Below are 144,179 nucleotides of genomic sequence, written 5' to 3' on the forward strand. Positions count from 1 at the left end.
GTCTAGGAGGTTCTTAAAGTCTTCATAGACTTTATACCATTACGTGTTCCTGTAAATATATTTTACTCTGAGGTTGAACAGAGAGGTAGTGGCCGTGCATTTTAACAGGGAATTTTGGTGGAAAGCAAGCTAGTATCTGACTGAGATACTAGAATGGATTATTTGCAAAGGTGTCATGGTCCAGCAGTCAGTTAGGCAACTTGCTTAAAAGAAAGTGATTCCAGCGGTGCTAAGAAACGCTGGTTAGTACTTACTGGGAAACAAAGGAGTGCCATTTTCAACACTTTTGGTTAGCTGCCCCAGGCTCGGGTCTGTTTCTGTTGTAACGTCTGGTGAGATCATCGCTCTTGAGCACACAGTCCCCAGTTACTGTGTAAATAAATTTTCTCCATCAAGATGGAATTTTCTCCATCTTTTTATTAATGTTTTTAATTTCACTTGAACGTAATACCCTCTTTTATCTAATTCTTCATTTATTCAGAAAAAGATTGTTATCTCAAACTTATGTACTGGATTTTCTGACTCCTTGGTTGTCAGTGAGTAGTGTTCCTAATTTAGTCTAGGGTCCAGTTCAGCTAAAAGCACCGGAGCGAAATCTTTCAGTCTGAAAATTTAAGAGCCTAAGGGGTATGTGGAGTCCTCATTCACTCAGTAAATCTATTCCTACCGAAACCACAAAGCTTACACAATTACCAAATGCGCAGGCATGTCTAATGATAGAAGCATGTCTCTTAAACTTCGAGACAAATAATCACATCATAGTTAATGCTTTAAATGCTATTTAGATAGGAAAGAGAAGCTAAATACCCACAAAGAATTTTCATTTTCTAACTGCTTCTCGCAGTTAATGCAGTCATATAAACATAAAGCAGCCTTTACACACTGAGCACAACTTTCTTTAACGTGTCTTTTGGGTTCTCAGCTCATCAGGCTGAAGTTCAAACAGAAGGTCAGAACAATTCAGAAAGTGTAGAAAATGTATAATCGCAGAATCTTTTTCTGTGGCCATAACTCCAAGCAGCGGTAATGCACTGCCTCATGCTATATGGGGATATAAGTCATATATGTAAATACATCTTTTGGAGAGATGTGAACATGCCATGTGCAGAATAGGGTTAAGAAAAGGTCATTTATCGGACTGTATTTATACTGAGGGGCAAATCCACAAGGAAAGAGCATACAATCCACCTCACTAAAAATATGCTTCCTTCGCCCTGGCTAGGAGAGGATACGACAAGTCCCCACGATGCTGGTACACAAAACTGCGTTGTGTGGAAGGGCTTTCCGCAGAGCTGCAGCGATGCTAAGAAGCGGCGGGCAGATTTGTCATTCTGAGCACTCAGGAGCTGTGTCAGCTCCACATGAACGCAAGCGCAGCACAAAGCCCACGGGATCCCGTGTTGAAGTCAGTGGAGTTATACAAATATATAATTTATTAAAATCCTTAGCTAGACACGTGGTTTCTGTTGTAGCGAGGATGCAAGAAGCGTTGTTGCCCTCTCCACTTCACTCTCTGACGAAGTAAAAGGACTGATCAAATATATCACATGCTATACGGCATGGTTATTGAAGAAAGACAAAAAAACATTCACAAGAAGATAACGTTGTTGGAGAGTTTGCTCTTCCTCTGTCGACAGAAAATTATTCCTCATCAATGCTAAAATAATTACGCTGATATTTAATATTAGAGCTGTATTTTGTATGTGTGTACAACAACCTTTTATCACAATTTGAATCAATAGCAGTAAATATTAATGCTAATATTTTTCACTGTAAATGAAACAGAGAAAACTTTGTACAAGAAAAAATAGTGGAAGAAACTGTGAACGTCAAGATGAATTAAGTGAATAAATCTTTCTTTCCTATTTGCTGTTTTGGTTGGGAACAGGGAAGACTGAGGAAGGTGTCTATGAAACCCAAACTCCAGACTGCAATTTAAAATCCACAGACTTTTCATTTCATCTACTGAAACTTTACTGAAAGAAAGAAAGAAAGCTGGTGATAGGACAGCCTTTCAAAAGCACCAATATTTGCAAAGAATTGGAAAAGTGAGCGGTTACTAAGGCTCTTGTAAATTATAGTTTTCTGAGTGAACTAGAATTTCATACAATGGGAAAAAAAAATAACAAAATATTTATAGTGTAGCCAAAAAATGATAATTGACTTAAGGCTAAATATTTTGGCAAAGACTTCATTCTATATAAAAGCATGGCAAAATTTTAATAATACAGTGTACCTCAGTATCTACGGTGCAGTTGTTAAGGAAAATATCCAATTTGCCAAGCATCTTTTACTGATCATGGGATCCTTCAGCTTGACTGTAACTTGATAAAACCCTCTGAGTTATCCTACAGAGTGCTTAATATTTCTCCAGTGGATTCCCGAGGTCTTCTCAAATGTAAAATATTTCATGAAAGGCCAGGCTTTTCTAATCAGGCTGCTTCTGCTTTCCAGTTTCTCTAAAAGACACATTATTGAAAACCTTTTCCTTTCACAGGAATTTTGTCTATTGTTTATATAGGTATCAGAGAGAGATATGTTTGATACAAATTGTTTCAGTTGGAAAGAGCTCTGCCAAAGAAAACAGACAGGCAGCTGTTTGCATTGCATATAAAAATTTTGTTAAATATGGCTGCACCTGTGTAAACACAAATTTATTTCCAAGAAGTACCCCTGCAGCTGCAAAAGCTTTCAGACATTGCCAGACAAGTTATTTTTATTAAAGCATGTAACATACTAAATAGCTCTTTCGATGGTTATCATGCCTTAAGAACATGTAACATAAAAATTCTTGTCCAGTTTTGGGGAAGATATTTTTTATTTTTATTTTTCAAAAGCTAACAGAGCAATGGGCCCACTTTATAATCTAGCATTATGCAGAAAGTTTAAAGCCATGCATAAATGTATATTCTGTATGAACACTACAAGTGTGTGTGCACAAATATCTAGAGTTTTAGATCTTGTTAATGTCTCAATAGCTGCCTGATCCAGGTGATAGAGAGATTTTTACTGCCTGCAGCAGACTGAATCAGAGAGCTTGAAATGCCTGGATCTGGCGTGGTATTGTATTTTCTGTGCTTCACCTCCAGAAAACATAAACAAACAAGACTATTTAAAGACTGGGAGATGCTGGGAAAAATCCGGGGCAGTGCACTGCTTCTTCACAAAGTCGGAGCTCTTTGTTTGCTCCCACTGCGGAGCTGCGGGGCCCACGTGGACACAGAGCAGGGGCTGCCCAGCCACCGCCGTCCTCTTCCCAGGGCGAGCAGAGGTGGAACCTGGGGATGGCGTGGGGTCCCTCCTTCCCGGCAACCACTGACACGCTCATGCTCATGCTTCAGGGAGAAGGGAGCAGAGGGGTAAAAAGTCTTCTGGGTGCACTGGAAACTCGCTCAGATCATTAGGAATCTGTAACCAAATTAAGTGGCCAAAGAAAGCAGTACGTCTGTGCATTTGACAAGCAGGATGGACCCTAGTCGGTGCTTTCTGGCTGTAAGGCAGAGTTTCTTCCCCCACTCTGGTCACCCTTGAAGACACAAAAACACTTTGCCAAGGCGGGTGCAAACAGGTCTCCATGGACTGACTGTGTGGCCAGGGGACACAGTCCACATTTACGAGTGTGCATTCTCCAACCTTTAGGAGCCTATGGGGTAGGATTAATCGACATGGTGTGCCTGGGCTCCGGGTTTCCCTACGCAGATGAACATTATGTAATTTGTCCGGTGTATTTGCACTCATTCTGAGGTCCATTCTGCTGCTGTGCCAGACTTGGACTGAAAATACATGTATCATGATTTAAATCTATATGCATACACATTCAGTCTATGTGCAACACATCAAGAGGTCTACCTCTTCTTAATAAGTCCACAGATCTCCCACTGACATTTATTTTAGTTATTTATATTAAATCATTTTCAAGGAGAATAGAAGCTCTTTTATACACTGTAGGCCGTATGAATGGTGTCTCCAGAAAGCTGAAATCAATAGTGCTTAGTGATTCAATCACTGTTAGGTGCTGGACTGATTCAAGGGTTAGGGAGCCTCGTTGGATGGGGTAATACGGTGCCAGTGAACCTATGTAAGCCTAGCTCTCCTTCCCGTCTCTCCATGAGGACGCAGAGGGCAGAGTGCTAGGGGCATTGCTTGAATGACAAGTACAAGCTGAAGTGATAGCCTGTGTTTTAATTTAGAAAGAGATCTAGCCCTACATAATTCCTTTTTTTAAGGCATATTTCTTGGTGGTTAATGTGTAAATGCACACACAGAGAGACACACATATATAAATATACTTTTTAAAGACATTTCTCAACCATGTCTCTGTGCTCCCAATTCAAGCACAAGGGAATGGATCTTCAGTAAATGCCACAGTACCTTTTCTCAGCAGCCTCAACCTCATTTCCCTGTGAAGGTCTCAAAGGCAAAACTAATTGGTAGGCAGGATATCATGGAGCTGCCACAGCGGCATTCAGGAAGAAATGTAAGCATCAGAGCAGGTTCCTACTCACTCTAACAAGAATGCAACCTGAATCAGCAGCACTATTCTTCATCTTTGCAGGAAGAACAAGCCTGAAATACTGAGAGAAGTGGTCTAGCTATAGCTGGCATGTACCTGCTTGACATAGAGCAGCCAGATTTCACATGCTGCTCCAGTTCTGACCCGCAACTCTGAAATTGTGGGGGTGATAGTGAGCCCAGCTAGGAAAATGGAAAAAATGAAGCCTACAGATGTAGGAAAGAAAAAAAGGAAAGCAAGTATGATAAAAAGTCATCACCAATGTTTGCTTGAATTCCAAGGGAATGCTGTTTCTGTTCTTCACAAGCAAGTTGCCTTTGGCTCCGCAAACCTTTGGAGAATTATTTCTTTGAACATGTCTGCAGTGACAAGCATTTGGATCTGCCATGCTAGATCAGACAACTGCTGGAGTGTGGCTAGCACCAGATAGATGAGAAAAATGTATATGGACCCTACAGGAGGCAAAGATAGAAATAGTTTGATATTCAGAAGATCTCAGACAAAAAGCAGGGATTCCAGTAAATTTTGTAGACTGAACTTTCAAGTGCCTGCAAGAATGAAGCATTGAAGTACTGTGATTCTGGAGAATCTTGCTATTAAATTGAGTTGCACATATGCATAAGAACTGGTGAAATTTATTGTTCACTACTGAGGAATTGTTTAATACTATTTCATAATTTCAACAGTAGGTCAAGGAGAATCATAGAATCATAGAATTGTTTTGGTTGGAGAAGACCTTTAAGATCATCAAGTCCAACCATTAACCTAGCACTGCCAAGCCCACCACTAAACCATGTCCCTAAGCACCACATCTACATGGCTTTTTTATTTAAATACCTCCAGGGATGGTGACTCCACTACTTCCCTGGGCCGCCTGTTGCAGTGATTGACAACCCTTTTGGTGAAGAAATTTTTCCTAATATCTAGCTAAACCTCCCCTGACAAAAGTTAAGACCATTTCCTCTTGTCCTATCACTTGTTACTTGGGAGAAGAGACTGGCAGCCACCTCACTACAACCTGCTCTCAGGTAGTTGTAGAGAGCCATAAGGTCTCCCCTCAGCCCCCTTTTCTCCAGAAGAAACTGTATGAAACAAGTAATAAGAACAATTTTTAAACAAATCAATGTTGAAATATGTTTATGAATTCAGCCACAATTGAGAAGTGAATATATAAAAGTGGTGAATCACTCACACACACAAAATAAATCAAAACACAAAAACAGTAGGGGAGCAGGGAAAGGAGAAAAAAAGCCCTTCTCCAAAGAAACACCCTCTTCACATTTCTGCTGGTGGGGGAAGAATATGAACCTCAGATCATATGTGCAGCTCTCCTACCTTGTAACAGATGAGTTCATGTAGTAAGTGTCCATCCCAGAATCAGACTGTAAATACAGAAGCACAAGACTGGACTATATTGTGTCCAGATCCTGTGACCACCGTGAGTGAAGAGTAAGTGCTTTCTCTGCCATTTGTGTATGAATGAAACTTTGACCCATGGTCTGGAAGTGGGTTACTCTATACCAATGCTGATGGCTATAATTTGTGATGTGTGAACTTGGCTTTTGTGAACAGTATATTCTTTATTAGTTTGTATGAGAACTGGCTAGTTGGAAAAAACCAACCAAACAACAGCAAAATAAAAAGACGAGGTCAGTCTTCTCCAGTGTTCTTGGTAAGACTTTCATATTCTCAAGGAGGGAGGCTTGTCTCCACTCAATGGCAAAACATTCTCCTTTGGCAATAAGGATGCAGTCCTATGTCAGGAGGCAGCAGTAGGGTACAATGCGGGACGTACAGATTCCACAGTGGGAGGCATGCTGGCATCTGCGATGGAAAAAACATGGCCATCAGTCTTCCTGCTGAATGAGTAAGGAAACTGATGACAGCGATCAATTCATGTTTTTTCCATCCAGACAAGAAAGACCATTTTCCTAACTGTCTGCTGTCTCCAGGATGTACAAGAGTCATTTTGGGTTCCTTATTCCTGGGAGAAAGCGCAGCGTGACTGCACAGCTAACCCTGTGCAGAGCTATCATGAAATGCATTGTCCATGTGGTAATTCATGTTTTATTGAAGAAAACCCTAAAATATAAAGTGTTGGCTGATTATGGGTAACCAAATCATGTTAGATGTCCATAAGCAATTATAATAAAATATTAAAAGAGTTTTATAGTCTAGCAAAAAAAGATAAAAATATAGAGCCACATACTTTTGATTTAGTTGCTTCAATTTCCCTTTTTGTACATTAAAAATGTATATAAGAGCTGCCATCTCAGTTGCATAGGAAATCAAGCCACTTTATTTTTTGAAAAACACCAGCCTAAGTACAGTTGATTTGCCAAGTCACAAAGATTCACCCCAACTAAGCTACACGTAACTGAGTCACGCTCATGATCCCTCCTTAAATAATAAATTTAGAATCCTTATTAGAAAAAGTGATGCTGTCTAGCACTTGGAGATAAACTATGTTATAGAAGTCTCTCGAAAAAGATAGAAATAAGTCGCTTAATAAAGTCTAAATCATTCCTTAGGTTAGCTAATAGAAGCACCCGTGGTTATAAAATTAATCAGTCTCTGCTATTACAGCAAATTGGTGAAGATTGTATTGACACATCTTCATCTGCATGTCTCATCAGAGGTGTCCGTGCCATTTAGCTACAAAACCCTGGAGGCTTTACTCTGCACAGAATCTTATAATACTTCAATTAAGGGACACCAAGCTGCCAGCCAGACAGCAGAGCATTTATTTCTTGATGACTCCTTAAGTTGTGCCACAGGCCTATCATTAAGAGAATATTTTTCACAGCATGTTGCAAAGATCCTCATGCCATTAAAAGGAATTGAAAAAGCATCAATTTGTTGTTTCCACCTAACACAGATATTTTTCATTGCTGGAACAGCCATTAAAAACAATCTGTTTTATTGCGTTCTGAAAAGATCACAGGAAGTACACATTGTGATTTATTTTAAGTATGACATTAGTATTAAAAGCATAGTGAATCTGAAGTATTTGAAATAAATACTTAAGAAAACAAAGTATTAAATATGCTTTCTTAAAAATTTTGCTGAAAAATTCTTTGCCACATTTTGATATGAGACCTTCAAACAGAGATTCTTACATGCCCTTGAGGGGATATTTGCTTTTTAAGAGAGAATAAGGCCTTTTTTGGCCATGTGATATTCAGAACTGATGAACGAACCCATATAATGGATACAAAACTGAAAAGTGAACTTTTGTCCTCATATTCCTCCTATGGCTGTGATCTTTCCTCAAGGTGGGGTAATATAACTTATAGGCCAGGGCATAGGAAGCTCTACATGGGATCTAACATATATATTGAATAAATGATGCTTTCTCTAACAATTTAGGACTAACCTGCAAAGGGACACAGGCATTGCTCAGCCACTTGAAGTACTTAACTTCAATAGTAGGAAAACCTGAGGTCCTCAAAAGCAACTGAATCCTTAGGTGCCTACATTTCCTTAGACACCAAGGAATTGCCAATACACTTGCCAGTGTGACAGTCCAAGCTAACCTTACTGACCTGTTGTGTCTAACCCAGGGGTAATCTGGAGATCAGCAAGCCCACGCTGATCACTCCTGCAAACCCTCATCTAGGGCTCATTCCCAGACCTGCCTCCTCACTGGACATGACTCAAGATGTGAGGGTCTACCTGAGTGATATGCTCAGTTTTACTGAATTGGTAGGTGAATGGGCCTCTCCTCTTTTTTCTCATCATCACTCTGCCTGCTTTAGAGCAAGAACATAAGCCCTGGTCTCATATGTCTGCAAGAGAGTCCCCCATCTGCCAGGGTGTGCTCTCCTCTGGGGTACGACACCTCTAGTGTCTTCTGTGGGAAGTCTTTTGCTTTGCATTGCACTGTAAAGGCAAATAAGAAAAGCAAGAGGTTTGCTCCCTCAGCCAGTGTGCAGGGACCTCCTATGAGAGTCACAAAAATGGAGGTCAATGCTCCGAATCAGGCACTATGGGGATCTGAAGGGAGGCTTCTTGCATCCCCAGTTACTCCTTTAGCTGTTGTGCTGTCAACAACCATGCTGCATCTCTTTTTTGATTTTACCAGGCAGTCTCAAATTCTTTTTTAACACTGACTGTCCCACATACAGAGAGTAAATAATAGCCTCTCAAGAGCCCACACAACCCTTACATTGTCATTTTCTCCTGAACGCCACCACTCCTACCTCTGTGGGCTAGGATATCTTCCAAGGTACTTAACTCTGTTCCTGCCTGAAGGAAAACCAACTTGAGTTGTTACTGAATGTTAAGCCTTTCCAACACTCAGGTCCCTGGTGACCTCAGACCTTACACACTAATGCTGTAGTTTCATGGGCAATTTTGAAGGAAGTGGTTCCACCATTTTACGGTTTAAGAGGAACATAGGAACATAGTATCACACAATCACAGAATGGTTTGGGTTGGAAGGGACCTCAAAGATCATCTAGTTCCAGCCCCCCTGCTGCAGGCAGGGACACCCTCCACTAGACCACGTTGCCCAAAGCCCCATCCAACCCCGCCTTGAACACTTCCAGGGAGGGGGCATCCACAACCTCTCTGGGCAACCTGTTCCAGAGCCTCACCACCCTCACAGTGAAGAATTTCTTCCTAACATCTAATCTAAATCTCCCCTCCTTCAGCTTAAAGCCATTCCCCCTTGTCCTATCACTCCATGCCCTTGTAAACAGTCCCTCTCCAGCTTTCCTGTAGGCCCCTTCAGGTACTGGAAGGCTGCTGTAAGGTGTCCCCGGAGCCTTCTCTTCTCCAGGCTGAACAACCCCAACTCTCTCAGCCTGTCCTCATAGAAGAGGTGCTCCAGCCCTCTCCCTGGTGCTGGCACAGCTCTTTGTACAGTCATGGACTTCAGCTGGGCCAATAGTATGGGTTAAAGCCAAACTGGTCAAATAATAGTTGGTTAGTTTTCAGACAGATCAGTCCTTGACCTGATCAATGTATGGCTCCACAAGTGCTTGGGTGGACATAGGCCAGGGTAGACTGAGAAGGCAGGAACAAGCAACGTGGAGCGGAGCAGAGCAAGAATTCTTTTACAGCGAATAGTGCCAAATTAAATTATTCTCTCATGGAATTTTACTGCTGGTACATTGCTGAGTTAGAGCTGGTAAAGTAAAAAATAACATATCCTGAATTTTGCAAAAAGTTAGCTTCCTGAGCATCTCTAACATACAGAAATGAAAAGTAGCACTGAAAACCAAGTATTTGTCACCCAAATCTGATTCCTCAAGTGGCTGTTTCAGTGTAAAATGTTTATTTAATAGAGACCAAAAAACAATCAATTATATTAGCCACTGGTTTATCTGGCCTTAATCTTGATCTTGGAATCATAACTCATGTGAGTAATCCCACTGAATGAAATAAGATTTTTAACATGATTAAAACCTGCTTCCTTAAGTAAAAATTTCTAGGGTTAAGCCCCTTATTTGTAGTAAGTTGTTTTGGGATGAGCCATTAACAAGAGACATCTTCATTTTAAATCAGCACAAAACTATCATGTTAATATACTCTTGAGAGAGAGAGAGATTAAATTATTTGGCCTCCTACCCTTATTCATAAATGTGAATTTCTGAAAATATATTGAAAGGAGCAGCATTTGCAATTTCATCTCCTCTCCAATTAATTTATTTAAAACTAACATGTATGGCGAGTGTCAATTTTGTGGAGAAAAAATACATTATAGAACGAGGGCCAGACTCTATAGCTCTAATTCATGTGAATAGTCTTGCTTGTGTGAATAGTCCCATCGGTTTCAATGGACTATTCACATCAGTTCAATGGGATTATTCACATACATAATACCCTATGGTATTTGGGATGAAAGGCGCTATATAAATGTAAACTATTATAAAAAAATTAATAATATGCATTTTTAGTTACAGCAAAATATGCGTTTATCCTGGTAGTCATTATAGCCGATAAGGTAAATCAGGCCTGAGCTCAGAAACTCCTACTAAATATCCAAAACACTTATTTAACTGTGCTACTAATAAGTAGGTTTTTTTGTAAAAATACAAAAACACATTTACATGAATGGAAATACGACATGTATTTATGAAAAAGCTTTTGAGAGCTTTCAGGTAAATACTATGTATGTTTTCTTATTCCATAAAGGCAATTTATTTTCTCTTTTCTTTTTTAGAATAAACAAAATACAAAGGTCCAAATTCATCTCTGCAGTATTTCTATTGACTTCAGTCGGGTTTTACCAAAACCAGGAAGGCAATTTCACACAAAGGGTATCACAAAAAACTCTACTGCCAACCATTCAAAGGGCCAATTTGCAACGTGTTGTGTGCAAGCAGTCCCTGCAAACCAGCATGGAACCCTTCAGCAGCTTCAGAGGGGCTGAACTGCACATTAGGCAATATTCATGTTTCTAATGCCAACACCTAGAAATCCATAGTTATCATAGATCCACAGAAATTCATAGATATCATTCATAGATTGCAGTAATAATAATAATTAGAGAAAAATTGACAGACAAGTTACATCTGAGGAACCTTTCCCCAGCAAAATAGTGTATTAAAAAACCTCTGTGGGGGCACATCCACAGCCACTGTGACTCTGCAGTCTTCAATTCAAAGTCAGCCAACTCCTAAAGAATAAAAAAAGGGAGAGAAAGCGTACCGTGAATTAACATCACATAGTCTAGGAAATCAGTCACTGTCAGGGAAACAGTCTGCTAATTTATTACTTTGTTATTACTCTATTTTCTTATTTATTTATTTCTTACCAATTCTTCAGGATGCCCAGTAATGCAGTGAGTATAATGCAAATCCCAGCGGTGTCCCTTTGGGTTGAGAGGCAGGTCTTTTTAGGTAACCAGCATGACAACCCAGCGTAATGGAAGTTTGTGCTACATGGGGCAGCTCCACAGCCCTTCCACCCCCTCTTCCCACTTCTCGTTCACTGCATGGGAGAGAAAATTGGTCAGACATGATGGTGGTGGTGGCTGGATCTTCAAATCTGTCCTGCAGGCAGAGAGCTGTGCGCTGTTACTTCCATCGGTGACCGCTTGGTCTCAGCACTTCTACCAGTGTATTTCATTGATGTTTTTTTTTCTGTTTCTCTATGTTGTGTTTTGACTGATGTGGATTTACAAAGACAAGAAAGGAGGGGACATTAAGGGTAGGTCTACATTACCAACTGGTTTGACACAGGGAAGGACAGGGGGTTGATTTGTTAGGACCTTGCATCCATCCAGTACTGTAAGTCCACTGTATGACTTCAATGGCAAGGAGGTTTGGATGAAGTACCAGTCCCAGGCACACACCATCTGCACACAGAGGACAAACTGGTGGAGGATCCTGCAGCCACATTGTAGGTGGGCCACGCAGATGGGGCCTTAGTGTGTGCCTTCAGCTTTGTTTCCAGTAAGAGGAAGACTTCTTCAAGTGTAATGGTGTGTCTGAATGTATGTTGCATTACTCCATGTATAGCCATAAGGCAAATTTGGACCCCAAAAAAGCCCTCCTATTTACTAAATTGACAAATTCAATGGAGACTTTAACCTTCTCCCTTTTCTCCTCTCCACTCCCAGTGCTATGGTGATGACACCTGATGATCTTCACTTGTTGTGCTGCTCTACTTCTTTCCAAATCCTCCACCCCATGTGTCAGACTTGAGAAGACAGAGAGAAGGCACAAGGGTGAGAAGAGAGAAACAGAAGCTTCTCCCTGACAGAAACCCTGCCGTGTAGCCCAGTCCTTGTCACATACCTCTCCACATTTTTCTGTCATTAGTTTTACAAACTCATCCAAACTATGCTGGGCTTCCCAAACTGAATTAGAAATTGATGTTGACCTGAATCAGAACTACACTGGCATTACTTCAATCACAGCTGAAGCTGAACAAGAAACATGCTGATTCACATCCCTTGATTTGTCTCCTTTTCTTGGCTTGCCTTTGCTTTCTTCTTCCTCAGATGAAGTTCTTCACCTGATCTCTGCACACTTTCTTTCACTTTCCATCCCATCTCTTCATCTCAGAAAAAACAAACAAACACACAAACAAAGTGCATTATTCTAGCAAGTATTCCACAGCAAAATTTAGTGGTCCTTGTGACTCTTCTTTCTTCCCCTTCCCTATTTTGCAGTGTGGCTAGACAATTGATAAACTGAGAAGAACAAAGTTAACATGAGAACCAAAAATGAATGGAGATGACAACCAAGAGCTGCCCAGACTGGGGAAGAAAAAGCAGATCTAATGTAGTGGTCTGGACCTCGCACAGTTTCACCCCTGGTCTTAGTAACTGGGGAAAGACAGCTGGATCCCTGAGCCCCATCAGGCCATGGGAAGATGTGAGATGTTAAAAAGGAACTGTGCTTTGTACCCAAAGTCCAGGCAGGCTTCAGTCTCTCAGAAAGATCAGGCAGACCCATTCCAGTGGTTGCAAAAGGGTCCATGAAGTCTGATATTTTCATCAGCATCACACAAAGACTGGTATGTTCATCATCTTTAATGACTCTTTTTGTTCAGGACTCAGTGCCTTATATCTGAAAGCAAAGTAATAAGCAGGTGGTAAGGAAGAGAAAATAAAGCCCACCACTGTTTAGTGACTTCTTAAGCTGAAGGTTCCTTTGGTTCAGTCATGTTTAATAGGTACTAACGAACCTATCTTACATAAAAGTCTAATCTCTTTAAAACAAAACCCCAAACCCCCCACTTTTTATCTCCACGGTATCTTGTAGCAATGAGTTCCACAATTTAATGTATTTTGGTTTAAGTCTGCTGCCTGATCTCCCCTGACCCCCCTCAAGACAGTGACTTGAGAGACACTCTCTTGCTCCCTGCTTTTGTTTAATCTCATCTTGCTCCTTCCTCTCACTACAAAAATAATTATTTTCCCATCTTAAAAAGGCTGCCCTTCAACTGCCACCCTATTTCTTTTTTTATCTCTTCCGTTTTGAAAATCTAGAGCTTTTTTCTGTTCAAAAATGATTCTGAATCCTCTTCAACCTGACTTCCACACCACTAAGGCTGGCAAATTGCACTTGAGTCTCCCACGAGGCTATTCTGACCACTGAGGCACTGTATAAAACAGAAGCAGTGGCAGTAATTCCTCTTCCAGATGTGCTTTCTCTGGAAACAGCAAATTTTCACAAAGCTGCACCTTATTATTCTCTGCACAGCCAGCCTAGAATTCTCCTTTTCTGTGAAACCTACAGCGAACAATGCTGAGACTGCTGCTTGTTTTAATGTTCCCTTTAACTTCCTTACACCCATCTGCCGTATCTTCTTTTATCCTCTGAAACTTACTGAAACATGTCTTTTTGTCCTGTGCTTGTGCCTCTCCTCGTGCACGGAACTCTGCTGTGCAGCTGAGATGCCCAGATGCTCCCAAGCTGCAGGCAGTACTAATGACTCCACATCCTGCACCCATTTTTTTCAAGGTGGAACATGTACAAATTTCCTCTTCATATGCAACGTGAACAAAACTTTGTCACAGGTAGAATGACACACTTCAAAAAAACCCCAGGTACCTATTGGCAGGATGCCAGGTATAAATGTCAGCATTTTATCTCATTCAATCACTCGTTTTTACAATGTTTTAGCACTCTGTTCATGAAAGGGATGAAGCCGAGATTTTTTTTTCCCCCTCTAATAATAGTTTTGGTGAGACCTAAACCCATTTTTCATTCTCGCTACAAGTTAAGGGCATGGTCATTGTGACTGCTTGGCTGGCGTTACCAGCAGAGACTGAACTGGTGCACGTTGAGACGCTCACCATTCAGCTACTTGTTACCCCTCCATCACAAACCTGCTGTCCCTTACCATGTGCCGTTCCTACTCCAGTGTGACTGAAGAAAAATAAGGGTGCTTAAGCCAACACTCTGTCTCCAGTCCTTCAGCAACTCTTTTGCACTGTTCTGTGGGCAAGTATCTTATTTTCTAGAATGTCTCCATTTCATTTTGTCTGATGCTTAGTTTTGAGACAAAGGGATATCTGCCTATCTAACCATGTCAGTTGTGATTGTGACAGGCCTTTCTACTTGTAATGCCTTTTTTCATTTTCTATGAATTTGAGAAAGACCCAAACACAACAGCAATGATCAGCCTTGCCCCCAAACATAGAAATAAATTTTATAAACTATTAAGTATTAGAACCACATTATTCACACACACAAAATGAAATACATATATTAATCTCTGAAGCTGCAATTATACCTAAGCACAGAATGAGAGTAATAAAATTATGCAATGAATAAATTGGGGAAAAGGTAGATGTAAAGGTGAGTATGTGGGAAATTTTGACACCAAATGGACAAAAAAACTACAAAGACTGATCCTGATCCTACAGACATTGGTTTGAGTAACTTAGGTCCTCTGTACAGAGATTTGTTTCAGCATCTGAGGTTCTGAAACCAGAAATGTGTGAATTTTCAGCTGATTCTTTCCCTTTAAGAAGCCACCATAATTGAGTCATGAAAAGTTTTTAATCTCTGCAAAAATGTTCTTGTAAGTAGAGTAATACCATAAACGTAGATGAATGCTCATTCAAGCTGGACCTTTAGTAATAGACTTGCAAGTCACTGTCAGATGATTTGTTTCCATAAGATGCCTCATTTTTCTTACATAATTTAGGCAGCTCAAAGCATGAGCACTATCTTGACCTAAAAGAAAAAAAAAAACATCTCGATATAGAGAGTTTTGTCTTATTCTGGCAAAACTCCCCCATGAAAGAACTGATGTGCTTCAAACACCCCACTAATGGTACAGTAAATTACATTTTCTCATTTGGAACATTGTAATAGATTTCTCTACAGAGTGATTTATCATGCAACAATTAGGAACCCTAGGGAATTAGATGACCATTTTAAATTTTATCAGCTTGTTTCAATAAACTGTTAATGTGACCCTAATGTTTGGGAAGCACTTTAATATAATCAGATTTCAGTTGTTCAATCTAGTGACATTAATGGCTACCTCATTAATCATAGGATTCTCACTGAGACCTCAGAGGCTGTGCTAAGTTCAGTGGACCAGTTCTTACAATAATAAAAACAACAGGCAATTTTCAACAGGGAAAAATTCTCACTTTAACTGCAAAACATTGGGTTTTGTTATCCTCCAGGAGTTGACAAGGTCGTTTAATAATCTCCAAAAGCCTGGAAAAACAACATTTTTGTGTAGTTCAGCTTTATTCATAAATTGGTCAATTAAAAATGATACAGACAGAAGAACTGCAATCTTTTGCTATAAACAAGCAGCGGCAGCCTAAGATGTAAAATATGAGAGGAAGACTGTGTAATAGCCTATGTATGACTGGGTGTTATGGTTCAGAATATCTACCCCATGTACCCAGGGACAGTGATGTTTCCTCCCTGAAAGCACTTGTATTCCATGGTGATGGCTCTTGCCTTGCTGAATAATTGCAAGAATACTGCAGTGGCTTCCCTGCCATCACCAAAAATGTTGTTCTATTCTTTCAAAATATCTTGTTTTCCTGAGTAGTTTAATAGAAGACAATATGAAAAATACCAAAGGCTTTGTCATCTTATCCTTTGATAAATCAGTGGCAATTCTGACATCACATGCTCTTTTAGAGAGTGAAGAGAGAAGGTGTTAGAATTTGTCTCTCAAGGTCTAGGGAAATTTTTATGACCATCCTTATAAAGGCCTTGACCTTAGGTGTCAATATGTTACAGTATGTTAGGAAACACATGGTCATATTTCAGTGCAAACCCTGAAGAGTTCTAGGGGTAGTTTGAAGGAAAGGTGAGTCCTTTGCATGGGCAGATAAACAACCAACCACTTGAATATTTCCTTTCTTTCATTCAGAAAGTTAGTAAGAAGAAAGGAGTGGGCACAGGATGTGAGGAGATATTAAAACGATTTCTGAAAAATTAAAACAGCAGCAAAAATTAGCAGTATCATAAAAAACTGTAAACAGAAATCAGTGGAAGAAAGAGCTTTTCCCTTCTAGTTGCACAAGTTGGTTCAGCAGCTGAAGACTGGCTTGTCAGCCTTTGATGGACAGCAAAATGGTGGAAACTTCCATTGCCTCCAAAAGAAAGCACTTTTTCTAATAAACTATCTTCTGGAAATGAAGAAGCCAATAATTGCTCATAGCTCTAACACACAGTCTGAGATCGAGAAACAGCAGTAAGCATTGAAACAGTTAATTTTAAAAGTTGATTTTAATAGGTCTTGGTTTCTTTATTGATAATGCAATCTAACTTAGGTAATATATAATTGATAAGTTATTCACCTGACAGTCAATACAGTTAATGTGTACTTAGTTTATTTGCTGAGTTAATCTGTCCAAAACAGGAAAATGGTAGGAAGCCAAAGAGGATATGTATGGTATTGACATATTTATCCAATAGGCTGTTGGGGCTTCAATAAAATTAGGTTTACCAAGTTAGAGAGTCAGTTCTTTAAGACATTAGCAAGGATCATGCATTTTGATTTCTACTTTGCTTAGTAATGAAGATAGCAAAGACCACTAAATTAAGTCTGTTTTTCTAAAACATTTAAAATACAAAAAGATTACTTTGATCTTATCAGATATATGTGTTCAGAGGAGGAAATGTTAGCAGCGTTTTGGATAGACTGGAAGGCAGCCATGTAAAGTCACGCAGCAGAGGTGATTATTTATACAGCACCAGAGAAAGGGATACAGCATTCCCAGATATGTTTTCAAGGTCAGTGAAAAAAAGCAATGAACACTAAAGACGCCTGGATCACTCAGTCTACATCCTGACTACTGCGAGTGCCACACCGGGCACTCTCCTTAATGTCTGTCTTAAAAAACGTTGGGTGTCTTGCCACAAATACTTCTACTGGAAGTTACTCCAGTCTTTCTGCTCTCAAAAGGTTAGAAATTTTCTTAATAATCAAACAAAAATAATCCATGGTAAGTTTTGTCATTGTATTACTCTTTTATAAAAGTATTACCATATTCCTTTTGATATTTGACTAGCACTATCATCAAGCTTAAATATTTTCCTACTAGGCATTCCCATTCTCTTGGCATACATCTCACCAAACTCCAAGTCTTCTAATTCACTGCCATGTAAAATATTTCTTATTTACCTGAGCATCCAAAGCTTTTCATTGTCTGTTCCAGATTCATCTAAGTCTTCTGGAATACGGCTGATAAGTCTTGCAGAATTGGTCTCATCAGAAGAGAACCTAATATTGGGGTGCAGAGAGCTATGACAAACACATAATGGAGTGCTGGAGTTATAATTAGTATAGAAAAGAGGATTTTGATATTAAAAGACTGAGAGCTGCTGTTCGGAACGAGCCAGGTGCACATTTGTGTGGCTATAGCAGAAATTGTACGAGGATGGCAATTAGAGAAAGTAAACTTACAAGGTAAGCTATTGTATGACAAGTTCTCGAAAGCTTATCTTCCAGTTCTGTATAGATTTTTTACTTATCAGAAAAAATCCTATTAACCCCCCCCCCGATATAATTTAAAAGGGCCAATTTGAGGGAGTCAGGATTAGCAAAAGGGCAGAAGTACTGCAGTGACAGCTATCATTAGAAGCTAACTGAAAAGCTTGAAAGGTTCTGTAATACAGGATGTCTCTATAATATGCAAGTGCAGGAACAAAAGGGCTTCATGGAGGTGACTGAGGTGGGAAAAAAACTAGCAGAGAACATAGTACAACTGGAGGCACACGAGATCAGAATGAAGATACTGGAAAATGAACGGCACTACAAGATTTGGAGAGACTGAGTCGTTTTAATTTTGACTAAAATCCTTAAAAGAAATTTCAAGCCATAATCTGTTAGTGATTATATATGTGGCCTTGGCTGACAGTTCAGTGCAGGAGTTACCTGATGTATGGCTCTAGTGTGAAATGTGACATTTTTAGTACGTGTTATCGGCAGCAATCCATCACAGCGTAATATGTAAGATTACCCACTGGAACCCAGTCTTTTTGCTTCAGGTGATTTTATTTATAGTTTGTGCAGGTACGGATGAGGCAGTGAATCTAAGCTAGCATACGAAGTCGGACAAATGAAGCACCTTTCTTCTGGACCATGCTTTGAGACAGAGGGGGAATTGTCAGTCGAGCATCTCATGTTAAAAAACAATCACAGGCTTTAAAGGGACACTTAACTCCAGGACACATGGCCGGCTGTTTGCTCCGGGGTTTGACAGGGAGGGAGAATAGTAAGGGCTGGTGTTTCAAGGGAGGATGGTGTTGTTTGGATTTCATTTATTTTGCTCTTTCTGCTTGCTGTTTGGGAAGGAATGGCTTTGAACTCTTAATTGTATATTTTGTTTTTATCAGAGCACAGACCCGTCCTGTCCTTTCTCACTCCCCCTCCTCTTCCCCTGCAGTCCTCACTTTACTGCTTTCTTCCTTCTCTCTTTCCTTTCATCTTCCACCCTGACAATAAACAGTCTGGAGCTGAATCCAGAGAGCAGAAACGGCTCTGATTCCCTCCCCACCCAGTAAGGATCCCAATAAAACATTAAAATGGCATCCAGATCTTAGCCGTGTGGTATAGGGTCTCTCTCTCGTGAAGAAGAAAGCAACACACCGCGATCAGTCAGGGAAGAAGATTTTCCTCGAGCAATCTTCCACAGTAAAGAAGGTGCTCCCACGTTGGCAGGAATCTTTCTGTATGAGGAAATGAGCACTAGGAATGGAAGAAGCAGCAGCTTGGGAAGAGGCGGAGCCTGTGCAGAAAGGATGATGAAGATGCTAAGGATTAAGAGCCTGGTTGCCTCTTGATGCACCAGGTATTTATGTCAGTAATTCTCATTAGGTTTAATGTGAATAACAGTCACAAATCCCCTGGGGACTGAGAGAAGAAGAGATTCCTTAATGTTTCCATGAGGAATACTTTGAAACCTTCATAAAACATTCATATTTGATGGAAAGGAAAGCCTACTTTAATAAAACATGTTTACCACTATTATACAATCAGCAGCTGGTATTTTATCTACTTGAGTATCATGTATAACATACTTGCATTACCAGTATATATTATAAGGCTAAGATCACTTTACTTCATATTATTGGTTTGTTTATCTAACACTAACAGTTTGTTTTACTGTAACCTCAGAATGGAGTATTTTAACTAAGTAATCCAGAATGAACTCAAATTTACAGAACAGTTTCATTTTTTCTTTCTCTAAGACCCTGTTTCTGAATGTGGCTTCAAAGGCAGACATCTGTACCACAGAACTGCTGAGTCTGAAGCGATTGTTATTTAAGGTTTATTTTACTGCCTTGAAGAAGGTCACAGTTAGGTCGGGGTCCCGTGTGCTGGGCACTGAATAAATGCATCAGAGTTTCAGAGGGGTAGTTTGTTGACTAAAAAGGGGTGTCACCAGACACCCGACGTGCCCGAAGGTATTTCACCTGGCTGCTTCAGAAGGCGAAAATGTCCTGCAGGCTCTGTGCCTCACGTGGCAAGTCCTATGTGGCGGCCCTTAATACACCACGGCACGCAAAATGGCATTAGATACCGATGTTCAGGCAACTTAATCCCGTCTTTAAAATGCCTGCTGCTTCCAGAATACAACCAGGGACGTTTTGCTCGTGACTACACAACGGCACAGGACATTCATAAAACAAGGCACACAGCTACCGAAAATACTCAGGGCTGCATATACGCTGGTACTGAAATAGATACAAAACAATTCAGAGGAGAGCAAGAAAAGCAAGCTCTGCTCCATAAAAGCCTTTCTCTGCCCTGGTATAATTGTCTTCATATAAGAAGACTATTCCAAATCAAACTGATGAGTATCTATTGTTGAGGAAATTTTACTTCTCGTAGGTTGTTTTTAATTCATGTGTGTACATTTTAGAAATCAAGGATAAAATCTGCCCAAGTTCCAGTGCAGCTGGGTGAGTACAGGTGCGTGATCTCCAGTGTTTTATATTACCTTTTAATGGTTGCTGGCATTTCAACGATTGTGAAACTAAGAGTAGTACACACTTAAAGCTCACATATCATGAGTAAAATCTGCCACACTTCTTGAGGAAATGTTAAAATGTTCAACATCCGTGTTCTCAACAAGTAAATAACACATTATAGGGCTACATTATGACCAGATTATATCTATTAGTTACTGCTGTGCACCATGTAAATCTCCAGATTCCCCTGGGAAATGAGAAAATCATTTCAGACTTCAATAACTAACAATCAGTTATTGCTCTGGGCAATAATAAAGCTGAATGCAATTACCTAAAGTGAAGTTAGCAGTGTAACAAATGAAATACAGATTTCTTTCTCTCCTAAAATAAATGTAGCATCTCCTCATCACACACTACTGCATGGTATAATAGGGTCTTCTAAACAGTGTATTGTCTGAACAGCCTGTTTGAGATTTGAAATATATGTGATTAAAACTTATAAAAGTTACTTTTTATGACATCACTTGCATGATTAGTGCTGGAAAAAGACTAACGGCTATGAAACTGCAAAAGTAAAGCACTCATTCTAGGAAAACAGATTTCAAAACAAGATCCTCTGCTCCCAGTAGTACTCCTCTTCGCACAATAAAGACAATTTACCCCAAAAGGGAAATAGAAAATTTCTGTTCATAAAATGTCTTTGATCAGATTTTTTTCAAAACACGATAGAGTTGTAAATGCAGCATTTCAGACTTCATACTCATCCTACCTCCTGTCACATTAATTTATTATTTATTCTGCTGAGATGAAAATGTACAGTCTATTAAGGAGGAAAAAATATTTTTAATATAAGCTGATTTTTAAATGAAGTGTTTGAGAATGGAAGTCCCTAGAAGCTAGAACTTTTCTTAACTTAGCACTGCATTGGATAATATAAAGCTTAGATATAAATGTTTGCAGAATGATGATTTTTGCATATACCTCTGGAACGAGCAATATTTTCAGTGAGAATGAAGAGATTAGATACTGGATGAAAGAAAAAATATGTACAAAAATATTCATAACTAAGAATAGTACTACTTTTCAGCTATGCTACCTTTTGCCGCCTTATGTAGGGTAATTCTCCATGCTGAATTATTGCTAATTAATTATTTGCATGTACTTCCTCTTTGTCACTATAGAATTCAATTATCCTGGAACAGATTTGCCAGTAGAAAGTTAATCCTAATTCCTGATCTTTTGAGAAACCAGCTTTTTATTTATAAATGCAGGTTGGGCTTGAACCAAGAATGTTCCAGTTATTTCTAGCTACTCAAGTCTTGTTTCACGCATGACGTTGAAGAAATAGCTCATTATGTCACTGAGTATTTTTTTATACCTTATCCTAAACTGATGTTGGCATTTTTTAACAGCTCCTTGGAAGCTAATGATCCCCCCTTTTAAAACTGTGCCCGCTATTTTGTTGTTGCAGGGTAGCTCATTAGTGTTACACAAAGTTCATTTTCAGAAAATTTCAGGCAAATAATATCTTTTTGTGGTATATTTATATGGTACATAGCTCAGCATATGATTAGTATTACCAGAATTAGTAATAATATATTTACAAAATGTGTTGAAGCAATTCGAGTCAGGTCTGGCTGCCCTTCCTTTGGGTAAAGCTTTTATTGGAATAAAGATACTGAGTCAGTGGATGCTCTAAGCAGATGAAAATTAAAAAATGGCTCACTTTGGCTGTACTAACCCTGAAAATATCCTTTTTAGGTAATTTTAGCTTATATTTGGATCATTCTGATATAAATCTTGTTTGGGTTTTTTTTTAAAAAGTAGAATCCACAGAGCCATTAAAGCAGGGCAGCATCGAGAAGAGCTACGAAATGCAGCAGCTCGGATAAGACATTACAGCGCGAAGCTGCATCATTTTGGTTCAGCATTTTCTCAGTTAAGTGGAGCAGTGCCCAGCAATTATTTGTAAGGTTTGAGGAGTTCCAGCTTGTTACTGCTCTACTCCTATTCCACCCCTGCAAAACAAGGAGGAGAATGGGGATGCTGTCCATGCATGCCGTCCACCATTATGAGCTTAAGATTAAGCCTCCAAACTCTGGGTCTGATAACATTTAAATAGAGCTTTCACCAGGGAGAATGAAACTCACAAAGCCGTATTGCAGTCAAGGGGAATTAAGGAACTAATTACCTTACGTCTTTGGACTCGTGGCCAGCCAGGAAATACAGGTTATGTCTCTACTTACTTAAGTGGTTTGAAGTGCTGACAGAGAAAGCATCCACATTATCCTTGAATTCAGGCTGTGTAAAAATCCCATCTGCTTTTCCTAGCAGGTGATGCCAGGATCTTTCTAGCAAGGATCCTTCTGCCTTGTGTCAATCATTACCAAAGGGAAAAGGTGTTTGGGGGGGGGCAGCCCCTCCAGGCACAGCATGCCAGCCGCACCGCGAGGGAGCCGCCGCCGTCTTCCCACCCGGCAGCAAAAAAGGACCGGGACCAACGTGGTCCGGAGGACAGCCCTGAGGTTGCTCCCGCACTTCAGTGGCCTGTAGGCACAGCGCATCCCGTCAATTAGGCAAAGGCTGTCAAAGTAAAAGACCTGCTTTCTAATCGTGAATTTGTTATTAAGCTAATTAGGAAATTTTGGCAGTCCACTTGTGTTTGTGGGAAGAAATGGTAAAGCGTGACTTTCCTAATAACAAAACAATAGAGCATGCATTACAAATATTAAGAAAGAGATGGTGAACCAAAAAAAAAAGTCGCTATTATTGAAGATACGCTTCTACTGAGGTTTTGCAGGGAATGACAGCAGACCACACACGTGTTAAGATTTTTAGCCAAAGCTCCAGCTAGAAATATAAATTCATTTTGATAAAACATGAGAACAAAAAGGCTGGCAGGTAGTAAATAACATTGAAGATGGAATTAATATAGAGTGGTAAGCAACTGTTGCTAATCTGAAACCATTAAAACATTTTTTAATGAACCTGAACAAAGAATTACAAGTGATACCTACAAAGGTGGGAGGCTTTATCCTGAAAAACAATGATTTGAAACTGTTATGGTCACTGATTTCAAATGATTCAATGCAGTTTGCCAAAACAAAGCTTTGACAAAGCACATACTCAGTTGTTAGATATAAAATCATGCTATAAAGTAATGGTCAGGGTTAATGACATGCTTTAATTCTGAATTTGCCACTGATCATTTTTGGACTAATTCATGTACTTCTATCATCTGTATTTCTAAAAGCATTTTGAAAAATTAGATAGACTGCAGCAGACAGCTGTAGAAATTATGTGAGAGCTGAAGGAAATTCCTAACAGTAAGAAATCTCAATAAAACTTCCCAAATCTCAGTAAGTGGAGTTTATTAAATGGAGGGTTAGACTGTGGTCTGATTACAGTATAAGCACCTTCACAGTGAAAAGATACTGAAGACTTCTCTCATAGATAAAGACAGAACAAGAGCCAACGGCTGAAAGAGGGAATCAAACAGATTCAAATGAGAAATTAGGAACAACTTTCTTTGGCTGCCATTTATTGGTTTTTCATCTTAACTATGAAGGTGATTAATTGTGGGAACAAACCGCAGCAGAAGAACGACTGATTTTCCATACCTCCTTTGCGGAGTATACAAAGCTTTTGGTTCAGGCTCATGTCCCTGCGCTCAGCAAACCTCAGCTCAACAGAAAGTGGGCAAGTTTCAATAGCACAGGATATACAGACCGTGAGATCAGATGATCCAACCTTCTCTTCTGACTGTAAACTACGAACCTGGGGAACATAGGCACTGTTGTACAGGTGTCCATGATGAACTATACTTTCTCTGAAATACATGTAACCTGTCATGATGAGTGAGACAAAATTCTGCAGGAGCCAAACATTCGGTCTGAATCTTGTACTCATTTAATTGAATACTCTTGTTACCCATCCATAAAATATATGAAATATATAGAAGTCTAACACTGCCAACATAAAACAAACATCAACTGAGAAGAAATATTTCTAAGTAGCCTTAACCACTAACTATAATATAAATGCTACTCTGATGGCACTAACCTTAAAATAACACAAAATCTTTTTTTTAAAAAAGGAATGAACGTCATGTTTATCCACTTGAGATACAAACCTATACATATAGAGTTTTACCATACTGTAAGGTATGGAATTTCTGGCTAAATTACAAATTTACTGTCAGGAAGGAGCAAAAGTAGGGCTTCTCCACAAGGCAGGGTGGGCAGGAGCTGCCGGTGGCGGCAGGGCAGGCATTGCCCTCACCAGCAGGACCCAAACCCGCAGCACCTGGATGTGACGGACAGAGCTGGGGAGATAACAGGGCCCACTGACCATCCCAGATAAGATAAAGCAAGGAAGCAGGTCCACAGTCCAGCAAGGACCTCTGTTTTAAACCTGCTGCCTGATTTTTTCATTCGGTGGCCTCTTTTATTTTTGGGAAGCAGCAAATAATTGCTCCTTATTTACACTCTCTGCAAGCAATGACTTTGTGTCCCTTTCCTCATGTTATCCTTTTTCCAGGATGAAGAGCTTTAATCAATTTAATCTTTTCTTGTACAGTAGCCAAATCTGATCAGCCTTGTTACCCACCTCTGTAATGTTTTCTGGTTTTATGTGTATTTCCTGACGCAGGGTGACAAGAGACAGTATTGAAGATGCAAACACATTGTTGCATACTGTGGTATAACGAGGACTTCTGTTTTGTTCTCTGTTCCTTTCTAAGCAGCTCTGATTATTCTATTTTGATGTTTTGACCTGTGCTAAGCACTGAGCTGAGACTTTCAGAAAGCTGTCTACAGTGACGCTAGGATTTCTTTCTTGAACAGTAATAGCTCACTAAGATCTGTGTCTACGGCAGACCCTGATCCCGGGTCGACTGCATTTGATCACCTATGCTACTAAATAGCTCCAACAGTCTCCAACACAATACTGGCCTATGCCAGCTAGCTCTCTCCCAAACTATTTCCAAGCATGGTTCAAGCTTCCTGAAGCACAAGTCATCATCCACCAGGAATGGTTACTAAAAGGTAGCCTGCTTGTAGCCACAGTGGTCTAGAAGGTTAGAGAGAATATAATACAATATTATGGGCACATGGCACGACTTCAGTGTCAAGGAACAGTCCTGGGTAAACCTAACATACAAGTATGTTTAGGTGACAAAAGGAAGACTAGGGAAAATGTGAGCCCGTTGCTCAAGGAGATGGGGGCCCTGGTTAGACAGGACATGGAAAAGGCCGAGGTACTGAAGGCCGGCTTTGCCTCAGTCTTTACTAGCAAGATGGACCTTCAGGAATCTCAGGTCCCAGAGACCAGGGGGAAAGGCTGGAGCAAGGAAGATGTACCCCTGGTGGAAGACGATCAGGTCAGGGAATACTTAAGCAAACTGGACATACATACATCCATGGGTCCTGCTGGTATCCATCCATGAGTGCTGAGGGAGATGTCATTGCGAGGCCACTTTTGCTAATCTTTGATCAATCATGGTGACTAGGAGAAGTGCCTGAAGACTGGAGGAAAGCAAATGTCACTCCTATCTTCAAGATGGGCAAGAAAGACACAGAGAACTACAGACCAGTCAGCTTCACCTTGATCCCTGGGAAAGAAATCCATTTCCAGGAACATTGACAACTGAAAAATCATCAGAAGTAGTCAGCATGGCTTTACCAAGGGGAAATTCACTTGATAAACTGCCATGATGAAATGACCGGCCTAGTAGACAATGGGAGAGCAGTGGATATTGTCTACCTGGACTTCAGCAGGGCCTTTGACGCTGTTTCCCATAAGCTCCTCATAGACAAGTGGTTGATGTGCAGGCTGGATGAGCAGCGAGGTGGGTTAAAAACTAAATGGAGAGAGTCCAGTGGAGGGCTACAAAGATGATTAGGGGACTGGAGCATCTCTCGTACGGGGAAAGGCTGAGAGACCTGGGGCTGTTTAGTCTGGAAAAGAGAAGACTGAGAGGGGATCTCTTCAACGCTTACAAATATCTAAAGGGTGGATGTCTAGAGGATGGGGCAGACTCTTTCCAGTGGTGCCCAGTGACAGGACAAGGGGCAACACGCACAAACTGGAACACAGGAAGTTCCACCTCAATATGAGGAAAAACTTCTTTACTCTGAGGGTGACAGAGTACTGGAACAGGCTGCCCAGAGAGATTGTGGAGTTTCCTTCTCTGGAGATATTCAAAACCCACCTGGACGCGATCCTGTGCAACCTGCTCTAGGTGCTTTAGCAGGTTTGGACTAGATGTTTTCCAGAGGTCCCTTCCAACCTCTACCGTTCTGTGAGTCTGTGATTCTGTGATATTGCTGGGCCCAGAGGGTGGCGATCAGCAGCACAAAGTCCAGCTGGAGGCCAGTAACCACTGTTGTACCCCAGGGGTCAATACTGTGTCCAGTCCTGCATCTTCAGTGATGATCTGGATGATGCGGCACAGTGTAGCATCAGCCAGTTTGCAGATGACAGTGGTTTTGTCCATCATTTGTACGGATAGTTGGGAGTTGGGATTGTTCAGCCTGGAGAAAAGAAGGCTCCAGGGGGGATCTAATTGCGGCTTACCAGTACCTGAAGGGGCCTACAGGAAAGATGGGGAGGGACTGTTTATCAGGGAGTGTAGTGACAGGACAAGGGGTAATGGGTTTAAGCTGAAGGACGGTAGATTTAGATTAGATGTTAGGAAGACATTCTTTACTGTGAGGGTGGTGAGGCACTGGAACAGGTTGCCCAGAGAGGTTGTGGATGCCCCCCTCCCTGGAAGTGTTCAAGGCCAGGTTGCATGGGGCTTTGGGCAATGTGATCTAGTGGAGGGTGTCCCTGCCCGTGGCAAGGGGGTTGGAACTAGATGATCTTTGAGGTCCCTTCCAACCCAAACCATTCTATGATTCTATGATTCTATGATAGTTATTTTTCCCATGGTGTATGTGTTCTTATTGTTGGATTTGATCAGGCATTTTAAAATGCAATCCCTAAATATCATGGGATGTTTCTGTTAATCTTTGAATTTTTACTTTTGATTGCTTTTAATAATTTTGTATAATCAGAAAAGTTTATTGCTTTACTATTGAGTCATTTAGGACTTTATTGACCAGCACCGATCCCAGAGAGATCATTGCAAATATGCCACTATCCTATTGGGACAGTCAGTCAACCTAGTAATTTGGGGGACTATGCTGCAACATGGAGAACCTGGCTCCCTAAATGTATTACAAATAATTCATAAAATTGCAAATAGGTTTTTGTTTCCCAGATGACCACACTAATATTTGGAGGCAGAGCATTTATTTGATTAATTTTGGCATGGCAAAACCCACATTCATTCTTGGAGGTTGAACTTTTTCTTTGAATTGTAATAGATTTTGATACTTAACAGGTTAGATTTTTTTTAAAAAATTAACCAAACTATCATCTCAGTAATTTTCAAAATATGTGATTTTTTTGCAATATGAAATGCATCATTGTAATTATCTAATTAAATCAGTAAATATGAAAATCCTCTCCTACAACACGGCGTGGTCGTTCAGGTGTAAGAACTGTACGTATTACAACAAACCACATTTCCAAGGACTGTATTAGAAAAAACATCATATATTATAAAGTTATTAAACTTCAGTTGGAATCGGGATATGCACATATATATATAAAAATTGTTATTGAGGCGTGGGAGAGTGTTAGAAGGTCCAAACTCAGTTGATAAGAACAGACAATCTCTACCATATAGAAAATCTGTTAATACTGTAAAATACAAAAAAAAAAAAAAAGACTTTATTTTCATTGTGCAAGGTCCCCAAACAAATCACAGCTTACCTCTGTCTTGTAATAAGGCCTGTTCCAAAGACCTTTGAAGTTTTCAACTGACTCAACAGGCTTTGGATCTGGCCCTAAAGTAGTAAAACCTTTGTTGAATGTTTATAGATAACCACTTAGTCAGTGCTGGCTTAAGAAAAGAAAAAGGAAATAAATTAAATGCATCTTCCAGTGACATAAGCCTCATGAAGAATTAACTAGGATAAGCACTTACTCTAGTTGGTGCACTGTCGATCTGAACAATGCAGACAAAAATAATAATTAAAACATAGCTTCATGCTGAGATGAAACTTTCAAGAGTCTCTACTGTGTTAAGCTTATGATTTTTCTGGTTTTGTATTTGCAAGCATAATTATGTCCCAGAGGCAACGGGAGCTAGTGCTTGTCAGTCCCCATTTCCCCCTCCGATAGGAGATTAATTTCTTTACACAGAAATCCAAAAGTTGATGCCAGAGCAATAATAATAATGTAAACAAGTCTTTTATTCTTTTAATCTGAAATGCATAATTTAATGGCATAGTTGTATAAATAATGAAAATACCACATCTACTTTAGACAATTAAGGGTAAACTGAAGGTAACATTTAATGTAGTATTGATTGACTGTATCAACAAAATGACGGCAGACATCTGTATGGATGATAGCAGTTAGGAAAATGCTACCAGGTCTATCAATACAGATTAAGCAGGGTGGGATGGAGCAGACTTGATGGCTCAGAGTACTCGTAATGGAATATGGAGCCTTTCACCTCCAGCACGCTGACTCGAGCCAGCCTGGGTCAGTCCGTGACTGAAAGTCATTACCATCAGATGGCTCTTCAGTGAAATGAGTTTGTCCTAATGGCAGGCTGTCTGTGTCACAAAATGCACCATCTATCATGACTGACACCGCGTTGAGATATTCAGCTGGAAGGATGGAAGGAGAGAGGGTAGGCTCTGCATCCCTTCTACCCCCACAGGGAGCAGGGGTACAGACAGTTGTCCGGGGTTGCTCTGCTACAGGTCATGCTGCAGAGGTTTTAGGAAGGTATGATTTTAGGGACCATGGTGCTAAATACCAAATGAGCAAAGAGAAAAAGGAAGGTACGTGTGCTGAAGAGATTGCAATTGAAATGTAAGACATGACATGAACTAATGGACAGAAATGGTATACACAAGAGAAGCATGGCTGGAGTAGGCTCAGCACACCAGTGGCCTCCAGTTACAGTACATATTCTGCTATGCTTGTGGATTTGGATGGATTTGAGAGTAACATTGTTACATGGGGGGAAGCACAAGAGGTTTTTTATAAAAAAAAGAGAAAAAAAAGGAAAAAAAGAATAAAAGTGCAGTGGAAGCCAGTATCCTAGGTTAGTCAGAGGCGAGAAGCAACACATTAAAACCAAGTGAAAAAAGACAGGACAGGAATAAAGGATTTCCAAATGAAGGCAAAGTGCATACAGAGCCGACGTAGAGACGGGAGACACTGGAGAGATGCAAAGTGGGGAGTGACACGGGCAAAGGGATGAGCTAAGGGGATTATTTCTTTCAGCAGCAGATATGAGCAGAGCAAGACTGTATCTGTCACCAGAAATGACATTGTTAGGAAGTGACAGGAGCATAAAGAGAGCTTTAGCTTTGTGGTCACATGGGGAATACTGTACCTTTTAGAAGTTCTGGGGAAAGGTATTACCTGAAAGATTTAATGATAGCCTGAATATTAGCACCAATTAACTAGCTGTTTTATTGGCAACATCCAGGCCTGTCGAGAGATGGGGCAAGACTTTTACTCATAGTGATGGCAAAATGAATGGAACAAAAATCATTAAGGACATTCTTTCACATCTTTGAGCTTAACCTATTGGTTAGACATACATTAGGAGACATCAGGTTAAGCAGTAGACAAGTTGCTGCGTTTTGGGGAGTTTCTGTCCATTAATTTAATCTGTGTTGTTAACTTGGAATAAAGATGTTGAGCATCTTTTATCTACTGAACTCTAAAAGCTCAGGGACAGCTTCTAGGAGCTCTACAAAAGATAAATCAGAAAAGCAAGTCTATTTTCAGTAGGCCTAACTTAACTTCTATCCAAATTTTTTTTCACAGATCAGAAAGCTGAAAACCACTGCACAGAATGAGAACAAAAAGGGACAGATTCTTGTCAAATGGTCAGAGTAAGCTGAAGACCTTGTGAAGAAACAAAAAGTAGGAAGAAAACCAGGGAAAGACAGTCATTGAAAACAACGACCGATACATTTTCTTCAAAATTTTGCGTGATAAACTAAAACCATGTAAGTTTAAAAAACATTTTTGGATTTTTAAGTTCATCTGTTCAGGGGGTATGGTACCAAATTGATGGGTGTGGCAAGATCAAGAAAAGGTACTAGTTATTCCTCTCTGATTGATACACATTTCAGCTATAGTTAAGTAGTTAGTACTTGTATCTCTCATGTATTTATACCTGTGAGATACAGGTTATAAATATTCTAGGACACCTGTACTCCACCCAGGCTGCTTCTTACCCTACAAAATACACCAAGCCTGTCAGTAGTACCTTCTGTCATCTGAATGGCAAACATCCTCCTGACCAGTAAACCAATATGCGCACTTTCTCTGCAGAAGACACAAACATTTTCCCCGTAAAGTGAGGATTAAACATAAAGAAATTGAAGACGGTGAAACTGAAAATGGTGGCAATTTCTCAGTGATTGTAGAGCCCCTTTTCATGAAGTTGTAATTACTTACAACTTCTTCTTTACAGAGTCTGTATCGAGGCTGCTGGGCATACACAGGTTTATTACTTAGAAGAATAACTTGGTGGTGAAATGAATATCATTATTAGGTCAACTTAGTTAAAACTGAACTAAGTGTATTTTACTACAAGGACTCACAAGGGCAAACTCTGCAGCAGTGGTTCAGATAACACAAAATCATGTAACAGGATACACTGATTCTGATATTCCTTCATGTTTATTTATTTTGGTTGTGACTACCCAGTCAAAAATCACATGTAACATCTATTTGAATGAGATATTGCTGTTTTGCACATAATACTATATTCAAATATCCATGAGCTCAATCATGAATTGGGTTTAACTGAATCATATTAAAACAATCAAGGAATCAAAATAAAGTATTAAAATATTTTACATGTCTATGGTTCCTGGCTTACCATTAAGAGAATGAATGAAATAAAATATTGTTGAAAATTCTGAACACACAGAAGTTAGAAAAATCAGAGGTGGTGCCCACAGAGGGTGTAGGAGGACAAGATCCCCTGTCCCACAGGGGACAAGATACCCTAGGAAGAAAACATAAGCTCGTGTCCAGTGACCTGCCATGTCCAGAGCAGCTAAATACCCTTAGTATGAGATTTCTTGGCAGAAAATGTACAAAACCCCCTTTGTCTCATCACTCGAAATCAGGACAGGCTGTATTTCTAAGAAAGCTGTTTCATTTCAGCCATCCATTAAGCTTGCTACAGAAATGACTGGAGAAAACTCTGCGGTTTGGTACGCATGCCAGACAGAAACTCTTGATTAATCAATTTTTCTGTAGGCTCATTCTCCACTCTGTATGCGTGTCATCTAGAAAGATGGGAAAGTTCAGCTGGGTACGGCTTTCACTTCCTAAGCTGCAGAGGTAAACAAATGCAAATATTTCTTTTTTGTGTATCTTTCCTTACAGGGGAGTGTTACACTTGATTATCAACTGCCACTTTGCAGGAAGCAAAGCGTGCACTTGCAATACTAATCAGTAAGCTGTTCCAAGAGTCAGTGGCTTCCTTCTTGCACCGAAGTGAATGAATTATCTGTTGCAAAGGACCTAGCATCATCTCAAGGTGGTGAAAAATTACCTGACAAGGTTAATAACTTCCCATGTGTTTTTAGGACCATAAAAGTAAGTTCCCACTGAAGAGGGCTTGTGATGATGATGATGTGAAGGTGGCTAATTGCTTTTCACTCTACATGTCTGGAGCAACACTTCTGATACAGGTAGGCAGAAGAGTGGTACAAACCGAGCAGAGGGTGTGAAGGGGGGATGCCGAAATACTCCATGACTGAACTTTCAGCCTCCCCCAAAGCATCTCCCCCGGTAAACCCAGCGAGACACCCGAGAGGGGCAGGCAGCCGGGGGCAAGGCCTCCCGGCGACCGGCCAGCGATGCAGAGCCGAGGCAGGAGGCGAGGGCCCAGCAGCCGGGGCGGGTGGGGGGGGACGACCTTCCTCGACGCACCTGCGGGCGCAGCTGCTGGGCGCAGCGGGAGGCCGGGCAGCGCTCCCACCGCCGCAGGTGCCGCGGGGCTGAGGCACTCCCCACCGCAGCAGGCTCCGCGCCCCGTCCCGGCGCAGGCCGCTGCCCGGCGGGGCGGGAGGGAGCGGGAGGCGGGGCGGCGGGGGCGCTCGGGCAGGAGGCGGTGGCAGCAGCCCCGCCAGCACAGGAAGTCGCCCCACCGAGAGAGGAGGGAGGAGGCGGAGCTCTGCCGCTCGGCCCGAGGTACCGCGCCGCTTCCCGGGGTGGGCGAGGGGCCGCGGGCACCAGGGCCGGCCGGCACCGCGGGCCTGCGGTTGTCACGGCAACCACCCCCCTCGGCGCGGCGGGGGCGCGCTGCCCCGCTGCTCCTGCGACGCCGCCATTGGCCTGCGGGCAGGGAGCGTCCGCACTGGCGGCGCGCTCGGCCGGCCCGCTGTCCGCCGCGGGTCTCCGCTGCCATTGGCCGGGAGGAAGCGCTCGCCTCCGCGATTGGCCGGAGCGCGCTGCCAATCGGGGCGGCGCCGCGGGCGCCCGGGTGCCGCCCTCGGAACGTGGACTGAGAGGCCGGGAGGGGTCAACGGCCGCGGCCGCCGCGGCCATTTTGGGTGTGGGCGGGAAAAGTCGCCTCCCCTTCCCTTCCCTTCCCTTCCCTTCGGCGGCGTGCGCTGTGCTCGGCAGGCGGGAGTGGACGGCTCCCCTCAGGGCCGCGGCTGGCGGTGCCACCTCACGCCGCATCGAGTTCCTCCGCTGCCTAGCCTGTTTCCCCCGTGCCCGCAGGTGGTGCCAGTCTGGGTCCCTCACTGGGCTGCGACTGGCCGATTTTTGGGGAAATAAACCCCTTACCAGGGAGGCTCCTCGGCCAGGTGTGTGCTCGAGGCCTGGTCCGGGGGCTGTCAGCCTGGCTGAGCTGACAGGAGCCTGCGACGCCTCTGTGTGAGGACGCCCCGTGACTTTCCCTCGTGAGCTCAACTCCTCACGTGCTGCCCGCCGGCTTGGTGTGGATGGGTTTGTGTGAGTGAAACCCCATCTGTGTGGGGGTTCTGGGGGGCTGGGAGCTGGACAAGCAGCTGCTCTGTGTATGTGCACGTAGGCTGGCCCCCCACGCACACTGAGACCGGGACGTGTTGAAGCTGCTGCAGATGCGGTGTGTAACAGGGCTGTATGTGGCCGGCGGGCTGTGCGTACGCAGTAAATCTGATACAACCCGGGCTTGTTGAGCTGGCTGTGTTTACCTTGCAGGCGTGATGTGTTCCGGGTACATTGGACTCCTTTGTGTTTTCTGCAAAGTGCGCTGGTCACGTTTACGCTCAGAAAATCCTGGACAGAAATATGGGAGCTGCAACATTTATAAATGTGAAGTGTTGGCAGGGGTTTCTGCCAGTGTATTCGTGTGGCTCTCAAACTGCTCTGCCTTACGTCAGCCTACATAGCTATGAGGACAGACTGTAGCACCAGAAAGCCCCTTTTTAAAAGAGCTTATAGTATAACTGGGCTGTATGTACAGCACATACATTCACACACAGTAATTCAATTACATGTCATACAGGGCTCAAGTTCCTTGCTGTTGGGGACCAGGCTCATTCCTGAAGAGCTAATCGGAGTGGAAGGGTACCTGTTGCTAAAGACATGTTGACTTTCTTCCAGCCTTTGCTACTGATGTGTGACCTCCATAGTAGAAAACTCTAGAAAGTGATGTTTAAGGGATACAGGAAAATCTACAAGTATGGGGAAAATCGAACCATTTCTTAAGTAGTGCCATTTGGCATGTCTTCCTTGGCTGAATCGCTTCACCTCTTGGTACAATACGGGCTAGGTACAAACTTTGTTGTTCAGCAGATAGCTTGTCTGCTTACTAAGGAAAAAATTGGCAGATGCTTTTGTTGGCATGATTATCTTTGATCATGAATTAGTACAATTTACCCCCCTAGGACTTGTTCTCTGTCTTCATGGAAGCCATGAAGATGTAAACCTACTTCAGGTCAGTATTATAAGCGTGAGCATAGAGAAAACAAAGTAAGTGTTGACTTTGAAATGAATTAATCACACCAATACAAACAGTTGACACTTTTTGGTTTTTTTAGGAAAGGGCAATTGCTCACTTTTTTCTGTTATTCTTGCTTCAGTATGTAAATCCTTTTTGTAATTTATTTTGTAATTTATAATTTTGTAATTTATGTATAGTCTTCTAGCTGAACCTGTTTGAGCAGAGGTAGATGAGCCCAAGTAAATGACCTCAAGAGTTCCCTTCCATCATCAACAATCCTGTAATTCTGTGAATTTGATTTATTAATTTAACCAATTAGAGATTACAGTATTCTACAATTGACTTCTTTGTCTAAAATAGTATTTTGTATCTACAAAAGCAACATAGAAAATACTGAGTTGTTTCAGTAGATGTGAGAGCTCTTCAAATATCTGGGTTTTGAAAGATTACTTCAAATCAAATGACTAAAACAGAGATTCCTGTTAGCTTTGGTAAAACTCCTCTTATAATTAACTTTAAATCTTATATTGATGTACATATGAACACATATCTGTGTTTCTATTAAGTTCCATAAAAACAGGACTATTCCTTCCATTTGAGATGCAAGCAGCTGAGTTCCTGAATTCAAATACTACATCACATAGAATGAACAGGATTTTTGCATACATCTTTCCTTAAAAATGGAGTTTAACAAAAGGTAATGTGCAGCAATATACATACTTTTCTTCGTAAAGTGAAGAATAAAGGCAGTGCTTTTATTACTGTTTTTTTAATTATTTATTTTCATAAACTTGAACTATACAGAATAAGTTTATAGGCATTGGAAGATTCCACATGTATTTCTGCCAGTTCCCTAACTTCATAGCTCTTGCTGTTACACTCTGCAGTCCCTTCAGAAAAAGAAGCCAATCTGTGTGCCAGTTTTAGAGCAGGTACGGGAAAATCCTCTAACTCACTATTGGTCACAAATACAGAACGAAGACTAGTCACGTAAGTTAATATAGTAACCTCTGATACTGCCCAGTGATATCTAGGATTTACTTCATTTAAATAATTCAGCCAAATCTTGCAGCCCAGTCTTAAAGGATGTCTTAAGCTCAGTGCGCTTTATGGCAGTAGCTCAAGGAAGCATCCAGTTTTAGTAGACTCTAAATAGAAAACAAGATGAGGGGGTTTTTTTGCACTGCAACGAAGACATTTTCCTTGGGTTTTTCTGTGAAAATTTGTTTCTTGATGTCATGAATTAGTTTGTGTTTCTTAGATGGTTTCAAAAGAAACCAAATTCCTTCAAGATTAGTTATAGTTAGCTGCAGTTGGAATTTTAGAGTTTCTGTGAGATTTTTCTCATAACTAAGAAGTTCTCGGTTTTGTTTTCCTTTGAGGTATTTCCATATTGATCTAAATTTTTCATTAGGCAAGTAAGCTGTGAGTTATAGCTGAAGATAGGATACTTTGGAAAGTCTTTATATGTTGCTAAAGCAGGCTAATGTTCCAAAACAGGGTTACATGTTAAAAAAACCTAACCCAGTTTAATACTGTCTTGGAGAGTTGAGTCACTCTAGTAAGTACTTACTCTTCATAAGGAAATTGTTATGTTTACGTGTTATGAGATACGAAACATAGATGATTGTAGAGTGTAGACAAAGAAGCTAATGATTTTCATTTACAGTAGAAGTCTCCCTCAATTCTCTGACCCTCTTGTGATGCTACTGTTGTGATACAGTTACTCCTGGGGAAACAGGACTGTGAAAGTATATGTTTTCTGACACAAATTCTGCTTTAAATTTTTCCGCTCTTGTAGATTTTTTCATTTGCTTGCAGCTTTACTTTTTATTGAGGAAAAATGTGAAGAGATTTACAGAATACATACACACTGATCATTTTTTAAAATAAAAAATGAAGTGCTTTTCAATGAATGGCTATCCTCATTTCAAATGAAGTCTGCAATGATTAAATATTAAAATGATCGATGGTTTAAATTAATATAAAAACTTTTCAGGAGATTATTACAAAGATTAACATTTTTAATGTTTTAATACTTCCATAGTTTATCAATCACAAGCACAGTGAAACTGTTTTTAGTTACCAAGCTGATGATCTCATATATCACTGCAGTATTATGCACAACATAAACATCATGGTGTCGTCAGTAGAGGAGATGAAGAAACACAATTTATGTTACAGCTCTTTATTAATCAGTTTTAGTCTTGAAGTATTTTTTGACACACAGAAGAAGCAGATTAGACTTCCCCCCCTTACCCCCCCTGCCTCTGGAAAGAAGATGGAAAGATAGTTCCAGAAAACCTTTTTCTTTTTTTTTTTTTTCTTCCATTTAAACATGTAATGACAAACATAGATGGTCACTGGTACTGCTACAGGAGAAGAAAAAGCACTTGCATGTGTTTTTCAAAGTAGGGCTTGCATTAATACAGCTTTAATATCCCCAAATTATCTGCAACATCCTATGATTCCTGATACATTTTTATTCTTTAGAATGATGGTTGAAGGTCATGGGAAAATGTCAAGGCACCCCAGGTGCTTTTGTATCACTAGCTGCACATAGATACCCCTGTAATTCAGTGGGTTGAGTAAACACTTACTCCAGGCATTCTGGACATGGACAGTGCTAATCCCTTTGTTTCCCATTTCTTCTGCATTTTCTTAGAAGCAAGGCTAAAATATGGCATTAGGGATTTTTAAGTTTCATTTTGCTTCTCTAACCACATACTGCAATGATACAATGGAGGTTTATACAATACAGTTTATTGTGTCCCAGGACTTTTTGCAATGTTAAATATGATAATTCATACATCAACAAAATATTCTGTATTCATGTGTTGTGATTGTTCTTGGCATCATCCTTCATCCAGTATGTTTTACTATCAAAACCAAGGCAGATTTGGAAAGACACGGCGTAATGAATTAGCCAACGTAAACCCAATAGGATGGCAGGATGCAGCAAAGAAGGATGGGAGATAGCCAGGAGAGGAAGGGTGAAATATAAATCCAGGAATAGCTGTTGAGCTGGTGAAGTGAATAAATGGGGAAAGACTCTTCTGACAGCAGAAACTTACAGTGGAGAAGTCATTTATACCAGAAAGGGCAAGTATGAGAGAAGGAAAGAGCAAAGGTTAGTGGTAGGTTAATGTTGAGAATGGTATTGGGAAGTTAAAATCCAGAGGGCAAACTGAAGCATGCTGTTTTGTACACAAGTTTTTTTGTTAGCTAGCAATGCTGTTACTTCTACTCGTAAGACAACAAAATAAAAGATGGGGTTACATTGCCTGTAGTTGGTTGCCTCTAGCCAGAAAGCCAAATTTATCCTCATGTATTTCCATTGAAATAAAATAAATAATGGAACAAAATAACCTTTTATGTTATGAACTGTTTTTTTTTATAGTGGGGAAACAGATTGGCTTGGAAATACAGTAGATTTCAAAGTTTCAATTGTTTTCTCTCTGGCTGTGCTGTGTGGTGTAAATGAAGAAAAGGTTAAGTTTACCCATGATAATTCCCTCTCACATTTACATTGTCAATCAGCCTTTGTAGCTTTTTGTGCTTTTATTGTATTTTCATTGTAATCTTTACATATGAAGTTCTCAATTCTACGAACTCTTATGCTCAAATTTAATCACGAATGGCTCTGACAGATGTGCTCTGGAAGCCTTAGATGCTGTGGTTTAAGATGCTGCCAGCTGGTCGCCTTCTCCGCACCCCTCAGATAGAAGTCTGTACGGAAGAGCCAGCAATACTTGCACGTCAGTTTGCTTCCCTCACCTTATCTCACATTTTTTTTGGGTGGCTCGTGCTGATGCATAGGCTGGGAATGGGGTCCTGGGGGCAGAATGTGCCCCCTCTTGTTGCCCCTTCTTACACTTGGCAGAAAGGTGTCACCCAGGGTCAGCAACATCTTAAAGCCCCTCGGATACCCGAAGCTTGTTTATGAGACTCCCCTATAGTTTCAAGTTGAACATATTTTAAACTTTCTGTTTTAAATTACCTACATTTTCAACTTGTTACTGTACTGACTAAGTGTGGAGGACATTTTAGTAGTTGGCTTTACCATATCACCATCTCTACATAAACTCTCACCTCATGGCTTTGTCTAGTCTTAAGAGTGATCATGCCTAAAAGCTCCTATTAAAAACCCATAGGTCTTTCTTTTATGTAGTATGTATGCCATAGAAATTGTCCAGTAGGTGGTTTTAGTTTGGACTCATTGTGTGTGGAGCTCATTATGCTGCCTCCAATTAAGATTACATCACTTCACTGCTAGACCAGTTTTGTATTACTTGTGTTCTTGCCAAAAGGAAACAGTTAACCTGAAGCAGTGTATTACTTGTTTTGGTTTTGTGTCTTGGCTGTCAAACTGAAAGTACACTATTTGTATAGCTAACATTTAAATTTGATTAGGTCCTTGATTTACTGTTACTTAACTAAAATTAATTTAAAAATTAGGACTGCACAGTAACAATAAAATGGATAAAGAGCTGGTGAGCTGCCAGCACTCAGAAGTAATGGCTGGAGGCCACTGTCAACAGATGAGAGCTTGGGGGCACTTTCCCCAGCGTTTGTGTCGGCTGTGATGCTTTTCGCTGTTTTAGTGAATTCTCTGTGTGTAAACATAAAAGCAATAGTGACAAACAATGGATGGTTCAGTGATTGTTGGATTGATGAGGAGGGGATGAAGTTTAAAGCATGGCTGAGGTCATGGTAACATGAGCCTGTTAAAATGCAGTTTGTCTGCAAATGTGTTGACGAAGAAGGAATGCTGGATGTATGTGCGGAATGGAAGATTTTATCTTGTAAAGCTGCGATTTGGGTTGTGAGGAAGCACCAGTAGCCAAAGGGGATTCAAGTGCAGGGCAATGGCAAGAAGGGCTGGTGCTGCCTAGTAGAGATGGGGGGAGAGGTAGGAGGGCTGTTTAAATCCCTTTAATAAGACCAGTGTTGGAATGTTGCATCTAATTCCCATTTCTATGAAAAATATGTTCTGAAAAATTTCAAAGCATGATGAAAGTCCTGGAAGATGAAGACATACTTCTGTTAAGGAAGTACCTATTACCTTAGGTGGGTGGGCTTGAGAATAGGTTCAAGCTTGCCGTGATGTTTCTGGCCACATGTCTCCTTACCTCACTTGTGCTGGACCTCAGCAAGTTCTGTTAGCTAGCTATCCCACCTGGCTGCCGCAGAGCCTCCTACACACATGGTGTTGAGTGTCCTGGGCAAAGCTATGCTGCCTCTCTCTGAATTTGTCGTTTCTTCCCAGTACAGAGGGTGTGGAAAGCATTGTTTCTTTTTTGTTGTATATATGCATCATGGAAAGCTTTCTATAATGCATTTTTTCAACTTTAGACTTTGGCGTGATTAAACAAGTATCATTTTAATGGAACCACAAAGAATTGCAGCAGCTAATGATTTGGGGTTGGTTGGTTTTTTTGGTTTTTTTTTTTTTTTATTCTGCAATCATAAAATGGTCAGAGCAAGGATGGATGTTGCTTTCTTTGGATTTTTTGACATATACTATTTAATTTATGAATTATTAATTTATGAATATTTCTGTAATTTGGAGTGAAAAGGTTAACAAAGCATTCTGAAATTGCTGTTTACCTTTTTATTCTGAAAGATAGGATAATTTGAAAGCCTGGGTGTACAAAGCAGCATATCAACAGGCTAAATGGGAAGAGGGTATTCTGGAAAAAATGATTATTATAGAGACAAAACCTATTTTAAAAAGCTTCGAACTATTTTCAGTTTAAGTACACCAGTGGGGTTAAATAATATAAGTAACTTCTGTTAAAGTAACAGATCATAATAATTTAAAACAAAAGGTCCCAGTGCACTTGCTAATATTCTTTATGGCTTCAGTAAAATACATCTGAAATGATTTACAAAGCAAAGCTTCTGGATGAATTCTTCCAGTTCTACATGGGAAGAGAGCCTGTTTATCTTCATGCATGTTTATATAGACCCATGGAAATTATGATCTAAATGTGGGTACCGTACTAAAACATAGCCATATATGCAGAGTAAAGAATTCAAAGCACTTGCATTCTGTCATTTATTGCACACAAGTAATGTATATTGTATAGGCTCGGTTCAATTCTGTATCCTGACCATAGAAGGACTCTATAGAATATGTACTGTACCTTGAGGAGACCTTCAAGAGAAGGGGAAAAAAGGAAAAAGCTCAGGGCAATGGCTCTCTGACCAAACTTGTCTCCTGTTTCTGAGCCTTCAGACTTAAGCACCTTCAGTGCTGGAAATAGTGGAGAGCTGGAAAGATGTTTCCCCTGTACTATATTGGTATAGATTTTCATTAACTCACCTCATTAAAAAAAAAAAAAAAGAATCAGTATGGAAACAGCTGGGACGAATGTGGAGCTGAGTGCACGGGTAGAGTATTTTGCAAATTAAAAGCAGAAGCAATTTATCTAAAGTCCTTTTCAGAGTTGACCCAGCTCTCCTTAAACTTCTGAAGCTTGGTTATAGGGTTGTACAGCTTTTGGTACAGCAGTGGCCAGACTGAGGAATTGTAGCAGAGACAGAACAGACCTGCGGTTTCTTGTGGTGTTGAATCTGTTCTTATGAAAGCCGGTCTGAACTCATATTACTGTACGCTCTGGCAGTTGTTTTTTTTTGTTGTATGCAGTCTACAAGGCTAGATTTCAGGCAGTATATCCCCCTCCTCCTAGTAAAACTTTATGGCAGTGCTGAAGCATACGTTCTGCTTTGACTAGCCAAGGGCATGTGCAAACCCCCAGTACTCAGAGAGATGCACTCAGGAAATTAGAGCGAATGGAGTGGATTGTCATCTGCCATTTTGTCTCAGGCTAGGGTTTCCGAAGAGATGCTTGCAAGCCAAGAGCTACTCATTAAATGATCTTTTCTTTAGGAGTCTCATAACTATTCCATTCTTAACTGATGTTTGCACAAATGGTCATGTCCGGGACCTTCAGACGTTCACATGATTTTCTGCTATTTCAACTGATATTTTTCTGCTAGTTTCTGCACTCCGCATTTGTCTCCTCTGCCTTAAAATGAGGCAAGTAAACAGTTTACCACATTTTCTGATGACTATCAGAGCTTATTTTTTTCATTTGGCACATGTAAAGGTTTTAGCCTGATTTTGATCCATTCCTTTAATTCAATTTTCGTTCAAGATTCAGATTTTTGATAGATATCAATGATCTTATATTCCCTTTTTGCCCAAGTAGAACATAAAGCTCCTCAAGAGATGGTATCATATACACTATTTATTCTTTATTTTAAAACTCATTGCCTTTAATGGGATCTCTAGGTAGGTTTCAGGAGAGCCAGATCTTGAGCAATTTAGATATAATCTGCAGAGAGCGTGCTTGGCCTATTGTTTTGAACTACTTTGGAAACTACTGAGCCGATGTTACTTAAGCCATATTAAACTCTTCACTCAATTATGGCCTAATCCTTCAAAACCAATAGAATAGGACTTGGTTTTGAAAATGCTGCTGCTAACATCTATGGGTCTGTTCACTAAGGCTGACTATTAGCTCATTATTAAGTGCTGTAGGGCTGAACTCTGCATTTGACATGTAAACACTAAGTTATCTACTGGTTTATCTACTGGTTTTCACCTTGGACAATTTTAAAGAAAAAATGCAAAAAGTGATGTATTGCTTTAAAGCTGAGGAAATACATGTCAGCTTTATCTTCTGATCTTTATGGGGAAGATTTAACAGGTTATTCTGTCTTTAATCAGTTATTGAAAACTAGAAGAGAATACAGATGTCAAAATGATGAAATTAAAACTCTTTATACTTAATATTTCTTTTGCCTGGTGACTAGAATAGTTTTTTGGTTTTTTTTTTTAAGCTGAGTTGCTTTCCTGAATGCTTAATACAGCATGTGAGACAAGAAAAGTGGCATAAAACTATTTTTGTTCATTCATAGATCAGTCTGTTTAATTCTGAGCTGGAGTAGTTTCAGAGAAAGGAAAAAAACCCGACATTCATTCTGAACGCTGGATGGAAAGATTACCTTTTAAGTCCTTTTGAACACCAGGTTTAGTAATGGAACTAATAATTCAGTTTTGCTGAAGTGTTACGATTAGGTCTACGTGTACTGAAGTGTTATTTGCTGCTGTCATTTGTAGCCTGTTTTTAACTTCAGCATGCTTGCTCAAGGTAAGATGTGGTGCAGTCATTAGGCTATAAATGTAGTGACCAGTTTTAGCAGTTACTGTTACTTGAAGCCCCCTATGATGAGACATTGTGTTAAACTACAGTGAAATACATAACAGAAGGGCACATTTGTCTGCTTCCCGGCTTTGTGCCTGTGTGGCTTATTTCTGGCTGTTTTCGCTGCTTCTGATTTTCAGTTCTGAGGTTGATTGTCAAACAGGAATGGACTATTTGCTGAGAGCTGATTTTCTTCTCAAATGATAGACAAAAATTTGATGAAAATGGAGTCAGAATAGATGGGATATCAATAATAGAATTAATGGGGAAAAAATTAAGCTGAAACTTAGCTTAACATACTTTAAAAAGCATTTTTTTAAAAAAACAGGGTGAGAGGAAAGGAAAAATTACAGCAGTTTCAAATTGTTTTGATATATTTCTTCAAAGAAACTATTTCAATTTTTAAATAATTCACTCAGGAATTTTGTATTTTTAATAGTCCAAGATAATGCAAGCAAAAAAAAAGGCCCAGTAGGAAAAAAAAATCAATATGGAATTATTTATTGTTCAAAATTTTTTTGAGTGTGTGAATAACTTCAAAATTTGTAAGATTTATTCTCACTGAAGGTCATTATCCCATTTCACAATACTGAAAATGTGAAACTGACTTTCTGTCCTCTGGATGGTTGTGAACTGTAGTTTAAGATGACTATGCTAAAGGCAAGTATAATTACTCCATAAATATTTCTTCTCACTTAAGGAAGAAATAAGAATTTAATTTCCTTCAAAAATGAGCCTAAGCTTAAAATCTACAAATGAGGAATGAACAAGTGTATATAATTAAAGCACCCAGGCTTACAGCAAGCTATGACTTGTGGCAGTCCCAGGAAAGGAGTAGCATCTGGAAAAAAAGGAATTTTTTGTTACTTCCCAAAACTAAAGGCAAGGGAGAGTGGAGGCGTTATTTTCTGATTTGCAGAAGGAAAAGAAGTTGCTTTTCCCCTGCTGTAACACCTAGCAGGGCAAAATGAAGTTTCTGAGGTTTTGGAATAAGACCTCAATGAAACCACATGGTACTCTATTAAATGCAAGAATTGTAACTTCAGAACATATTAGAAGTGAAGTGCTTAAGCAGACTTAGCTGATTTTGAAATTTAAGGTCTATGACCTATAGCTTTATACCTGTTATTTAAATTATTCGCTACTTCATCAAAGGAAATGAGTGCTGAAGGGGTGCATGGTGAGGATCAAAGAGGGACTAAAACTGCCTGGATTTAACTGAACCGCAAAATGTTTGCTGCTGCCACTTCAATTACTGAGACAGAGCAAATAATTGTTTCTCGTCATTGGTCTTGACTCAATGAACTTTTAACTCACAGGGCAGAGAGTGCGTGCTTCATTTCTGTCTTGTGCAGTGGTGGTGGTGGTGTCCTTCGTACTTACCCTCAGACCACAGAGGTGGCTGTGCAGCATCTGTGGTTGCTCCCATGGAGGCTGTGCCCATGCTTGGTGGATGTGCCTCTGGGCACCAGGGTGGTCTGGATGCCTGTTCTCTTCCCACCTTTTTTACCTCTAATTTCTACCATAGTACCCCCCGCCCCCCATGAAAAAAACCAAAACAGATTCTGTTATTTTGAAGAATGTTACTCTGAAATACTGCATATCATAAAATGGTTTGGGTTGAAGAGACCTTAAAGATCATCTGGTTCCAAGCCCCCTGCCACAGGCAGGGACACCCTCCACTAGATCAGGTTGCCCAAAGCCCCATCCAACCTGGCCTTGAACACTTCCAGGGAGGGGGCATCCACAACCTCTCTGGGCAATCTGTTCCAGTGCCTCACCACCCTCACAGTAAAGAATTTCTTTCTAACATCTACTCTAAATCAACCCTCCTTCAGCTTGAACCCATTACCCCTTGTCCTGTCACTACACTCCCTGATAAACAGTCCCTCACCAGCTTTCCTGTAGGCCCCTTCAGGTACTGGAAGGCCACAATTAGATCCCCCCTGGAGCCTTCTTTTCTCCAGGCTGAACAATCCCAACTCTCTCAGCCTGTCCTCATAGCAGAGGTGCTCCAGCCCTCTGATCAGCTTCGTGGCCCTCCTCTGGAACTACTCCAGTAGCTCCATGTTGGGGCCCCCAGAGCTGGATGCAGTACTCCAGGTGGGGCCTCACAAGAGCGGAGTGGAGGGGCAGAATCATCTCCCTTGACCTGCTGGTGACGCTTCTTTTGATGCAGCCCGGGACACGGTTGGCTTTCTGGGCTGCAAGTGCACACTGCCGGCTCATGTTGAGCTTCTCATCCACCAACACCCCCGACTCCTTCTCCTCAGGGCTGCTCTCAATCCATTCTCTGCCCAGTATTTGTGCTTGGGATTGCCCTGACCTGCGTGCAGGACCTTGCACTATGGTGTCATGTATCATGTAATTTTCCCTTTAGCAGAGATTACATTTTGAACTGTCTGGCAAGGCAGAATCAAACCCACAAGTATGCTTTTTTCCTTCATGAACTTCTTTAAGGATGTTTTCTTGACACCAATGCCATCATATATTCCTAAAAATGAAAAAAAGTTCATCTTTGAACGTTTGGAATTTTAAATTTGTTCAGATGAAGATCTGTCTTCATATTAAAATGAATATATGTTTCACAGATGGTATAGCTCTACTCGGCTCTGAAGTGAGTAGGGAATTTGGTTCTGAAGTCAAATAACAAATCCTAATAATGAAAAGTAAACGTAAGGTGTATGGAATCGCTACAAATAGGAGTATTCTTTTGCAAAATGTCATATTCTTTTTATAACAAGTGTAACACCAATTGCTAAACAGATATCTTCTCTGTAAGTAATGTTTTTGTAAGTGAGTTTTGGCCTAGCACATTTTGATTCTTTTTCCCATCGAAGCTGTGACAAACTGGGAATGGAAGTAACCTTTGGCATTTTTAATAGACTCTTTTTGCTCGAAAAAACCCCAAATTTACATAAGTATGTAGTCTTTTAAAAAAATGTTAGTCAGGTTTTGCAATCCTTGAAATTTTCACTTTTTTCCTGGCTCTCATGAATACATTTAATGATAATCTTTTCGACTTTTCAGATATTTAAAAACATTTTACATCTAGCAAAAGTAAGTAGACTTTTTGCTAGGGGAGCAAATGCAAATATTTAGTCCTTAATAATCCCACCAAATTTTAGGTACTTAGTGGAGGTTTAGGAGCATAGCAAGATTGCCGGGGGTGATTTGGATTCCTTACCATTGCATCTCTTTCTTTGTTCACTGTAAAGGGAGTGGAGGTGGCCTCCTGTATAACTTGGGTGTCTCACTTACCTTCCTGAAATCAGGTGGAACTAATCTGGATTGTTGATGAAATTTATTTTTCGTAATATGTCGCCTCAGGAGTTTAAAACATCCAGGAGAATATGCTGAGTATTCATACGGACTATTACCTGTGTACTACTTTTGTTAAATAAATTTAGAGCTAATTTCGTGGGGTTTGTAGGCACTGTATAAGTAACAAATAACAGAGCAGCTCCTTTCCCTGGAGTGCAAAGGGCACTTACTGGAAGTAACAATGTGCGTTTTGTTTCTAGTGCTTATATGAAGCTATGAAACAGCCCGATATATGTCAAAATAAAAGTTGTAAATCCTAGATGTTTTTAATCTTGGGATATGGTACAGTGAGTGTTTTTTGTCCTTGTGTGGAATGCCCAGATTATTTGAGCAATATTTGTTTCGACTGGAGTTATGGATCCCATTTTTTGATTCATTTTCCCAAATTTAACTGAATTTAAATCATGTCTGCTGCTTTCAAGGTTAAATTAAGTAAAGAGAGGTTAAATTCCTTGTATTAAAAGAAAATTAAATAAGTCCCCAAAGAAAGCAGGGCTAGATTCTGCAAGAAGCACCATGGGCAGGTACTCTTTCTTTTGAAATAATAGTCTCATCCTTTGAGAGAGACTTTCCAGAGGAATGGTGAAGACCACTGTAAGACTTATCAGTAGAACATGAATGTGATTTTCTTTCAATTTTTTGTTTGTTTGTATGTTCTTTATAATTAGTACTAATAAAGTTTTTTGAATTCTTTCTCTTGGCTAAAGTATGGTTAAATGCATAAATGCTAAAGTATGGTTAAATGCATACTTGGCTAAAGTATGGTTAAAAGATTCAGCTGCATTATTCTTGCGATTTTAGCTGCAGGTTACTTCCCCTGCATTTCTTCCACTGCTGTACAGACAGACCTTAGTTACTTCAGCTGTACACCAAAAAAACCCAATTAAAATAACCAACAGCAACGATTTGCAAAATACCTACATGCAGACAGCTTCCCACTTTAAATGCAGTGCTACCAGTTCTTTGGAATAACTTGATGTTTGCAGAGGATCTGATGTGCTCCTTGGATTTTACCCGAAGAGGATAAAAATCTATTTTTGCTCTCTTGTAACTTGTAAGGATTTTAATATCCATTATTTATTAAACTGTGAGCTATGGAATTGACTGATAAAAGACCAATTCTTTCACTGACATCAGTAAGCTTCGAATCTTATTAAAAAATTATTTGGGTTATGAGTTCAAATTATCAACCTGCATTGCATCCAACAATAAAAACCAACCAACCAACCAAAAAACGGAGGGAATTTTAGGTTAGATGTCCATTTGCAATTATGGGTAAGGTACTTCTGCATATATGCAGATAGCCACTGTGCATTCACCTGCATTTTCAATTACAGCTGAAGACTTGGCCCAGTACTTTTTCATTCTGTATTGGTTCTTTTCTGCTGTAAAGTTTTCCTTGCTTTTCTCACAACCAACTAGACATATTTCAGCTACAAAACCAGTCATTGCATTGATTATTTCTTTAAAGTGCCATCTATTAGTATTTAGGCAGCTTATTGTTGAAGGATACAGAGGTAGTATCAGATACTCCACTAGGAAAGTTTGTACACACGCACGTGTGTAGATCTTTGTGTGTTCTCTGGTTTGCACTTTAAGCCTTATCACTGTTACTAACCATTTGCATTGCACCATAAATGCACAAAGTGCAATCTTTGTGCTATATCATCCCTGTACTTACTAGTATTTCTAAAGTCATTCAAGGTATGTTTCTATGGCATTAAAGTAATTGGTTTAATATTTTTTTTTGGTTGATACAAGCAATGCATGCATCAAGAATAGTGAGTTGGGATTTAAACACTCCTGCGGTCAGACCTTGAATGGACATTCAGAACTGGTTTTTTATCTCACAAAATGCTGTTGACAGTTGGAGGTGATAATACGCAATTTATTGTGTGTATTAATTATTATCAGTCACTGCTTATGAATAACAGAGGAGGAAAAGAAAAACCATGTATTCTTTTGAGGGTGTAAGCCTTCACAGGTGAATTACTAGAGGGGAGGAGAAAGAGGGTGAAACAACAGTGAAGGGAACCACAAAACCAAAAACACCTTTTGACCCTGTAGTATGTCTGAGATAGCAATAAACAAAAAAATCATTCCAGTAGGCTTCACTTTATTTTCTTAAAACCATCTTTTGTAAAACCTTGAAAGCTGAGGAGGGCTCACGTTGCCTTCAAATGATCTGAAATTACTCCTGAAGTATTTTTAGTAGCCTGTAAGAGCAGTGACAAGCTCCTTTATGTGTTTTTTAAATGGTTATGTAGTCATTAAAATTCCAGGGACCTGAAGGCTGCTCGGGGTGCACATAGCGCGGCGCGCTGCCTGTCCCTTCGGTTTGGCAGTGGAATAGAGGAAAAGTCAGATCCTCCACTTGCTGACTTCGGGGGCAGAGGAGCAGCCAGAGGCAGCTGGGAAAGACTGGAGTGCAAATTTTGTTTACAGTAGCGTTAAGATGGCCAGTTATTCTAGGATGACCTTGCTAATTTAAACGTGGCAATGGTGCTTTTCAAATTGTTTTGTGACTTATAAAGGTTCCAGGCTTTTCCTTTATGGAAATCTGATCAGAAAGTTATGTTGGAAACCACTCTTACAGCAAGGTTCATAAATAATAAATATTATCTCTTATTAATCCATATTTTAGTTTAACTCTGGCTTGTTGCTTCCTCAGGGAATGCAGGATTCTTTACAAGAGAAGGTGATGAGCCGCAGTCCCCGAGGAATTAAATTGTGAAAACAATCTCAGTTTCGTACATGCTAATATAGATCTGTTATTCCCTTTCCACATCTATCACAACACATTTTAAATTGTGGCTGATCTTTTATGCAAATAGCTGTCTTATTAGACATTGCGGCTGTATGTGCTAATGTCTCCATGGGTTTCTCGGGCGTTTGCTATCTAACCATCAAAGCGGTGGAAATGAATGATGATTACTGCATCCCTTTGAAGAACAAAGAGGAGTCGAGGTTCTAGATGCGGGAGTTGGTGACACCGAGCCACGCGGGCAAACGCGAGCATCTCAGTGGTTCATATTAAGTCGGGAAATAATTTTTGCCTGCGTTTTCTTCTTGTGTTTTATTGGCACTGCTAAAACTGCAAACATCTTTCACAGCTGACATTTTGTTGCAAAACATTAGTAGGCTATTGAAATTGCAAAAGGCAAGACAAAACAGTCTCTAACAGTGGCACAAAAAAGCCAAGAACTAGTTTTGCAGTGTAAAATGTATCTGTTATCTTGTCAACTAGCTGAAAGTTCAAATCGTGCTTTTATTTTCCACTCTCATTATTCTGATGTGAACCTTATGTGAGAAATACAACTCAGTCAAGAGAATAGCTGGGACACAGAAGGAGAATAAAACACCACTGGATTACAGTTCACTGCTTATGTTTTTTATGTGAAATGGGAGTATTCTCTGAATTAAACCAAAGTAATGTATGGAAACATTAGAACGCTATAAATGAATTTTCAGTTCAGATTAAAAAAATAACATCAGTCTTTTATACCTTGTTATTATTCCTGAATACTTTTAAAAAAGGTTGCTGATTTTTGAGCACCGAAGTTCATTTTCTGCCCTGTGTCCCACACGTTAGACTAAGGAGCCCGGTTCCAGCTCTGTTGTTCCAGATTTGTCACTTGACATTAATTGCCAATAATTCTTATGGAATAGATAAATAGAAAAGAAGAAACTTTGCAGTTTTAAAATGCATGAATCAATTTAAAATGCAGGTGGGATCATTCCTGCAGCTGTACTTTAAACTTTGAAGCTATAAAGGAAATAATGGTGGACGTTTAAGGTTGTGAAGCTGAGGGTAGTCCATCCGGCAGTGCCCCGGCATGCTTTTTGGCCCGTGGTTTGGCACTGCAGTGCCTTCAAGGGCTGTATTTCCCAGACAGCATGCCTTGGCAGCGCCCAGGGAAGCTCGTCTTGCTGTAGTGTAGCTGGTTATGCCTAACAGAAAAATAAAACTTGCAGATACTCCAAGGCCACATCTGCTCAATCTGCAGACGGTTTGTGGCTAGCCGGGATGGTTCAGCCAAAGTTTTTGCCCTCGGCACCGCACTCGCCAGGGCCGGTTGGGAACAGGCAAATGTTGGCTGGTGTGCGTCTCCTGCGCTCGAACGGTGAATCTGGCACTTCTGGAAAATGTCAGTTCTCTTGCGAGAGCAGGGGTTGGTGTTGGGATGCTCGTGTCATAAGGATGGTCAAGCAATGGGGTTTATTGTCGCTGCGATGAGTGATGTCTTCAGCCCAGCCACAATGGCTGAAAACCAGTGTTTTGAACAACAAGCGTGACTATAACAGCCAGGTATTTTTTGGCTGTGGAAAAAGCCAAATGAAATGGGCGTGTTTGTAGAATCTTACTGTATCTTTTGAGTGGCAGCCCTGTGAGAGGACGGATAAGAGACCGTAAAGTTTTGCACATTAAATGGGTATATTGGGGTTTGCTAGAACGCTACTCAGATGACACTTGTTCAGTTACATGGATGGTGTGGGAGCACCAAAGTACCAAAAAGAGCATCTTTGGGTGAGCGATAGTGCAGTTCCCTGTGCAATCCTAGCATCACCTGCTTGCGCTGTGCAACGTGAGAAGCCCGTTCCCGAGTCAGGATGGTTGTTACCTAAACACATTGCAGGAGATTTAAACTCTCAATACTTTGGCTGAGAGATGTAAAATGGGCACAGCCCCAGCTGTCACCTTTATTCTCAATTTTTATTTTTTTTTTCTCATTTGCAGATCTCTAGAGCCCATGAGGGGAGTGTGGGGTCGCTGTGTTTTAGTTCTATGTTCCTCTCTTTTCCTCGGGGTGGTTGGGGGGCTGTGGCTGCAGGTGGGTTTCCTGAGCAGTTCCACCTGTGGATGCACACATGCCTAGTCCTGCCACAGGCTCCCGGGAGTCCCGTAAATGTGGTTGCCAACAATAGAAGCAGCTCACAATGTTCCATTCACTCCCTGGTTTACTAAAGAAAAAAAAAATACAGGAATGTAATTCAATGCAACCAAATGCTGAATTACAGTGAAATCAGTTTAAATCCTTTTTTTTTTCTTTTTTTTTAATTCAAACTAACAGGCGTTCTGTAACGCTAATTAGCCATGCAATGGGGAAAAAGGTATGTTTAGAATTTACCTGATAGTCTTCAGAATAGTGATGATTAGCTCCAGTGTCTCGTTGTACTCTGGGAAGGCTTATGTCTTTGTGTATAATCATGTAAATGTTGCTTGGTAAATTTTTTAGTGATGTTGTAAGTCATTGATTTCTGTAGTAACTTATTTAGGAATAATGCTTTTTTTCTTTTTTTTCCTGATACTGACAGTGATTTTTGGATTGAAACGATGGGTAGAAAAGATGCCTCTACAGCAAGGACTCCTGTTGACCAGTACAGGAAACAAATAGGTAAGAGATCTGAACAAAAGTTTGTATGCTTAAAAAAAAATTATCTGTTTTTTTCAGCCAGAGCAGTTAGAATAACAAAATGTATTATTCCTCTTCAAAAACTTTTGTTTTGCTTGCAAGCGGTGCAAAATAATGCACACTCCAGGGAAACATGTTTTATATGCTGCTGACTAATTCATTCAGCAAAACCTTTTATGAAGACAGTGTTTTGAGTAACTTGAAAAAGTCCATGTTCTGTGTTTGGAAATACTAGTGAAATTCTGCAGTGCAGCGGCTCCATGATGTTTCTGAACTGTTGGAAGTTTTCTGATTTTCCTCTGTGTCTCCAGTTTAAAATACGGGCATTTCTAACAAAGTACTCTTCCTGCTTTGTAACAGTTTTTGATACATTGAATGATACAGCCCTTAACATTGTATAACATTGTATATTCTCACACTAGTGGCATACTTTTAACATCTTAATCGTTTATTTTCCTAGGGCTTTTTCTGTTTTTACCCCTTGTACGTGTAGGTGACTTGTGTACAAAGTACGCACATGCACACACATGAACGCAGACATGTACACTCACACAGATACCTACGCAGCAGATTCAAATCCCTATTTCTTTGCTTAAAGGCGAAGGTAAGTGACTAATTTTTGGAATCCATATATGAGGATTCTGTCTCCCTAGGTGTTAAATAATGTTATAAAACCGACATAATATTTTAAAAGTATGTATATAAAATGAAGTACCTTAATCTATACTCAGTTATTTAAGTAAATGACTTTGTTTTACAGTTGCTAAGCACCCACATCTGTGTTTAAATATGCAGAAAAATAGCAAGTGTCTGGGAAAAAAAGGCTGTTTATAATATACATTCTCATCGTGAACGAGCTAGGTGTATGTGAACAATCTTATTTTTATCATGTCTTAATTTTTTTAGTGCTGCCTTATTATTTTAATATAACTTTTAATGGTCTTTTCTGCTTTTAAAGTTGAAAGGAAGGGACTATTTTGTATTTTATTTGTTTTAGATAGCTGTGGAATGCTCTATATTTCCTAATCTTGGGCACTTCATGGGGTTGGCTTCCTCGGCTCATTCTCTGAGATGAAACATGGCTGGAAACTTCTGAGTGCCTTTACAGATGGGAAGCAGATATACTGGAAAAATGTTTAAATAGATGGGCTCTCTGCTTTTGTGCAATTTAGGTTTTGTGTAGAAAACCTTGCAGGAAAACTATTGCCCAGCAGAAGATGACACCACAAATATTTCAGCCAAATGGGTTTGGTGAGAAGTGGGAGCCCTGCAGCTCATCTTCAGGACAAGTCATCTCGTGTAACTGGGTGCGTGGAGAGAGCATGATTGCATCAGCTTTCCGGCATTTTTCCGCCTGTTTTTCATGGCGGTCACTTCTTTTTCAGTCACTTGCTTTTCTTCCTTTTCTGAACACCTTCAGGTGACCACAGCTGGAGTCATTTTTGGAAGTCCTCTGCAGGGTGAAAGAGACTGGTGATCTCCAGCAGGATCCCCAGAGAGCAGGCTGGGCTGCTGGAGGACCACAGGGGTGTGAAGCTGCATCTAAGTATAAGACTCACAAAATTACCTCCTGCTCTTCCATACCTTGGGCTATTTCTTGCACGTTACCACCATGCGGCACCATTGTTGTACATCTCTCACCTGTGAGATGCCAGGGCTGAGCAGCTTGTGCCTTCAGCAGAGGAGACGACTGGTGCTGTAGCAAGGGGGCGAGAGGATTTGTATCAGGGCCCAGCACTCAGAGGGATCCTGTTATGTAGCTGACTCTCCAGTTTCGGGCTAGCACATTGTCTGAACAGTTTGGCACCTTACCTGTTATACGATGCAGCACCGTGATCCATCGGGTACCGCAAAGTACAGTGTCTGAGGAGGCTTGTAATAAGCTCATTTTCCTGAGATGCAATGCATCACTCTTAACTTGGCAAAAGCAAATGTTAAAAATTATTGCAGGGAAGAATCTCATGCTGGCAGGCAAATAAACTATATAACCTAGAAGGTGTTTCTGTGATTGTAGTATTCCTTAGAGGACAGAGAGCAAGAACTAAAATAGACTATCCACTGCCTTTTGCTCTGATGATGGTTGTTTCAGCTCCCACTCTGGTCATTCACTGACATAGCCATAGAGTTTGCCAATGGAAATTAGTTCTCTGATCTCACCAGTGAACTTCATGAATGTGGGGGGGGGGGGATTGAAAATGTATGGACACGGTTTTATACTTTAATGTTGTGGACATGTTTGAGGTTTATGTATAAGCATTTTGGGCTAGCTTTAGGCCTGGTAGCTGAGCTCAGTGGAGCTATCCTTTCAGTCTCATTATGCCTTTCAGTGTATTATAGGACAAATAGGTGTATTATTGACAAACATTGTCCAATAAAGATCTTGTCTTGCCATAATGAATATGGAAATCTTTCAATTTTTTGAAAACAGCCAGTTGCCCAGGACCATGTCTAGATGGCTTTTGAATATCTCCAGAGAAGGAGACTCCACCACCTCTCTGGGCAGCCTGTTCCTGTGTTTGACCACCCTCAATGTAAAAAGGGTTTGGGTTTTTTTATATTTAAATGGAACCTTCTGTGTTTCAGTGTGTGCCCATTGCCTGGTCCTGTCATTGGGCACCACTGAGAAGAGCCTGGCTCTGTCCTCTTTGCACCCTCCCTTCAGGTATTTATATACATTGATGAGGTCTCTCCTGAGCCTTCTCTTCTTCTGGGCAAACAGTCCCAGGTCTCTTAGCCTTTCTTCATAGGAGAGATGCTCCAGATCCTTAGTTTTAACTCCTCTTGATCTAATTCTTCATGGTTTGATTTCATTCAGGTACTTATTGAAAATTATACAGGAAGAATTTCAATTTTGTCTTAAAATCTGTTCATCAAATAAGGCCTAGATTTGGCAGCTTAGGTACTTTTGCAGGGATGCTTTAGTGTGAGGCTGTTCCATAGAAGACCCCCTGAAATACAGAACACAGTCGTGCTCCTGGACTTATGGGAGCATATGGGAGGGTCATTCTTGTTCGTAGGAGAACAGAGAGAGAAAGCTCATCTGTTACGGAGATGGATGTTTGATCACCCTTTCCCAGACAGGTTATATTTAGAAACAATGGGAAAAGGGAGGCTGCATGGGGCCTGTCTTTAAAAAAAATAATTTATCAAACCCATTTAAAGTTTTAAATCCATGCTTGGAGTGATTGCTGTCCTTCCTTTCCAGGTGTTCGGTATCTATGGATTCTTGAAAATATTATGATGGATGCTGGCTGAACAGCTATCTCTTGCTGACTATAATGGTGTGGCGTTATTTTTTAGCTCCCAATTTAATGTTTTCTAGCCTTGCTGGATAGAAGGTAACCAGATTGAAACGTTTTTAATACCTTTTTTTTGATGGAAAATGGCAGTCTTCAAGGAACAACATGTCACAAAGTCACGTCAACTTCAACACAATTTTCAGTTAGATGTTTAGTGGAGTAATTTGAAATAAAAGCAGATTTTTAATTTAATTTTGTTCCAAGCTTTCTGTTTTGTTCTGAGTTTCCATACGGCACACCACATGTTTGCCCTGTGCCACGGTTCAAGTTCATGTTGATCACTTCAGTTCAGCCGTTTGCCTTTTTCTCTCCTCCGTGAGCTCAGGATTGCTCGCGTCTTGTTTGCTGCTGTGCCGTTAGCGGTTGCTGTTTGCTTCAGTAGCGTTTTCAGAGGATTCCCCCGGCATAGAGATTGATATTGCTCTTCTCTGTCAGCTGGCTTTCAGCCATCTCTCCTGCCACCAGCCAAAATTTGTCTGTAGTGTCTCTTGTTCAGCAAGTGCTCCGGATTCCGACAGCGGCGCTGCCTTTTCCGAGGGGAGCAAAGGCAGCCTTTCAGTTATGAGACCAAACTGGCGCTGGCTTCGTGAAGACTGTCCCCAAGTGGGACAGGGAACAACAGCAGCAACCTTTTCAAACTGGCTCAGGCTGTGCCTGGAGGAGGGCGGATGGTGCTGAGGGAATCTCTCCCTGTTCAGTTCCTCGTGAGCAGCTGAGGCTCTGGAGGAGGCACGAGGGAAAGTAATTTTAACACTCTTTATTCAGCTCGCTCTCACATACCCAAATATATACCTGTAGTGCAGCAGCAACTGGGGCAGCTCTTCTGCATAACGCTTCCTTCTCACGGCTGCTGTTTGTGCTGCTGTGCTTAATTTGCTGGGATCGGAGGAAAGGTGTGAGGCAGTATGCATCTTTCTGCATTTATGCAGCTTTGCTCCGCAAATGCTGTGTAAATAGCAACAGGTTTTGCACCATATTTGCTTTGTTTACTGTTATGTGCGCTTTAAGTTCCCAGAACAATTCCACATGTATATTTTCCATCCTTCTTCATCTGGTGTGTCGCTTGCTCAGCATGGAAGCCGTAGGATTTGTGGGTAGTGTTCATGACTCGTGTGATTGCGGGATCCTAAGCAGGCATACTGAGAGGATTATAGCATAACTAAAACCTGGTCTACAAATCAGGAATAGACATACTTTTGGCTCCCATTACTATTGTGTTGCTGTAGCATAATTTTATCATGAGAAGAGGTTGTTTGCCAATCATTCAACCTCCAATTTGTAGACTCAAAGGTCTGCTTATTGTCTGCTCTGTATCTTCTGACTTGCTGGCTTGATCCCTTAGGGGCTGGAGCTTATATAGGCATAGCCCGGGGATCTCTGGGGTAAACAAAGCTCCTCACATTCCCCAGGAAGGAGGAAAAGTTATGAATGAAAATAAATTCTCTTTTTGTTTTGGAAAGCACAAGGTGCTAGGCTGAGCACCATGGTGCAGTGGTGGAGGTGGTGCTCGTGGGTGTAGCAGACACAGAGCGATGGAGTGGTGAAGGGGACACGGTGGGAGTCCTGAGACCCCGGCTGTAGCAGCACAGGAGGGGAGGGATGCCCACGTGAACTAACAGCTAAAACTCTGTGGGTAAAGTCACCCCTTTTTTAAAACTCCTCAGTGTAGGGAACTGGTGGCTCATCCAGAAGAAAGGCACCTCATCCTAGTGCCAAGGGTTACGGTCCCGCTGTAGCCCTGACGAGATGGAGAAGAGCTTGTCTCAGTGTGAGCGTGGTGGGCAGAGCTGGGCTCTGTTGCCTCCCAGCCTCCTGCAGAGCGTAGCTCAGCTGTCAGCTGGCTGATGGCGAAGGAAAGCAGTGCCCGTCTCCCAAACCAGGAGCTGCTTGTGATAATATGGTTGCACTGACAATAGGAAGGAATAGACCTTGGTGGGATGGATGGATGGATGGGGACTAGAATGTCTCTAGGGTTCCCACCTCCAGCTACCAGCTCAGTCGTGAGCATGGAGATGTTGCCTCCCTGTCTCCAGAGGAAAGCCCTTCTTGTGGCAGATTGCCATCTCCACTTTCCTACTGCTAAAAGTGTCTTTACTACCTCACCTTTTTCTCTGTTTTCCATTATTGTTCACCTTCTCTATGTTTTTTACAGAGTTAATGTCCCTCCACCTTCCTTATCCTGAGTAGTGCCGTTACATACTCAAACTGGCTGCTACCAGTCTTCCTTTTCAGCTCAAAAAAGGAAAAAGTGTTACATTTCGATACTTTCTTCGGAAATATATTACATACTTTGAAGTGAAATGTGATTGTTTTGGATCAGGAAATGTTTATCAGCGTCAAAATTTTAGATTTTGTTTCTGAAACAGCAGCAGCAACAGCAAAAAATGTTTGGACTGAGTTTGTGCTGAAAATTTCAAAATTGCACCATTTGTCACAAAGCAGGAATCCCTATCTCTTTTGTTTGATAAGAGGCGGCACAGGACCAGAAGGCAGCATTTGCATCATCAAGATTGCTCTCCGCTGTCACAAGCAAAGATGTAGCAGGACTGGTGTCAATGGAATGAAAATTCTCCAATCTATTTTTTTAATTAGTCATCTTTTTTTCCCCCTATATTTGATGTCAGTCACATATTTATTGGGGGAAAGTACAGAAACAAATACTTGCTATTCTAAGTTGAGACAAAAAGGGAAGAGACCTCTCCTACTATTTATTTAGAATGTGAAATCAACCCAAGAAATAGGCAGTTCCAGTGCGCGGCGTGGCCTTTTTTATTTTTTGCATATGGAACATTACATTTACTCTCTTGAATTTTTCTAATAAAAATGTACTATTAAGCACGTAATAAAGAGAAGTAGGAAAAAACCCCCTCCTTTTGCTATTATGTGTGACTGTTGGCAAGTTTTGGAATCTTTTCCTACGCTGCATTTCCTACTTCACAATGATATGCCGTGGATACCACGTGTAGTCCCTTTTCTTTTGTTTGGGAGGAGGTTTTATGAAGAATGAATGTCACAAAAATTGAACTAGTTCTTTTGGTCAGCGATTGCTGTTTTGATTTCAGTTTTGTGCCAGTGGCATCACTTGTTGGAAACTAAAGCAGGAGCGGCTGAGGAAAACACTGTTGCGGAGTGAAGCCTCGTCTGGCTGTACTAATTTAATCCACATTTTGTGACGATTGGGATGTTTTTAAATATGTTCTGTGAAGGCTGATGATGGATTTTAAGCACATACAGTATGTGATCACTTATTTTTTAAAGTCCAAAGCAGTAAAGCTATATTTTATTGCCTTGGCTTAGAGCATAAAAGGTGATGGTAGATCTGGATATGTAGTTATGTTTGTGTGGATATTATTTAGTTTTCATTTGCCTGGCAGACGCGGCCCCAGCCTGAGCAGGGACGGGAGGGACGGCTGCAGAGCCGGGGGGCTGTGGGAGTGTGTACACGCACCACGCAGAGACGCTGAGGAGGAAGGTGGTGTATCTAACCCTTGGCTCCCATCCTTCCCTCTCCACAGCAAAAGCCTAGAGTTTCTTTGAACTTCTTTGATTATACTACTTCTACTATACGTTTATACTACGCTTGTGTAGTACTTTTATACAGATGGAGACTCATAGTCTGCTCTTATTTTAATCTCATCAACAATATCACCATTTCACTCAGTGGAGTCGCTACGAATTTTTTTGTAGGTGTAAATGAGAGTGAAATTTGACACGCTTTTTCCAATTGCTGAACTGCATTTCAGCATGGTGTTATTTCAAGCACTTGCAATTCCCGTAAGGTATCTGGTGTCTACAGAGCTCTTGCAATGATACATATTTGTGCTTGTCCTTACTCTCAGCTTCTGATCCATTCTTCAATGGATTCATTTCTGCAGTCAAAAAAAAAATCAACCTAAACCAACCTCTTTGCATCCTCTCCAAAATACATAAAAATTTCACTATACACACATAAGTATGTATATATTACATTCAGAGGCAGAGCAGTTTAACATTTTTAGAAATTCTTTCACCTTTGAAAATCTTAGCTGTTATGCGCAAAGGGTGGCCTTCAAAGTAGTCATATCTCAATGTGAATCTGTAAATCTAACTTTAGACACCCATTTCTAAAAAATCTCAGACATAATTTTTCTGTGTATACAGTCTTCATATATATGCATTCTCTGCGTGTGGTGCACGTGCTTACATTTGTATATTATGTCAATATAAATGCAAGGAGAGTTGGGCAGTGAACTACTAATCTGATTTCCTCTTATTTCATCATAAGGCAGCAGTGCAGAAGGCATAAGAATGAAATGCCCAGTGCACATGCATCTATCAAGATGTGCTTGACAGATGTTTAAGGTGGACATAATGCATAGTTGTAACAGCATTTCTTTAGTTACAATGAATGCTATGAGATGTAGCACTATTTTTTTTTTTTTTTTGGTGCAGTTAAGTTCTGTCCAGCCGTTGTCCCGCAATGGAGGGTGGCAGTCTGTTAAACCGCCGCTGCTCCTCCACTGCCTGGACTGGCAGAAAGGAAGGCAGCAAGGAGTCTGGCGAGCTTTGCAGGGGGCAGTGGTCTAAGAAGAAAGACATAGAGTCCCCTTGGCTCAATTTAAGAGGGTTAACTGCAAGGACTTTTGTATTTCATGCTTCAGGATGTGACCACGTGCATTATGTAGTTCAGCAGGTATCGCACCTATTTATGACCTTAAAAAAAATGTGTTAGGTGTCTGTGTTCAGGGCAAGCATGGCCATAGAACAGTCATCTGGCTTTTTGTAATGAATTTGTTCACATCGGTGATTGCTGTCATGCGGTCCATTAATTGCACGTTGTCAGGGATTTCTGTAACTGATTTATATTAAAAAATATTTTTTTCAGTGGAAGCTTTTGTGTCTGTTATGCCTTATTTTGGAAGAAAGTTAGGAACTGGTTACAGTGTGGTTTTCAAGGTCTCGAACTGTGGGATTGTCTGCTAGGCCCTACATATTACTTGCAGGCTTTAAGTGTTGGATGGGAAATGAAGTAACAGGGCAGTGGGAAAATGATCTTAGTAAGCTCAAACTGCTAGAATGAAAATATAAAAAGGCAGTTGCTTGATTTGAATTACAGTTACAGAAATCGCAAACATCATGCAACTAGCTTTTGCTTGTACTTGATGGTAAAGACTGATTAAAAATAAGCACTATTGAACGTATTCACACACTCAAAGTTATTTTGAGATGTTTCATTTGTGTAGCAGTTGGGTCAGTATGGCAAAGCACCACAAAGTGAACAAAGAGCTCTACAATAAGAAGTGGAATGTGAGAAATCCAGTACTCTGCCCTCATTGAGTGCTCTGGTCGCAGTTACTAAATTTACAGATAATATAAGGCAAGTCACTAATCTGTTGTTTAATCTCTGAAATACTTTACTTGAAATTTGCTCCTTGTCATCGTCCCAGCTACATAGATACCCTATTTACCATGGGACCAACTGACTGAGTTTTTCTCTGCTAAGCTGTTGGTACTGTTCTAAAATGACTCATATATTAAATAATAATATTTTCAAGAGTTTTGACTGCCTGTTAAATAGGAAGCGGGTGGACAAAGCCTACCTTTTCCTTAGTTTATTTTCTGTGAATATCTTATCATTATCACCATATCTGCATTGGTGCTGTAAGATTTGTAACAATACTAGTATCCTTGATTGTGATATTTGATTTTTCATTAACAAAGTCACAGAAATTTTAGAATGCATGGGATTTTTTTGTTAGAATTAGTTTTCCTATGGTATTTTAACCGAATACCTGTGGGCTTTCTTGTTCATAAGAATTGGGGTTTGGATGATCTAGGGTGTGATAGGTAAGAGGATTTGACACAGCTCATCACTAAATCACTTGCTCAGGTTCAGCCTAGGTGATAGTCATGGGAAGATGGTAACTGCCTGGCAGATGTTGGGTGGCATTTATGATGCGATGTTTGTGCATTCAGTTCCTAGTGGAGAAGTGTTGAAAAACATCATTATTTGTTGGCAGTCAAAACAGACAGGAGCTGGATAATGATCTAGCATATGGAGTGAAACAGTGTCTCAGCATTAGACATGGTCCCTTCAGCTCAAGGTTATGGCATGCTGACGAGAGTGTGACCCAGATTCCCTGAAGCTGTTGTGAGTAAGTCTGAACTCAGAGGGTGCATTGAATCCCTCAGCTTTGGACCTCTTGAGCATAGTGCTCGTGTTGACCTGCCTCTTAGCAGCGCTAATTGGCCACGATGCTGTGTATTATGGCAGTGCATCTCCTGGTTTAAAGTTGGCTTGCACCTAACCAGTTTGACATCACAGGCAGAATGAGTGTGCAACTGTTCGTGTAGATCTGGCCTGAGGGACCTAAAGTCACTGTTACTGAGGAGCTGGGAGAAGTTTTAAGTTAAAGTAGAATGCAGGTGGGGCCTCCTAGGAGTTTTGCAGGCATTGAGTGGGGATGTGTAAGAGTCACCTCTGTAGGCTTCTCTTCTAAAGGGTGAAAAGTCTGAGTTTGGGCTGGTGATTCATGTCTGCCCTTGTAGGTTAAACAAGCCTGGTGCTGCTCTCTGGCACAGAGGCCAACTGGCATCGAATGACCCTGACCATACTGTTAAACTCTTTTCTCCCTAAAACAGAGTGGCTGCTTGCAAACTGCTTATTGAAAATTGTTCCAGGCCCATGTTGACTCTTGAGCCATGTGTAGGAATGGCTTGGGAGAGGACTGTTCTGGGCACAAACTGTGCCAGGAGCTGTTGTAACAATTGGAGGATGCAAACCACTGAATTCCAGTTTCTGTTGGCGTATACTACACTGGTACACCTGCAACCAGATAGCCAGAGGGTACAGTTTGACATTACAAAGTGACCTTCACCAACACCTGCCTCTCTCTACTTGTAGCTGTCCCCATGTCACAGTGTATACTATACCATCCTGTGGGATGGCGCGGCTGTTTGTGTGCCATTTTGATCCAGCTTGAAGAAAAAGATGAGCTGGGCAGTTTTTGAGTTGAATCAGTTCCCTGATCTGCTTCATCAGCTGGCTGCATGCACAAAGTGAGCTAATGCGCATTGAAGCGCAGGATGGCGCACTGCAGGGACTGAAGTGCGTGGCAAAACTCGGGCCAACATGCACCGTAAGCCAGTGTTGCTCTTGAACATATTGCAAAGCCAAGCCACGCCTCAAGTGAGTCTAGAAAGAGTCTTTATTCTGTATAACATGCAAATTGAACAGATTAGGAAGCATAAGAAGGATTCGCTTCCTGTGTACGCCTCCCCCAACTTCTTAGAATCACTTTTGATTTCAGTCCAGTGGCCTCTGGAGGTCAGATCAGTCCTACTGGCTGAATTACTTTATGAATAATAACTACAATAGTTTAAATCCATGTATTTTTAGAGGTATTTTACGCTGTCTGCAGTGAACAGTGATGTTGTCTTCCATACACGTGGAAGGTGCAACAAAACCTGGATGCAGTTCTTTTTTTGGCACGGCCTTTTCCATAACGTTCAGGTGTATTACAGTGTATTTTGCCTGCCCAACATTAGAAGGAAATGGAGTGAAGTGACTAGAAAAGATAGGCTGCAGTCCTCTGTGTCTTTTCTGGAATAGATGGGGACTGTGCAAACTAGAATGAACTGCACAGGGAGAAACATTGAATAAATTGCAAATCAAATAGAACTGAAGGTACTATCCTTAACATACTTCATAGTGTGAAGTGTCTCAGAAAATCAACCTGTTAAGTACAATACCAGATGGAAACGATTGGTAGAGTTACAAGAAAATCAGACTCATGTCTGTAACACAGGAGGTTCCGTGTATCTTGATAGGCAGCTTGGAAAGCCACAGACCCCATAGCATATATTCCATGGAAGAGTTTCTGTCCAAATGACTTAATGGAAAAAGCAAATATGACCTGTTGTGTTTGTGCAGAGAGGATTATCAAATTCTAATGAGTAATCATCATGAAAAGGACAAAGAGGGAAGCGCTTTCATGTACTTTTCAGAGAGGGAGAATAAAATATTTTCGCTGTGGCAAAAGCAGAAAAAATGTAGTCTACAGAGGATTGTCTTCCCCATCTTACTTCTATCACTAATGGGAGAAAAAAAAAATTAAAAAGCATAGTACAGTGTTAACCTTTTTGCTTTAACCAGCTACCTTTCAGGTAATTTTTAGTCTGAAGAGAAACACTTCCTACAGTCAAAAGGCCATGAGCAGGAAGGTTTGATTTTACGGTGTTGGAGATTTGGGACAGGTATCACACTACTGAATTTCACAAAGTTATTTCAGATGCTTATCCTTGTAACTGGGAGCAAAATCCAATTCATAAGTGTGAAGATAAAATGAATAACGTTTAGATACTGGAAAGGCTTATTATGTTTCTTCATGATTTGTTTGTTGTCAAAATACTATCAAAGAACCGTGCATGTTGCCAACTTAGTAATAATTTTGGAAAAATTTCACCATAAAGGAGGCTAACCACTACAGGTTGCCCAGAGAAGTTGTGGCATTTCCATCTCTGGAAATATTTTAAAACTGAGTTGTACGAAGACCCGAGCCATGTGATCTAACTTTGAAGTTATCCTCGCCTAGCTTCTTGTTAGAGTAGGTAACCTCCAGAGGTCCCTTCCATCCTGAATTATTCTGACATTCTCTGCCATTATTCTCATTTGGTTCTGAAATGCTGGGAATATTTGCTGGCAATATCTTGGCTGGATGGTCGCACTCAGAGAGTTGTGGTCAACAGCTTGATGTCCAAGTGGAGAACAGTGACGAGTGCCATTCCTCAGGGGTCAGTATTGGGACCGGTGCTGTTTAACATCTTTGTCGGCGACATGGACAGTGGGATCGAGTGCACCCTCAGCAAGTTTGCCGATGACACCAAGCTGTGTGGTGTGGTCGACACGCTGGAGGGAAGGGATGCCATCCAGAGGGACCTTGACAGGCTGGAGAGGTGGGCCCGTGCGAACTGCATGAAGTTCAACAAGGGCAAGTGCAAGGTCCTGCACGTGGGTCGGGGCAATCCGAAGCACAAATACAGGCTGGGTGAGGAATGGATTGAAAGCAGCCCTGAGGAGAAGGACTTGGGGGTGTTGGTGGAGGAGAAGCTCAGCATGAGCCAGCAATGTGTGCTTGCAGCCCAGAAAGCCAACCGTGTCCTGGGCTGCATCAAAAGAGGTGTGACCAGCAGGTCGAGGGAGGTGATCCTGCCCCTCTACTCTGCTCTTGTGAGACCCCACCTGGAGTACTGCATCCAGCTCTGGGGGCCCCAGTACAGGAGAGACATGGAGCTGTTGGAGCAAGTCCAAGGAGGGCTGTGAAGATGATCAGAGTGCTGGATCTCCTATGAGGACAGGCTGAGAGAGTTGGGGTTGTTCAGACTGGAGAAGAGAAGGCTCTGGGGAGACCTTACAGCAGCCTTCCAGTACCTGAAGGGGCCTACAGGAAAGATGGGGAGGGACTGTTTATCAGGGAGTGTAGTGACAGGACAAGGGGGGATGGCTTTGAACTGAAGGAGGGGAGATTTAGATTAGGTATTAGGAAGACATTTTTCACTTTGAGAGTGGTGAGGCACTGGCACAGGTTGCTCTGGGAAGCTGTGGATGCCCCCTCCTTGGAAGTGTTCAAGGCCAGGTTGGATGGGGCTTTGGGCAACCTGGTCTGGTGGAGGGTGTCCCTGCCCATGGCAGGGGGGTTGGAACTAGATGATCTTTGAGGTCCCTTCCAACCCAAACCATTCTGTGATTCTATGATGATCAAGAAGAGCCTTGTTTAGCACAGCTGAACACAAACTAAGACAAATATGGTTCCTCTTAGTGAATGTTTTGGGAGTAAACTCTTGGGAAAGACAAGACAGTATATATCCAGTCTGTATCTGCCTATTCATTGTCTGTAAGGAAACATTGCTGGAAATTAGAAGGCAGTGTCTTACCAATAGGAGATTGAGCTTCTTGAGTAATGTCCTACTTGTAGTGCAAAGACAATAAAAAAACCCCCTCAAAGCTCTAACTTGTTTTCCAACTGATCGCTTTCTAAAATCAGTTTTCAACAAAACCGAATGCTACAGGTGCCTTCAGAGTACTGGATTTCAGTAGTTCACCAAGTCCTTCCTAGTCATATGTTCCATATGGACAAAGTTTCACTGTGAAGTGGAGCAGCTTTCTGATATATTTATAGTTAGAAAATGCTTTTGGAAGGATTACCATAACTTTCTGACTGTAGTTTTACTTGTGGAAAAATTAATATTGAATATTTTCACCAAAATCAAGACTTCAGGAGAACTGAAAACATGATCTTGAATTTCACAGGCTTCTTCCTTTTGGTTGAAGGGAATATGAAATTCATGCTGAAAGGGGAGAGATGAGGGAAAAGGAGCACATTTCGATCGTAACATTAACCTTTGTTTTTCAGTGCCTGTGCTCTCAACGTAATATGGTGAAACTATCAAAACATTTCCACAACATCATCTTTTCCTGTTTGTTTTTGGTTTGGAGGTTGGGTTTTTTTTGATAAACTGCTGGGCGTACATTTGGTGTTGCTTCTGCTTTTGTTCTTTATATTGTAGAAGGGCAGTACTTAACAGTCTAGTAGGAAGTACAGTGCGCAATTTCTTGGAGGATCCCCAGTTGTAAAGCTTTGACAGGACTTTCCAATGTCACCCCTTGGCCCTAGCTGTTGCAGCATGTCCCACTGGTAGGAACAGGGTGTGACTCAGGCATTCTTGTCATCAAAAAATGTCAATGGGGAGCTTAAAAACAGTTCATACTAAATACTTACAGCTATTAGCTCATCTCCAGGGGGGCAGAAAAGAGAAACGCATAATATTTGTAGGTTGTCAAAGAACCTGGAAACATATTTCATTCAGTAAGTAAATAAGAAGAGTTTGGAAACAGTTTACAGCTGGTGCCAAAGGTTGTGGAATAAGGGCATGGTAACATGGGCGGTAACACTGCATACATCGCTCACTGAAGTGCTTTCCTTAGGTGGAGTTTTCCTTCTCCACCTATTTATTTGTTGAACAGCATATGCAAAATCAGTTATTTCCCAAGAATTATTTTAACCTAGCTTAGCACATTTTGAAAGAAATTAACGTGGGTGTGCAGCACTAAGCGTTACTGAAATCTTCGGCATAAAATTGCTTGGATCTTGGAAGCGCACACCAGTGTGGGGGACACTGAAGAGCTTTGTTCCCAGTAAATCTTGGAATATGTCAATATATTGGCTAGGGTGAGTTAGAGTTGGCTGAACAGCTGGAGTAGAAAGTGATCAAGACACATGAATTTATGTGAACGTATCACAGGGACATATCAACTAAGGCTGCCATTTGATCGTGGTGTGGAATTCCGGCCTCAGAGAAGAGTGAAGTAAGACTATCGCCATGTTTTATTTACCTCATTAAATCTCTGCACTTTTCCTAACCCAAAAGAAGGAAGGCTCTTATCTAGGGCTGCTTGCACATGTGATGAATCAAAACGTGAATGTCTTGTCCAAGGTCATACCCAAAACACGTGGCTGAGAGAGGAGAAGATATTCTGGTCCTCGTCTATTACCGTGACCATAAATGCATTTTCCTTCTTCCATTGGTCCCTTGCCTCATTTACTACACTTCATACAACTTGATTAATGAGTCTTATCATCCATATTTACCTACCTACTGAAGGAGGAAGGGGCTTCTGAGCAGCGTACATTATCATAAAATGATAAAAATTGATAAAATTCTGTATTTTGATATCTATATTAGGAGCAGACAACTTTATAATTATTTCTTGACTTTTCAATGCCCGCCTTTGAGCTTGCTAGTATCCATGTCTGTATTAAAAGTACAGTTGGGTGCCTAAAGATTTTTCCTATGATATTTCTGTGGAGAAAAACAGTAAAAAATAAAGCACTAGCACATCACGGAGTCAACTGTGAGTCCTTTTGCCACACTCTGTAGCCGTTTAATTGTAAGAAGAAAAAAAATCACAGATTAGAATGTGAGCGTTAAATTAGCATTGTATTTCTGCCACAGCTTTGGATTTTGCACCAAGAGAACTAAGAAGTAACTCAATGTAAATCTTCATTTCATGCATTTTTCACTCAAATGTTAGTTGCAGTAATTTTGTTTTAATAATTTATTGTTCTCTATTCTGCATATGCAAAATCCCTTTGCTAAATTCTTAGAACTTGACATAATCAGATCCACTGGCTTTTTCTTGGATCTAGGAAAAGTACGTCTGTCATACGGACTGCGTTGTTACTGAAATTGAAGTTGTGTCTCTTTTCTTCTGAGGAAATGAACAGTTGAAAAACAGGCCGTTGGGAGGGAGAGTGTGCGACTTTGTTTTGTTCTGTGTTTCTGTGTCTATCTATCTACAAAATGAGACATTCAGAAAAACAATACACTCCAAATGTGAGACCAACCTCTAGGTTGTGAGGAACTGAAAAATGACTCTGAAAAACAAATGCATTGACTGTTTTTCACTCCTCATGCTATGTATAATGTGTCCTTTCTGGGATGTTTAAAGAACAGAGTCAATCAGAGCGAGAAATGTTAATGGCGAACTGTTCGGGTAGTTTACAAATAACCTCTCTCACCTGCCCTGAGCAATGCCCATCCTGCCTGTCGGGAGCCCACCACCACGGGAGGTGGGGGATTTTCTCTGCTGATGCTGCACATCAGGACTTTCCCGCAGGAGATGCACCGGAACTAGGACCAAATCACTGGTCACCTAATGGTGCGTGGCTGAAGTTCCGTGTCCTGTATCGCGTGCTAGACCGCACTAGGTGACTCTACAGAGAGGGACTTCTTCAGCAAGGGAAGACAGAGTGGGGAGCGGGGTTACGTTGGACCTTTGTGATCAGAGCAGTGCTTGTATAAACACCTTGTGAGGAAACAGGCATAACTAAATGTTAGTTTTCTGTGTAATTCTGTTTAATTTTGTATGCTTTTAATTCCAGAAACTGAAATTGCTTTGTGCATGGGTTTATAAATATTTAACACACATTTTTAATGAATAAGAAATTGACTTTAAGGGTCAGTAGCAGATTCGGTTACTTTTTCAGGTACTTTTTTTAATTGTTTCTCATTATATTTGTAAATGTAATTTTACAAATCTTTAAAAAGAAATTAATATAGGCCATCAGAGAATCATCTCTAATAGATAACACTCATGAGTGTTTTTCACTTCTATTACACCATTAGACCAGGATCTCAGAGTTTTTGATGAGTACCAAAGTCTTGCAAGGAAAAGAGATTTCCCAAGGTCATACAGTAATTTTATGGAAGATTCAGGAACAGAAAACAGCTCCATGTTTTATCTGCTCTAATCAAATAGTTTTCCAGATGGTAGACTATTTTCCTCAGCAGTCTCTCCAGCTCTTGTGTGTTTCCTACAAGAGGCAGCGTACTTAAAAGATCATCCTGTGGAATAAAGTTTCGGAAAAAATGATGCTGGGAGCAGTCCTTGTTTCTGTGAATAAATTGCCCTAATACATGTCTTTCACTATTTAAATTGTTTATAATATAGTCATGTTCAAAATAGGACTATTACTGAAACCGACTGACTTTATTCTATAAAACATCAACAGAGCACTGATGCTGGTGCAAATGATGAAATAAAATCAAAAGGTCTCAGATAAACTCATTACCATCACTCTGATGGCAAAGTGATTGGAAAAATACAGCATTTAAGTTACCTGACAAATTTATATGCCTGAAGAGAAGATGTGAAGTAAAGCCTAGCTATTCTTCATTATATATTGAAGATTGCAGTATTTGCGAATGATGTCAGACATTCACCTGTAAGGCAGCAAGTCCAGTCCTGAAGTCAGGAGTAAGATGCCATTGTTTTACATGTTTTAATACACTACATGCATACATATGTAGTTCCTTTTCTATGAGCCTTCAGAAAGGGAAAAGAAAAAGATGGAGTAGTATGTCTGGAAGAATAAAGATAAATTTTAAAGTTAGCCAGGTTGCTCTATCCTATTCTCTTAACACAAACACGGATCTCACCACTGGCTGTAGCCCAGTTTGGCTTTTGAAGATAAAATTGTGTTTCCTAATATGCCTTCAAGACATTATTGCACCTTTAGTTCTGAGGTCCATAAACCATTGCTCTGGATGCTCATAAATATGCATTTCCTTTACACTTTCAAGTAAGCTGCTATTGCTGTCATTCACTTTTAGTTAAGACCTGTCAGGTGGTGTTTCTTTTGAAGGAAAGAAGTTTAAATTATGGGTGAACTGAAGATACGTAGTTCTTAGGAGTGCTAAAATTATGAGTGAGTTGGAGAGATTATTCCTCACGAGTAATTTTAGGATCCCAAGGGATAATGGTGATGTGTACAAGAGATGTTCCCTTCTCCGCTAATTCCATTAAAAGCCTCTGATTTCTGTATTGCTGGAGCGAGACTCCAAAAACCTGCTTTTCCATCTTACATAATCACTTTCACAGTATCCTGTAACATCCACCTCTGCTAAGACTGTCAGCACATTGACTCCTGGAGTGACAGTGATATATAGGTCTGACAAAGCATCCTTCGCAATATGCTTCATTGAAGTGAGAACTGCAAATGCTGACAGTAGTACTGGAAACCTTTTACTTAGGCAGAATTAATAAATTACAACTTGTATTTTGGGATGGTCTAGTAATATACAGCTGGTCCAGAATGATATGACTTGCCAGTAAGGAATTACTGCATCTTGGCAGACAGCATCCAATTTATTTTCAATTCTGAGAAAAGCATTATCCACTGGATAAGACACTGGATCAGGAGTTAAGGCATTCAGGATCACGGTTGTGCCATTCAGGATCACGATTGTGCCATTCTTCTGGTGCCTGACCTCATGCAAGTCTCTTCACCCAGATGTTTTTTCTTCCTTCCCCTACTCTTTTCCTTTTCAACCTGTGCCGTTGTCCTTGGGGTGTGATGTGGCTGTTCACAGGGTGTCCCCCCCCAGCTCTTGCAGCTTCTACACTCCTAGGTGAACGCTATGAATCCCACGCTTGGACTACGTCTGTAAATTTAGTCCGTCACCACAAGTTCTAGCTCCAGTCCAGGCTTTGTTTGGTTCAGAGTTGGGAAGCTTTTCTTTAGCAAGTTGTGACCCGTGGCAAATTAACAGTGAGTCAGTCTGAAGCAAAGAATGGTTTTAATCTTGGCAGCAATGATGCAGGCTAATGTTAAAAGGGATTTCAGCTCAACAAGGCAGGCATTAGAGAGAAGTGACCCTAGCTTCTGCTGAGCTGCACTGTCTCTGAGGCTCTGTCCCTGGCTCATCATATGACTTTGTCCTTTGTTTGCCACAAGATTTTTTTGTTTTTAATAAAATCAGATACATGATTTAATGTTGGGTGATGTACTACTACCATTCAAATACTGCCATCCTACTGTGTGTGAGAACAGAAAACTGCGAAACTGTTAGAAGCGGATGCGATGTGGTGTCTGCAATGGAAGTCCTCTACTCTGTTCAATATGGCCTCATCCATTCCCTGAGTCGCTCAGGTTTTCTGTGCCACCCCCAAGACCTTACTGTTCCAGCAAAGGAAAATGAAGCTGTGGGTGACGGGTTGTGTCCTTCCCTTCCTGGACTAGCTGTCCCCATCCCTCCTCTAACCAAAGTCTCACAGCAGAATGGCTGGTCAGGTTTGGCTGGGGAGGTCTCTGGCTCCTGGGAGTGTGCTTGTAGGGGAACAGGGACACAGGAGAAGGGATGACTCCAGATCCATGTGGTGCCACAGTCCCACTCTGATGTTCCCCACGGACAGGCCCCAGTCACCTAATAAGGTTGAACAGATCAGGTAGTGTGGGGTTAACTACAGCAGAGGGAGAGAGATCCTCCTCTTCTGAAACACCACTGACCCTTTATCCAGAAAGTTTAATATTATTGTTACAGTACTTGGTGATGTTGTGGTGCTTATTCAGCAACCGCTGCTGTGAATGACTCAGTGATGTTGTCTGGCAGTCGTACAGTAGTATGATATACACCAGAGTAATTGGGAATAAATTTCAGATTACTGATACTGAAAACATTTTTCAGGCAGTGGTTGGTTTGGTCCTGTTCATGTGCTCAAGATGTTAAACTTATTGCCAGAGACATGGTCTGGAAGAGTTTCTTGCTGGTTCAGGTAGGCTAGGGCTGACAAAGGGATTTTCTTCAGCAGAGAAGGAGGGAAAGGGGTATTGCTTTCCTTTTGATCATGGTCTTAGAATCATTTACATGTGTGTGGTGTTTTTTTCCTGAAAAAATACCCCAGTAGGGAATCTTTGACTTCTCCTGTGACCTCAGTTGCTCCTGTTCTGTTTAAGGTCAAAAGAAAGTCATTTATGTAAGACAATGGGAGAAATTTCTGGCTATGTAGTTGCAGGGATAAAAAGAACAGAGAAGATGTTTTGTGGAACATCTGTTACATGGATATGCTTTATTGTGGGCAACTGAATTGGATGACCTGGTCATCAGTCTCTATATTTTCCTTTATTGTCTTTAAATGCTCTCAGTGGAGAACTATTAGTAGAATTTTCCTACCTTCCTGCCTAAGCACAGGCTAGCTTTTATTGGAGCTAACCTCTAGTAATTATAAAGCCAACATCACAATAACAATCAAACAGATGGGACATATAATATTCATAAATTATTGAATGCAGCTTCCTCATCCTTCACAATAAGCTCTTCAGGACAGGGACAGACAGTGTCTTGTAAGCACCTACAGTACAACAAGGAGGTAAGCAACAGCCAACGTGGTTTGTCAAATCAGTTCAATTTCCTTCTCTGACAGAGTAGCAAACCTTATCGATGGGGAAGAGGAAGAGGTGCCATATGCCTTGTCAAGGCTTTTTGACAACATCTTCTGGTAAACAAACTAGAGATGCACGAATAAGAAGCTACTGCAAGATGGGTACAAAACTGGTATCAAAGCTGTTCTTGGTAGTTATTAACGGTTTATTGTCTGTTTGTGAAGGTGTAATAAGGGATCCATAGTGGACCCAATATCTTAATTGCAAGCGGGATGATGAATTTAGTTTGCAAATTATACCAGTATGGGAGACAGTAAAGAGATAAGAGTTTAAGATTAAAATTCAAATAAAATTTCAGAAATGGATGAAATGGCTTGGAAAAATAGAATATAATCCAACAAGGAAAAGGACAAGATTCTTAACTTTGGTATAAATAATCAACCTATAGACTGAATATGGGTAAGATGCTTAGGCAATAATTTTGGAGAAAAGGTTTATAACAGTGAGCAGAGTCACAGGCAGACTGTGATTGAATGTGTAAGGAGAGTACATACATAAAAGATACCGATAGGGCCTCAAATGAAGTGCTGTGTTCAATTTTGTACAAAGATCAGGAAAATAGTCCAGAGGAGAGCAAGAGGAGCCCAGAAAACAAAGACTGAAGGACTGGGACTGAAGGCCTGATTCAATCTGGAGAGCAGAACGCTTGTGAGATGTAATGGCAGTCAGTAAATACATAAAAGCCTTATGCAAAGAAAAAGGGAATAAATCAACTGTCCCCCAAGTCTGTGGTGGATATGACAAAAAGTAATGTGCTAAGAGTTCAGTATGGGAGACTTGAGTTAGATGTTGGACACGAGGAAACTTTTTGTGATAGACTTAGTGAAGCACCGGGGGACAGCTCGTGAGGCTGTGCCATCTCCGATTGTAAGGATCTCTTTTTCTGTGACTCTCCAGTCCCTCTGTGGAACCTGCTTACTGGATGAGTCCTCCGGGTGGGTATCTGGGGCAACAATTAATCATCTCACTTTCTCTTGTCTTTGCTACTTAGCTTCTATCTGGCAGATCCCCTCCTGTTCAGTTTTTTCCCCTATTGAGTGACCTATGAGTACACCTTCAAACGGGGTATGTTAAATAAAGTCTGAGACCTCTAGGGACAGGGATGGCAAAGACCAGAAGAGCACGCTCAGGACTTGTGCAGCTCCGAAACGATGGCGCTGCATGCTACCTCCATCTTCCTAGAAGCTCTGACCATAAGTCTGTTTCCACTTATTTCGGGGTATATCACGTTTCCCTCTATTTGCAGTGAACAAAGTTAATAAAATCAGCGTAAGCCAAATTGGAGCTGGGTGCAGTCAGTCTCAGAAAGGCAGAAAGACTCTTTGTGTGCTGTGTGTCCTTCTTACCATGCCTTACGCTGCCTTTTTCACACCCCTCATCATCAAAGAAATAGTATGATAGTTTCCAGCGTCCAAAAATCATCTAATCAAATGTTTGATAAAAATACAGCTTTTAATTGCATTAATGGTGGGTACTTCACTCCTAAGCAGTAGTATTTTTGTTTTGCTTTTCTCATTTTCAGAATTTATACTGAAACATGGTTGTTTATATGAAAGTGAAACTGCTAGTAGTTGTTCCATAGCAATGTAATAAAAATGTGCTCAAAACTACATGTGCACATCAATGCATGTATATATTATGTAGGTGGAGAAGAAAAGAAGCGAAACACCCACCCAGTGATGTGTTTCAAATTAGTCGTGTTAATTTATTTTTAAGAAAGGTATTTAATGTTTTCATAGTTGTCTGTCTGAGTAGGAAATGTAAAAGAGATTGTTGGAAAGGTTATTTGAAGAACTACCATCATGTGCGTGGAAGATACTCCTTTTACATGGAGCTATTACTTTTTAATGGCTGTAGGCATGCACCTGTTGGGCTGGAGCAAAAGATTGTAAAAGATGATTTAGCACTGAAAGGCGTGGAAAAAGGACTCCCCATCAAATAGTATCTAGTAAGCATCAATGTTTTTAGTGCTGTTCTTCAGATCTTTTATAACGGTCTTGCAGTTAATTGAGTATATTCTACAGGTATTGAAAACAATGAAATTACTTGACTAATAAGCTGATTAAAAGTATTGATGTTATTTTTTGTTTTGTACATTATTGGTAACCAGTTTTCTGAATTTCTTTTCTTAATTGCTTATATAGATTTTTAAAATATTCCTTAAAAGAAGTATCAGAAAAGGTGATAATTTAAATATGTTCTTAATTGCTCATTACAATCAATGTATGTTTAATACAGATTTTAAATATAAAGCATTTATTTATTTATTGAAATGCTGCTTTTCATGGCAACTCATAGCAATTTCTGAGGGATTTTCTAAGGGATTCTATTGCCAGTCAGAATATTATATTTAACAAATACTACCAGACTTCTGTTTTGGAATCAGGGAAAGATAGCAATAATTAAATGGGTATATTTTGGTATATTTAAGAATGCTTTATATTTTGGGTTTTTTTTTTAATCTTGCATGCAGCATAAAAGGAACTTATTCATTTTAATGCATCCTTCTTGTTGGCTTAAAGCTGAAATATAGTTGCTTGAAAATTAATTTACCCCTCATGAATGACTGGTTGGATTATCTTTGTAGCATTAAATGTCAACCCTGAGCTCAGAGCACATTGTGTCTACGGTAAAAAGTTGTCCCTGAGCACTTAATGTTGTGTTAAATGATGATGTGTCCTTTGCAAATGTATTATTAGTGTCAAGCTGTTCCGTCTCTCAAGATTGAAAAATGGTCAGTGATTTGAGCTGCCATTAAACCTGAATAAAAAAAGAGAGAGGCTGTGGGGGGTTTTCCTGCCTTTTCTGGGCACAGACATACTCTTGAGTAGGTATAAGACATATCAAAACGTTTCTGTTAACCTAAGACTCCAGAAGCTCCGTTTGGAACCACAGCAATTAAAAATAAGAAAATATCACTACTTTTGCTTCTCAGGAAAAGAATGGTCATTGAATACGTCTGTGTGACACTAAGAGCATAAAAACCAATAATAAATACTTGAGAGCTTGGTCTTGTTGCCATAGATGTGAACTAAAGTTCTGTTGCCGATTCTCAAACATAGATTACAACACTGTTACTGATGTGTGATTTGCTGTCTGATTTTATCGGAGGTTAGGCCTGAAATTCCTGTGGAACTTTCTTTTTCTGAGGTTCCTCTAACATCCTAAATAGATAGTTATTCTAGTTTTAGAGTTATAGTGTTACAGATGAGACATGCATGTTTAAGATGTGTCGTGTGTGAGTGGAGTTTCACAGAGTTTCACTGGATTCAAATTCTGTTACTCAATGAATATCCAGTGACTGGTTTAAAAATCTCTCAAAGATATTTAATCACCTTAGAAGCTAGGTGCTTAGGTACCTTTATGGATCTGGGTGATGTTATAAAGAAAATGTTGCTGAGAAAACAATTCTTTCCCCATGCCAGACACCTAACTTGCTGGCATTAATAAAGGCACTTAATAATTCTGCTACTGTGTATGAGATGATAGAGCCCAGTTTTGAGGAGTCCCAGGGCACGTAGGAAAAAAAATACTTCTTATATTCCCCCTATTAAAAAATAAACTAGTGTGAAATTACAGAATTTTTGAAAGTACAAACTGATTTGAACTTCTTATTCAATTGACTTGCTGTTTACAGACCCTGCTGAATTCCCGTGGTGCACTTTAGTTACATTACTGTAGTTGCATTAAGGTATTTCAGACAATGTGATTTTATGGCCAAATTCTCCCTGAGTTGTCAACCAGTTAGCCGGTTCCAGGGAAGCGTTCCCTCATGATTGGAAAAAGGTAAATCTTCAAGAAAACTAGAAAGAGGACATGGACATACTAGAGCGAGTCCAGTGAAGGGCCAAGGTGACCATCTGGAACACAAGATGTACAAGGAGAGCCTGAGCGAGCTGGTTTGTTCAGCTCTGAGAAGAGAAGGCTCACCTGAGATGTTATTGCTGTCTACAAATATTTAATAGGAGGCTACAGACAGGGCGAAGCCTAACTGTGCACAATGGTAGGACAAGAGGCAAGTTAGAACATGCAAATTCCAATTAGGTAGGAGAAAAATGTTTTACCAGAAGGATGGTCAACTGTTGGTAAAGGTTGCTCAGAGAGCTTGTGTAATCTCCACCTTTGGAAATACTCAAAATCCAGCTAGACAAGCTCAGCTAGACTAGCTCCCTGAGCTAACTTTGAAGTTGGATCCAGTTTAGAAGTTGGCTCTGTTCTGAGTGGAGGGTTGGACCAGATGACCTCCAGAAATCCCTTCTAACCTATCAGACTGTAGCTTAAAGCCCCAGGGACCATAGCTGGTACACAGGAAGGGTTCTGAAGAAGCAGTGTGATAATTATGGAACATCTTCACAGCAGTGGCTCTGTAGTAGAGCCAAGCTAACTGGCTTGGGAACCACCACGGCATAGCTGAGCAAGGGTGGAATTCAAGCTGTCATTTTAGATGCATTTTACAGTCCCTTTGTGGCTCTGCGATGTTCTCTCTATAGTACTAGTAATATTTAAGATAATTACTTCAAAGGTAATTTGGCCATGTCCTCAAATGTCCCGAGAGTCCAGATAGATAGAATCATATGGGAAAATGGTTCTCTTTCTCCACTTGTCCTTTAGATGTAGTTTCCTTGGCTCAGATTCATTCTGCTTAATCTTAGAGGTGAAACCAACCCACCTGACTTGGGTGCTGAACATCTCTAGGCTCTCTATGTTGTTGGTGACAGTAAAATAGGTGCTGCCAGGGAGCACTTTAGGCTGTCCTAGACTGCTCTTACTCACTCTTGGGAGAAGTCTCTCTATTGGAAGTAAAGAGACACCTAGACAAGCAATCACCTAAAACTGAAGCCAGGTGACCTTCTATGTCTTGAATGTAAGGAGGTTGTGGAGAATAGCGTGACTGAGCCTTGCTCCATCTTGGACCTTCACCCCTGCCAGTGAGATCTAACTTTTCCCTTCCCCCTCTTACAGCAGGGAACAGGAGGGGATGCTCGAAGTCAGACTGTGGAAACCTTGAAAAGACCACAGGACCATTTCCTTGTTCTTGGTTTGTTCTGTGGGATTTTGTGGAGGGTTCCTGGAACCTTTGCTAATTCTGATCAATAATCATAATAAGAACATTGATTTCAGCTTAACTAGGTGTATGATTTCACACTTCCAGTGTGACAGTAAAGCTTGCCGCAGTTTGTCTCTAGTTTCTAATTAGCTGTGTATACATTTTAGTATGGGTTTCAGCATCAGTTAGTTACATTAATGTACTTTAGTTAAACTACTACTGGTAAGTAAAATTTACCCAGTAGTTGTAGTTTTATTACACCTTAATTCTTTAACATATGAAATGGATTGCTACTGTATGGAAAATGTCTTACTAATATTTTGATTATGACTGTAATACCAGCACAGAAATATTGAGGACAGCAGTTTGTTGGTGGTTAGGAATTATAGTGAAAGTGTTGAAAGGAATTTTAAATCTTTAATGTTGATTAGCAAATTTTACTATCTGTCAGTTTTTTTGGCATGCTGTAAATAACTCATCTTCAAATAATTTGTCTGAGTAATTAAATTTAGATTGCACATTTCTCATTTCAAATATTTTGACTCTTATCTATTTGCTTTTCCATTGTGGCTTAATTGGTGTGGTCTATATAAACGGACAATAAATTTATATACCTTTGTTATAAAGATCAGTCAGTGAATAGAACTTGGTATTCATCCCAGACAGAATTATGATTGAATGTATTTGCAAGATTAAAGCACTGAATTTACTTTTTTCTAATTAAAGGCAATTAAAGATTTGCAGACACAAATAAAAGACAATGAATTGAGGAATAAGTGTAGGAGCAAGTCCATTTGCAGGTGAAAAGAAGTGCCTTTGAAGCAGAACCAGCTGTATTTTCATTGAAAGAATAACAGTTTAGGAAGCTTTTCTGCATGTGCTTGCTTGATAGCATAATGTACTCATAAGCAGCTTACGCAGTACAGTATTCAGAAAATAGCAGTGCATTAATTTTTAAAGTAGCAAATGCAGGCGAAGAGCAATGCTGCCACATGATGATAATGAAGGTGGATATTGTAAAGTCTACTGAGAGAAAAGAAAGCAGGGAGCTCCTGAAATGTGAACATTTATAAAACAATAACTAGATATTCATATGATAATAAGCTTGGACAGCAGCATCAACAAAGGCCAAAGATGCAGTCCTGTTTCTGCTTAAGCCTGATGAATTGAAAAGCAGGGAGGCAGTCTTTAGTCTGTTATTCAATTCCAGTAATGAGCTATTGTTAGAATGAAAGAGTAAATATCTAGAAGGGTTGGGAATCTAATTCTTTTTTTCTCGTGAAGTTATTCTGTAGATTTGTTCAGGTTGTATCTTAAACGGCAGCATCTTTCAACACAATCTTAAATGTAGGCAGTTTTCTTAAATATAGTGCTCAGGAAATTGCGTTCTCAGTTACATGTATAACAGAGCTTGGTATGTATGCAAAAGTACAGTGTTATGCATACTACCTGGTAATGTCGCAGTATTTCTGTAGCCTGAAGAAAAAAAAAAATGGTCACCCAGAACTTAATGAACTCGTCTAGCTCATATGTATTATGTAGTTTAAGTTTTGCATTAATCATGATGTCACTGGAGGTTTAGTTAAAAAGAATACTGACTATACAAGATCAGGTCATCTCTAATCTGTTATTAAAGTTATTGAATAGAACATATGTGGGATCTCAGTTTCCCTTGTGAGTAGAGATAAACCACAAAAATTCTTGTAAAATCCATGTTTTTTTAATCCTAGTTACATGAGGAGAAACAAACCCATGTTTCATATTGTATGAATCCCTAATATTTGCTCTAAGGGAGACACTTTGGCATTAATCACAATACAGCTGCGTTTAGTAGCTCCAAAAGTCCCTCTATTTCACCCTTATCTTCACCCTTTTCTAATCCTACAGCTGGTAGAATAGTCTTCGTTTCTACACGTGGAAAGTTTTCCAAGCAGGATCTGTAAACAGGGCACAGCTCAGTGAAACTGCTACTGAGGTCACTTTGCCACCAAAGGAGTGGAAAAAACTGTGCAAGAAGGATGGAAGGAAGGGGCGAGATGAAAGGTGAGCTCTGGAGAGCTTCTGAAGGGCTAAGGCAACCTCAAGCACTGAAATGGAAAGGTGGATGATCTTTGCACCTGGTCTTGGGAGCAGAGAGACGATGGTTGTAGTCAGTAAGAAAAGTTGCCCTATTATGGGCTAGTTCTTTGGCCTTAAAAATGGAGAGAAAGTGACGGACTTAGGAAAAGTTGTAAAGAAAGAAGTGGCAAATTTGTAAAAAAAAAAAAAAGGAAACTGGGGTAGTTATAAAAAAAGTTAAGAAAAGAGAAAAGCTGACACTGGAGTTTGAGAGAAGAGATGAGATGACGAATTGATAACAATAATGAGAAGTAGAAGAGGACAGGATTTTGCTTAAGTAATACAAAAAGTAAGATTTGGTCTGGATGTTTTCCAATTCTGTCTTTTTGGCTTCTTCTTGCCTTCATACGTTCCCTCAGGAAAACTCAGTGTCTTGAATAGACATTGGGTAAAGCAGACAAATGATGATGAGTCTGTCTTAACTGGCTTTGACGGTCACTTCCTGGGAAGAAGAAACAGCTTAAGCTGATGACTCTGACAGATAAATGTACAAGAAAGCTTGCAGGATAAGTGAGATAAAACTAGAAGACATGGGGAGTGTGAATATACGTATTCCAACTGGTTGAATTTGTAGGCCCAAAAGAACATAGGGAGCCTGTATTATTTATTTGTGCTTGTTTTCCAGGTGGTAATGATCAGTACTCACGTGGTAGGGGCTTTGCATTTCATAGTTCTTTATAGTGCTGTAGTGCAGATGTCTTTCCCAAGGCCTCAGAAAGTTCAGATGTTTTAAGAGTCTTTTAGTACAATTGCTGAATCTGGTTTTCATTACAAAGAACTCCACAGATGCCCTTTTTAAACTTTTGCACTTGGTGGACTCAGACTGTTTCCCTACCTTTTTTTTTTTTTTTTTTTTTCCTTTTGGCTATCGTATTTAGCAAGGAGAGTGGTAAATTAATGGCAGGTGCATAGATTTGGAGAACTACCAGCTCTAGAGTCATTATTAAAATAGCCTATTTGTTATATGGGGGGGTTAGTTGTTCATATCAGATTTAATGTAAATCTGGAAGTATTCTCTTGATAAGTAGAATCCAGTCTTAGCCATAGCCACAATACTGGAATAAACAGTAGCAGAGTGCCTGAAACCAAGGGAAAGAACACCAATAAGGTTTCCCTTTTCTAGGAACAGACTTGGTCCTGCCGATAGATGCAGTTCACGGGCTGGGTCTTCTGTGCAATATTTACCCCTTCACAGCTGAGACCTGGAGAGGAGGAGGGAGGATGGGCAATGGGAGGAAGGGGAGGTGGGTTTCAGTAGCTGACTTGTTTCCCATTCCAAATGGGCCTTACAAAGCTTTCCAGTTTTCATTATCTATTGCCATTTTATCACTGGAAGGGAAACCTCTGACTGTCCTGCTTTATTTACCCCAGACAGGAGAGCAGCAAACCTGAATTATGAGAACTGAAATTGAACTTAGTCCTTGTCAGTTATATACTTCTAAACAAAGGTATTTTTCATGCTTAAAACATCTCGGATAAATTTCTGTAGTTTGTTTGCAAGTAAGAACAGCTGCATCACTTTATTGAAAGTTGGCTCCCAACAAACAAACAAAAAAATTCAAGGCTGGGGTATATCTATGCCAAATTTCAGCCTGGAGTGAATTTTTATGAGTTATAAACTCCTGCCATTTATAATGGAAATTCTGACAGCTCTTTAACTATTTCATAGCAAAAGTACAGCTGCAGTACTTTAGGGAGAAGAAACACGTTCTCTTTCTGGCTGGCTTCGTCTCATGACTTGGCCATTTTGGTGGTTCCTGCAGTTCTTTCCCTAAGTGTTCAAAAAAATTACTGTACTCCTGATGCATCCTATTATCAGATATTACTGACTTCTGAAGAATAATGCTGCAGTGGTCCTGTCCTACAAATGAGATACATTGGCTGGATGAACGTAGTGGAGCATCAGACATAAATAGTCATTCTGTCATCTTTTCTTCACTCTGTCCTCTAAGAAGGTTCCTTGGATATATGCTGCTTTTTTTTTCCCCAATAGACATGGTTTCAGTCATTTTTCCTTTTTTCATTGAGTATTTTCTAAGTTATTTCAGGTCTTTTATGAATAATATCTGACCAAAGGATAATACAGAGACCTTCACAATATATAATCCCTAAGGCTGAGGAGAGATTATATGACGAAAGCAAATTCGTAATGCGAGTTCAGCATCCGCAATATGCTACAGAGAGGAGCTTTGCATTGAATGTGAGCAGAGTGATAGAAAGACTATACAAGGGCAAAGGTGTGTTTCCATGAATCCAGTATATCACTGGAGAAGACCTTTCTTTTCCAATTCATGTTTCAGAATTTCACCACTGCACTATAATATCCCAATATAATATTTGAAGGTGACCATAAAATGAGAAGATCGCACTATTGATTATGAACGTAAGATCACATCTGGTTCAGCAGATGGGAGTGTTGCATGCACAAAACTACTGGGCGCAGTTTTAGAGGAAAGGTTAAATTATTTGAATATAACAATAATGAAAGCTAATGTACAACTATATGAAATAAGTGGTTTAAAAATGGCCAAACATTTCTGCTTTAAGCATTGTAGCTCAGCTTTGGATATAGGCAAAAACGATGACAAGGAATGTAGGCATTAGGGGGGAAAAATGGAAAGCACTTTTTTGAAAAGCCAAAGTGGTTGTACTGAAGCTCTACCCCTCTGAGCAGTTTCTTCACCAATTCCTTTTCCTTCTCCTCCTTTTGTGACTGTATCCGTACCTTGACTTCTGTTGACTTAAAGAAGCTATGGTTAATAGTGCATAGCACAGCAGTAACAGGCCCTTCAGACAGCAAAAATATCCCTGAGAGATATCAAGTGTTTTCTGCTTTATTATTAAGTTAAATGATTTATGCCATATCTAAGTACTTGCATGTCCTCCTCTGAACTCGGTTCATATGGACTCACAGTAATCAAGCACTTGGCTGCACTCTTTGTGGCTGCAAGAGTTAGTCCCTGTAAGCTTTAAAAAGTCCATCTAAGACACTTCTAGAAGATTCTGCGTAACATGTTTCTACAAGCAGATGGTGTGAAGCAATAGTTTTATGAGCACTTACTTGGACTGACCTGCATGTCTGAGTTCTGATACACGCAAATAATGTTCTGATTCAGAATGATGAAACATTTACACTCACCATAATGTCCTGTATTACACATTTATATATGCATTAGAGATGACTAACCAACAAAAATTATAATGAAAATTTTGCTTTGATTGAAATGTGAGGGAAAAACATCATCCACCTTTAATCTACTTATTTGTTGTCCGATGCTTACTGAACAATTTAATAATCATTGCACTAGTGGATGGCTATCCGTACGTGTATTTTGATATCCCTCTGGAGTAATAGGTTCTATGCTGATTTGTTGGCCCTTGCTTGTTGCTGTCGTTGTCTGTGCTAAGGACCGTTGTTCCACGGATCGAGCCCCTGTCTTACAGAGTAGCTCCTGTTTAAAGTGCTGGACTGTGGGATGTTTTCAAAATGTTATATCTGACTTTTCAACTGAAATAATTGCTGAAATTCTTTATATTCTTTTTACATCATTTTCATTAAATGTGCTTTTCTACTCTAGGAAAACAAGATTATAAGAAAACCAGGCCTATGTTAAGAGCTACAAGATTAAAAGCAGAGGCCAAGAAAACTGCACTAGGCGTAAAGGTAGAGACCTATTTGATAGCTTATACCACCTTTGTGTATATGTTGTTTCTCTTCCCCATAGATGTACTGTGTGAATATTGATTTCTGAGAGATATTGTTTATGACACTTCAAAATCTAAGTAGAATGCCAAAATCTAAAATATTTATGATGGATTGCTTTTACTTAACCCTAAAATAACTAGCATAGTTGAAATGCTAAAAGATTTAAGTAGTCCATGTCCTTGTTATGATGCATACTTACTTCAGGGTCAATGAAGTACTGTATGCTTAGAAAATTGATCTTTTCAGGGAACCTCTCTACACAGAGAACAAATGCTTTAATGATTTCATGTAGTTATAAACCTTACAATAAACATCTTCCTCCTTCCTCTTACTATCCTATACCCAGGAGTAATTTAAAGACTGAGTTTGTTAAGTATTGTAAATTGTCAGCATTATCTCAGCCTACATCCTTGTGTACTGCCCCTGACTTGGAAGAAGAAGGCTTAACTAAAAGCAAAACACATGGAAAGGCACTGAACTTTATTTTGGAAATGTCCCTTTTTCAGCAGGTATGAAGTATAATAATGACTATTTGATCACGGCTATGCATGTGAGCAAGGAGGACAATTAGGAATATTTTGTGCTATTTACTACCCAGTGTGTCATCCAAACAGGATTTATCTGAACGCACATAGTTTATTTAAGTTGCATCCAGTGTTTTTCCCTCAGACTTATTTTTGAATCAAATTGATATACAATTAGCTTAGCAGCCAGGGTAAAAACTGAGCAAAATAAAAAAGTGGATCAAATACCTGGGTATTCCAGTGAAAGAAACTTCAGAAATGTTAAAAGGAGAACATTTTCTTGTTTCTGGCAGATGAGAAATCAATTTTTTCAAGTTATAGCTTATAGCAAATGCCAAGGTATTACTACCAAGCTGTAACAGCTGTTGAGCTGCCAGATGATGTATTTGGTTGTCTTCCAGAATTTGCTATTATAATCACGAAACAGTGCTTTCTTTTTGCTCCTGATTGCTGATCTCGATCAAGCATTACCGTGCGATGCAGTATGTTTTCACAACATAATCTCCTCAGTTAGTGCTGTGTGTCAGGTTTTAATGAGAAAAAGTAGATTGCCTTTTTTGTTTAAAGGATAGATTATTAACCTTTTGAGTGTAATGTTTTTTCCTTCCTTTCTTATTAAATTTTACTTTTTCTTTTCATTTTACTTTCAATGACATGACCTTTTAAAAGTGATGGTCTACTTGGAGACTTTTACTGTACAACCTAGTTCTTTTAAAAGGTACAGATTTTTTGCATGTTTTTCACAAGTGAGAAAAATATGAACCTTGGTCCTTCAAAACCTGTTTTATTTCCTTATTTTCTTAAATAATTCTTACTTTAAAATGAGGGAGAATAGGAAAGCATATGTGTAATCATATGTATAATGAAGAATCAAGTATAAGTGAGTAAAGAAATCAAGAATGGTTTATTTTGTACAAATATATTCCTGCATGTTATAGTAGAACACCACCTGACTTCTTGGTAAGAAGGAGTTTTGCCATCAAGGCACACTCATGCTCTCCAGGTCACAGGATATTGTGCTTCGGAGGTTCTGCTAGTTGCAGTGTGCAATGTCTCAGGTTTGCAATTCTGCCTCTGTCTTAAAAAAAAAAAAAAAAAAGGAAATTCTTTAAATTATTGTCTTCCGGCTGTGTATATTTTTTGAACGCCTGGACCTTTAAAATATGACTCTGGATCATCCCCAAACAGATCACAGTCATTTGCTTTGCTTCCTAATTGCTGAGAAAAGCTGACAGAGCTGAAGCAAAAGGGAAGGTAAGTTGGGCACCTTTCCCTCCGGGGATGTGCTTGTGGGGGAAGGAAAGCAGGGCCTTTTTATGCATCCCTCTCACTGAGCCTGCTTAATGCCAACAACCTCAGGCTTACTAAATGTTACAATACTTCTACCAGAATATGGGCAATCCCTGTAGAATAAAACCCTGCACTCTGCTGACAGACCCTGCAGCGCTCAGCGCAGAAGCGAGGCATATTTAATATCTCGGGGTAATCTTGCACCTCTTCCCGTCTCGCAGTGACAACTCTTCCCCCGCTCTATCCCTCCAGTTCATCAGAGCTTCACCACGGGCAGCGGATGCGCCTGGAGTGTCCGCAGGGAAATCACGCTCCCCACCCCAGGAGAGGCTGCTTACCTGCAAAGCCCCGAAACCTCTCCCCCTCTCTCAGGCAGGGCTTGTTTTGCTCGGCCCATTGTTAAGTTCCTCCAGCTGTCCAAGAGTGATCTTCTTACGTTCATCCTCCACACCTATCCCAGATACTCCTCTGTTGTCTTCTGGATAAATTTTGAACTAAGAATTTCTTGAAGTCTCCTGCTTAGTATGGCAGCAGGGTGTTAAACCAACTGCTCCTCATGTCTGTGGCTGTCAGAAGAGTCAGCAGAGTTGAGGTCCCATCAGGTTAAGTACATTCATGAAACTATTTTGAGGCTTGAGTGTGCATTCCTTTAATTGTTTCCTGATATTCAGAGCTTTTGATTGTGCCCGAGCTCTTCCTTTGGGAAGGTATTGTCACAGTTGTCACTTCATAGTAACAAAGTTTTCTGATGGTGATAAGCGACATGATTCACCTTCCAAAGGCTGAGATTTTAGTCTTTGTGTACGATGTAGGGCGTCGATTCTGTGCTGTGACAGTTGATTCTTCAGTCTGTGTTGAGGAAAAAAAAAGTGGTGTAAGTACAGTGCAATGCAATAAGTAGGCAGCGCTTTAAATAGAAGTGTCCAAAGTTCTTGTAAATCTTTGTGAAAAGACATACACATGTATTTACCATATATTTTATTTGTTTATATAGGTTTCAGTGCATGATGCAGTGCGCAGCATTTCAAAATACATTAACATTTTCTTATAAAAAGCTAAGTTTCAGTTAATAAAAATATTGTAGAGGAAGGATATCCTTAGCATACATGTAAAAGCACAAGCTCTCTGGGAAAGAGGGATATTTTTACAATTCTGTGAAATACCTAACACAGTAAGTACCATAGTGCCACTTCAAACAATAGGGGTTTAGTGCTCATTGATACCTCTGGAGTTGTTTTGCACTAGTGTCCTGAAGAGTTTATATTCCCGGCTGTAAACTAAGACTTGGTGTCGTATTTAGGGGGGAGAAAAAAGAGGACTGGAAAACAGTGAAGGGATTTTAGTCCTTAATTTCTGCAAAGATAATGAAATTCAACTATTGTGTATTTCGCCATGAGAGCTGACAACATTCGCTTAAAAAAAAGGCCCTGTAAATGACATAAAACTTTTCAGAACCAATCCCCTGGAGATCCTTCACATTTCATCGCTGGCATACTAATTAGCTTGTCTTGTCAAACTTTGATTGCCTTGTCATTTTAATGCAAGGTTTAAAGTAACAAAGTTTCTTTCAGTCACTGGCATTTAGTACTTTTTAATTTCCCCAATGAGAGATTTTATCCGTGTTGATAATGTCAGAGAAGCAGCTAAGCACTAATAACTATCAAAAGTTAGTTCAAGCAGGGTGACCATGCTAGTATTTGGTGTGTAATATTTGCTCTTTAAACATGTTTAAAAATTAAATATTGCAGCAGAGCTGTTGTGCTGGCTCTGTTTGTATATGTGACACTAATACAGACAGTGCCAAAATATATGGTGTCTCTTGGAAAAGCAGGACCCCTGTCTCAAGAAACAACTCGGAGAGAAAGCAGTATGCTGCATGTCTCCTGGTGTTTGGATAAGACAAAATTATTTGTAGCAGGACCAAACAGCGAGCCTCGGAACCTTCTCTGAGTGGTTGTTTTGTTGTCCCTCCGCGGGGGGCTTGTGCTGGTGGAAGCCCACCTGCTCATCCTTACCAGGTGGAGCAAAGGGGTCTGCACCATTGGTGCTAACTCTGCTCTCAGCGGGCGAGGAAGAGGTGCCAGCAGGAGGGTGGCAAGCAGAAAGTGGTTTGAGGAATGTGGAAGCTCAGCCCCAGATAGCTGGGGTTTGGTGTGCAGAGGCTGAAAGTAATGGGAGTTCTTGGGGAGAGATTTTTTTCACAGGCTGCAAGAATGAATCAGTGGTCCGTGGGATAGATGATGAAGTTTTCTCTCTTACTGAAAGGTAGACACAAATCTGAACAGTAGTATTTTACACCCACTTGCAAAGACATAATCGACTGCAGAATACCACTCCATAGAGAATTATTAGCAATGTAGTACATCCATTGAGCTAAGGAAAAAATGTTTCCTAAAAAGGTGAGAGCTTACTGTCTGTCATTCTTTTGTGTATCTACTTAATCTATTGTGTAGCTAGCTAGCTCACTATTAAGAGTGTATCTCATCTGGAACAAGTTATGTATGAATAGATAAGAAGACATTCCTAGTGTATTTTGGCAAAGAGTATTCTCTGATTTCATGCTGTTCATAATCTGCTAACTTAGTGAACTACATTTGCCAAGATAAGTTGGGAATATAGTTTCATAGCTTTGCAGAAATTAAGGCCACAAGGGACTATTAGATCATTTGATCTGGCCTTCTATATGTTACAGATCATAAAATTTCATCCAAATACTTTCTAGGAAGTCCAAGCACTTTATAACGGAGAAAATACTGGGTCTTCAAACCAGCTTATGTGCCTCACATGAAGAGCAGGGGAGCTTAATGTGCCACCAGTGGACTAACTGTGATATTCCCAGTGATCCCAGTAGTCAGACGTTGATCCCTGACCTTGAATTGGAAGGGAGAGGAAAAAACTTGTGCAAAGAGAAAAACAAAATCAGATTGCTCCCATCTGACCCTAGCCTGACCTGTACGCTTAAGTACAGGAATCATGGTGGCTTTCAGCATGTGAACAAGACGCACCAAGGAGGAGCTTAGGAGGATTTTCTGTACCATCTCGGAGCAGTAGTCCATCTTTGTCAGGCTTTGTTCTCTACTTACGGCCATCTCTAACACTTCAAAGGATAATTGACAACAACAAAACTTCAAATGCCAGAAATGAAATCAATGCAATTGGAGGAAAATTTCCTGAAAAAAAGAAGGAGACTTCTTTTGATCCTATATAGAAAAGTCTGAAACACGGGAGCATGAGGTGCCGTTACTTTTAACAGTCTGGTACTTCAGGGGTTCAGAATATAGCACTGACCATGTAAGTAATCCCAGTCTTCCGGGGGCCCTGAAAGAGGGGAGCAATCTGGAGGGCTGATTTCACCCACTCCAACGCTGGCAGCCAGGACCTCCTTTTCACACAAGCCCAAGTTGAAGTATTCTTCCCAGTAGCTAAATAAAAATGTACTTTCCTTTGAGAGATCTGACCATAAAAGACTCACAGCCATGGAAGTCCATATTTTCCCCAAGAGGTAACTGGAATGTTCAGTCATTCTTGCTCCTAGGAAATGGCATCTTATTTCAAGACTGAGCTTATCTAACTGCAGCTGGACCTTGAGAGGTTCTTGTAAACAAGATAGAAGGACCCCACACTGTGAAGCGCCTTACTTACATACAGGTGTATGGCATATATAGTTATATGCTGTAACCAAACTACCTCTCGTTCTTCTGTAACATAAAATACCAGTCATCTCCCTACTGGAAATCTCTCTGCCTTTGCACATCCAGAGATCACACTGAGGGAGTGGTTACCCCTTAAATCCAAAGACCTTTTTAGAGTCGCAGTTTGTCAAGGCAGAGTCCTCCACTTTGTAAGTACTATCTACATCTTTGATACCTGTATATATTATCTTGCATTTAGCTGTATTAAAATGAATCCTGTTGCTTTTTGATCATATGGCCAGGCCTTTTAGATGACTCTGTAATAGTAACTTGTTCTCATTATTTGAGACAATAATGATCTTTGTTCCATCTGAAATTTTTACAATAAAAAACTTATTAAAATTACTGATAAAAGTTAATAAATGACTTTTGTTACCTTGTAGTAGATGTAGAATGTCCAGCATTAAGGAAGTAAACATCAATTTTTAAATATGATTTCACTGAAACTCTAAAAAATGGTCACAGTGAATATCCAGATAAAGTCTTCCAGTTAGAAATTATATGGGTTAAAAAGGTTGATTGTCAAGTCCATGTATGTTTGTTTTATTTCTGTAGGTATCCTTGGTCAGCATGATTTTCTTTTCATCTCTTTTCAGAAATAGCTAGGGATAATTTAGCATTTCAAAGACAGCAATTTGTGATACTCTTTCAACTAGTTTTAAACTGGTTTCAGATAAAAAAGGTACAATTCTCTTTGGAGGACAATAAAAAATATGTAAGAAATCTGAAATTTCCTGAAAGTGTGATATTTCTCTATGTGTGTAGGATATGATGCTGCCGTACACAGTGTCCAGATTTGTATTATTATAGCCAACATTTTTTCCTCATCCCTGTTTTTTCATCTCCTGATTAATCTTGTTTAGATCCCAGCTCTGCAACTTGCTTCATCAGGGTGAATCTGAGGACGTTACCCAAGTATTTTGGCATGAGAGACGTAAAACTGACAAAAAATGATAGGAGGATTAAATCTACGTTATGCTGTAATGGCATGTGTTTCCTTTATGAAAAAGTTTCTGAAAAACTTAACCAAGCTGAAATCAGTAGGGTTCTACAGACATTGTTCTAAATATAAGAGAATATAATAGAAAATTCTGCTCCTTTTAAAGGCTTCTTTGAGTGTACTTTGGGATTTGAGAGCAGGGATGTTATTTCCTAGCGTTCTGTACCATGTTATAGAAGAAAAAAAAAAAAGAGAGAAAAAGTCCTGTGATCATTTTAAGTTTATTTCTGTAGGACCTTTTCTATATTGGTTAATTATTCATGGTGAAATCCTCTGAGTAAATGGATTTTGCAGAGGGATGATGGGGATGATCCATAAAGTGCAAGAGAAAGGGAGCTATATATGCCGAGCGGGGAGTATTTTAACATTTCATTTCTATGCATGGCTTAAAATACAAATAGCAAAGCCTGATAAGTATAAAACAAATTAAAATGACAATATATACTGTTGTTGCGAAGATGGAATAGTGGTGTAGCATCTCATTTGGTATTTACATTGCAAAATTTATGTTTATAAAAGTTCATAAACTGGATGCAATTCTTAAGAGACTGCATATCCCTAGCTGAGAGCCAGGTGTCCTTTGTGAGGCCATTTATTTTAGATTTTTGTTACTCTGCCTTCTTCAGTAACTCAAGACTAAGGTTCTTGCATAATTCTCAAACCTGGAATTTCATTAAGGCTTTTCATTCCCAGGGTTAATAAATACTGATCCAGCCACCCAGTTCCTAAAGCCTGTGTGAGGAAAGTGGTATTGTTATCTCAGTGTTATTCACTGTAAAACTTAGGCAGAGGAGTTAAAGAACTGCTCCCGTCAGAGGAGTTACTGGGCAGCCTGAGAATAAAATTCAAGATTTTCCCAATTCCATTTCCTAGAAAACAAATCTTTAATGTAAACATTCCCCCAAATTTTTCTGCTGCTACAACAGGGTTTCATAAGGGAGCCTGGGGAGAAGGGAGAGGAAAGGTGAACCTATTGTAAAGCAGAAAGCGTGGCATCCGAACAAGGGAAAAAACTTTTTAATACTGGAATGAATTTGCTCTCTGTGTCAAGTGTGAACGGTGCCTGCATTGTACAGTTTTGTTGTCCACTCTCCTGAGCAGATGGAGCTTGCAGTTGTATGTCACTTGTTTATTACATCCTCTTAAGATTAGTAGCTGTGTGGCCAGATGGGTCTGGGAGCACAGCTGTGGATACAAGGAAATAAATGAAACCTGTCTGATGCTGCCATGCCCTTTTGTGAGATACTGACGTGTTGCAACTGCAACAAAGCAAAAATCACTTTCCTTTAATATATTAGTGAATTAGATGTACTTTTTTTTTTTTAATCAAATCATATGAAATCAGGAGGATGAGGTTCAGAGGATGATATAATTCTAAGAGGAAAATGTAGTTGAAATCTGTGGCAAACAGCCTCCGCAAATTTACAGGAGCAATTTTAATGTGGTAAAATAAATTTAAAGTACATCTCAATTAATCATTCGTATAGAATGTAAAGCAAAGGTTTCTATAGAACAAAGACTCCTATAGAGCATACGCCAACTAGGCAGTAGTATTTCAAAGTTTATTAGATGGCATATGTTGAATTATTGATCCAACATTCTGATAAACTATATAATGCATTCATGTAAATGCAAATGAAATGCTGTTCTATAGAAGAATGCCAGATTATGGGCTAGGCTTTTAAAAATGAAGCTAACACAGTTTTAACTCCTTCATGGCAGTGGACACGCAAAGTTGGTCACAAAGCCACCAACAGTCTAGAGATATGGGATGGAATTTGTCCTACAGTGCAGGTCTCCACACCAGAGGTAGCATCTCTGTTCCCCTTCTAGTCTAAGGGGAGAAACAGGCTTTTTTAGGAAGAATTCACTTGACCTTTTTTAGAGGACACAATGAATCTTACACCAAAGAGTGTCAGATTCTCTCCTTGGACGGTAAAGGGTGTCTGATTGTCTAAGTGTGGTGTAGGCATCTCCTTTCAGTGCCACTGGCAGAGTGGATTTGATGTGGCTTCTTCTGTACAAATTCAGATTAGTTACAAAGTCAGTGAACTGTTTTTCTTCTCTCAAGTATACAGCTGGATGGTTGTGATTCAGATGGTTTGTAGGTTGACATGAAGCTGAGATTTGGAGGGGAGGTTGTTGCTTCTTTTTGTAGAGGGAAAACTGTTTTGGGGGATAACAAACTAACCTGTTCCTTGTGATCACCTCAGTGCATGATTTTAAAAATGCGTCACAATGATAAGGAATGAAGCACAGTGCATGTTGTTAGCTGTGGAAGCTGCACTTTCTGTGAGCTGAAGGAACATAAGGATTTTTCTCAAATTTATATTTCTTCTTTCATTGTCTAGCGAAATGAGAGTCAATGCTATAGGAAAATAATAACTTAAAAATGTGAAATACCGTGACGTTGAAAGAAGTAGTTTTATGAAGAGGAAGATCATACTATGATTTATTATATCTGAGATCTAAAGTTGGAGCTTAACAGAGTCCAGCCTTAAGATAGAATATGATGATAGGCAGTCACATAATGAGTATGACGAGTAGTACAAAAACATTTTTCTGCTTCTGAAAGCTGCTATAAATCATGTATACTTTGGAAGACTCTTTTATGTTAATTAAGAAAGATGCAGCAAGTTGCAATATTTTATGGGAAGAGAGGCAAGTGCAAATTGTTGTGCTTTTTGCCTTATTGCAGAGGGGAAGGAAGAAAAGTTTCGTCCAATTCTGAAAGATTTTGTAGCTCCATATTGTAATGCATGCCAGGAGGTTGGGAGGTAGAGGTAGCAATTTTCATTGACTTCCACCATACTGTGTTTGCTTCATTAAAAAATTACAAATTTGTTGGCAAAAAGCAGTAACATATTGCTAGAAAACATCAAAATTCACAGTGTAAATTCATAACTTAAATTTGTGTTCAAAACTGTGGTTTGTGAATTCTGTCTTTTCTTTTAAAAAGGAATGAATAGCATAACAAAAGGATGTAAAGCTCCTATTTCTAGGTCGAACCAAAGACCTTTAAGCCAAATATCTTATTTCTGGCAGTATATCGGACTCACTAAAATCTTGATTAAGTCAATGGCTTTACACCATTCTGAAATGGTAATCACAAAGAAGAAATCATTAAAGTATCAATGCCTTATGCAATTATATATGTCTGTTATTTTGATGTGCACTATAGAATGGAAATAATATATATTCCTGATTTATCTGAAAATATGGTACTATTTCTAACAGGATTTTTTTAATTTTTTTTCTCTTGTTTCTACAGGAAGTTGCCCTTGTCCTTGCAGCTATACTGGTATTTTTGTTGGCTTTCTATGCTTTCTTTTATCTTAACATTTCCAATGAAGTTGACCTTGATCTGGATCCAGATGAAAACTAGCAGATGCAATGAATCTATCATCAAGATTTTTTTCAACTTGAACAAGACTACGCAGGAACACACAGTACCTTCACTGTGAGACAGTAAATGATGCCATTTCTTGCGGTCCAAATTCATAAGAAAGTTTCGCAATACGTCAGTCACTTTTACATTCCAGATCTCCAAAATACGAGAACACTCATGCCCGGCAAGTGTATTTGGTTAACACCAAAGCCAGTTTATTGTTTACATTGTTTTTTTCTCAGGCAGAGAACTTTGATGTGAAAAGACAGGTGCTATTATTATCATGGGTATTGATGCTGACTTCACAGGAGGAGAGTCTGCCTTGACTAAATTTAGGAATCAAAGCTTCCTAATAGCCAAATTAGGTTCCTTTTCCTTTCCCAAAAGAAAGCAGAAATGCCAAATAAAAAGTCTTGTCTTGATTTGTATTTAAAATATATCAAACCCCCTCATCCTTTCTCTCCCTTTTAATCTTTCTTGTGCATGTGTGCACATGCGCGTGCATGAAGATGGAAGGAATTGTAGGAAAAAAAATATCTTTTTTGAAGCAGTCTGTCACCTCCTATATGGACTTAATTTTATGTCATCCCAGATTCTGTGTGCCCATATATCTGCAGTAATCTTTTTTCATTCTTTTGCCAACTGTTCAGCACACATGTGTTCTGTCAGAAATGGCACCTGGATGACAGAAGCTCTAACATTCGCATATGCCTCTGAAACACAGTTCTTTGCCTCCTGTGCTGTCTGAACTAGTGTAAATAGAAAGTTCAGTTGATGTTGGTTTTAATTAGTGTATTGCTCTATTAATATAAAGTCACAATCTTATTTTAATTATACTCTTCCCGCTGGTTGTGGTATCAACTTGCTCTACCTGTTAGGGGGATATTGCAAAAAAATTGCAGTCATTTTAATCATCAAATTAATGTGAGAAGTTGTAAGTATCGAGAAACCTTTTTTTTTTCGTGCATACTAGTAATCGGGAAAATCTTGGCCCCATGACATCCTTCAGTTCTTGCAAAGTACTTTTTAGAATATGCACTGTTGAAAACATTTCTGATCCCTTTGATAACCACGAGCCACTTGAAGAAGTCGGTATGTCAAAGCAGCTGCAGGGACCTGTGAAATTCTGGCTTTATCCCGGTCTGCTTCTTCGGCTTTGGCATATAACTGAGCTTGTGGTTGTAAAGGTTCAGTTTTGATCCTTCTAAAACTGTGGTCAGCCTTTCTCTAGTTCGGATTCACTTTGATACCAAGAAAAGCATAAAGCCGTTGGTGCTGAATGTGGCAAGGGAGTTAGGCAGATTGGCTTCCAGAAAAGTTATCATAATTCTGAAATTCTATTAGCAAACTAGCTTGGCTTTATCTTTGATACCAATTTCAGGGCTGAATGTTAGGTTTAGTTGCAACTGAGATATTTACTGACTTGTTCCAGAAATGCTCAACTAAAATTTCTTACAGTGATTTTCAAGACAAAGGGTTACAAATCATAGCAAATATTATAATGGAAAATATATTTATTTTAAATTGACACAGTCCCATTATCACCACTTAAGGAACTTAGATCAATACAGTTAATTTTTAAACCATACAGTAACTATGACCATATACATTATGAGTCTCTAAGGATCCACTTCTTATCTGTCATACTCCTCATTCACTTTATGCAATGCAAAACAACTCTAGAAATTCAGAGTACAACAGTCTTCCGAGAAGAATATGAAAGAGAAGCATAAACGTATATGTGCAAATATTTCTCATTTTCTAATTATGACTGATAGAGACACAGAATCCTAATATTTATGCATTTATATGACTTATAGTCCACTAATACTTGCACACATGAACAATGCTCAGCAACATGTTGCGTTTATGGTGAAGCATTATCTGACACATGGCCCGACTTTCAGTGGAGAGAAAAGCACATCACAAGCTGTCTCCTTGGATGTGACATGCCTTTCACTTCACCAGCGCCACACCACATGTCACAGAAGCCGCAGACCTCTCCTATTACTTTGCATGAGCAATTTTCTTGTTCCATAGAATGCTGGAAGGATTGCTTTCTTAATGTCTGCACGTAGCTCTCTGGGTGATGTGTGGCCTGAGAATGATGTGTAGTTATCCCCTTCATGCAGGTTGTCTCATAACTTGCTCTCTGAATCAGTTCCATGAAAAATCAAGCTATTCTTACCGTCAAATTTAGGGACATGAAGTTCCTAGAACAGGAAGATTGCACTTCCCATAGTTATGACTCATAGACAAAATCCGAAGCGCGTACATGTGTGATTGAAGCAGCTTCCCTGATTTGTGGCTTATCAGTGCATATTGGCCACAAGTGCCATAGTTTGCAGTTTGTCTGTTGGCTTTGTTTAGGTTAGGCCTTTTCATTCATGTGAAAGATATTCACATGTAACAAGAAAATTTCCTTTTGTGTAGATAAACTGGATAGACTCCTGTTCAGTGTACATAGAAATACATGGCAAATATTGCAGCAAATACACTTTATCTCTTATCAGTACAATAATTTCTAATGAGACTGTGTCAATGGTTTTGTAAAGCTAACAGCTCCCACTTTTCATGAAATTATTCATCCTTGGTTTTCTAAAAGGCACAAACACAACAATGTTAGCAATGAGGTCTGATTCTGAGCTTACTAATTCATGATTCCCCTGAGTTGACTGAAAGTACAACTGATTTACTCCAAGGGAAAATCAGAATCAGACCTGAAGTTATTTCCGCTTTCTGGAGGGCTACATTGTCCATGCCTGATATTTTAAAGTTGAGACTGATTTTAGTCTTGCAAATATGTGGCTTATTTTGCCCTTAATTATATCTGAGATGATTGAAATATGCCTCTTGGTTTTTGGACCACCTATCTTTGTATGAGTTGCTCAGTGTCTGTTTTAATAATAAATGTATTTTTACTATTTTTGTGCTCTTATTAATGTTGGATGTGTCAATTATATATACATTTGAAAGGACATTAAAGCAATCTAAACAGCACGATGTTCAAATGTGAGCAGTGATACTCACCAGTTTTAGAATATGTGGATTATTCTAGGCAGTTCTAGCCCCTAAGCTCACATTAAAACTAAGCATAGCCTATGAATACTTAAAAGGCAGTAAAGAAAGAGACCTTCCCTTGGCATCCTACCCAATACCAATAGATCAGATCTCCTTCTGCAGACAAAGTTGTTCCATGTAGCTCCCATCAACTTCAGACAGCTTAACTTTATTATAAAAGTAGTACTTTTATATGCTTGTTTCAAAGAAAGGTTGCTGATCAAACTGTTTACACAGCAGCCATGGCTTAATGGGGCAGGTTTTTTCAAGGATATTCACCTCTGGGGCAAGAGTAGATGTCAGTATTGTTATTGCCCTCTGCTTGTGGAGTAAACTGAATTTCTTCCCAGCAGAGGTTGTGGAGGAGATGCCTGTACCGAGTCCTTGTGCTGTGGGTGGGAGCGGATGTCCCATCTGGAATAATCTCTGTCTAGCAAGTCACAACAGTCTTCCAGCAGTGATTTTGCTCAATAAATCTTTCCTCAGCAGTTTTCCTTTTCCCTTTGATCCTACAAAAGCAGAACCAGCATGTAGACCATCTCAGGACAGAAGCCTCAATACTAGTTTTACTAGTGCTGCTGGTGAACATTGCCAAGGACAGGCTTTAACTCTGTTTCCTAGAGTCCATAAATATATTTTACTGGAAGCTTAGGAGGCATGTTAAGCATTTCCCTAATGGACCCTAGAGATATATTTAAACTTTTCTTGAAGAACGCTTTATTTAAAGTTCACTGTTGCATATCATATAGACATCATGTGATTCAGGATCTGTCATAGCTCCTTCCATGCATCAGACCAGCTGTAGCAGGGACAGCAGGTAGACTGTGCGGTTATGCTGCAACATGTAACTATGAACATACGCAACATGACCAAACTCATCTGTTTAGGTGTCACCTAGAATAGTTGACCTAACAAGTTGTGTTTGAAAACAGTTTTTAAACAACCCCACTAAATGAAGGCACAGTGTAAGCCCTACAAAACTGCTCATCCCATTTCCATGAAAATTGCTACCATGGAAGAGGCTTATCTGCTGACTTAGGGCCAAGTTTTGAATGCTGCCCTTTCAGGGAGGAAAATGTTGCTAGCAGCTCCCAATAGAGTGATGATTCGTTTTGCTCCGATACGGGATTGTGCCTATAAGGCACAACTGAGCCAGTTGGTGAAGGTCAAATGCATTCAGGACAATTCTTAGTAAAGGACTGTACTTGAAATGCAGACTAGGCAAGTTAGAGTGCCAACAAACAGGATACTACATATCTTGATAGCATTTCAAGTTTTACTTTCAGTAGCATAATAATTAGTGGTGCTTATGACTAAGAAAATAACAATATGGCACAAGAAATGTGATGTTGGAACTGCTTCTTAAAAGATTTTGTAGTGGATTATGCCTGCACTTTGGGAAATGAATCCATGAGATGAATAAACTGGCAAAGATTGTCTGTGATCTCATGCTTACAATATTTTTCCCTGAAAGAGCCGAGAAGATATTTTGCAACACTTTTCCCCATCATCCTCTTAGTTTGCTGTAATACATTATTTCATAGATGTATTTCTATACTTTTCCAAGAGTGGAAAAACATTTATTGTAGTTCATCAATGCATTTAATTGACAGAATCCTCAACTCTTCCTTTTATCCCCCCTTAATCACAACCAAATTGGTGGGGAGACAGCCAAAATGTTAGGTACCAGTGTCTCTCAAGCAGATGTCACACCACTATTTTTTAGCTCGTTTAAATGAATAAACATGTTAAACTGTGAAGTATTACATTTTAGATTTTTTCATTAAAAAAAAATGGGACAATCTGTTTACTGTCCTTAATTAAGACAACAATCCTGGTGGTTGCCAGTTTTGGCAGTTGTAATGATGAACTATAAATATTGGGACAAATCAACTAACTGGTGATTGTGGAGGATAGTTCAAGTAGAAGCCTCATTCTGCATGAATACTTTTTTCAGTGCCATATTTTTTCTAACCTCTATAATTGTTATACTGGTTTTGCATGTTAAAACCACAAATAAATACGTGACTAGTCAAACAATAGGCTTGATTCTGTTGTCTTATTCTGAATCACTAAAAAAAAGCAGATAAAAGCCGACAGCACAGTTCATGCCTTGCCCAAATTCTCCCTAAAAGGTGTTCGTTCAGGTCAGTTATAAATGTGAGCTATGAAGAGCTTCATTTTGCTGAACCTTGGAAAAACTGAGCAGCATATAGATCTTTGGGAGGTTGCTATTTCACAAAGAGTTGTTGGAATTTTAAGGAGCACAGCCACAGGAGGTGAGTATGGAGTTTGGTGACAAACTGATGTCGTTCTACTATTGCAGTTCCTCTGGGAACGAGAAGGGAAGAAAATCGAAGTAAAATGGCCAGTTCTTCCAGGAGATAACCACCTCACAACTCACTGTGTTGCTCAAGAAGAGGGTAGAAGAAAAGCTAATTCTGATATCAAATCAGAGCTACCTCAAGGTCTTAATTTTCATAGGAAAAAAAAAAGGGCTAGGAGGAGATAAAGATGTCTGAAATGAAACAGCTTCTCATTGGATCAGTGGTTCATTTATTTAAGTAAGGAATAAACAGAGTTTGGGGGATTTACACAAAGCATGAGTCAGGCTAATTGTTGTTGCCTTCATGTATTAAAAAAGTCACATTGTGCCAAGCTAGTAGTAGTCTATGAGTTAAATGTAAATGTATTGATACTGGCAATGTCCCCATTTCTCTAGAGACACCTTCTTCTGTGATCCTGGCAGCAGAGAGGAGGGACAGGGAGGGAAATGGCAGGGGAGCCCTTTTGCTGATTCTGCACTCCTAAAGCATCACCTCTGCTCAGTGGGGAGCTGCTGGTGTTTAGAGTAGGACTGTGGTCCTGGGTTGCTTTGGACAGATTACAAAAAAGATCAGAGCAGACCTTAACCTACGGGGTGAGTCTCCTACCATCTCTGGTGTCTGATTTGTTACCACAAGTAAATAGAAGCTGAGATGTTCAGGCTTTTTTACTTTGCTTTATTAGCTTCTCAGGGAGGTGCCAGAAAAAATTGTCTTTTGTTGTCCTTTTAAAACCTGCATCTGCAAAGTTGTTTCCCATAGTGTCTGTGGGACTGCTTTCCAGTCCAAGAATGCCATGCTCATGCCTACTGCTTTTGGTCGGAAAACTGTCGACACTATCCTTTTGCAAGGAGGGGCTGGGGAGTGACCTCCCATCTCCCCTGCTCTCGCCTGGCTGGAGCTGAAGCGGCCTCAAGTAGTTATTACTGTGTAATATAGTAAGACTTGCTTTGGTTTGGGAAGGACAGCAAATTCGGAATTCAGGGCAGCTTTATTTAGCCTTTCCTGCCTGAGGAGCCTTCAGAGCAGCCCGCACAGTTTTTGCTTGCTTCCCTTTTGATAGCTTCCTTCAGCTTCTCATTTAAAAGATGAGCTAAGGTGCTATGGTTGTCTACATAACGCAGGGCTGTTTTAACAACGGTATTGTGGGTCCTCACTGCCCCAATGAGCTCATGATTGTTCCTTCTTAAAAGGCAGACAATCATATTTGTGTTTATCTGTTCATTAATCGTAGCTGTTCTCGAGCTGCTCTTCACAGGCAATACTTTACCTTTGTGCCACTGTGTCTCTGCTGCTCCAGCAATAACGGGATGTGCTGAACAGAGAAGAGAGTAGAGTGGCTTCTTCAGATCATTACCAAAGCCGGAAACTCATTTAAAGTTAGGCAATATATGTGGGGGAAATTTTCCCAGTGCGCTACATAGATTTTTATTTTGAAGAGCAGCCCTTTAAAATCTGCTCTGTTCTTGTCAATGCCATTTGACGGTTCTTGCCCCTGTGCATGAAGGCCTGTGAGTTCCCGTTGAAATAAGGCAAGTTATAAACACGATTGTGTTATTCATGAGAATGCATCAGAATTTGTTTTTTTTCTCATAAACCGGTCATCAGCTGGTTTTAATTGATAGAAAAGTGGCTTTGTTTGCGGGTGATAGAGTTTTGTCAAATGTAGCTTCTCATGTGAAATGTTACAGAATGATAATTATCTCCCTTTGGTTAAGGGTGGCCTCAAAATAGGAATTACTTTTAACATGCATCACTTTTTCCAAAGACTGTGATGCTGATATTTGATAAATTCTCCACAGAAATACGAGACCTATGACTCTAACAAGAGCAATGGTTTTGAAATTTTTCCTTGTCAACGAGTTTTACTTTCTGTATTAGGAAATTTTCAAGTTGATATCATGATGGAGTGGGTAATGCCTGAAGGACAACTGAAAAGAACAAAATAAATGCTTAAGAGACTCTCCACATGCGTTGCTCACCCTCTTGTACACACAGTGCTGTGACTGGACTACGTCAGTGTTACGGGGTGACGGAGAGGCAATGCATCTGAGACAATCTACTTTGCTTGTGATTGTTGCACCCTCAAACTCACGGGAGCAAATGTTTCTGCTACATTATGTTATGCTCATATACACAGGAGAGATGTCTTTTACTAAATGAATTGCTACATACAGAACATAACTTCGTGTAAAGTATACAGATAGAAGAAAGAAAAAATGCTCCCTGTGAGCAAGGGCATTTGGAAACAAGAATCATTCCTGCAGCACAGGAGTTGTGCATAGGCATAAAACATGTTAAATTTAAAAGATAATACAGAAAGGAAATTTTCATTACACTGCGCATTTATGAAGGATAAAAGTAGGCCTCACTCGTCTGTCATATATTCATCATTCCTTACAGGACATATCTCCAGAATAGTTTCCACAAAGCTATTACTTCCCCCATTCCATCACTAGTTTGGGGACTGTCATTACCAACTCAGAATGAAAAATGATCTTGTATTTCACAGAACTTAAACAAGAAAATTAAAGTATCCTTGTTAAGCACTGAGTTATTCAGTTGCTTTGAAAGGGTCTACCAGAGGGAACGTACAATAATGTATAACGCAAAGTGATGTAGAATAACAGAAAAAAAATTATAGCTGACTTTCAACCGATCAGCTAACTATGGAGCTGCCCTGGGGGCCTTCAGCGCTTCCTTGCTGCTTCCTTGCAAAGTCTTGAGGAACAGATGTGTCACATCCACTCATCAACATTTATCTCAGTTACCATCTTAGTTTTCGTGTCCTTTATAAAGAATTAAAACTTCAGGGTCATTGGTCTGAAGAAGGCTGATTTTGATCTTTGCACCTAGATCAAGCCTTCCAGCTTGCAGATTCCTTCCAGAGAGCCGTCAGCAGTTCGGAAAGAGACTGCATACTCTTCCGTCAGGTTAGCAATGAGATAACACAGGATGAAGACACTGAAAAAGTGACTCAGCCTCCCTTGGAGACAGAAGTATTTACTGAGGTTGTCTGGCAGTGGGGTACCAGATATGTCAAGCTCCATATGAAGGGAGGAGTGAGCCTGGGCAGACGGATCTCAGGATGTCAGCAGGGACTGCATGCAGATGTACGGCCAGATGCTTCTTATGCACTCCCTCCTCCGATGGCACAAACCCAAGAAAACTTCTGAGAGGACCCCAGTGCAATCTTGTTCTTCAGGACTAAGAGTCGAGATCATGAGAAGTATCTCTCATGCTAAGGATGGTGAAAAGTTGGTCAATTCATTAACAACTCAGGATTATAGGAGCGGCAAGTGCTAAAATAAACCTTCCTTAACCTAACAGCAGGGGTACATTCGTAAATGAACCTTCACGAAAGTCTAGGCACATTACGGATAACCAAACAGTTTAATACTTGTAACAGGGAAATCTATGCAGCTGAATATGAGTGAAAAAACATTTCAATGAGAAATATGCTAATTCTGTTCCAGAGGAACTACAGAGGTCCTGGCTCTGATGGGGTCTGAGGAAGGAGTCATGTACACTAATGATGTCTGCCTCCTTTCATCATGTGCTAGTAACAGGGTAACACATCTTTCCACCCAGCCAACAGAAATACTTTAATTAAGTAAAACAGGATTACAAAACACCAGGCTACCTAACTGCCCCAGTTTAGAGAGCTGCAGAAATAAAGCTCTCAGTTCATTAAATTATAGCTTATATAGATACCCCACTATTACGGGCCTCACAGCCAAATATCAAAAACAGATCCACCAGCAACATGTTCATGCGCTAAGTTCTCCTGTGTCTCAGAAGTCTTGAGGAATACAGAGACTGTCACGTGTGAGAGATTTTGTCTCATGTTGCTCGTCTCACAAGGTGTTCCTTGACCTTAGCATAGGCTGAGACCTGAAGTTGGCAGCTTAATGAGGAGGAAAAAGTGGATGTTCTGTAAAGCCTTTACTCTATTCTAGTTTTAATCATCTAGAGGCAGACACCACAGCCATCCTTGGAGGTGGAACTGGGACAAAGTACTCCAGCAAAGACACTGTCATTCCTCTTTGGAAAGCACAGTGGAAAAAGCTTTGGGCCATCTGTGTCCCAGTGGAGGATAATCAGTGATGTGGAAGGCTGAATAGATGGTCCTGAAATGAGGACAGCAAACAGCAAGCAGAGCAGCCCCTTCCTCCAGAGCCTCAAATCCACAGCAGTGCCGTCACCCAGAGGAGCAGCACTGCCTCTCCATCTGAATCCCAAGCCTTCGGCCAACTCACTCTGCCTTGGAGCTTGGGAAGAGCAAACGTTGTGTGACCCTTCAACAGCAGTTACACAGGATGTGTCTCCAAGACTGAAAATTTTCTCACACAGGAGAAAAGAGCTTGAAAACCTCTGCATAATACTACCACCCACCAACACCCGCTATTTGTGAATTATATCACTGGCTTTCATCCCTCTGAAAAACAAAGTTGATTTGACTAATACTGTAATGTTCCTAATGACTTGTTTTTTGGATATATGGCAGCTGCATTTAGAAAAAAAAAAAAAGCCCACACAGATAATGGCTTGATTCACTGTGGCTGGCACAGATGGCCCTTGCTCATTGAGATGGGAGCAGCGCCTCTGGCAGGGCAGCTTGCGTTGGAGAAGGCAAGACTCTGTTCATGGTTATGCTCTAGCGACGTACTTCTCCCAGTGGTATCGCCTGCTCTGGGAGTCCAGGGCGGCTGACCGTGCTCCCTGCTGCTGCATCAGCCCTCTGAGCAGTTTAAGTATTGACATGGCTTATCTGTGCAGTAGACCTGAGCAAGCAATACCCTGGAGGCAAAACCAAGGCAGGAATGCACGTGGGAGGATGAGCAGAAGCCCCAGGGGACGTCGAGTCTATACACTAAGTTGTCAGGAGGACTGTATCTAAATCCAACTGCAGTCAGAAATGAAGGGAATTTAGAGGTTGGTTTGGCTTAGGGTTGATTCTCAGCTGATCCTGGATGTACGGTGAACAATTGCCCATACCAGAATTCTCTGGGGAGTAGAAGGCAGTCTGGAGTTGTAGATGCATGAACGTGCCTCCGAAGGGCTGCTGCCCTCCAGGCTGTCTGCTCTCTGCCCACAGTGGACCACAGGTGACTTTTGCAACAACCTGTCTGGTAACACACTGACCCACTTCACGCCATGGCAATATTAAATTTACTTCTGGGTGTGCTTGGGTTTGAGGGCCTGTGATCTCTCAAGGGCTGTCCCCAGCTGCTCCCAGGATGGCCCATGTTTGTCACCTGTGTGGAGGCTGAATATGTATGAACAGGCTTGACTATTGCGTTGAGAAAGACTCTTTGGGCACATTCAAAGCAATTCAACTTTTGGCGTAGAGGTTCTAAATTTGCTCTGGCATAATTATATCCTTTTTGTTTATGAGTTGTGACTTGTTTTTTTCTGATGTTTTTCACACAGCTGTATCTTTAACTACCACTGAGATTTTAGCAGAACTTTAGGAGACTGTATCACTTTCTGTCTCCCACACAAATGTGTGTTTTCTTGGGCTGCATTAAATAAGATGTTTCGCACTCATTGTATTTTGCAGGAAGCCAGTATGGCAGAATTGCAGCTTCTGAAGAGTTCTGAATTGAAAATATAGGGAAAAGAATAAACCTAGACCCTCATTTCCAAAAAATAAATTGAATAGTTGTATACATTATTCAGTCATGGCTTAAAATACTTATTTCTAATTATTAAATCATTCATAATTTAAATACTTTAAAATATTTTCATTAAATCCACCATGCTGAATAATACTAAATTCATTAAGATAAAAATGATAGGTTGGGATGAATATAGGCATCTTAAAAAGCAGTCCACTGTGCTCAGTGTGTGGTGCCGGCAGGCTTCATCCAGAGACTTGCTCAGAACATGTTTCACAGCACTGGGAAGCTGCAGTGCTGGTCTGTCACCGGCAGGTTTTTTCTTCCTCCAGCATGGTGATAGGATAGCTTCACAGCTTAAGATTTTGCCATTAGGATGAGGTAAATCTCAAAAACCTAATAATTACTAAACACCCCATAGAACTTCTCTCCAAAGCTAAGGGGTTTTAGCTGTGGTTTTCCTACAAACCTCAACTCAGATAATTTCCTTTTCATTATGACTTAGTTACAGTACTTCTCCCTTCTCCTGATCCTAATCTATCACACAGCATGATATTATCTGTGTTTAAGCAGATGTTGTGATTCACTCCAAAAGTGGCTGCATTTCAGTAACTGGATAAAGTGGTCCCATCACATCATTTTGTAAAGTTTGTAGAATGATTTAAAAGGAAACATTCTATTTAGATGTAAATTATTTTACTATTATCATTATTATTATTATCATCCTAGCGAACTACTAGGAGTGAATAATAAGAATTTATTTGTTCACATTTGGATAGAAGCACACAGAGGAATACAGCAAAGATATTTGTCTATCTATTGCTTAATGTGAACGGACTCATAGTTTATTATCAACCTTGTACTTTTTGCCTTGACTCAACTAGCACTAAATGTAATGAAAACAGTCTGGAGGCATTTGTCTGAATTCAGTAAACAAATTGTTTTAAACAGTTTTGAACATGAATTTCACATTACAGCTTCATTTTCCTGGCAGGCTTTATTATTCCATTGCAGGACATCATTACATCGATGGTGTGAAGCACTCAGAGAAACAGTTTACAGGTGCATCTCACCTGTTGCCCATTGTGACAAGATTCATACTATTAAAAGAATGGCTGTAAAATGTTCTACATGGAAATCTGCTACCTGATTATCTAAACATGGTGCATGCAATTAATTCCTAATAAAACCTGGATCGGTCCTTGTTAACATAGCCTGTTCTCTGACAGTGGGGAAAAATCTGTCCTTCGTACCTCTGGCTGATATCAGAAAAATATTTGGAGGTTCTCAAATACAAACCCCAGGGTTTAAGAGGATTCAAGACCAATAAAGTTTTTACCCATCAAAACACTCTGCCATTGCAGCATGCAATTTCTCAGTCCCTGATCCTTGGTTGGGTGCCCAGGGTCCATGAACAGCACATGGAGGTGCCCGAGAGTGGAGCATTCCGGCTTACCTTGATCACAAGACACGGAGATATGGAAGTCAGGAGCCTGTCTGAAATCCCACGCCCTTCCTCACTTTTGAATGGCTTTTTAATAGGCATTTGAATTTCTATGCCATGATGCAGACTTGTCCCTTTCCCCACCATCTGAATGCTCTATCAATGGTAGGTGCCTAAACCATCTCTGTCAAAGGTGGAGCAGCCGTCACATCTCTAAATCACAGTCCCGATGGAAATTACCACTCCTTTTTTGTGAGAAAGGATGAGAAAAATCTCACACTGAGAGGAATGAGCTCTGACTGGGCAGAGCGAGGCATTGAACTGTATCTCTCATATCCCATTCAAATACTGCAGTAGCTTAGACAAAGAGGAGTACTTCCGCGGCCATATTTCAAAAGAAATTGATAGCTGCCATTGTGTTTTATGTAAAATCAATTTCAGAGCTCTTTGGTAGGAATTTTCAGAGTGCTCAAACCAGCCCTGGGGGAAGATAAACAGAGGAACATATTTTTTGGGTCCCAACTAAGCTGGCATCTGAACTGCATGTTGGGCAACTTGAGCTTTTTAAGACTGAAAAGCTCTCGGGTATCAGCACAATTCAAGATGTCTGGGGAGCTTTTGTACTGACAGCTGAAGTCAGGGAGAGTTTGGAAACCTCCTGGACTAGACAGCGGAATCTCTGTTTTGGATGTAAGCACATAAATTCCACCTCTGCCAGGTTTTAAGCAGCTAAGTCCTTTTCTGAGTAAAAAGATGTGACAGATATATGGCCACCCTTCAGTCTGAACTCTGAGCGGCTTTTTCATTCTTATTGCACAACTCAGGAAACTTTTATACCTTAATTTATGCTCAAGGTATATTGAACAGCACCTTTTATCCTGAGTTTGCCTTTCACCATGTCTTGCTAAACTAGCATGCAGTGGGCATGAAAACACATGAGGAATTTCTATAACAACACTGTGAAATAATAAATACCACAAAGCAACTCTGCAATCTCCAAATAACATAAACTTTTTTTCATTTAATTACTATCCGCATTTCTGTCCAGCTTCAGAATAATACAGCTGCAAAAGTAATTAATTAATATAGGAATGCAGTTTAATAACAGCACAAGGGTTCTGTGTTCACCCATTGGTTACGGGCACTAGCTAGCATGCTGATAACAGGTTGTTGCTATTGTTGTCACCTCATTAGAAAATTAGCATTTAATTAACTTAGGAAGATATGGAACAATTTTGATATGGGAAATATTTGTACACATTGTCTATTGGAATTAAAAGCTCCCATCCAGCAAAAAGCACAGCAGCCTCTACAGCTGGTGGCTGTTGGCCCACAGAAACTAAACAGACTCGCCGGTCTGTGCAGCTGCAGTCGCTGCCTTTGATTTGGTGGGGAAAGAGAAGCTGTGAGACGCACTCTTATCTGAGGCATCAGATGAAAGGAGTGATCCAGCAGTGGCGTCTTGCAGGCACTGTAGCAAGTTCCCAAAAGTCTTCATGCACAGCCAGCGCCAGCCTATGAACTGTCAAGTAAAGGTTTTGAAGGAAAGATGGCTCTGCTTCAACCTGGGCCTGTTGCAGCCTCCCCTGAAGTCAGTGGGAGACTTTCCACTGACGTCAGTGGGCTTTGGATGGCCCCGCTGGGCTTTCCTGGCCCGAGAGCCCTGGTGCTGCTGTGAGCCAGATGCAGGGAGAGGTAGGTCAAGCTGTGCAAAGGTTAACCGCTGCCAGTCTGGAGGGGCAGTGGGTGGGGAGGAGAAGGGGACAGCAAGAAAAGGAAGGGGCTGCTGAAAGGTAACTGGATTTTCATGCTGTTGCTTTTTTGTGTTGACAGTGGCTGAAGGGGCTGAGGCTTGATTTAGATGCTCTTGTGGATGAAAAGATCCTCTTTAAATTGCACTGTTGAAAAACAGCCTTAAATCTGCTGCTAGCAAACACAAAATAGAAAAAAATCCATGGTTCCTAGGGTGATTTGTTATTCTGACCAGATAGTTTTATTTACGTTGATGCAAAACCAGAGGAACAGTCAGACGACGTTGAGCTTCGCTCCTGCGGGGTGAGGAATTCACACCCACGTGTGCCAGCACCGCCGTGTGCATTCGTGGGGGATTCCTCCAAGCAGGGGTAAATGGTTGTATCACCTCTGTCATCCCTCAGGCTCCAGAGCAGATACTGCAAACCCTCTGCACGTGTTTAATGTTGCACATGCAAAGCCATGGAGTCATGCCAGCATCCCACAAGTTTCTCCCACTGACGCCCCTGCAGCTGCAGCTGCAGCAGCAGGATCCATCCTAACCCCAGGCTGAACCAGCCCTCTGCAGTAGCCAGCCTGCCTCGGCTGCGCTCACAGCCCTGCTCCGGCGTCTCCAGGTACTTCTGAGAGAGATGTCACTGTCCTTGCCAGCAAAAACAGAGGTCCCAGCTCTTCGCTTGCCCTTCTCTAGCCCCACTGAGCAGATTACCACCTGCCAGGAGTGCTGCAGCAGGACATTAGGGTCTCACTGAACGGGATGGGTGGGCTGTATTGTGTAAGGCTGTCTCCCTTGGGGGGATCTCACTCCTGTCAGTGCAATGGGCTGACAGGTAGGGACCGACAGCACCCATCAATCACACCTTTAACAGCCTGAAATGCTGCCATTTCTCTTGCGGAGAGCAGCAGCCAAGCCGACAGGCTGCGCAGGGCTGTCAATGAGGCAAACATCCTCGGTGACAGAGCTGCTCCTGAGGGGATCTCCCACAGTCGTTCATGTTTATCTCAAGCAACTGCCCCCTATCCTTCCTCCTGGCGTGAGGTGAACAAATATCAGAGCTGGAGGGATTAAGAATAATTGTGTTGTGATCGGTGCAGATGCTTTTTAAGGCAGACACTGAAGTGCATGACGCTGCTGTACGCTGTGTGTCAGGGCATGAGGCTGGCAGATAAAATACAATGGTATTCCTTCAGCAAAGGACAGCCAGACCCAGTACCGCGGGGATGAGGTGTGTATGCCTGCGTTACATGCCTTTAATTGGCGGCAGCAATTAAAGGCTGTTTGTGTGTGTGAGGCAAGCGATGTAGATAAACATAAGCACCCAGGTTTCACCGTTTCTTGAGAGGGAAATGATCCCGGCCTTGAGGCCTGCAGCAGCGGTGCGTTCAGAGGAAGATCAGCGCTGAAGGTCAAAGGTGGAAATAATGTAGCTCGAAGTCCTTTCAGCGCCCAGCAGCAATGGTTAAATACCCGAAGGGAGACACAAATAAATGAGGAAGCAAAGCAAAAAGGAGCAAACAAGCAAAACATCTCATTAAAATCTCACTCTGTGTCAGTCTTATGTTTTTCTGCAACTGGTTCAGAAGAACTGGCTGCTTCTAGCTCCCAAATTATCCCACAAGCCCGTTGCAAGGGGCGCAGGTTGTGCCCTCACTGGCGAGTGACTCTGGCCGTGTGTGTGGCTCCACAAGAAGACATAAGGACAGACCTCTGTCCGGCGGGGCCTGATGAGCCGTTCTGTGATGCAGACTTAGGCCAGGGCCTTCAGAAGAAAACGTCGCATAGCCATACAGTTCTACATCAGCCTTTCCATTTACATTTTCCTGTGTTTACGCATTGCTCTCACTGCCAATAATTTGTCTTTGTTGAGATTCAGACTACCTATTTTGGTGCTAAAATCCAAGAATATGATTTAAAAACCTACAGGCCATTGCAGCTTAACCCTAGAGGCGCCTACATCCAGTTTAGATCCCAGACCTCCCAGGAGCAAATCCCAAATGTTCTCAGAAACGTTTAGGCATTTAAAGGAGCAAGAATCGGAGCACAAAGCCATCATCTTGTGGTTGCATGCGGCAGCCAAGAGGCAACTGAAGTGTGGTAGGGGTCTCTGACCCGTGAGCCTGTGTTGGCTTGGGGGCCAGCATCAGCGGCAGGGGTGGTGCATCCCTGTATCCTGCTTTGCTCCCCCCAGGTTATCCTGCTTTCTGGATGAGACTTGTGGGCCACATCTGTACTAGCAAATCACACCAGGCCAGAACACGGCTGTGTCTTCCACAGTTGTCTGGACTGTTTCCTCGGCAGGTTTCTCCCCAGTGAGATTCGGGCCTGAGCCCACCTGCTATGGCCAGTCAAGGTCTGGCATGGCGTGTCCATATCTGTCCATCCCTTCTTACCTAACAGCCACTTCTGCCATCTCTGGGCATGGATGTGAGGTAGTTGAATCCTTACAGCCCATCCAGTCCCTGTTCTCAGAACATATAAGAAGAGTTACGCTGTTGAACACTGATGAAATTTCAGGTAGCACTAAGTTCTGCCCCCTCCATGCTGCCTACATTCTGGCATTTCACTAATTTGAATTGCTGATCTATTTAAAATGTAAATTGCTGATCTATTTAAAAGGCTACAGCAGGAGCACAGTTTACATGGAGATCCAGCTGGGATGGAGGGTCAACATTCAAGTTCAGTGTTTTCTTTCTAAATAACTTGGCTGCTAGAACAACACCTCAAGGATTTGAATTTAGTAGATCAAATTTTCTTCTCAGTACCTCCCCACTGACACCACTTAGGTCAATGGACCAGCTTGTGATCTCAGTTAAATCAGCATGTATTTGGAGTAACATTACAGAGACTAGTGGAACTATTCCAGATTTATATTGGTGCTAATGAGACCAAAATCTGGTCCAATGTACTTGCAGAGACAGAACTGAGAGCAAAGCATTCATTCCATTCCTCAAGTAAAATATACCGCCCTGCAGACTTTTTAAAATGCTTGAACACAAGTCTGTTTATAACAATAAGAATAAACAGAGTAAACACTAAAAGAATAACGGATTAAAATTTATCCACCAACCTATACCAAAACTAGTCAAACCTGGGAATGTTCCTGGATAGATGCAAAAAAATATTAATCATATCAGATAAGCTACATGAATGCTCAAGTTATGAATTAGCAATTATTTTTTAAATGTTCTAGTTTTACACAATATTTTGAGATGAGAAGACTAATTCAAGGCTCCAGCCTTGCAAAGACTGGGGTACACTACTTTTCTAAGTGGTACCAACATCCCATTTACTTTATTCATGTTTTTTTAATCACCCATATGATTCTTTGTACTTCTATTCCCAAATACCTGCCAATTTCTTTCTTATTATTCTTTCCACCTCAGCTTCTTTGTGATTTTTCAGCTTTTTCAGAGAATATTTCAGAAAGCAAACTTTTTTCTTTTTTTCCCATTATATTCTTGAAGAACGGTATGAAAATTTATATAGTTCATACGATTACCAAAATCAGAAAAAAAGATTGGTTCGAGTTCTTCTTGAATGCTTATTGTGATAGAAGAGACTTCCCCTTTTTAGCTCCTTGGAAACATCTGAATTCTTCTTGTTTGGATGATGAAAAGTGGTAACTAGCACTCTGATGACCAAGCTCCCAGTGTTAATACAAGTGCAATGCAGTTGTAGAAACCAATGGGCCATCGAAAATAGAAGTATGAAGTGGAGAACAACCAGAACAGCTCCAGCTCCTCTAGCATTAGCAAAACCTGTAGTTCAAAAGGCCCTACCCATTGGGACAGGATAGCCTTCCACCAAGTTGGCTTCTTTTTCCAGGTGTAAAGAGTACAGGTCTGGAAGTGTGGGAGAAAAAACATCAGGAAAGATTTTTCATAAAATGAAAAACAGAGGAATAGAGACAGTTGGCAAACATATATATCTAAGCTGTCCTGTTCCTTTCAAAAAAAAAAAAAAAAAAAGAGACAGTAGGGCAGAGGAATAGGGGAAAGCTAAAGAAAGGTTTTAATCCCTCAGGCATCCCTCTGAAGGAGGGTGTTTCCTGTCTTCCTGCTCTGGGAGTCCTATTTCTAGGGTTTTCCTTTTTACTCCCCCCGCCCCCCCTTTCTTTCTTTTACAGTTATATATATACGGACTGGGATTCAGTATAGAAGAATGTGTATATACATGGTGGAGGTTTAGCTTTATGGGAATCAGTGCAGCTGTGCTGATTTACATGACAAGAGGATCACACTTTCGTACCAGGTATTTAAAGTGAAATAGCAAACTACTAGTGGCATAATTTGTACAGAGTTTGTATTTCTGTTTTAGCCAGTTTCTGATATAGACGAGGGGGAAAAAAGCACACAGAGATCTTTATTATCATCTCTAATAAGAATCTGAGCTCCAAACTTGATAGTATGTGACTCTGCATAAAATTAACTAGATGTGTCTGTTAGCAGATCTGGCTGAAGTTGTGTGTGATTATATTCTGCATGCGTATTTGTTTTCAGTCATATTTACAGGGGTGCCTCTATCCTGATGCTTCAGTTAACTGTTACTTTGAGGAAATAAACAGAGGTGAGGGTCCAGTCACCTTCAGCTGTTGGAAGCTAATAAGGTGTTAATGAAACATTGGCAAATAGCAGCAGTTTAGCACTCCGCTGACACTTGATTTTTAAAAGAGACAGAGTGTAAATAAGCTGTGTTTGCAGTGAAAATTAAAAAAGTGGGAGGTGGGGGAACAAATAACACTCTCACAGCTTATTGGTTTTAAGCAGGAAACACTTGATAAACCACATCAGGGAGAGTAACTCGCATGCCACAGGCTGTCAAACAAGGCAGGATGGCAAAGGGATCTGTTTTCATACATGCCTTTTTAAGACACTCTTAGAATCATAGAATCATAGAATCATTTTGGTTGGAAAGAACCTTTAAGATCATCGAGTCCAACCGTTAACCTAGCACCGCCAAGTCCACCACTAAACCATGTCCCTAAGCACCACATCTACATGGCTTTTAAATACCTCCAGGGATGGTGAGTCAATTACTTCCCTGGGCAGCCTGTTCCAATGATTGACAACCCTTTCAGTGAAGAATTTTTTCCTAATATCCAATCTAAACCTCCCCTGGCACAACATGAGGCCATTTCCTCTCATCCTGTCACTTGATACTTGGGAGAAGAGACCAACACCCACCTGGCTACAACCTCCTTTCAGGTAGTTGTAGAGAGCAATCAGGTCTCCCCTCAGCCTCCTGTTCTCCAGGCTAAACAACCCCAGTTCCCTCAGCTGCTCCTCATAAGACTTGTGCTCTAGACCCTTCAGCAGCTTTGTTGCTCTTCTTTGGACACACTCCAGCACCTCAATGTCTTTTTTGTACTGAGGGGCCCAAAACTGAACACAGTACTTGAGGTGCAGCCTCACCAGTGCTGAGTACAGGGGGACAATCACTTCCCTAGTCCTGCTGGCCACACGATTTCTGATACAAGCCAGGATGCTCTCGGTCTTCTTGGCCACCTGGGCACACTGCTGGCTCATATTCAGCCACTAACACCCCCAGGTCCTTTTCCGCAGGGCAACTTTCCAGCCACTCTTCCCCAAGCCTGTAGCGTTGCTATGAACTCTTGTGGTTGTTTATGAGGGATGTGCATGAGGGTGCCCTTTCTGCAGGGCACCTAAAGCTGTCAAGAAGCATGAGCTCTGTTGTTCCTGCTGTGTTAAGGACAACAAATTACACTTTGAGAAATGGTAGCACTCTGAAGATTTAACTTCTGTGGCCTGTAGCAGGGATGTGGAAGTGATCTCTGGGATGCAGGGAGCAAGTAATTTAGGCTTGGTATGTACCAGGCAGCTCTACATAAGGTAGCACAGCATCATCCTGAGTGAATCTTTCCTTTTTTCACCACTCACAGTATAGAAGTGGGTCCTGGAGATGGTATAGCCAGGCTATACCTGGTGTCCTGCTTCTAGCTCTAAAGGAAGAGGATGATGATGACGGAGCAGGAGCTTCCTTGGCAAGGAAGTGGAAGTAAACACAGGTAGCTTAGCAGGCTAGCACTTCAGAAAGATCTGGGAAGAGCATTAGCAGCTTCGTTTCAGAATGGCTTCTTGCGATAAGGACCATTGACATCGACACCTGGAATACATCTAGGCTCAATAGGAAGGTGCACATTTGTAACTGATGCACTGAGGATTTTCAATTTATGCAATATATCCAGAAAGATTCCTTGATAAAATGTTCTACAACAGAAGAGCTAATACCACGGCAATTAAAAAAGGGAGATACCCTGGGGACATCACTTTTCTGCATAGTTACAAAGACATTGTTTGTTTTGTAGGTGAGTAGTGTGTGAGTGATGTTTCCTTGCCAGGTTGGAGAGACTGGGGTTCCAGCAGATTATCAGCCATGTCTGAAATTACTTTAGCAGTGTGGAGTTGTTATAGTTAGTAACCTGAGTTACTTGATGTGTTTTCTCCCCCATTCTCATGTGTGGCATTCATTCACAGCAGCCCTTACTATAGTGTACCTTACCAGCATAAGGCAGCTCCTTTGGCACACATACTATATAATAATCTCTTACAGTACATTACAATTGCAAATTAGAGTTAACTTTAATTTAAAATGTAAAAATTTCACTTTTTCTGAGGTAAGGATTGTCAGAGGAATAAACCTGTGGGTGTAATAAACCCATGGGTATTAGCAATTCTGAAGTGTTGAATAAATGAAAGACACAAAGCCTATATTTTTGTGTAGGGTAAATAATGCCACACATAAATATTGAAGTATTGAACATAAAACACTCTATGCAAAAACATAGACTTTGTTTGCTAGATTCTCCCCGATGTGTTAGAAAAGCTTTAACCCAAGGGGGACTGTAAGTGCAGTCTTTAAAATGAATTCAAGTGTTGTACGTTGTCTATAAATTTCTCTGTTGAATTACTGTCTTATTTTCAGTTTGAGGCAATATATTGTTTTGTTTATGAAGAGTACCGCGTAGTAGGTATCTTTTTGGTATCAACACACTATGAGATAAACATCTTGCAATATGTTTGAAAGAATCTGCAAATTCACACTTCCCAGATGAGACAGAATCCCACATTCTTGACTGTGCTTCCCAGTAGTGCTGGAGTTTGGTCCCAATCAGAGCCAGGATGTTGGGGAGGACACAGGGAGTGTCCCAAGTTGACTGTGAGGCAGCTTGGGTACCCGTCCACTCACACACTGAGGACTTGGGGGTCAGGATTTCCCCTGGTCAGGCTGGCAAAGAACATTGAGAGCTCTTTTTCTGCCTTTGTAGTATGTGGTCTATTTCCTAGGATAATCCATTTTTTCACTAGCTGCTATTATGAGGACATAAGACACCAGGAGTTGCACTTTGACCTCTCCTGTTCTCTTCTGTCATACACAGAGTATTTGAAGCTTTTGGCCTTTTGTACTAAAGGTCCAGTTTTGTTGTAGGATGTCAAGGCTCCTTTTGTAAGGGGCACAGAGCATAATTCCTATGATGCTTTTGTCACAACAGTGTATTTGTTTTAATGACAACTAAGCCACCTTTAGCAAAAGCAATTGACCCTTGGTGATGGACTGACTTTCTTGCCATCAGAGCATGGAACATTTGTTTTGACATTAATGCAATAATACCAGTACTACTGTTTTCTCTAAGTATTGTGCTCTGACTATGTAGATAAAATTTACGAATACAGAAAATCCATGTTCAGTAGTTAGAATATAGACATCTGAGTGAAGAATATTTTGCAAATAGAATTCTCATCCTTTTTCTCCATGTTTAGAATCTAAAATAAAGAATACAAAGTCTGTTTTCTTCAGATCCAGGACAGTGCAGCAGAAGATTGTGTAACCACTTATAAAAGGAGTCATTTGAGGCTATGAAGCAAGGAGAGGGAGAAGACAAAGCAAAACCACTATCATTTATCGTGCAGCAGAAAGTAAAGAGGGGGCTAAGATGAATAGAAAGAATGAAGGAAAGAGCACTAACATTTCTAGAAAGAAAATACTTTCTCTCGCATATTTTAAAGGAAAACCAAAAAGTAATAGGAGTTTAACACCTGGGGAAGATCTGCTCTATGGTTGTGCAGTGAGTTGCTCTTTGCTCATAAAGGTTGAAAATCTGAAAATGACCAATTTGGATTATTCAGAAGCTAAAAATTACTGCAAAGAGTTCTGCTGCTTGCAGATCTGGGGGAAGATTATTCCAGATGTAGCTTTTCCTCGACCCATGAAGACAATATATTCCTAGGCTGGGCTAGAAGTTCAGAGCAGGATTCAGTTTGAGATTAAGACATGCACATCTGAGTGCCTAAATGCAAGTGTCTTAATCTAAAAAAAGTCTAAACAGTTTGACACTCCCAAGGTATTCCAGACTAATGTTTAATTTCCATTTATGTTCATTGAACAGGAACAGTCATCTCCTGAGGAACTGCCATCCCAGCCTGTGGTCAGGACTGCAGCCTAAGTGAGATAAACCTCCTGGATATGCTCAGGTGACTAATTTTGATTGGACACTGAAGTAAATTTGATTAAGATGATTTCTACCTCTAGCCTTTAAACTTCACTTTTCAGCTATTGCAGATTCCTGTCAGTTCTTGGGACAGCATCTTGGAAAAACAAGTTGTCCTCTGTTGGCATACATAATTTTTGTACTACAAGGCACTGGTGGTTTACAGAAGCATTTGATGGACAAGATGGCATACTGTCCTGGGGACAGATTTCAGCCTTTTGAACAGTAGTATGCTGGACATGCCAGAATTTCAGTTTCTGGTCTGGGCAACTCTGGAAGAACTTATGGCCTCACCATGCTGAACTACTACCAGCTGGTTTGCAGTGAGCAATGGAGAGTGGTGGTTTTCCGTGCTCTGAGAGGGACTTTTTTTTTGGAACAGTATCTAGAATTCATTACTTATTTTGCTGCCCTTCTACACTCTCTGCGGAATTAGCTTTTGAGCATTCTTGGGGTGGGGTGTTTGTACATCAGGGTCCCCATTAGCTGTAGCATGTGGATTGCAAATAAAGCTTGCATTCAGGTTGCAAGTGCTAAGGATTGATTACAGGCTACTAGGCTCTTTGGGTAGCTTGGTTTTGGCTTCCAAATGTCTTGCACAGGTCCAGCATGCCCATGCATGAATCCTCATTGCAAATGAGACGAAGGAAGGCAGATCTGGACAAAAGGGCCAAATTCCTAAACTGGCAGTGAAGCAAAGGATGTTGAGACCTTTCTCCCATATGTAACAATACTTTGTGATTTCTCTCACTGTGGCTAGTTTGAAGTTTACACAGGTGATTTTCTGATGGATAACTGTTAGGGTGCTCTGATCCCAAGCAGCTGAGCTGCTAAAGTTGGAAGCTCTGTTTAACTGCATTCTCCATGTCCAGATAAATAGTCATTCTGTTATGAAGCAACAAGCATGACCGCACACAAAGGGTCGAGTCCTTTTTAATTAGGTGATTCCATGATGATTATTTTCCTGGCATACAAAAAAGGAAAATTAACCTATGAGTACTTTGCCTCCAAGCACTCTTCAAGGGTTTCATTTAATTTGTCAGTGATACAGAAAGAGGAGTAATTTCTTAGCAGATATTTATCTGGAGGGAAGAAGGTGGTAAATAGTTACCAGGCCTGTGAAGTGCAGGTGTTCATTAAGTGTACCCTGACATAAATCTCCTTTTTTTCTTTTGTCTCTTGTGTTTGTTTGCTCTCTCTGTTTTATTCAGGAGCAGCCGAGTGTTACCTAGCAGGGATATCCACCTGTGGTCACTGGGGTAGATATGTCATAAATGTTCCTGGAAGCTCATTAAAATAAATCCAACTCCCAAGCAACTTTTGTTTGCTTTTGAGCACTCTTTTAAGAAACTCTGCAGCCAACATTTTATTACATCCAGATATGACTTTTTTTCATGGACTTGTCTTTTATATCACTTTAAAGAGAAGAGTGTTCTTTTTTAGAAGTGACAGTTAGAATTTCATCTATAATTACAGCAAGCCCATAGGTTGCAACTAGAGTCTTAAAAAAACCAAACAAACCCAAACCCCAAAACTTCAGAAAGTTTGAAACTTTGGTCTGCAGTTTGCATTACTAACTTATTGGTCATTCAAAACACTGGCCATATAAAACACCTCTTCTACTCTTTCACTTTTTTCTCTAGTCTGACAGTCTGGTTGCCTTTTTTCTGGGACAAATTTTTTTACACTTATACCTCTTAAATCATTGGGAAAAGTTAGAACAAAAGCATGTTCAAGTCCAAAAGGCCTTGAATACGGAGTCATATTCCAACATAGTTGCACTTTGCATTTTTCTGACCTGATTCTAGGAGTTGGTTTCACAGCTTCCTCCACTTCAAATATTTTACCTCCAAATTTCAAAAGCCTTCATTATGGTCACAACTATTTGCAGTGAGCTTTAGCACATGGAAGTACAGCTACCTCAATGGTTTCTGAGTTGACAGCAGTTATTAATGTAGCAATGACTTTACCTCTTGTCTTCTTTGAAGGTTAGAATCAAGGCACTGACCTCATGCAGTTAGAGTAGGAGTTAGATATGAGTTTGGAGCACATGAAAACCCCAGCCTTATATTGTCTTTCTCTTGGTTAATACTATAATTCCTGTATTTCTATGCAATTCAAACTATATTTTAAGATTCCTGATACATGCATGAAGATTTACCAAAAAGGATTTGATTTGTTAAAAATCAAAGATATTATGTAATAAAAAATTGTTTTCTGCTTTATTAAGATTGTTGTCATGTATTACAATACAGTAATAAAATCCAACCACTACAAACAGACAGCTCAAAGTTTCTTTGTTGCTTTCAAGTTTGCAGAAAGGTGTTTTTCAGGGATTGAATGCTATAAATTTTAAAGATTTTTTACATTTTTCAAAACAGAATAATGATGATTTTGTTTAAATATAGATGGTTGTGTCTATATTTCACTGGAAAATAATACCAAAGAGAAGAATAGAAGCTGTAGACATTAAAACTCAGGGCATAGTTGTGACCAGCTGAGAGAAATTGCTCAAGGTCCTCTCAAAGGTAAGCAAAGACGACCACAGAGACCTAGAGGATGGCAGCAGCCAAGGTATGGGCATGATGAACTTTATCAAACACAGCTTGGAGATAGGATTCTGCAAGGCCTGGAGCCCCAGTGAGGTCTAGTGGCAGACATTGCTTTTCCAGCTGGAGAACCATAGGCAATGATGTCAAGTGGAAATCAGCTGCTGTTGCAGATGTATAGTCGAAGGGTTCTGTACTCAAGCCATGACATAGCATGCAATATGCACTGCAGATCGGGCAGTATGACCAGTCCATGCCATAAATTAGTCTTTGTGTTATGTCATTGGTCTTTTCTTCTTGTAATAGGCAACTTCCCTAGCCATGCTTAATTCATAATGGAAAGTTTGGTCAGCAAACAGATATTGGAAAAGAATATTTGTCACTTAGATATTCAAATAATTAATTTTCAGCATATGTTATATTCCAGTGGGGAATAACAGGCTGGTGTGTTTGGGTATGAATGCATAAACCATTCAGGAACTGTTTGAAAATAATTAAGGAAATAAGATGCCTAGTGTATATAAAGTGGGCTTTTAATTATAATAGAAAAGAAATTCTTCAGAAATCATTTGTAAGATAACTTATTTCTCAAGTGTGTTTTGGCAGGGTTTCAAATAATATATCAAATAGCGATCGCATATTGTGTGACAGGTTTACAGCTAACCCAACACATTATACAGGCCCAGCTACTGCAGCCCAGCTCCCAGCCAGATTTAATGGTGTGCTGAGAAGGTTTTGGAAGAGTTCAATCTGCATTCAGGTACTTTTGTGTGCAAGATGTTATGATATTGCATCAGAGGTGGAGAAGCATACTGTTACACTGAACCAAAAAATCCTGGCCAAAGCAGGTTGATAGGAAGGTGGTAAAGCTCATGCTGTCACCAATGCTCATGCCGGTGGGGAGAGCTGGTGCTGCTGCTTTCTTTACTCAGGGTGTCAGCAACTGGAGCACAACTCTAAGGGAAGAGGGTCTTAGGTTTAGCTTCCTCCTTGTTCGTTTGCAGAGATATGATGGTCTACCAGCAAACTGCCAGGAGAGCTATAAGCTCTGGGATCTGGAGCTGAGATGTTGGCAGTTACTGGGACGAAAGAACAAGGAGGCTCAGTTGTCCCGGCATCATTCAGGGAAGAAACACTAAATTTCCCAAGTTCCAAACCATGTTGCAGTGAATATTTTGGTGTTTTGTATGATATCATAATTGTAGCAAAGGCTAACGTTTCTGTGTCTGGGCTTTCTACGGAGCACAGGAGGCCCACACTCTGTATGTCTGGTGTCTTACTAGGAATATTGCATTAATGCTTACAAAGAAGATAGGAGGAATTCCGAAGATGTCACCTTAGATTACAATCTGTTGATAAAGGTGTGTTCTCAGGAAGATGAAGGTGAAAAGGAAGATACCTTGGGTTTGGTATGTGAGACACCATTCAGGTGACCATGAGAAGCTGTAAGGTTGTGTACCATAGCTGGTTGTATACCATAATTGCATGCCCACCACCTGGAAGGCTAACCCTACTTATTAGAGAATCACAGAACGGCTGAGGTTGGAAGATGTCTCTGGAGATCATCTAGTCTGCCCTGCCCCCCAACTCCAATTTTGGGAATATTTTTACAGAACAGGGAGGATTCCTGCCTAATATGAAGACTTTATGCTTTTGAAACCTCTAAACCTGTGATACTCTAGACAGTATGACCTTTACATATAGTACACTCAAAGTAATTGCAGTAAATTTTCCCCCTTGAAATACATGATTCTCTTTAATTCTCTGTCTGGCTTAGAAACTAGTGTAATATTTGCAGTTTCTGTAAACTGCCCTTTGCGAACAGCTTCTTTTCTTCAACTGTGAGTTCCAAGCTGTATACAAAGCCAAGGGTATAGCCCACAGTTTGCATTAAGTAGCATTTGATTAGGTGGTAATAACATTAATTGACACCCAGAATCAGTCGGCTGTAGGTGATCTGAAGCGATAATGCACTAGAGCTTCTAACATTCTGTTTTAAGTCAAAATGCTCCCTCAGCCTGGGGAAAGATGCAGGTGTTTGGGATAAAAGAGTGTTTTGTAAATGAAGGACTTGAACACTGTGATTCCACTTCATTACTCTTCTGCTGTTGCTTAATGTAAAATGATTACTCTATTACCACTTTTCTTCTGTGTTTTAAAAGTAATAGAAAATTAAACAGCAAACCTTAAAGATAAAATCTAACCCAAATATTTTTTTTGGAAAAAAAAATCATTTCAAATCAAAGAAGAAAAAGGATATTGAATAACTATGAAATAATTTAGAAACATCCCTGATCCAAACCAGTGTGTCTATTACTAAAAGCTTTTATTATAAATGACTAGTTGTTGATTATCCTGCTTGCCTTTGTAACGATGAACCCCTCAAAACATTGGCCTTCCCTGAAAGATTGTTTCAGCTTTGTGGATTAGGGTCTTCATGGAGATAGAATATATGTATGCAGCTGGCAAAGCAAGTGTCTTAGTGAATGGTAATTGTTCCCCAATTCCCACAAATCCTTTCATAAACTATAGGCCTCATTCTTTTTTTAGGGATCTTTCTTACATTTCATTAACAACTGAGCCATTGCCAAATTATATTTGATATACTCAGGAGTTAGGCTTTAGTAAAGATTGTACTCAGCAATGCCGACTGAAGGAGTCTTAGTGCTCTAGTAATTTTGTACCCTTGGGAAAAGGAAAAGACATGAGCAAAAACAATGAAAGCCTCTAAAACTGGTGTACACTGTAGATTGCCACTGAGAATATAGGCATACAATACAATTTGACTTTGTTTTGAAATTACAGGTGTGCATTTCATGTCTTATTACCTTCTCTGAAAACTTCCTTGTCCTGTATTTTTCAAGGCCCAGGACCACGAAGCTGTGAGAAATGCTCCATTATCGGGGCGTGTGCAGTAACAGAGCCAGAGCAATCCTGGCAAGACCAGGGGGGACTTCTGCAATGAGAGACCATAGCATTTAGTCCCTGCCCCAAGAGCCCATCTTCTGGTTTCAGGCAGAGCATGGCATGGGATGGTCACTTAGTAAAGCAGGGGTACGACTGTAGTGCCTCCAAGCGGCTTGTGCAGGAGTGTAGTTTGCAGCTTGTGTTGTACCAATGGACGATAGTCCTAGTATGAGGTGGAAGCAAGTTGTATGATCTGTGGCAATAAACACACTCCTCCTCTTTCAAACATATGCACTGTATTTGTCAGCGGTCAAAATGATTCTTGTGGATAATTCTGAGCAAGTATTTGGTGTCCTCAGTTGTACCCAAGAATAAAAGCGGTTTTCTTTATTTTTAAATAACAGGGAAGAACAAACATAATTCATGAAGACACATATAGTGGGTAAAGCTGTGCGTGGAATAAAGCAGCATTTAGACATGTAGATCAGTATTTCTTAAGATATGCTATTGGAACATCCATGCGGTTTCTACAGGCAAATCATTTGCATAAAACACGGAAGAGCATAAACACAACAAAGATCCGATTCTTTTCTTAAAGACTATTATGCAGTTTACATAGCTTGTGATTCCCAAACAAAGAGGGGTTTTGTCAGACAGGGAACAATGTGCATTGCTGCAGGCATGAGAAAGGAGAGCTGCATTTGGAAAGTATTACAATTATAATGGGAGTAGATTACGAAGCAGATAATTAATGGTAGGGATACAGGATCTTCCCTTCCCACTGGGATTCATTCTCACTCTGTTGGTGTAACTTATAGCCCTGAGGAACACTTTTTTTAGTTTCAAGGCTCTCTTTTCTAATCTCTAGGTCTTTTAGTGTTTTATTGCATTGGTCACAAAGGTTCAAGGAGGTCACTCCAGAAGATATTCTCTCCAAGGGATTAAATTGACTCAGAGAACAAAGTAATTTGGAAGAGTTTTTGCAGAAGCCTTCTTCCACCTTTAAACTACAAAAAGTCTCCTCTTCCACTCCTGCAAGACCATTTCTGAAGTTCTTCACTCTTCTGATTTGTATCATTCTTCAGGAAGATCAGAAAAGAGTATGTAAATCTAAATTGACTTTATAGTTCTATCTAAACAATGGAAATGGTATATTAAAAAATGTATATGTTTGGAAGATTATTCTGAATGTTGAAGTCAGTTATTTATATTATTATTGATTAATATAGCATTGCTCTTCCTTTTCAATTGCATTAAATAATATAATTTTCTCTTCTGAAGTATCTTTTTGTTGTAAAAATTAAGATTTTTGGATGGAGAAAACTAATCTACAAAGGATTATACTTCTACTAATGCTTTTTTAAGTCATTCCAGTACAATAGGGTAGATCAGAGGGTTAGTATGAGATTCATTCCTGAAACACTTTGAAAAGTTGTTGAGCATAATTATTCACAAAGACTTAAGAAAGCAACACAAACATTGTAAGCAGAGAAATCATTCTTAAATTTCAAGCCATTAAGCTGGCTGGTCAACCATATAAACAATGAACGAGAAGCATAGGTTAGTATATTCTTTAGATTATCTGATACAGATTGTTGTTTACTTAGTGTCTGACCTATAAATAGAAATCTTCCAGTTTGTATGCTAAGCATATATATAAGAACAAGAGACGACTTGTGAGTGGAATGCCGCATCACCTTGAAGTGCTTCAAAGTTATACAGAGTCATCAAAACAGTAACTCAAAGTACCATCAAAGCAGTAAGCATCATAGCCTCCATATAGCAATATGTAAATAATTAGGGGAGAGCCATCTGTAATGTGTATGTTCTGGATATATGATCTATTAACACACACATATATATTAATTCATTTAACCTGTTGAAATATGCCATGCTGTACATACTGCTAAAGTAAAGAAGAACTATTTTTAAAGCATTTTTAATTTGTATTTTTCCTAAGTGTAGTCAAGCATTTCTGCATTTTTGTCTTAAATAACAATATTAAATTTAGCCTTTGTTGGTTATATTTATATGAAGAGAAGTAAGTCTTTCAGTAGGCCAGTTGATGTAGGTAAAAAAGGCTTTTATCTAGTCACTCAACCCCTTTTGGTCTAACACGCATGGATCTTGTCCATTCGATTAATGTATTTCAGTGTAAAGTAAAAAAAAAAATTGGAAAAGTTTTATAATTGCTGAGGTTGCTGGAAGAGAAGGTATATATATTCATGAAGTGGGCCCTATAGTTTGATGTTTTGCATAATATAAGCCCTAGAACATCACCAAAAGACAGCCCTGCTTAGAGAAAAATGTGGACTATATTGTTTAGTAGGAAAATAGAAAATATTATTGATTTTATAGTAAAATTATATATGCAGATTTATTTAAGAGTCAATCATGTTTAATTCATATCTGTTTCTATTTACTTTGCAGAAAGTTCTGTGCAGTTCAATATTACTGAAAAAATAGTGCTTCTACAAAGTCAGGCTTAGGGCTTGTGATACAGTAAGGTTGGATAGTGTTGAAATATATAGGTAATATCTTAATGTGCGTACCATTTGTGTTTTATGATTAGCAGGTAGATATAGTTTCATTGAGTCCTCAGTGTTTTTCTTCAGCAATGCTAACAGATTTTTTTGAAACAATATTATTGTAAAATTTTGCATTTCAGATTTCTTTAACCTACACATTGTGGGTGTTGGTTTTTTTTATGAAAAGGAAACAAAACTCCATTTTGATAATGACAGAGAGAGAAACTCTACATAACAGGCATTTAGGAGAAAGCAGCTCCTGTTCCAGTGCTTTCGTGGATGAAGGTGAGGAAAGAGGACAAGGAGACAGGAAGAGAAACAGGTATAAGTATCTTCATGTCATATATGGGAAAATGACATGGAAGAGAAATTAGCCAGTACAAAGTTATTCAGGGAAACTTCAACATAGCCAAGAAGCAAATCACATGTCTGGTCCCAAGTCCTATTACAAGTTCTTAACCACAAGACTAGTCTTCCTTCTTCAGTTGCAAATTAATAATAGCATTCTGGAACTATAATTTCACTCAGCTTTGTTTCCTGTTGTGCTGGCTGGTGATTTTCAGTGTATCTGGTACCTTACTTTTTATTTTTCATTAATTGGTTGGCATTTGATTAGCCACCAACCTCCTGAACAACAGGGAATTTTGTATTTGAGCAAGCTGAGGTGAGAATTGAGTCCAATATAAGTCATTTGAGTGCAGCTGAGCTGGAGATTCAAGGTGTTAAGTACTTACTGAAGACTGTTCTTATAAATCAGGTCAGTATGTGTATATACAACTATGTAATCTGAATTAATACACTTATGTATGTTCTGTATTTTAATAGAGCTGGACAAAGGAGGTACAGTAAGGAACTAAGTAACTCAGTGAAAACCTAACTAACTGCCCTAATGTCAATGGGACAAAAATATCTGCATATTTACCTACAGTGTAGTCAGACTGTTGGGTTTTTTTCTTTGCACATTCACCTACCCTGAATGTGAAAATGGAGAAGTGAGGTAATGTGGGAGATTTAGTTTGTTGCTGTGCTTCCGCTTCTGTTCAGCAACTATCATCTTGCTTCTCGCCCTCAGCCAAAATAGAGTTGAGGACACCTTATCAGAAAAGTTGTTCTACAAATGCCTGCTCTGTTCCCTAAGGAAAGACTTTTTTTTTAAGTTGAGTTTGGTTTTGGGGGTTTTTTTGGTTGTGGTGTGTTTTTTTTTTTCCTTTATGTATAGTAGAGTGAAGTGCTCCAGTTCACTTCTGGCTAGTGTTGAAAAGGGCTTGTTACACTCTGTCTCTTTTTATGTTTTGCACTCTCTGCAGTGCCCTTTTAACCACCTGAAAATTTACTACATGGCAGAGGAACACAGATCCCGTAAATGTGAAACACAGAGTTTGCAATGTTTTGGAATAAAAATACTTTAGTACAAGAGCTTCCTGTTTTTCTAGCATTATAGGAATGAGAAGGGTCCATAAATTTGTAAAGCAAGTTATTAGCTTAAATGTCATATGTGCTGTACTTGTCATGCAAATTTAAAACCTGATTTACAGGCTTAAAATGTTATCAATTGAGCTAGAATATTATGTAATACCTGAAGTAACTGCTCACCCTGCGTTATTCAGAAGCACGTATTTATGAAAGAAAAACAAATTGAGCTCAAAATTTTTTTGTGTTAAATTTAAAAAGGGGAGTAAACTGACAACTAATCAGCCATAGCTTGTAAAAATGATTTGTGACTTTAAAAAGGAAGAGAGAAGAAAGAAAAAAAAAAAAGAGGAGAGGTGATAGGTAAACGTTATACTGTGCAGATTGGTTGTGCTTTATTCTGCAGCAAACTTGTCCAAATGAATTATAAATGTGGTAGCTCAATAATAAATGGAGAGCAGGAGGGTATACAAGCAATAAAATTAGGTGAATGCATAGTGTGCTCTGTATTTTAGTTAAGTGGATGGTGTAATGTGGTAATAGAAATCCGTTACCTACATACTCTGTTTTAATGAACATTGCTTCGTTATACTGCTGTAGTGAATGTTTCTCATTTCCAAGAAGATAAGAGGGTATGTTACTATGGGAAAAAGATATACTCATTAAACTGCAAAGTTGCCAGCACGCCATTCTTGATACACACACACACACACAGAGACGTATCTATATAAAGCAAATATGATTAAAATGTTCCTGAACCCGTGCATACAATTTCATTTTTTGCAATATTCATTTCATCTATTGCAGAGAAATGCTGTTTAATTTGAATGAGACTGTGAATTTTGCAAAATGAGGAGGTAATAGCATTTTACTTAAACTTATGGCATCTCTGTTCATATTGTATGGTTCAGGAACAGTTTCTTCATAATTAAAGTGTCAAAAAACCACATTTGAATCAAGAATGATGAAATTCATTCAGGATGATTTGCTAAAGAATAATAACTTTAAACTTTCTCCCTTTAAACAGAATTGTTTAGGGCCCTCTCATCAGTTGTCCAGGGTCTTCTTATTTTCTTCTCTTTTTACCCTTGAAAATGAACTTTTCTCTTATAATAGTTCCTTTATTTCCATGTGCTCTGCATATTATTTACATTTTATGGGTCAATTATTGGAGACTGTTGTACCAGTGGTTTATATTAATATTGGTAAATATTTTTTAAAACTTCACTGAGTCAATAAGATGTAACATATTACACCTCCAGTACAAAGGGTATAATCAGAGGAAGTCCATATTTTTACAGTAATGTGGAGACTTCCAGGAATCCAAGTCGAGAAATGTGAATTTGTCAGCATGTCGAACTTGACTCCACAGTATTTGGCTTATTAGTTCACTGCTGAGCACAGGATGGTACCTCTGGCCTTGATTCAGCGGTCTTTAAATAAATGGATAAGTGCTCTGCTGACTCGGGGCCAGACGAGTGCAGTGCCTGTACAGGGCATGTTGGGTGAAAGAAAATGTTGACCACAGGGGTTTGATTTCTTCTTCCTTATAGGGGAATAAATCTGAAATAAATCAGGAGAAACATACAGAAACAATAGCAAGAAGGAAGATGGACCAAAAAGTCTTACCCAAAAGTATCTTTTAGTTGTGTGTTTAGAACAATAGTGCTTGTTCTGTGAGATGGAAGAGATTTGCTTGATCTTCATTATTTTTCTGGCTTTTTTTTTTTAATTACTCACTGGGGTCATATATAATAAGGGTGGGATTTGCTGCACCTTAATGGCTATCTGAAAACTGTCTAGTCTGAGCTTCTTTATGTGGAAAGAGACAGGTTCTCTCTAGGAGCTGATTTATCCCATCATAGGGTACGTGTGGTGAATTACCCCCAGAGATGCTGCTGTACGGGGGGTGACTAGCAGACTCTCTGATCAGACAGAAGTTAGGTGAGGTGGAGGTGATGCTACCTGACTAAATATAAAAAAAGCTTATTGCACAGGTGTCTGTCTTGTCTCTTGCCCAGCAGAATTAAGACATGAAATGAAGGGAAGAAATTAAGTTTACGATTTACCCCTGTGCCTGCGTGAAGCAGGTGTCTGAATGCGAGCCAAATAGCCAGCCCTTAGATCCAGCTTAATTTCTGGAGAATGACTGCTGTAGAAAAAGCTCCCAGTGTTCCTCACATTGACCTAGTTTTCAGTGTTATCTAGTGACTCTGTGCTAATGTGACCCAGTATTTCTTTGCTGTTAGCTGCCTGGTCCATTTAGATTTTTTTTCCTTCTTGTTTACTATTGGCGTCTATACTCACCAGGCACCTAATCCTGCAAAGTGCTGAGTCCCACCCGGGAGGTATGGGCTATTCTCTTTTCTCATCTAGCAGGAGTCAGTCTGCCCCATTTCTCCCAAGATTAGACTGGATAAGAGACAGGTAACCATAAACAGCATTGTAGCTGGTTTTAGGATTGTACTCCAGCAAAGGTCAAGCATAATGGTGCAGTGAAAATAAAGCATTTTGAGTCATTTATTCCTTTAAAAAGGTTTGTATCTTCCATGCAGCTGCAAAGCCATAATGCTTTCATTAAAAGTCACATCTGTGCTGAATTAAAACAGGAGCCTTTTCCAGCCAAGGAGTATTTGTCAGGTTGAAAGTTTTTCTCTTAGCTCCTGAAGCTTTTTTCCAAAATCCAAGGGCTGAGACAGAGAGCAGACCTTGTCACGAGCTGGTACCGAGGTTTAAGTACATTCCTGCTATGTTATTCACCGTCTGGCTCCAATTTGGAGGTACATCTCCCTTGTGTTCACTTTATTAACCTACATATGACTGGCTCTTTTGTTTAATGTGGAAATGAAAAAAATAGACGCTAGGCCCAAGAAAAGTAGTCTGAAAACATCTTTTTCCAGATTTTCTGCTCCTTGTGGCACATTAAACACTTGCATGGAAAATTTGGTGGATAAAATATTTTTTAAAAGAGGTTTTTGAGAGTAGGCATTTTTAGCTTTATGTGAAAAGACTTAAGCAATCATGAGCTCTTAGTCCTCTCCCCTAACTTTCTGAGCCCATTTACCAATTTCTACCAAAATTGACTTCAAAGATGGGAAAGTACCAAATCTATAAAAACCACCAAGCAGATAGAAGACGATAGCCAAAATTAATAACTCCACCGAGAGTGTGTCTGGAGCGTAGAGGCCAGCAGCTGTGCAGCTGACTAGCAAAATAACAGACGTGTATTCCTCAACAAATTGCTTATTTCACAAAAAGTCACCACATAAGCTACTACTGGTTCATCCATCCGGTGGGTATGGGACCTGGTAATAAGTGCAAGGACTTGAACCAGAAACTGGAAGTATTGTTGGGAGATCTGTGGTGGGTATGAGTGTAAGTGAGGGGTTTGGGGTGTGTATGTTTGGGACAAAAGGCTTTGCTAATTCTGCTGCTGCTCACAGGCCAGCTGACTTAGAGAAATGCTTACTTTAGAAGGGGTGGAAAGCTTCAACATTTGTCTTTGTCATCTCTTCGGTGTGACCACTTCAGTCTACTTTTTCTGGGTAAAATAAACAGACTTCCACAAACATTTAGGCTTTTAATATTTAACATACAAAATATGGTTGTATAAATCATCTATCTATCTATCTATCTATCTAATCTATATACATATGTGTATACATAAAAAATCTGAGTGCTTTTTCAGTTCTTTAAAAAAGGCCATCAAGCAAAGAAACCAGTTTTTATTTTAGAAACAATAGCATTTCAACTAATTTTTTCCCTTCCCCACTCTGACATCCCACATCACTGATGTCGAGGTCTTCCCCAGTCACAGAATTATACTCTCTTATTTTTCCCAGTTAAGGACTGTCATCTCAGAGGGAAAGTTGTACCAAGGTTTCCTCCAGATTTTTGGCTGAGATGCTTCATGAGGGAAATATTTTGTTTGAAGAAGATATTTGGATGTATAACAAACAGTGTGAAGAGCTTCCCTCCACTGCAGTGGAGAAGGGGGAAACCACCTCCAACTCTTTTTTCATGAGAAATGGCAGATTTTCAGGATGTGTTTAACAGTGCCATGCTGAATCTCATATCCTGGGGAGAAGTTCTGGCTCTGTGGAAGCCCACAGTGATGCTCCTGCCAAGCCGAGCAGAGGAAGGACTTGTAGGAGCAGGGAGGGGCTCGTTTCTTCCTCTGTGCTCAGGACTGAGGTTTGGGGGGGGTTCCTTCCAGAGCCTGCATCATGCCACGTCTCGGAGCTCGTACAGCCCTTGCTCTCCCTTCCTCTACATTGTGGAATACATATCTTGTTTCCATTGTATATTTTTATGGAAATAAATTTAAGGAAAATACCCCTGAAGGTAACCTTTGATTTAGGTGTTCCCTCAGGGTTGATTGCTTAACCTTCTCCTTCCTGCAGTTATTTTAAAAGAGAGGAGGATGGAGATAAATGTGAGGGGAAAATAGTATTTTTCTAAGCAAAACCAAGGGAATTGAAAAAAATGTTGTTAAAAGAGAATTTCTGACACAGCTGTCTTTGCAATCCTGCATTTTCCCTTACCCTGTAAGGTTTCACTGCCCTGTATAGCTCTGGAGCAGGAGGCAGACTTTGCCTGTGTTTCCTCCAATAGATGTTCTTGGGGTGGTGGTGGTGGTGGTGGCAATCGATATTGAAGCACGCTGATATTTCCAGGTTCCAGCTTTTGAGAGTCTCTGAATTTCACTGTCAGGTGCAAACACTAAAGAGGATGAAGGGACTTCATTATTGCCAGGTTGCAATACTGTTCAGAACCCACTGTCTCCAGAGGATGACTGGGCTCTTGTTCCTGGTTCCTCGCAAATTAAAGGAAAGAGGGCTGTGGCGGTCTTCCCCGCTACCTGAATTTTGCCAGCTGAGAATAGGCACATAGAAAATTAAAGAGAAGTAACATCAGTTAAACACTCTGATATCTGTGAACTCATAGCAGTGGAAATTTGTATACTGAAAAGCTGTTAATTCAGTGTTTGTCTTTTCTTAATGTTTATTGGTTTTTAATTTTCAATATATTTAATCTTTTGAGCCTCTTGACCCAGGAAGAAGTCACTATTTCTTTAACAAGAAAATTATTTTGTTTATGGACATCTATTCCCTTGTGCCTTTTACCACACAAGAAGGGTGGAGTGGTGGGACAGGGGTATCACTGTAACCATTGCCTCACTGAGAAGGAAATGCAGACGATCTCCTGGAGCTATTCATCATTACTCATTGCCTTGACTTATTAGCCATTGAAAATAGATGCAGGGTGGATGCTGGTGTCTAATGCAACGTTAGGTGATGGAATAAAGTGTGTTGGTGAAGACTTGCATGAAGTGTCTTCCTCCCCTGGCAAGCTTACCATGAGGAAAGCACTGGGTGAAAAGCTCTGTGGGGCTTTCCTTGTGGGTGTTCAAGCAACAAGGCCTTTCCCTACTTACACCCCAGAAAGGGAGAGGTCTGAGAATCTCTAGCACATGCACGCAGGATTAGATATAAATGTATCTTTATGTGTTTGCAGGACAACAAGTCCAGTGCCTAAAGGATCTAGAAGGCAGAGATAGGGGATCCTGGCAGCCTCAGCCCTGGGCATTGGGCACCTCCCTGGGGGCAGGGACATGCCAAGGCTGGGCCAGGACATGGACCTGTAGGTGGGCTCGGCTCAGCGGGGCCCATGGCCGGGCAGGGCAGGGCTGTGGGGAGCTGGACACCGGCCTTGCTGCAGCGTCACTGGGGCAGGGACTGGTGGTCCCGGGAGGCTGACATGGGGTCCTGGGTTGTGGGTAGGTTGGGGGGAGCCCTGAGGGGCTGGGCAGGGACAGGAAAGCCCATTAGTGCCCAGGACACTGGCAGTGTTTTGGTTAGCTAGCCAGAGGTCAAGCAGAAAGGGGAACCCATGAGCTTGAAGCCCAGCTTTCCTTTAGGTGGGGATGTCGGTTCAGGTCTCTTTACTCTGTCAAGTCACCAACTTCTAGGTGGCACTGCATATATTTGAGACCATTGGTTGTCAGTTAAAATTGGATTAAATTGGTCAGGTTGAAACTTACTTGGCAACAAAGTTGGACAGATGCTTCTGGGATGGAAGTTGCCTTTAGGTGAAACCCTGCTTGAGCAGGGTTTATGAAATTGCTGTTTTGAACAACAGCATCTAGACTTACCTAGCTGATACCTTTGAGGTTTGAATCTGACTACAAAAGCACTTGGTTTTCAAAACAGTACATGTTTTTCCTGCATCTCCAGGTACAGGCACAGATTCCTTTCCTCACACAGAAATGCAATGATATATCCACTTGCTTTACAGTTCTCCTTAGCTGTCATCTTCTAAAAATGGCCCTTGCTGTTCGTATGTATGTCGGACAGCTGCGTTGCGTGATCAGGGTTTACATTTCTAGACAGTACTCAGGATACAGGGAGGTGATGTTCTCTGTACATTTCCGTATCTGTAGTCTGTACTTTACTACTGGTTTTCTCATAAGAATTTTTTTGACCCCCATTTATTTTTCCTTACAATGAATTTTTATCTCAAATTACTGCATAACTAACAGTTTGCAGTAGCCTGCTTTAAAAAAAAAAGAAAAGAAAAAACCCAACCTAACAACAAAGTAACTGCAATGATAATAATAAAAAACCCCTGTTCTTACTAGGTTGCAATCTCAAACCAATCCACTTTGACTGTAGCCATGGCAAATTGCTGTCTGAAAATGACTGCCCTATTCATCTGTTAATATTGTTAGAAAGAAAGCTACAACTGTACCTATCAGTGTAACTAAATTAGAGCAGGTTCACATAAGGCAGGCACACATAAAAATGTACTTATGAAACAGATGTATCCCTCAACAGGAAAATGACAGCAATTCTGATAAAATGCTTTTATTATTTACTTTCAACAAGTATCTATAGCCGCAGCTTGACTATTGTTGAATCATTTCAATAATCTTGTTATAGGCCTGGCAATAAAAGGAAAAGCACTTCAGCGCAGTGAAATGGCCTAGCTCCTGACGTGTTCAGTGGCATGTCAGTGATACGGTGGTATTTTTTTAAGCTGTCGAAACAAACAGCAGCATTGTTTATCCCGGCAGTGAACCGCCTGGAAGGAGAGCGAGCGCATCCCTTGCGTGGAAGGCGGCAGCTGGCGCAGGTTGAGCCCTGCCCGTAGGGACGGCCGGCCGCTGGGCAAGGGAAGCCTCGTGCAGGGGTTGCACTCGTGTCTCTTGGGGGTAAACACAGCAGTGGGAAGGATTACGCTTGGAAATTAAAAAAAGAATTTTGACCTTAAACTAAGCGAGTGCAGGTATCCCCAGACTTCTGTTTATTATATACCCCAAAGTTTATGGTCCACTTACAAGTCCTCTAAAACTAGTGCCCAGAGCATCTCCTATTTCAAACCTAAAATATTTTGGACATAGATTGTGGGAATTTTGAAAATGAATGCAAAAGGAAATGGGTAATTAACATTTTTGTATTCACTGTCTTTCCAGGTTTTCATAGATTTCAGAAGAACTGTGAGATGATAACTAACTACGTGCACAAAACATTGCAGTTGGCAAGTATAGAAGTATCTTTTGCTATGTATAGGAACACAGAAAAATAAACTCAGTGACTTGAATATAGTCATGTGGGATGTTTGTGGCAAAGGAATATCTTTAGAGTATTTAATTTTAATCTGCTACAAAATAACCTCGATTCCACTTCAAAAACGTGGAACAACTTATTTTTATTTGTTCTCAGACTCCAAGAAATATTCACATCTGAGCAGAAAATGAAGTTCACAGCATTTCAGAACAGGAGCTGAAAATGTCTCAAAATATTAAATAGTGGACAGTAGCTATGAGAAGTGGTATGAAATCTAATGTCACAAATCTGTACTGATTCTTCTGGTAATTTTTCCAGGTGAATATAAAAACTTATTCTTTAGCAAAATATGTTTAATTACAAGCTCTGGTAATGAAAGACTTAACGTTTCTGTAGCAGCATTTTTTTACTCTTCTATCGTATATATTATTCTATATACTAAAAACTTTAAAATAAAGTTTCTGAATGTTCAGTGTAAGAACATTCTGTCACTGAAGTCTTAAACTTTTTAATCTTTACCATAATTTGGGGATCTTGTGGTGAAATTGGCTACAGGAGTCTTGCTTTTTATAATTCTTTAAATTTGTATTTTCTCTGTTATGTTCATAACTTTATTTTTAATAACTATTTCTTTTTACAGTTTGTTTTAGTATCTATTGATTGAGACAACTATATTTGACAACTATTTCTGTTCAGAATTCATAAGTTTCTGAAACTTTCTTCCCTTGCTCTGAAACACAGTGTGATTAGATATCGCCCGAAGGAGAATAATTATTCTGAAAATTAGAAATAAATCCCATCCTCCTTTTCTTTTTGTTTTCTTTTCATTTCAGATAATGGGAAGTTAAAAAGTGCCCCATGTGTTAAAAATGTGAAATTTTAATCTCTCCTATTCCAAGAAACAAGATAAATTGTTGAATTTTAAGCTGTTGCCTTCAGTGAGGACCACGTACTTGGGTAGTTTGAGCAGAAGTTAAGTATCACAAACATCTTAGGCAGTTGACTAATCTCTTCCCATGCATGCCTAATGAGTTTATGCCAAAATATTTCAGGCAGCAAATGAAATTGCGTCTCTTCTGAGAGCTCCCATTGCCTGGTTGCCCTGCTCAGCCTGAGAGCCCCAAAGGGGTGGTTTGAATGGGGAGATTATCAGTATCTCAGCAGAACAGACACAACACTTACAGTGAAAAGATGGTGGTAGGAGGAAGGACAGAGGCGGCAAATTGGGGATTTTGCAGGGAAAGGTGTTTTTTCCACAGGGATTTTCCTTTTAGCAGGTGCCCGACTGGTCCTGACTCAGCTTAACTAAGGTTTCCATCTAGATCTCTTTTTCTAAAACACATGTAAACTTCATCTTCAATTTTACCTGACTCATAGGTCGAAATACTTTGAGTGCTATAAAGATGTTTTCTCTTAGTGACATGAAAATTGATTTCTGGTCAAACCAAATACTCTGAAATGCCTGTCCAAAGCCCATAAAGGGAGAAGCCGATATTGTATCAGTGAAGGCTGGCAAGCATGGGGAAAAAAGTTTTATTCATTCTGACTACAAGAGCTATGTAAACAAAAACAAAACATTCTTTCAGGAGAGAACATGAAGAACTGGCAAGGAAACAAAAGTGTAATAGAGAAGATTTCTAGGCCACCCAGCTGCCTAATTACTGGCAGCATCTCTGGATTTTTACAGCATGCCTCTCTAACACAGTCCTCTGGAAAACAAAATGCCATATTATTGCGAAATAGTTACAAATCTAAAGCATTTTGTATCCTGTAGGCTTCAGCTTTTACCTACAGTGGGATTTTTAAGACACTTGTACTGCACGTTGAACTAAATAGAGCAACCTACTGTTATCTTTTTGTAACGTATTAAATTTTAATTTACCAAGATGAGCAAACTGAAAGTCTAGTTTCATTTTCCAACTTGATCTGGAGGACAGTGGTGGCATTATTCACAATTTCCTAGGGACGATAATGAAATCCCTGGGTTTTGTACAGCCTTGCACTTACAGTGTCCATACTGCGCTGTTGGGGAATGATTTTGCCATTCCCAGGAGTATTCCCAGCAATGTTTTATATCGAATTCTTTAACAGTATTATTAAGACTTGATGGGATGGAACTAGGCTATTTTTGAGCTCTGCTAGCAAACTGTATTAAGATGAAATACCAGAATTTTAAAAAAAAAAAAAAAGCAAGAACAACCAACCAAACAAAACCCAAACCAATAAACCTGCAGGGACAACAAATAGGTTTTATTCTGTTTCCTGAAACTGTGGCCCTGCTTGCTTATAGATAGAAAAGACCTCTGCTTGTTTTAATAATGCATTCTTAATCATAAACATCTGTATAAAATAATGCAGATGTATGTAATTATAAAAATATTTAAAGCTTGTTTAAGATTTCTGGGTTTGAATATTTGCAGTCTTTCTGGGTTTAGAAAACAATGTTGAAAATACATTTCTTTATTAGGAAAAATCTTTTCTTTCCAGATCGGAACAAAAAAGCATTACTTTATTTTTTCCTCAAGTTACTGCTCTCCCATGATGCATCACTGATGCTGTTAATACTTTTTCTATGTATTAAACTTTGTTATCACAGTATTACTGGGGGAGTAATTGCAATCCATTTAGCACAAGCCAAAAAAAAAAAAAAAAAGGTGAGTGAGTTAGTGCTGTCTCCAGTGACTAGTGTTAATTAACTCTGGCTTCATCTGCACTATAAAAATGAGCACTTTTAAAATCATTGTGAAATAATCTTGTGACTCAAATATATTTATAAAATGTATTTCCATTTTTAGTCCAAGAAACTATCCAGCAGTTTGGACGTCTTGCAGATCACGCCAGTTAAGAAAAAAAATCATATTAGCCAGGTATGTTACATGTAATTCTGTTTACAAGAAAATATCAATATCCTGTGCTACGAACACAGAAGGATCAAGTGACTCCAGGTTGTTTGGGGGGTTTAGTTTGTCTTCTCTTACTTGTACCTTTAAGCCTGTCCCAGACAGCACCCCCTGCTCGAGATGGGCTTTTATGCAGAACCTCGCTGCAATCTTAATTCTGGCTCTAACCAAAGCTGCCTCCTCTGCCTCCAAGCACGTTCTTTCTCTCTCATCCTCATCCTCTCCTATACACAGGGATCAGCAAAGCTTTGGCATCCATGTAAGTTAGATTCCTGAGGGGATTTGCATATTTCTGTATTTTGGGATAGGAAGCTCTTTCAGTCATTACCTGTTTGCCCAAGTATGCTTCTTGCCTCCTCCCAAACATCTGAACATCAGGTCAGTAGTTACATATGTCAGCCTTAACAATGCTTAATCCAAACTCTAATGGTTTGAGTTTTTATCTCAGCTCATTGACAGATAAGACCATATATATTACTGCTTATAAAACCATATTTAAATCCTTTTAGATATCTAATTTCTGTGCATAGCAACTATATATCAGAGTCTGCAAAATGGTTGTCATCTGGTCCCCATCCAATGCAACTAAGTTAGTGCAGCACAGGAAAAAATCTCTTATAAAGAAGAAAAAAAAAGTAGCCAAGTTAATGCAAAGTGTCCTACCGCAGATTGTATCCTGCTAGGGTGAACTGTCTTGTCATATATCATTTTTAGATACAAGGCACAAAACCAAACCACTAGCAATACGTACTCTGGGGTGAGCATCCCAATACATTGACAAGCCGAGCCCTGGCAGTTCCCGTCATGCCCAGAGTATCCGAGAGATTGCAGGGCACAAGCTAAGTCCAGCGGGAGGGAAGTTTGATACTTTGGCTGATGATACTCTTTTTTTTTTTTTTTCCCCGTACCTGATTGCCTAAATACATTATTCTGCCAAGGTCATGGCATGGTAATCACTACATATTTCAGAGAAGGCACTCTGAACTCATTGTCTCAAGGTGACTAAAAATGTCATTTTACTCTGCATGCACATATTGATTAGTTATTCTCACCAACTTCAATTACAAATAGTACTGCCGTGGTGGATGCCAAATAAACATATCCTAAGGTGGTTGTCAGCCTTTAGCCTATTAATCCAAGACCGGACCCAGTTCAGATGTGATAGATATGTCATTGTTGCCCAGACATCTCATACCTATGTTCAATTAGATCAAATGCGAGTAAGTGCATGGTGACATATACCAAACCTGTGAACTACACTGCGATGTATACTGCTCATACCTTTGCAATGCTGTAATTGTAGCCTTTAGTTATCCTAAACCTTTGGAATGTAATGGAGAAAAATGCTTGCTTGCAATAAGTAATGTTGGGTTGTTAATTGCTGCTCATTGTGTTAAATCTTTAGTATATGTGGATTGCTTGCATAGAGTGGGTAGCTGTATTCTGTCTCATTCAAAAACAAAAACCTGAAAATATTACATTGTTGCCCTACAGTACTTGTATTATCTTGGGTTGCTATGACATTGCCACACATAATACAACATAATGGTAACAGAAAGCAAAAAAGCATTCTGGCCTGTGAGAGTGTTGATGTAAATAGATAATGAAGCTTTCTATTGTATGCCATGATAATAGCATAGGAACAGAAACAGATCTTTACACGATAGCGGGTTTGATTTATATATTTACTGGGATTTATATAAGGCATTCATCATGATTCTGTCCTCCTGCACAAATAATTACGTATAAATTCCTCATGCCGAGATATCAGAGCCACTATCTACAGCAAGATCTTTTTCACTTGCCCAACCCATTTAGCTACTGAACAGGGTAAAGCTTTTTAAGCGCAAACCTCCTCACGATCCCAAACCTTTTGAGAAGCTGCCCTTTTGGAGCCTTTTTTAGTCAGGCGAGGGGACGATTTCATTCAGACTCTTTGCATTGCAAGTACGGTCTCTTTTCATGTGAAAACTACCGGTGGACATTCTAGAAGCTGTGTGCTTTGTGGTGGACTTGCTGCAGCAGTATGACACCGGGAGAGAGATACTTTTGGGACTCAAGTTTAGGTCAATTTGAGAATAATTTTAGCCCGCACCAGCCAACCAGCAACACAGTCACCCAGTCACTATGAGCTCTGGCTGCAGCATCAACCACGTACTGAGGGTTCCATGGATGACATGAACGTGCTGATAGACAGATGCACTTTTTTTTCTGCAGGATGTTGAGAACTAACCTGATCCTCTGGGCTCAGACATTCAGGAGCAATACCACAAGTCCTCCTTCCTGACTTCTGGCAGCTCTGCATCTGTCACCTCTCTCTGCTATCTGTAAGTCAGTGACATGCAGACTAATTCCTATAAGCTTCCTACGGCAAGAAAGAACCTGAGTTATACTTCAAGGTTACCTTTGAGAGTTCAGAATTGCAATGTGGGCAACTTTGCTGAAGGCTATAGGGCACGGTATAGATGGAGTTCTGTGTTAAGGGAGCTGTAAGGTTAAACCTATATATTGGAGTAGAAACCGTCTTAAGTCTGCCATCAACTCAAGTCAGAGGGGCTTGACAGCATGTTAAGTCTCCACAGGGAGTAAAAAGGTTGAAATAATTTGAATTGGGAGCCCTCCCCCTCCCTAACCAGTTACAATCTTAAATAGTTTAAGGCTCAATAGAGCAATAGGAATGCTTTGCATTGGCCTCCAAAACAAACTGTAAGCTGGTGCAACCTGAGAAGCTCTGCTGTGCGTATGTTCCCTGGGTTGTGGCAAATGAGTCCGCGGGTATTCTACTCCCAGAATGGGAGTTTCAGATTCTGTAAAAGTTCTCCCCACCCCCACACTGCCAAAATTTTGTGAATAATATAGTCAATGAGATGAGGAGGAAAAGTGTACAACCCTCTCCCACCACCACTCTAAAATTATTTTTTCCCTGAACACCCCCTTCTCCTACACTCACTGGCCACTGGACTGAAAATCCATTATTTGATAAATTCCGGTTAGCAGCAAAGAGAAATGTGTCATATCAGCTGCCTGGTGCCTGGGACTTTGGAGGTGCTATGATACTGGGAAACAGCTTATTTTAGTCTGTTGCAGCTGGACTGTCTTTCCAGAAACATTTTATATGTTAAACTGAGAAAAGACACTGATGCTTTAAGATTTCGTCTTGATTCATTTGACATAGGTCATAAAAAAAAAAAAGAAAGCTGACTCAAGATCATGCTACAAAAAGGGAGGAGAAGAAAGTGATAGCTGCTGATAAAGACAGTCAGGAGCCAAAGCTCTTGGTAACATCCAGCTGGACCTTGGCAGTGCCCTGGGACGACTCTCTCAGGAGCTCTGAACCTGATGGGCACCTCTAATCTCCTGTACCACAAAGAAAAAAACAGATGGGTTCACTAGGAGCTGTAACGACAGTTTTACTCCATCGTTCTTTGACAGTCTTTAATTACATAGGCTAATAACAAAATGCAGACAGTAAAAGAAATCAGAAAGAATTATCCCTTATAAGCTTAAAAATGTTAGTGTATATATTTTCAGCCCTCATAAGCAGTCCGTATATTATGCATGTTAATATGTATCTTTGAGTGATATTAAAAATAGCATTCTGATCATATGACAAACCAGTTGCTATAGTAACTACATTTTTGCTGTAGAACAGCAAAGTAATAATGTGTAAAATGTGTAAATTATCAGTGTGTAAGAGCAACTGATGCGTCTTCGCTCTGCTATTCTGCTTTAAAATGAATCTTTCTATGAATATACATATCTCATTCATGTATTCTCATGACACTCCTGTTGCTGGCTCCATCTCTTCAGTTGGCCACCCTTGTAGCGCTTAAGTGAGACGTGACATTTCAGCCAAAAGAAAAAGGAGCGAGAGAAGCAGAGATAATGGACTCGATCCAAAGTGAAAAGGCTTATACCGATTTCAATGGACTTTGCCTTGGGCCTTATGCAAACAAAGGTGATTTATGAGGGATAGCATAGAAAAGGCAGAGTTCACTCATTTTTGCGTGCCTGTTACCACATTCTCCTGCTGAAATCTGAAGAGATGTTGCACTTGACGCTGGGGAGAGGTAGGATCAAGCACTGACATGTTGGAGATTTCCATAGCGGGCTGAGAATATCTTCGTGAATGTGGAACCAATTTTCCAGACCTTGTCTCCCTTCACCCCAAATTCCGAGCTTCTAGATTTACATGCTTGTCAAATGGTTTTTTTACCATTGAAATTTCTTAGGATAGATAAGATAAGTGTTACTAAAATTTAAGAGTGGGTGAAACACATGGAATGAAGTCCTGGCTTAGCTGAAATCAATAGCAAAACTCTCATTGACAGTATTTCACCTTTTCTGTTTAGTGTCACATTGAAGAGGGCAGTGACCTACTGGCCTGCAGGAGATTGTAACCCCCCAGAAAGCAACAGAGATATTTATTTTTGACTCCAGATAGAGAAACGATGTTTGTAGCAGTGCTGGCTACAGATCAGATGTATTCCCATCCAGGGGGAATTTTACAGTTAACCAGTAAATCATTTGGCTCACTCGCTTTAATTATACCAGGTGACTGTGATATTTTATTTTATTGGGCTTTCTAGTTTTGCTGTAGTCCACGTTTTAAAACAAGTTGGTTGAACCTGAAGTCATTCCTAATTTTAAGGTTTCGAGCCACTGTGTTTTTCTTGTTGCAAGCACAGCGTAGATGTAATTATAATCTGCCTTGCAACAGCACCTGCCTAAGTGGAACAGTTAGTTATTTACTAACACTCCAGGAGGGACTCCAGATTGAAGGAGATCAGCTGTGTCTCTGAGCTCATGGGTAGCCCAGTACTAAAACCTGAGTCCAGATTTACTGTGTCTGAACTTCATGATACAGCCCACCCCCTGTTCTGTATAACAAGCTGAAGGCTTTTTGTTCAAATGAGCCAAAGCCCATTTACGAAGCAACTGCATGTTCCAAAATAGAAAGTGATAGTTTAAAATCAGAATTTATTTCTTAAGTGATTATCAAGAGCTTCTACCTTTCCCTTGGAACATTTGAAAAGCAGAGCTACTGCTGCCTTAAATTCTCCTGTAAAATTGTGTTATGGGAGTCTGTGATACCGGTCCAACCAAGAGTTCTTGTATTGCAGCCTTTTGGAACAAAGCTTTTTATAAAGTTGTGCTCTGAAATCTACATATGGAAACCAACAGACTTTATATCAGATTTGGTGTCTGCAAAATAATGTTGTTAATAGTTTTATGTGACACCAAACTAATGTTTTTCCTGTTTCCTGTGTCATTGCTGCAGTATCAGCTCTATCATTCAATGTCAGATTTTTGTATCTATATCGCCAAATTGTGAAACAAGAATTTTTGGAAATAGTGGAAAATTTCAACTTTTGTCATATATCAGAAATCGTTTAGTTGGAAATGATTCTTTGGTACCCTCACCTCTGTTCTTGCTCTATGGACTCGGTGCTTGCATGGACTCTCACAATGCACTGTGGAGGTAGCAAGAGCTATCTGAGGTGGCCCAGGCTCCAGAAAAAGTGTGGGACTCCCTCTGGATAATATGCTGTAAAGCTTCATTTCCTCGTACGTTAATCTTGCTTAAGTATTTCTATGCTCTCCTACAATATAAGCTTGCTTTGTTATCTGTAGCGTCGTGGAGGCAGAAGTGGTGACAGAGAATCCAGCCCCAAAAAAAAAAGACTGGCAGCACGAGGTGTCCGACTACAGTTCCTATAATGTGCTGCAGTGGCATTTCCAAAGAGAAAACCACTGCCTGACTCCTTTTTTTTAAAAAAAAGCCTCGGGGTAGGGGGTTTGTGTTCACCTGGAAAGCTTTTCCTTTGAAACTTGAGATCTTTAGGTGGAGATCCAGGGTTTTCTAAGCAAAGGAAAATCCTTCTTTCTCTCTTGTTTTTTCAAACAAGAATGCCAAAAGAGCACAGCGTAAAGGAGTTATTTTATGAGAAGTAAAGCAAGCAAAAATCTACATCAATAATCAACAAAATAAATATTCTGTAAATTATTTGTGGTAGGAAATAATTAGGAAAGGTAAATGCTGCAAAATGGTGACCAAGTGCATTATTATTCACATTCCCACATTTTTGTCATCTCCTCAATGACTTCTTTTCCACCGACAATAAAGGATTAAGTAAAATAATATTTCTTTGCCTTTTTAAAAGCAGAATGGTAAAGTGTTTTCAGCTATATGTCTTCCTACACTTCCTTGATATTGAAGTTATAGCACTTATTAGCACGTCACCTTTAACTTGATGGGTCATCTTGTAGAGTCAGAATTGAGTCATTTAAACCACTTGTCCTTCCAGCAGTATGATCGCTAGTGATGGTTATGAAATAAGGCTCGTAATTAGGAGCTGGTCAGGAATTTCCTGACAAAATAATTTTGCGAGAAAACAATTAATTGACCTTGAAGTTATGAAGGTATGAACTGGTTTATTCAGAAAAGATTTCTTTAGTCCAGTCTGGGATTCCCATGCTAAACAAAGATATTTTTAGCTACTTTTAAGTAATCTCCTTCCCTCCTGCAGTTGTGTCCATTTTGTTTGAGGGATCACAGTTTTGCTCAGTGGGTAGAGTATTCCTTGTCAATTCCTGGGGTATTATAAGTACACCAGGATTTTTTCTTTTCTTCCCCTTTACCATTTCTTCCTCAAAGCCACACAAATTAATTCTGAACCATTGTGGATTCGTGTCAGCATGAAAGGGATCTTTTTTAATGGAGGAAATCTTTTTGAGATTGGAAAAACCATCCAAACCTTTTGCTTTGATCCCAAGGTTCGACCGTCTGCATCACCTTTTCAGGTAGGGGACACTTTCTTTTTCAAATGGGGCGTAGGCAGCTCCTGGATGCACCTATTTTGTTATAAACCCCTTCACCTTCACGTCACTTACATTTGGTAGCTTAAGTTATGTGAATCTGTAGAAATCTATAGGAACATTCAGGGAATAGTTCATAACTCAATGGAGGTAAAGACGGCAGAATCTAGCATTCAATTTGCCAAATATTCTGGACAGAAGCCAGAAGTCCATTTACATATAAATATATAATTTATAATGTGGAAATGCTTCAAGGCCTTGCATGCAAATGCTTTGGATTTTTCTGAAAAAAAGTTTCTTTTCATCCTCTTGTCTTTTGTTTCAATTAAATCATGTTTTATTGTTGCATGCATTACAATAAATTAAGAGGGCAACCTTTTCTCTCTTTGCATACAACTGGCATATAAATGATACTTCCTGCATGACATAAAAACTCAGATAATTGTTTTATAATTAATTTACCCAAATTAATTTAATAGACAAAAAAGTATGATTTTATTATAAATGTGTCCAATTCATTTAGAGAAAATAAACAGAATATAGTTTCTAACTCCAGTCTCTTTCTTCAAAACATCATTCCTCCTGAGCGGATTAGATGTTGGGGTATTTTCGCTATTGATTTTTTTTTTTTTTTCTCATTACTGTTTCTGAGTGTCAGTGCATTCTGGATGTTGGCTGGATCAAAAGAGATAAATGTAAAAATATCAGATCTGAGAAAATTCTTCTGAAAATATTTTCAATATTTTTAATTTTTTAACTAAAACTTTGTTTCTTGTTTATGTTCAACTGCTGTTCTAGTGTATTTAGTATGCTGGCAGTATTAATGACAAATAACTAATTCATCTGAGGAAAACAAATTCTGGCTTTGGATCAAGAGCTTCTGATCACAGGAACTTGTTTTTCAAACTATGGAACTGAATATCAAATGTGGAGACATTTTACAAGAAATTGTGTTGTAGTCACTTATTCAAAACCCAAAGTCATTCAGCAAATACTTTGATGAATGGATACATGAGAAAACTGTTTTGCTGATGGATCACCCCCAAATAGGAAAAAAAAATCCCAATAGCTTCCTGTTGTTTCTACAAGTTCAAAAATAAAAGTCCTTCTCATCTACATATAGTTCTCTTGAATGTATAGATAAAGAAACACCAGATTTTAGAAGAATGGACACTAAGAAAAAAAGGAGCATTTATGCAGATGATTTAGCTGGGGGTAATATGGCATTGTCTATTTGGCTAGGAAAATGTATGCCTTTTATGAGAAATAAGTATTTGACCATAAATGCAGGTACCTGGGCAGGAATCTTGAGAAAACACATTTTCTTGGCACAGATTGTGGAAGCAGACAATACAGAGATAAAGGAAACCTTGTCAAAGAGAACTTGGGCTTGGAATGTGGTAATCCATGGGAGCGGATGGAAAATTGCTCAAGGAAAATTGAAAAAATAAAATAAAAATAAAGCTAGTGCAAGGCTTTGAATACTAACAACGTGTTAAACTGTTAGGAAAGAACAGAGTGCACAAAATAACACATTTGGAATAAATATGTTTTTGAGAAGGCTAATAAACACCTTATTTTCCACGTGGCAGTAATAGTAAAGGTGGCAATCAGCACACTTAGATTCAGCACAGTCAAACAGCGTATTGAATAGACCGAATGTTGTCGGGAGCTGTAGCACTGAGCCGTTAAAGGAGACCTCAGCCGCAGCTGAAGGAGCCAGCCTGACATGAGCGGTTTGCCTGGTGCGGCTCTTTCTGGATGTGGTAGCTGCCTGATTGCCACGTAATCGCTGGACCAACAAGAGGTTCTGAATTGGCGTGAGTAATGAGAACGTGACAAAAACGGTGGTCTCAGACAATAATCTTCTATCCTGATCAGCAGTCTCTTCTTTTTAAATTAAATGGAAACTAAATAAAAACAAGTGTTTAAGTAAGGTTTCTTTACTGTTAGGACATTAAGGAACCCAATTAGTGGAGCTGGTTGGATTGAAAAGTTCAGTGCCTTGAATGTGGATGAACTCTGGAATATTTTAAAGTCAAAACTGCAAAATCTCGCTAAAAATTTGAAGGAGAGAAGTGTAGAAAGGACATCAGGTCCAAATACATTGAAAGCAAAAAAGACTCAGACAGAAGGAATGAACAGCAAACCCACAGGGAATGGAAAAAGGTATTGCTCAAGAAAGCAAGCTACTTGAAAGGTGAAAAACTGTGGGGAAAGAGAGAGAACTACCTTAAGTCAGACTGAATTAGGCATTGCACAGAAAATAAAAACAAATAAGCAAATAGAAGAAGATTTATTGGTAATAGAACTAAAAGAACAATGAAGGAAGCCATACTTCTACACAGGGGGGTTGTGTTAAGATTTACCTATGGCTCAAAAGCAAAATGAATTTTTTTAAATTTTTTTTTCAGTTTTTGCCAAAGGTGAGGATGTTGAACAATGATTTGTCTTGCTAAACTGATCAAGACATCCAAGGGAAAAGAAGATAATTGGAAATCTCCACATTTGAGATAGAATCAAGATTCAAAAAGTTTAATATCATCATGCATAGGTAGAAAACATGCACGTAATCATCAGTGCAGCATAAAACAATCAGAGATT

The 144,179-nt window shown here is 40.1% G+C and overlaps 1 protein-coding gene across 5 annotated transcripts; it reads left to right on the forward strand.

Moving 5' to 3' along the window:
- The first annotated feature begins 32,125 nt into the window (after positions 1-32,125).
- On the forward strand, positions 32,126-95,106 carry TRIQK (triple QxxK/R motif containing). Of its 5 annotated transcripts, XM_054817793.1 has the most exons (6): positions 33,359-33,435; positions 34,353-34,402; positions 34,975-35,105; positions 51,265-51,344; positions 82,165-82,250; positions 92,070-95,106. In XM_054817793.1, exons 3-6 carry the CDS (start codon positions 35,089-35,091, stop codon positions 92,181-92,183), a joined length of 297 nt encoding a protein of 98 aa, XP_054673768.1. In that variant the 5' UTR covers positions 33,359-33,435; positions 34,353-34,402; positions 34,975-35,088; the 3' UTR covers positions 92,184-95,106. The 5 variants fall into 5 exon arrangements, with proteins under 5 accessions (XP_054673771.1, XP_054673772.1, XP_054673770.1 ...); XM_054817796.1 differs by lacking the exons at positions 33,359-33,435; positions 34,353-34,402; positions 34,975-35,105 and adding an exon at positions 32,126-32,165; XM_054817797.1 differs by lacking the exons at positions 33,359-33,435; positions 34,353-34,402; positions 34,975-35,105 and adding an exon at positions 32,479-32,667.
- The last annotated feature ends 49,073 nt before the right edge of the window (positions 95,107-144,179 follow it).

This window comes from Grus americana, chromosome 2 (assembly GCF_028858705.1).
Source record: "Grus americana isolate bGruAme1 chromosome 2, bGruAme1.mat, whole genome shotgun sequence".
Taxonomy (NCBI): Eukaryota; Metazoa; Chordata; class Aves; order Gruiformes; family Gruidae; genus Grus; species Grus americana.

Excerpts from the sequence above, each read along its gene's own strand:
- TRIQK (XM_054817793.1), top strand. Across the intron at positions 51,345-82,164 it reads CCAGTACAGGAAACAAATAG|GAAAACAAGATTATAAGAAA; the intron begins GTAAGAGATCTG and ends TTTCTACTCTAG. Across the intron at positions 82,251-92,069 it reads AAACTGCACTAGGCGTAAAG|GAAGTTGCCCTTGTCCTTGC; the intron begins GTAGAGACCTAT and ends TTGTTTCTACAG.